Source organism: Triturus cristatus, chromosome 9 (assembly GCF_964204655.1).
Source record: "Triturus cristatus chromosome 9, aTriCri1.1, whole genome shotgun sequence".
Lineage (NCBI taxonomy): Eukaryota > Metazoa > Chordata > Amphibia > Caudata > Salamandridae > Triturus > Triturus cristatus.
In genome coordinates, this window is record NC_140592.1 from 807290311 (window position 1) to 807434489 (window position 144179).

General features: G+C 43.9%; 1 protein-coding gene across 2 annotated transcripts; it reads right to left on the reverse strand.

Moving 5' to 3' along the window:
• Nucleotides 1-24660: 24660 nt before the first annotated feature.
• On the reverse strand, nt 24661-113936 carry ZBTB25 (zinc finger and BTB domain containing 25). 2 transcript variants are annotated; one of them, XM_085626210.1, is made up of 3 exons: nt 113805-113936; nt 46504-46688; nt 24661-39206 (listed from the first exon to the last, which is right to left on the reverse strand). In XM_085626210.1, exons 2-3 carry the CDS (start codon nt 46674-46676, stop codon nt 38060-38062), a joined length of 1320 nt encoding a protein of 439 aa, XP_085482336.1. In that variant the 5' UTR covers nt 46677-46688; nt 113805-113936; the 3' UTR covers nt 24661-38059. The 2 variants fall into 2 exon arrangements, with proteins under 2 accessions (XP_085482336.1, XP_085482337.1); XM_085626211.1 differs by lacking the exon at nt 113805-113936 and adding an exon at nt 83943-84020.
• Nucleotides 113937-144179: the final 30243 nt, after the last annotated feature.

A 144179-nucleotide genomic window follows, 5' to 3' on the forward strand; every position in this document is an offset into this window, starting at 1 on the left:
GAAGACATTGAATAACAAGTTCAAGGGTCTTGAATGGACATATGTCATTCTCGAAGATTTTGAAAATCTCGACTTAAAGGAAGACAGTAACGAAGAACTGAATGTTGAACGAATTGATGAAGAAGTGAGACCGACTTGAAAGAGAGAAGACGCTTAAGGTGTTATCTCATACCAAGTTACTGAATTAAAGGAAGAGACAAATCTTCTTGTCCAAAATGTCTGACAATAAAGTTACTGAGAAATCAAAACAAAGTTGTATAAAGAAGTGCTGTAGGATCTGTATATGTAGCCTATTAGTCTTCATAATGTGGGTAATATTAGCAATATCCATACCTTATTTGATGGTTACAAACAAACATAATAGTACTAATACACATACAAAGGTAGCAAACATCAAAGGAGATAGAGTAGACTTAGAAACACCAGATGAGTTAGATTTACACTATACTGTGAATAAAAACAAAACTGATTTAAATGTATTTGCAAATCTATTAGTACATTATGTAGAAACAATGGAAAATAGTGATTGTTACGTTTGCATGAAATTACCAAATTCGGTAGCTGAAGGGGTAACTTATCATCACTTACCTTTGACATATGATATTTCATGTAGTGTATTGACTAGTTTATTTTATAGAACTGGAAAACTGCAGTATTATTATTCAAATGTAGATGTAATATTTTTAGAAGTCCATATGCGAAAGAGCATGAACCCCGTCCTTAGTACTAGAGACTCACAATTCATGGGTGAATATTTTCTAACAATGAAAGCAATAGATATAGCTGATGCACACAAACGCAACTTAAGATGTAAATTACATGAAGAAGAAAAGATATTTTTGAATTTATTAGAACAGAGGAGACAGGATTTCCAAAGAAGGGCCTCTGAACCGAAACCTCAGATACCTAAATTGGCTGAGAAGGAAGACCTTTTGGTAACTGGCAAGACTCATGCTGCTATGTCTCTGGATTTTGAAAAGAAAGGGAAAATCTGTCTCCATAGACTAAAAACAGAATATAACAATGCATTTATTGGTTCCAGTGAGTGTGAACATAACTTCTTAGTAATTGGGGGTTGGGGACTAAAAGGAGGAACTGCTCCAGTATTTCCTGGAATTTATTATATTTGAGGGAACAAAGCCTATTTTAGGCTGCCTGATCATTGGTACGGGAGTTGCTATTTTGGAATAGTAGTCCCTAAAGTCTATCATGTTAAAAGAATCACTGGAAGCAATAATGACAGTAATGGACTAACCCGATATAAAAGAGCTAGTTTTTCTGAAATAGTAGGTGATATATTTGATGCATTGATACCTTCAGTGGGTGTTCTGCTGAATTCTTGTAAAATCTGTCAATTGTCGACAGTAGTTGATCGGTTATCTACTGACACTGCGGGAGGATTTTTATTGATCAATACAGAATTAGTTGCTGTTAGATCTATGGTTTTGCAAAATTGACTTGCCCTTGATATCTTATTAGCAAAAGAGGGTGGAGTCTGTAAAATGTTGAAAGCGCAACATTGTTGCACTTATATTCCTGACAAAAGTGTAGAGATTGGAAGGTATATTAAAAATAATACACATTTGGAAGAACTGAAATCACTGGAGGTTGACAATGTATGGAAGAAAATAACAAATAGTTTTTCCACTATCAGTGGTTGGTTTCTAACACAGGTAAAAGTATCCTAGGTCAAATATTATTGCCGATCATGGCCATAACTTTGTTAGTTCTGATGATAATGTGTTGCCACAAATGCAGAGGGAAGGGATCACAATTTAAAAAAAAGGATAAAGAAAGGAATAAAAGATCTGAAGAAATCGAAATGGGTGAATGCTAAAGTTGGCATCTGATTTATTAGAAGCTAGTGATGGCATACAATGCCATCAGAGAGGGGATTGATGGAGCAAGGTTTTGTAAGAAAAGAAACTTGCTCGTATGCAATCCTCTCAAATAAACTGTAATAATATAACCAACATGTTTGTGAGTACTAACGTTGCACCACAATTTACATATTGTATCTAGGGGAAGCTTTTCTATGTATTTTACTAACCAGTAACCCGAGTGTCCTTAAAATGGCCGCCAAAAATGCGGGAACATTTCTCCGCATGCGTCAACTGCATCTACGTAGTATGACGTTTCCTGTCGCCTGGTGGGAAATCTTTGCAGCTGCGCAATAGCTTTTAACATGGCTGCTCAAAACCCTCGCATTAACTCACATGCTGTGCTGAAACTAACCCGTGCAAGTTTTACTAAGCTATTAATGCAAAAGATATATTAAGTAAATGAGGTTAGAGTAGAAATAAGTGGTATACAGTGAATTCATTTAATTTAGTATTCTAACATGTTTTTCTCTGACTTTATTAATAGCTCGTATTTGGGCCTTGGAGGGTGACCGATGTCCCTATCTCTTTGCGACAAGTACGCATGCGTGCTGCATCCTTGTCCTGAGACCAATGAGGTCATTGAATGGCTGCCAAAACATGTGCCCAGCAAGGACATGGGAAGCTCAACTCATGAACCTACGAAAGGAAGAAGATGAAACATTGTACAACAGATTCATCGATCCACATATGAAATGCTTGTGGGAATAAAGCTTGTGGGTATTAAAATTAAGGGGCGGGGAATTAGACAATAGAACTAAAGAAAGTTATTGCACTTGGTATGGTGTGATGCCCCCGCCCCACTGCTTGGCCCAATCAAATTGAGGGGTGTAGATAGAATTGAAACAAATTGGTACAATGGTAGTGGTGGTTTTGACAGTTGCACATCAAAATCTAAACATTTCTCAAGTTAAGAATTAACCTATAAATTGACGGTGCCCATCGGGGTTAAAAAGACATCCCACTACCAAAGATGTAGAATGAACAGGGCCTTCAGAGGGAGAGCCTGTTGCCAAATAAGTTTTAATTATTTAGAACTACCCCGGCACTCTAACGTTAAAGTTGCAATGTCAACCAGTGTTCTGAGACAAAGAATACACACAACCATACGTAACTTTACAAATGATTGATACTGTCCCCTCAAAGAGAGACCATATGTGTCATAAAAAGCTTCCTTGAAAGAGCCGAAAAGAACATCAATGAACAAACATGATTTGAGTAATTAGTATCCGCACAGTTTAATGTAATATAAATGAATATAAGGTACAAAAAGTGCAGACAATACAGCACACTCTATGTGGTTTCGAAGTAATGCTTCAAACACTGTTCATAATTCAGAGACACAGTTTCAATATTCAACTGTCTCATTTGTGATACACCATATACATAGTAATGACCCAATGTAAAATCTGGTCTAAGATTTTTTCTCGAGAAAGGTTTTTTTGAGAGAAGACCAGAGGACACAAAACCCCTTGGGGGAAAACAATCCAAAGTCGCCACCCCGCCGGGGAAACAATCCAGGACAGCCGACACGTGTTTCGTTACAGTGCGTAACTTTATCAAGGCTTAAGTTCTTAAAGACACGAATTGTGAAAATCGCAAAGTCCAATTTGTGGGTCCTCGTCCATTGGACGACACCATGTACTAGAGCAATCCTTAGCTATTTCACGAAAGGTGACTGGTGAGATTGTATTCCTGTTTATAAAGACTTCAGCAAAATGTATGCATTTATGTATTCCCACCGAAAATGCCCTGCAAACCTCAGAGTTAGCTGAAAAAAACACATTTTCCACATATTTTTGTGTGGAATCACTGTGCCGGCACAAATGTCCTACCCCACAGCGTTGCCCTAAGTCTCCCGAGTAAAATGATACCTCACTTGTGTGGGTGGGGCAAGGGCCTATGACTAGGAGAAGCCAAAAACATAGGGAATAAGGGTATAGCACCGAGAATTCTACAGCTAGGCACTTTGCAAAAAAAGGGTCAGTTTTCACTGTGAAAATGTGATGTGTCCACGTTGCATTTTGGGCCATTTCCTGTCGTGGGCCCTAGGCCTACCCACACAAGTGAGGTACCATTTTTCTCGGAAGACTTTGGGGAACGCCGGGTGGGTGGAATTTTGTGGATCCACGCAGATTTCAGAACTTTCCACCACAGAAATGTGAGGAAGATGTGTTTTTTTCTTAATAAAGTTTTAGGTTTGCAAGGGATTCTGGGTAACAGAACCTGGTGAGAGCCAGTCAAGTCACCCCATCCTGGATTCCCTTGGGTGTCTAGTTTTAAAAAATGTATAGGTTTGCTAGGTTTCCCTAGGTGCCATCAGAGCTAGGGTTCAAAAATTACAGCTAGGCACTTTGCAAAAAAAGGGTCATTTTTCACTGTGAAAATGTGGTGTGTCCTCCTTGGGTTTTGGGTCGTTTCCTGTCGCGGTCACTAGGCCTACGCACACAAGTGAGGTACCATTTTTCGTGGAAGACTTTGGGGAACGCAGGGTGGGTGGAATTGTGTGGATCCACGCAGATTCCGGAACTTTCCACCACAGAAATGTGAGGAAAATGTGGGTTTTTTTGACAAATGTTTAGGTTTGCAAGGGATTCTGGGTAACAGAACCTGATGAGAGCCAGTCATGTCACCCCATACTGGGTTGCCCTGGGTGTCTAGTTTTCAAAAATGTATAGGTTTGCTAGGTTTCCCTAGGTGCTGGAGGAGTTAGGGTTCAAAATCTACAGCTAGGCACTTTGCAAAAAAAAGGGCCCGTTTTCACTGTGAAAATGTAGTGTGTCCACGTTGCGTTTTGAGCCGTTTCCTGTCATGGGCACAAGGCCTACCCACACAAGTGAGGTACCATTTTTATCAGGAGACTTAGGGTAACACAGAATTGTAGAGCAACTGTTATTACCTATTGACTTTTGATGCATTTCTGCCTTCCAAATGAAAGACAATGTGTAAAAAAGAAGTCATTTCGAAAAATGACCTACAATTCTCATGCTAGTATGGGTACTCCCAATTTCTGAAATGTGCAAATATCTACTGTTTCTAAACTCTATATTTTGTTCCCATTTCAGAAATACATAGGTGTCTTTCATACCGCTTTTTCCATGTATACATTTTCCCCAAACAATTGCTACATACCCGGTACATAATAAAAAAACATTGCAAGATGCTTCTCAGTTATTGGCTCTGGGTTCGTCGAGTTCTTGGTGAACCTACAAGTCCTTAATATCCCCACAACCAGAAAGGTCCAGCGAATGTAACGGTATATTGCTTTCAAACAGCTGTCATAATTAGAAGAAGTTACAGGTGAAAACGTTGACACAAATGGCTGTTTTTTTCAACTAACTTTAAATTTTTCCTATATTTAACTGTTAGTTTCTATGAAGAAACCTTGAAGGATCTACACAAATGACCCCTTGCTGAATTCAGTATTTTGTCTACTTTTCTGAAATGTATAGCTTTCCAGGATCTATTATTGCTTTTATACCCATTTCTACCATTTACTGGAATTAGGTTGAAAGCACAAAAAGTAGCAAAAATAGGCTATGTCCCACAAAAATGGCAAAACTGTGTAAAAACTTTTGGTCTTCTGACAAAAGTCTGCTTGTCCCTGAAAGCTGGGAAGATGGTGATATCAGCACCACAACCCCTTTTTTGATACCATTTGCAGGGAATAAACAGATGCTTTCATCTGGAGCCATTTTTTCCAATTTTTCCAACAAAAACAAAATGTAGCTGTGCGTCCCCCTCCAGGGGAATCCACAAACCCTGGGTATCTTTAGAATCCCAATGATGTTGGAAAAAAGGACGCAAATTTGGCGTGGATACTTTATGTGGTCAAAAAGTTATAGGGGCCTGAGCGCGAACTACGCCAAATATCCAAAAAAAGGCTTAGCAGGGGGGTGGATGGGAGGCCTAGCAGCGAAGGGGTTAATATGCCCCCAAGTTTGGACACATGCGCTGTACCTAGGTACACTGTCTGATTTTGGTTTCCAGCTCAAACCTCGGATCTCGGCAGGGTCAAACACTTGTTTACACCATTTAAAAATGCTGAGAAGAGTGCTCCTATTTCTATTCTTCCCACAAAGGATCCTGGTGGTCAGTGCATTACTGCACAGATGGTTGGAGTTTGGAAATAATGTTTACCTACATCTTAAGAAAATGTCCAAACTTCAGCATACCAATAATGCTGCAGCCTGTTGTTGTTTGGCTCAAAAGGTGTGTGGTACTTTGAAATTTGGGACCGCGTGGGAGGCAGGGCCCTACCCCTGTCTATCCCGGTATTAGCGAACCGCGAATGGTCAATGCGGTATGTACAAGTGCTTTATATAACGTTTCATTGATAAATGCACTATGTATACGATATTATGCATTGACTTCGTGGGTTCCATCTTAGAGCGGTGGCCATCTTATGGTTGCCCTCACATAGGCTACATATTATGAAGCAAATACGGGCCTCTAGAGCACATGCGCCTTCCTTTGACTTCTCTGTGACCTGTGCAGCTTGGCTCCGCTGCCCCAGGTCAGTCCGGTCTCACGAGCTCCCCGTCCTACGGCCACCTGTGATTAACATCAGGGTTTGACACACCATAAAGCCTTTTCATCCCACACAAGCCTCCGGCTAATCTCTTTCACACCTGACTCTTCCTGCTTTATGGCTTGTTTCCCAAACAGGAGATGTTCGTGTTTATTGGGGCCTATTGATATCTGATGTGGGATCTGAGCCTTGCTGGGTAAATAATTGTGGGCTGGCTTAACTGGAATGTGGGATGGTCATCATGACTCTGCCTTTTCGTTTGTAATGGATACACGTAGATGACCATATCGTAAAACAAGGAATGTATGCCTGAAGCATGATATTTTGTATTTAAGGAGAAGCCCGTTTCTGTAACTTTAAGCAGTCTCCTGAGAACATACATGCTGTTGTACTTCTCGGATACCTGTAATTGGTCTGCAGCCAATAAACTGATCTTTGACTTCACCCAGAAGACTCTGTGTTTCTGTAGGTCTGAAACAGGAAGAACCCGAAGTCTTAGGGTGTGTTCCCCTGCACCGCTGGGCTTAAAATTCCCAGTACTTCAGTTGGCGCCCAACTCGGGACGATTTCAGCGGTACCAGTCCAAGCCAGAGGTTCGTGAGGAGCTTCGTGTGGAAATTCCGGAGGAAGGCCGCCACTTCATCGACCCCTGCATGTCAACGTGGTCCGAAAGTCTTTTCTGCGAGGTTCTCCGCGTCCCGACGGCTACGAAGGACTGCTGCCCTGATTAATCGCCCTGTTTTGGACCCTTGACGATTTTGGTAGAGCGAAACAATCGAGAGAGTCTTCTGGTGACGCCATCGATCATCGATATTCAGTTAAGTATAAGTGGAGCGTCTCCCAGTTTGTTTGGTATTCTTCGGGATTTTTGGTATCCTTCGGGATCATTTCGATTTGGAGCTTGCAAGTCCCAAAGCCAAAGGACTCGTATATTCACGAGACTATCGTAATCGATAATCCTTTGAAGTTTGGAACTAGACTAGTGAGCGAAGATGCCTGGTGCTAGTGTATTTGGAAGATTGTTTTGTTTGGGTTGTGGAAGGGATTTCCAGTTAGAGGATTCATGTCCGGTTCCTCCAATTGGAACTCCAACTTTTGAGCTTTATGTAAAACATGGCGTGGGCCCCATATAATGAAGTATGGATCCGATACACCAGAAAGGACGGTGTTTTAAAATGGCCCCAAAATGGTAGTTTCGATACAGATATCTTAGATAATTTGGAAGTTAAATTGTTTAAAAAGAAAGCCCGGCCGGCGATGTTTGATTCTTTCCGCCTATGGCGAAAGGAAGCCAAACAGAAGGAAATTAAGCAAGCGAAAAGGAATAAGAGAGAAAGAGGTATGTCAGTGATGCAAGCAGCTGTGCAATTTAAAGATAATGAGGAGGAACAAATGAATGAACAGTTGCATAGACAGCGCAAACTGGGGATTGATAAATGTTACCCTGTTTTGTCACCCCTTGTGCAAGATGAAACAAAAGAGAAAGAGAAAGATTCCCTAATGTCCCATTTGCTAAGTTCGCCACCCCCGTATGCGCAAAATGCCACAGCGCCTCCACAGCTTGTAAATGTGCAGCCTCCAGTTAATGTGCCGCAAGCTTTCCCACAGCCGCCAGCTCCTCCTCAGCTGGCTCCTATCCCTGCAGTGCAGCCCTCTCAAGGGCCGCCAGTTGTGTTACCTGTTGCCCCCGCGCTTCCTGCGACTTTGCCTAGCACATCAGCTGCCTCCCCTGGCGCTCCTTCTTACACTACCCAGGTACCTGTATCTGAATCCGCTTTTCTTCCCTCTGTCTATCCCCCCGTTTTCGCCTCAACTTCTCCTTCAGCACGACAACGACTAGCTAATGTAGTTACTAGTTTAATGTCGCCTCTCTTTGGGTCATCTAGTGCGACTCCTGGTTTAGAACGTAAGCAATTGCGTAGTCAGTTGCCTGGTCCTGACGAGAAAGAGGTGTTAGATCATCTGGCGCGGAGGTTGATTGGTTTCCCTTCACTCTATAATGTGGAATCAGTTGTTAACGTTTTCCACCAATGGGATGCCCCAACACAGAGGTATGTCTTTGACAAAATGTGTGAATTCCTCTGTGAGGAATTGGAGGATAATGGTTCAAACCCAAACCCACAGGAATTGTGTCGAGTGCGATTTGATTTTGGAACAGGTACAATTGTGGGTCCCAATGTAGATAAAGCAGTTGCGACTTTACTGTCCTTCAGAAATGGTGATTGTCAGCAATCATTGTTCGAACAGGAATTCCCTGTGGGGAAAAAGGGAAAAGTGCGACAATACCCTATGAGAGAAGTCCCTCCGGTATGGAAGGAAGCCGTTGCGGCTGATGCCGCTCGAGGTATTGTTGCTGCTCCAGCACATTTTCAGCGTGTTTGGGTACATGTCCCATGGAAGCGTTCTGAGGTGTTAGCGCTTAAGCAGACATTGCCTGACCCCCGTAAAAACCCTACAGGATATTATAAGGAGTTATCCCAAACTGCAGAATCGTGTGTAATGAATCTGGCTGACATAGATATGTTGTTTGGGAATGTGGTTCCACAGCCTTTATGGGGATCCATCCGTAATACGGATCATGCTGCAGAACTAGGGGGCACATGGGCTAATATCATTGCTGCAGACGCTGGCCAAGTTGGTGGCGCGAAGCCTGACCCTTTAGTAGCAGACCTCCCTGGTAGAATTATTACCTACATGAAAACTTTAATGCCCGCGATGCGCGTAACTTGGGATAAACTATCCGCATGCAAGCAGAAGAAAGATGAGACAGTGTCCGATTTCTTTACCAGGTTTGAAGAAACGTTTATCGACCACAGTGGTCAAGACATGAGTACTGAAGGTGGCCAACAGTTATTTGTGGATAAATTTGTGCAGAATCTACTCCCCGAGTTGTGTAAGAAATTAAAAGATTCAGAAAGTTCTTGGGCTGTTTCCTCTTCAGCGCAAATACTGGCTACTGCACAGTATTATGAAAATAGAGATAAAGACGAGAAGGATAGAACAGATAAGAAAACGAAAGAACTGAAAACAAAGGTCCTCTTGCAGCAGGCTAATCCGCCACGTGGAGGACAGAATAATTATAGGCAAACACAAGGTATTTATCAGCAACCCCAACAATTTCAGAATAATCAGCAAATGAATGGGTGTTATCAACCAAGTATCCCTGTAGGTCCCAATCAATGTTCATATTGCAGAGAGGAAGGTCATTTCAAGTATAGTTGTCCTAAATTAATGCAGCGTACTAGTAATGCGTATGGCGCAAGGGATAGAGGTGGTCAACAAGCTCCTAGAGGTAGAGGGCGTGCAAATGTTCCCCAGAACGCACGTCCTCTTCCGCCTCAAAATACCATAAATAGCTTTGATCAGCAAGCCAATGCAACTGGTAATACAGCTCAGTACTACAATAATGATTATTATGCAGAAGACGACAATGTGGAAGGTAATGATTACTAGGACAGCCGTAGACAGAGAGAGGGAGTTGTTTCAGTGCCAGTGGATCAGAGCGGACCATATGTTAAAGTGACTACAGCGGGTGTAACAGAGCCCTTTCTGCTAGACACTGGTGCTGCAAAGAGTTCAATCATGCATTCAAAACTCCCTGGCGCGCCTTTGTCTGGCGAAATGAATGTTTCAGTAGGTTTTTCTGGCGCCCCAGTTAAGAACCCGATTTCTAGTCCTATGTCACTTTCTGTTGGACCTTGTGAGCTAAAAGCACCCCTCATCCTAACGACAGGTTGTGGTGAAAATCTATTAGGATTGGATCGGTTAAAAAGATTGCATGCAACGCTATATTGTTCTCCCTCGGGAGTACAACTTACATTAGGTAAGGAAGTGATTTCCCCAATGTATTTGTCTAAGAATGCAATGCCACCTGAATTGTCATCCCTCCCGGATGTCCTTTGGGCTACTGGTCCTAATGATGTGGGTCTTTTGGAAATACCGCCATACGTGGTCACTTTAAAAGCCAATGTTAGATTGCCACGTATTCCCCAGTACAAGATCTCCAATGAAGGTCAGAAAGCGTTGTTAGCAATTGTCAGCGATTTGATTAAAAAGGGTGTAATTGAAGAGACAAGAGGCAACGTTTGCAATAGTCCTGTTTTACCTGTCTTAAAACGAACGGACCCTTCACAGCCACCTGTTTACAGATTTGTGATTGATCTTAGAGAGGTTAATAAGATTGTTGTGCCACAGTTTCCAGTTATCCCTGATATAACTGCCTTGTTAACTATGATTCCAGCCTCCGCTGCATGGTTTTCAGTGATAGATTTGAAGAATGCTTTCTTTAGCATCCCAATTGCAGAAGAGAGCAGAGACATTTTTGGCTTCAGTTTAGGAGGTTGCAGCTTCCGCTTTAAACGCGCTCCACAAGGCTACTGTGAAAGTCCATCAATATACAGTCAGGCTTTGAAAGCGCAGCTTGATGCACTTGTTTTACCTAGTGGCGCTATCCTCATTCAGTACGTTGACGATTTGCTAATCGCCGCGGATACTGAAAAGATTTGTAAAGATGCTACATTGTCATTGTTGCGTCATTTGTCTGCCTTCCATCACAAAGTGTCCCTTTCAAAAATGCAATATTGTCGACAAGAAGTGACCTACTTAGGTCATCTCTTATCGAAGGAGGGAAGGAAACTGACCCCAGAAAGAATTCAAGCCATTGCACAGTTGAGTGGGCCAAGAACACAGAGAGAAGTAGGTGCTTTCTTGGGCATCACTTCATACTGTAGGCATTGGATACCGAATTTTTCTTTGCTGGCAAAACCTTTGTTAGCACTAACATGTAAAAACACACCGAATCCTATTCCATGGTCTGAGGAGTGTCAGAAAAGTTTTTGGGAATTGCGTAATGCATTATGTTCAGCTCCTGTGTTGGGTACCCCTGACTACAGCAAGCCTTTTACATTGTATGTTCATGAAAAAGATGGTTGCGCATTATCAGTGTTAACACAGCCTTTTGGCGACAGACCGCGTCCATGCGCATATTTTTCGTCAACCTTGGACCCGGTAGCGAGGGCATTGCCAAGTTGTCTGAGAGCTACAGCTTCAGCAGCTATGTCTATTCGACAGTCTGCTGGACTAGTGATGGATAATACACTGATTGTTATGGTTCCACATGCTGTGGACACATTGTTAAACAGGACCAAGACACAGCACTTAACTAGTGCGCGATTGTCAGGATATGAATTAACACTGTTAGCAAATCATATACACATAAAGAGATGCAACACGTTGAATCCAGCTACATTATTGCCAATTCCAGCAGACCTAGATGAGATTGAGCAACACGATTGTCTGTTCAGAACAGAAGAAGAGACGAAATGGAGAATAGATCTTAAAGATACTCCCCTGACCGAGTGTGATGGTACCTTATGGGTGGATGGTTCGTGCTTCAAGCTTCCGAATGGTGATACGACTGCTGCATATGCTATCACGACTTTGCACACGATTGTGGAAACTGCACGTGTGCCACATAATTCAGCCCAAGCAGCAGAATTAATTGCCCTTACAAGAGCATGTGTGTTGTCTGAAGGAATGAAAGTGAACATATATACGGATAGCCAGTACGCCTTTGGCGTGGCTCATAGTTTTGGGCGATTGTGGAAAGAACGTGGGTTCCTGACTTTGCATGGAGCTAAGATTCAGAATGGCAAGTTGGTGAATGATCTCCTTGAGTCGCTGACCCTACCGTTACAAGTTGCGATTATGAAATGCAGTGCGCACAAGAAAATCACTGATGATGTTGGTCGTGGTAATGCGTTTGCTGATGAAATCGCGAAAGAAACAGCAAAAGATGTGAAGACTCGAATGTATGTTGCAGGCCCTGCAAGATGGGTTGGTGATGTTGGAATGTGTGAAAACACAATAGAGAGTGTGAAGTCCCTTCAAGCTGAAGCCACAGAGAAAGAGTTGAGCAAGTGGAGAGAAAGTACGGGTAAATTGGATGAGAATGGTTGTTGGGTTGATTTGTCAGAACATCGGCGATGGTTGTTACCTGATGCATATGTGCTTCCAGTGGTTACTATGGCACATGGAATGTCACATATCAGTATGAAAGGAATCTGTAAGTTGTTGGCTCCAGTATGGCAGAATGCTGGAATTCCCAAGTGTGCAGAGAATGTGGTCAAGAATTGTATGGTATGTTTGAAATACAACCCTGGTAGGGGAACCCCAACTCCAGCTGGTCATTTTGCGCCTCCATCATATCCATGTGAAGTTTTGCAGCTAGATTTTATCCACATGGAAAGGTGCAACAACCTGAAATATGTACTGGTTGTTGTTTGCGCTTTTTCAAAATGGATAGAAGCATATCCCCTAAAAGACAACACTGCTTTATCCACAGCCAAAGCCCTTGTGAAGGAATTCTTCCCTAGGTTTGGAATGCCAAGAATGGTGTGGAGTGATAATGGGAGTGAATTTGTGGGTCGAGTGATGAAGAATGTGTGTGAGGGATTAGGGATTAAGCAGAAGTTTCACGCTGCAAATCACCCCCAATCAGCTGGATTAGTAGAGTGCTACAATGGCACCCTGAAGCTAAAACTAGCCAAAATCCAGGCGAGCTCCGGTCTTAAATGGCCTGACGCTCTGCCTTTAGCACTCCTATCCACCAGAATGACCGTGCATTCACGAGTGGGACTTAGCCCATATGAAATAATTTTTGGCCGCCCAGCCAATGTATGGGGTGTGCCAAGACCGACAAAATTCAGCGAAATCGAACATCCAGTACTGCTTGATTATTTGTATGAATTGACGGCTAAATTGCGTGTTTTACACCAACAGGTGCATGATACTCTCCCCCAGGCCTCTGAAGCTCCAGGACACCCTATTGACCCTGGCACGTGGGTGCTCATCAAGAACTTCCAGCGAAAGAGCAACGATGAGCCCCGTTGGATTGGCCCTCACCTCGTACTTCTGTCTACAAGATCAGCTGTTCGAGTAAAGGGGAAGAAGAACTGGATTCACGGCGCCCACATCAAGAGGATCCCTTTGCCTCTACCATATGACCAGTGGGTCCAGGAGGGTATCGCCGATTCTGAAACAGACACTGTACCTCGTTTTGTACCATTCAGTGATGCACGCGTAAGAGGCACAACTTCAGCACAACAGAGTGACGATATTTTGCAAGAAGCTGTGCCACCGTCAATTCGATTGGACACCACAGAGCCTGAACTCTTGTTTCAAGATCAGACAGTCCCTGGCCGTTTCCACTACAACCTGAGACCAAGGCCTATGGACAAATAAAAATTCCCTTACCTTTTTGTTTTTTTAATATCATAGCTCTCCCATCTGAAGGACTTTCTTGATTTTTGTTTTTCGAACCACCATCCGGGTTCAGCCGCAGGGTCGCGGTGCCAAGACTTTGGGGTACAGGCCGAAGACGTTATGTCAACGGTTCTGGTTGGTCTAGGGCGTTCCCTGGACTGACAGGCGTACTCCTTAGCAGAAGATACTCACCCGCCGCGAGCGGCACGATTAGAGGATGGAGTTTTTCAAGATGGAGAGACTCGCTGAGGAAATGAACTTTAAAGCAAAAATATGTAAAATAATGAAGAGCAAACGTTTTGTATTATTATGTCTGTTTATACTATGTAGTATGATAGCGTTTACCGCAGGATTTGTATTCTTCTCCTCTCAAGAGCCCATTGCACCCACTGTACAGCCTATACTTCCTCCTACTGTCTCCTCACACTCTTTTCACCCCTTGCCTGAACACGAACAAGCTAGACGATCAGAGTTTGTAAACAACTCGTTTATTCAGCTCCTGCACCAGCACCAACTAGTCATGAATACAACCAATTGCTGGGTGTGTGGTTTAATGCCACATACCATTAACAAGGGTATTCCTTATCTAGTGCTGCCGTTTAGTTACAATGGATCGTCATGGGCATTCCAGACCATGTTTCTCTTTGCATTAGATGCCTACTCCCCGCGACAACCGTGTTCCATCAGACCTAGCACAAATAATAAGGCTTTAATGAAAGGAGTTGCCGATATGAGCAGAGATATCGACGCATACTCATCTATACCCAAGGATGAATTGAGAGCTTATGTAGGGTGGAACGCGACGGGGTATAGTATTAGTCTGGGTGAAAGGCAGCGAAAAATCTCATCCCCAATTTGGGTCGTACCCCACATAGGTCGGTTCTGTTTACAAGGTAATGGTCAGAATCCAAGAGCTCAACTGGGGAGAAGTGACTGTACTGAAACGTACACCTTTCCGTCACAGTTTTCCCCTGCGTTTTTGGCTGCCAAGGGTACATATTTTGTCTGCAATGACCGAGCATATACATGGTTGCCCCCTGATTTCTCGGGCACATGCTATATTGCAAATCTGCTACCGCCGACATTTACTGCTGCCTCTGACTATCACAAGACCAGAGTTGTGAGAGGCGTGATTAGTAAGGAGGATACTGCCGGTCAGGAAGCGGGAGACTTCTTTTTGGGTTTCCTGCCGTTTTGGGGACCTATGGTTAATAGTAGGAACCTGAGACAACTGACTCGTGTGGTTGAATCCACTGTTAATGTTACGGCTGGTGCCCTTGGTAATTTGACAGCTGAGCTCCAACCGGATCGCCTCGTGACTTTGCAGAACCGCATGGTTCTAGACGTTATACTTGCAGACCGCGGTGGGGTATGTAAGGTTATCCAATCTAGTTGTTGCATTTTCATACCAGATAACACTCCAACCGTTTATCAAGCCATCTCCAAACTGCATAGAATATCTGAATCCATACACGTGGATAAAGGAGATTGGTCACTGGTGGGGTGGTTCTGGGAACTGATATCTGCCTGGGGTTGGAAGATTCTGATGGTCATTGGAATGATCTTAGCCATTCTTTTCCTGTTCTGTCTGTGCATACACTGTGCTCCTGCGGTATGTGGCCTCTGTGCTACATTATGTGTAAGGAAACCTGTATCGAGGGACGAGCTAAGTAATAGGATGATGCTACAGCAACATCTCCATGACTAGGTCTGAAACAGGAAGAACTCGAAGTCTTAGGGTGTGTTCCCCTGCACCGCTGGGCTTAAAATTCCCAGTACTTCAGGTGTGACCATGCTATAGCTAATCTACAGAAGTACACTGGCTGCCTATGAGCCACAGAATACTCCTCAAAGAATTTTATAACTTTTGGAAACCTGGTTCCAAGTAAGAAGAAATTTCTAAATTGCACAGTGCAGCACAGTTATGTTCACTCTCCATATTTTTACTAATGATCTCAATGGGCAGGTACCTACATTGTGGATGCAGATCTGTTGAAGTCCAGGAACAAAACTGAATTTCACAGTCAATGACATTTAAAATCCCAGGCAGAATAGCTTAACTTCCACAACGGTATTAAAATCTGATTTTGTGAGCAAGAGACTTTTTTTAAGCAGATCAAGTCTAATCCCACTTAATTTCCCCGTTTCTATATTCTCAGGAGGTGCTTCAGGGTGAATGCTGCCCAATATAAAGTAACATCAATGGGTAACGAGACTCACTCTGTGTAAACATTATCTAAAATTAAGATTTTCATTAACTAACATACTCCAATCAATACATTCAAATGACTTGTCAAAATTAAAACATAATATACTATGTTGATTTGTATAGCGCGCTCATCACCAGAGAGGGTATCTAGGGGCTTGGTCAGGTGTGTCGTCCCCAAGGTGCTTATATGAAAAGCTAGGTCTACAGCTTCTTGCGGAAATCAAGTAGTGAGGAGGCCTTGATGTGTTCAGGGCCTCCAGTTTTGTGGATTCTGTGAGTGTGTGTGTGCGTGAGTGAGAGTGAGGCAGAGTGTAGGTGTCTGGTGGATTGGCAAAAGTGTATGCGGCTGTTCAGGTATTCTGGTTGTGTAGGGCTTTTAAGTGTGTGTGAGAAGTTTGAGTTGGCTGCGCTTGTGAATGGGAAGCCAGTGAAGCTTCATGAGGTACTGTGTGATGTGGGTGCGGCGTGGGAGATTCATTGTGAGTCTTGTGGCAGTGTTCTGAATAGTTCGGAGTCTGTGTAGGAGTTGTTTGGAGATGATTCTGGCTTAGAGAGTGTTGCTGTAGTCCAGCCTGTTGGTGATTAATGCTTGTGCGACAGTCCATCTTGATTTCTGAGGGAACTATTGAAAGATCTTTAGCAGCATGCATAGGATATGGAGGCAGGAGGTGCACATTGCGTTGACTTAAGCCATTATGAGGAGCTTGTTGTCTGGGATGATCCCTAGAGTTCTTGCGTGGTCTGTGTGAGTGGGTGTTAGCGCTAGCTCAGACGGCCATCAGGTGGAGTCCCATAGGGAGGGTCTTGTTTTTGAAGATCATTACTTCTGTCTCGTCAAAGTTGAGTTTCAGGCAGTTAGTTCAAACCCAGTCAGCTACCATGGTCATGCAGTTGGTGAAGTTGGGTCTGGTGGTGTTTGTCTTGTCCATCAGAGAGAGGATGAGTGGGCCAGTGGGAAAGGTACAGTGAGGCCAACATCCATTGGATGACAGACTTCATAAGAGGTAAGGGGACGAGAGCAGGAAGCATGTGGTGGTGGATCGCAGCAGAGGACATTCCCATCAGTATTTGTGGTGCAGCAGTTTTGAAAAGTAGATCAATTCATCTTGCTTATGTGGCTTTTTTTCCTTTTGGTGTTGGTGCACTGCGTCAATCACTGACAGCTGTCAGAGGCTTCTCAAAGTGAATGTGCAGGCGGCTTTCAATCCACATGAGTTAGTGCCTTCTTTGTTCGGTGAGATCTTAGTAATTTCAAACTTCTATGAAGGTGAGAAGGTGAAAAGTCCACAACAGGCCCTGACAGACTGAACTTTGGATGGTGCAAACTTTATCTTTCCTATTCAAGTTTGTCATTTTTATGTTCAACCCGGGGACCCTGCTACATATTTTAGAGACTGTTTGTGTCAGACTGTGCTTTAATCTATAATATTTTCCTTTGAACTGCCATAAGCTATCTGTGCTGCTACACTCGAGAAGCACTGTCTCATTCTACCGACTGCATCCCCTTGTTTTAATATCCAGTTACACTGGCTGCCATAATGGTGCTCAAGCCATCCATCTTGCACTTCCTCCTTCCTTTTTTTAGATTCCCTTCGTGCAATTTCTTTACATTCTGTAAAACCTGAGCCATAAACATCATGTCCCAGAGGACGCCCCTGAGAACCAAATATCTCAGCTTCTTCATCATGAAGTGCAGCCACATCTCAAAGGCTTCTCTGAGTTGAATTAGGAGAGGGTACGTTTCCATTAGGGAGGCTGGAAGGGTGAAATGAAGTCAGCTTAAGCTGGGCCACTACATAATCTTTTGGACAGATGTTTGGGCGGACTAGAACTCCTGGACGGTATTTATCTAGAGATTAAAGTAGATCTTCTTAGACGCTTGCTAGTGCATCACCAAACCTCTCAGGGTTCTGAAGAGTGACTGTGGGTAGTGAAGTCAATTGTTCATTTCCACATGCCCACCCAAGCTGGGAGAGCCCAAGTATCCACACGTTCCCAGCTGGTTTGTCAATGTAAGAGTTGGAGTCTCCCAGCAGGAGTACGTCCTCTGTTAATGTTTGGAGGGGTTACGGATGGTTTAGCAAGTGCACCTGGAAGGTGGAGACATACCCGACCACGCATTACAGGACTGCAGTAAGGAAAGAAGAGTTAGCCTTTGTCTGGCACAGGGCAGAAAGGGATTCGCAATGCCTGCTGGGTGGCCCTGTGATTGTGGAACCAGTTCTTATCTCATGAACATGTTGTTGGAATATCTTCACAGATGATTGGGACCTGGTATGGAAGGTTCAGTTAGCAAAGTTTGACATTATGGCATTAAATGTTCAATGAAAATTTCTTACTGTGTTTATAAGACTAATAACACTTTTATTTTCCTGGATAAAGTTATATCACATTTGTTTGTTTTACCAGCCTTCAGGAAGAAGACAGAAGGTACAAATACCCATATCAGCTTTATTGTTCTAATTCTATTGAGGAGGATTCGAGGGATAAACAAAAAACGGACTCTTGTTAAAATGAGTCTAAGCAGAAGCTTTTACATAAACTTTTGAAAAGATCTGGATTGCTTTTGAGAGCGCTCCCTCAACAGTAGTGTCTAGCAAATTTGTTTTATTCTCGGTGTTAAAATAATCTGCGATGAGTGCTTAACAGTTATTTAGTAAGTCGGTGTTATGTAGCAGGGTGCTTCGTTACAACTGTACCGAGGGAGCTGCGTGTGTAGATAAGACGCTATAAAGAGGAATTGCTCCAATTAAGGTCCACTGTCAACGACTGTTAATTTAGGCATCTGTGATAAAAACATTCAATAGCAGATCTAAGGTAATCTATGATCATCCTGTCGAATCCACTAGATGGAGCTCTTAATTCACTTTATAGAGTCTCTTCCCAAACTGCAATCTTTAGTACGTTTTACTACAAAATGCTTTTCACATACCTACCTGCCAGTGTTGTCTTAAGAATTTTTGGGGCCCCGGGCCAGAAATTGGGCCCCTGTTTGTTACAACTCTGAATTTTATTACCTGTGTTTGTGCTAATTGTAGCCTGTATGATGCCAAACAAACCTACGGAAACAGGTTTCGCTCAAAAACAATTGAAATATTTCTTTCCGAGGAGGACCCACAAAATCCTTGGGAGGACACTGGGCAAAGAGAGCCAGAGGTAGGCAGAGAGAAAAAGAGAGGTTCAGATATAGAAAAAGACAGAGGAGAGCTAGAAAGGGAGATCACATTTCCTTTCCCCTTGGGGCTCCATGGAAGGTGAGGGCCCTGGGTAATTGCCCACTTTGCGCATGCCTGAAAACGTCTCTGCTGCCTGCCGAGGCCTCCAACTCTCCGATCTTTTATGTGTGGAGATCTCTGCCTGACTACAGAGATCTCTACACACGAAAGTATATGTTTTAGTAGTAAATGTGGAAGGACAGAAGGGAGTGGCTGGAAAATGGGGAATGCTTACTACTAAAAGGAAGGGGATAAGGGAGAAGTAAGGAGTGGTAAAGGAAAGGTTAGGGAGGGGTTTAAAGGGGAAATGCACCCATTCACAAAAGAGTAAGCTCCTTCCCACTGCCAGTCCTCGTGCGGCAGCACGTGGTGCGCCTGTTCAAAGCAGGGGCTTTCAGGCCCTCTACAAAGTTCATGCCAATCTCCATGCTCAGGACACCCTGGGAAAAAAATGTTTTTCCTTTCTATGTCTTTCTTTAGACAATTTCATCTGCTGCTGTTCACACTGTCCTGGTGAATCACATGTCAGTTTGTTTTTTCAGTGAGTGTTAATGTTAGTCTATTAGCAACATATGTTTGCATTTGCGTTTGAAAGGCCATCTCACTCAATCAGGTGTTTAAGCCTTGACTGCCTACAAAACAGAGTTGGAAATCAGGAAATACATTTTATTCTGCTTTTTATGAGTCCACTGATTGTCACTATGCTTTTCAGCCAACACCAAAACCCCAGCATGCAAAGTAATGTTCGCTAAAATATAAGGATTGGAGAAACGTGTCAGACATGACATGGAGTAGTTTGTCAGCTATGTTTAAATATTTGACAAAGTTGTTTAGTCCTTTTAAAAAACTGTGCTTGTTTTATATGTGAAATCAAAAGTAAACTGTACAAATATATTATGAGCTTACTTTTTCACTTATACATCCTAGAGCAAACAATAAGTAAAGCACTGGTGGCAGTAGCAGAAGGAACAACACACAGTTCTCTCACACATACAAGACAGGTATAACTCAGGTAACTCACACGCTAATGAGGGAGTGAGGGGGGTTAAAGAATGTAGTGAGCTCTTCATAAACAGACATAAGGATACAGTGCTGGAAGAAACAGCCAGATCTCTGATGGAATTACCATAAATTCATGCACTCATATATGCCTGGTGTATTATGATTCATCAATGGATTCCACATCTAACACTGGGGGTATGAGTACTCCTGCTCACTCGTTGGACAGTCTCCGAGTTATACTTAAAGTTATGTCCTTTCCATTGACATTCATATTCCTCCTTTGTGAAACTGTCAGACTAATACTAACATTGTGTTAGGGTGTTTGGTGTCTCCCTACCACCAGATTACAAGCATTAAAAAAGCAAATAGGTCTGGCACTGTCCACCAGCCTTCTGTGAGTGAATTAACTTACTCTGTGTGAAGTGGCATACTGACATCACTCACAAAGAAGTTAGCCAGTGGCTGAAGTGGGCTGAACACTTGTTCCATGCTTTATGTTGTAGTGGGCGGAAGGAAATCTGATTTACAAAATGACAGACCAATAGATAAGGAGGGCTGGCTGAAGGTCCCTATATATGTGAGTATATTATATATAATTATAGTAATATCAAAAGGTCTTGGATATGTTTACACCTAAAAACAGGAGAGTCAAGCAAGAAACGTTGTTTCTCTTTTCTGTTAATGTTTCAGTGCTCGACTATTACCCCAATGAAGCCAGACACTTTTATCTGGACTACAGGTATCCCACATCAAACATTGTGAGACGCTCCCTCGCTCAGAGGGCATGGCGTTCCCTGCATTCAATATATCCTTTGTTTTTTCACACGATGGAGCAGCAGCAGTAGTGGAAACACCCCTTCTTCATAGAACAGGTATACCTTTGGCAGAAACAGTGTAAGCTTACCTCCATCAGAGGACAGGTACACTAGACCAGAGGTAGTGACAGATTTACTCATCACAAGAAACACACAATTAAACAGCAGCAGTGCAAGCTTTGCTTTCTCAACCAACATGTACAGCACTGCAGTAGTAAAGCAAGCTTCCCTCTATCACAAAAAGCTGAAAGTGCAATCTTCCAATCCTCACAGAACGCTTTCAGCAGGGCAGGCAAGTACAAGTTTAATTGCTCACAAAACACGTACAATGAAGTCAGGAGTGACATTTTGGTTATACACATATCTCTGGAGTGGATGTGTAACTCACTGAGAGGAACGTATAGGTGGAGTGAGTGAATATGAAAGGACTGACACGTAGGTGGTATTCCATCTCAACATCATGAAAGTCCTTCTGCTGTCACTCACAGGCCTACTGTTTGAGTTGGATTGTTGGTTTGCCATGTATTGAGAGTAGTCATTACCAAACAGGTCATTCATATTTGGGACAGCTCAGCCGCAGCCAAAGTAACTATGCTCGCTTCGGAAAGGTTTTAAATGTGCATGCACCAGGCACTGTGCAAACCCAACCTCAGTGCTGCAACAGTTCAAAATGATGAGGGCAGCCAGTGCCCCTTCCTATTCACAAACTGCCCTCCTATTGTTACCACAGCCAAAAAGGAGCCAAAACTGTTGCAAATGTACTTCAGGTCAGGGCTGGAGTACCAGCACCATCAATGGCCACTCGCAGGTACTGCAACACTCCTGTATTGAAAATAATGGAGGAATTGACTTAAAATAAAAACCAAAGGGAGTAATATTAAAATTAATTAAATTATTTAAACGTATCAATAATGTAATCTATTTTATTTAATGCTAAAACATTTGAAAATAAAAGACAATTATTAATTTAGAATAATGGAACCTTCATTTTTACTATCAATAATTAAATTAGTTAATTAGTTCTAGTCATCACTTTGATCAATTTTAAATATGTAATAACTTTTTTTTACTTGAGGTGGGAATTATTTGAATTAAACCTACCCCAAAATATTTTACATTTAATATATTCAATTAACTTAAATGGTTAATTTAAGATTGTTAATAATGCTGTAACTTTTTTTTACATCATTCTACATTTTATAATAAAAAATATAAAATAATTAACATTACTATATAACACAAAAATATTTTTTCTAATTTTTTCAAACTTTATTAAACATTTTCCTACACTTTATCCTATGGAGATCTCCGCCCTATAGTGATGTCCACCTGCATAGTAATTTAACACTTGTCAATTAGGTTTCACCCCCTGAAGTCAGGGGTTTTGGACATGTAAGTCTACACTGGGAGTATCTTTACACTCAGAAATTGTGAATAGCTCAAAGTAGTAAAGTTACTTAAAGGTGTAACAGTAGACTTCCACGTGTAGATATACCCATGTGTTACTTTACCTTTGTGAGTAGGCTCCTACTTCTCTAGTTCTGTTCCAACTGAGGTCTGCTGGGGCCTAGCGTTGAGACGTTTATAGAGGGTGGTCTCCTATTTATATGAATCTCCTCAGTATAGCATAGTTTTGAAAATAGCTGGTGTTACACTCTTGTGCAATGCAGTTCGATTTAATGGGCTCAAATCTTGTTTAAGTCATCTTAATCTCTATGCACGAGGAGTGGCTTCACACATTTAGAGAATTTGATGTGTGTACCAAGAGAGACAATACTAAGGCGCACAATCTTGAAACAAACATGCCATGTTACTTTCGGGTGTTGTAGCAGTGTATTTAGTGCTAACGTTAGAGGAGCCCAGGCGGGCAAGGTCTTCTCAAAGGACACTACGCCCCCCCACCCACCAGAAATTTCCGTTGATTGATGCAGCTGACATGATGGAGACGGAGGGGGTCAGTCAGTTAGGGCATGAATGGATTTAAGAAGAGTTGAGATGAGTACACAGGAGTTTACAGACTTTTTATCTATCTTCCAACAACCTGGGAGCGCGTACATTTACACCCTGCTAGACTTTCCCCCCCCGAAAATGTTTATTAATAAAACATTATACATCACATAACATCTACGGAGTTACCATATAAGAGAGCACATAGGGTCATTAAACAATAAATCAACAATGTGTATATCACATCCTATAATCATGCTGCTACACACAGTAGATATCAAGGGGCTTATTTACAAGCCCCTTGCACCGCCGGTGCGTCATTTTTTGAGACGCACCGGCGGTGCAACCTGCTGGCCCATATTTACAAGGACACTTCAAGCCACCCTACATGGCTTTTTGTGTCCTTGTAAATATGGCCCATTTACAGGCAACACTTTGCATGAAAGGGGCGTGCCATGGGTGTTGCTGTGGGTGTTTCCACGCAACACCCATGGCTTCTGCCGCATTACCAGATTTACGAGAAATCATAGACCTGGAAATGCGCCAGAATGCTACGCCTTCCCATGGGAGGCATAGGGAGGCGCAACAAGGAGAAATGTTTTCATTTCTCATCTTTTCTTTCCCTATTTCTATGCATGCTGCATTCTGCAGCACACATAGAATGAAGAGATCACCTCTTGTGATTGTTTATGTACAGGAAAGCACACCTTCCTGCACATAAACAATCATTCCCTTCAACTCAGGCACCCTTGCACTATGGTGCAAGAGTGCCTGCGTCGGCGCATGACAGCAAATTGTGCGCCAGCGCTAGGGAGAGCAAAGGGATCCGTCATATCATTGTAGATATGAAGCCTCCCTGTACTTCGGAATTAACGCAGCGCTGGGCAGCTTAATAGCATGCGGCACCGCACTGCGTTAATTCCTTGTAAATGAGGCCCACAGCCTTTACCAAACTTATCGATCTGTTGTCTCCACAAACTATAGCAGGCATTACAGTACATTTAGTAACATTAGTCTAATGGGATTATCAGTCAGTATTGTCCGAAGGAGACGTAGAGCAACTTATCATTCTGTGAATGCATAAGGTTTTTCCTCAATGGCATCCTTATACCTTTAGTTCTAAACTTACTGGGCTGTGTGTTTGCAAACAATTCTGATCTGGTGTTACAAATAACCCTTCTCTGGCTTTAAACATGCTTTTGGGGAGGTGGGTTATGGTTAACAGTTCATGTGGAACAGCAGGAGGGAGGAGTGTTTTGGAGACATTTTATTCCTTGGCTGGCACGCTTCTCTGACCAGCGGGTTATTTTTGTAACTGTCGCTAGTAGGGCAGATCTGCAGGACAGTGTTAGGTAAGTTATCAGAGTCTCTGGAGGGGTGCGACCAACGCGAGGGGGAGGGCTTAGCTTGTTTAGGGGAGGAGCACTAGAGCGGTGAGGTTCAGTATGGGACCAGGAAAAGGCAGGGGAAAGTGACTTTCTAACAGGAGAGGTGAGAAGTTCAGGTTGTAAAGCTTTCAGTAGTGTTGACATTTTGTTAGACTGACCTCCTATTGGACTGCCTTTTGCATTGCTAATCAGAGTCTGTCGTGCTTAGCATTGTCTTGCCCAAATAGGTTTCTCTCAAGGGATCCTGTTGCTCACAAACTTGTGCCAGCCCCAGTGCAATGCTCCTTTCATTCAGCCAGAAATTTGCGCCATTATCTATAAAAGATGTTGTGCACCGCGGTTTCGTGGAGGTTTGCGATAATATAAAAATTTAACAAGATTAGACAATCGAAAAGTAACAATCACAAACATTTACTTAGAAAATGGTGAAAAGTAGCTTTATTTCCATAAAAAGGAAAAGGATTGATATAAAAGGATATTTTAACAACATTACTATTCATCCTAAAATCAGCTTGGACATTATAAAGTAAATAACTAATTTCATTACAACATGTGATGTAAACCTTGCGAGCTATATGCAAAACTAGAATGAACATGACAAAAGCACAAACCATTTAAAAGAACATAAAGCTTTCGTTATAGCTGCGTAAATTAACTTATGTCTATTCACTTTATCCACCTTGTCATCTTACAACTATTTGTTCTTACAAATGAACTGCAACAAGAGACAGTTTAGGCACACAGCAGACAATCGTATTGCAAAAATATGTCACAATAAAAAGATTTACAGAGTAAGAGGTAAAGTAGAGATTGCATCTTTCAAATGTCTAGGATACTGTGGCTCACTGGTAGTCAAAGGTACACGTATAAAGGGTGCATCATGTTTTTCTTATTTGGTTCCTGGTGAGGTAAGGCGCTACCCCACCCGCTTTATGGGTGGAGACGTCTACAAATTTGACTTTCAGAAAAGATGATGGTTCATGCAGGTACTATAAATTTATATGCAATTTAAATATGGGATGTATATTTAGTTCATTGTCACTCTGATGCCCAATCCTTTCGCTTCAATTCAATTAAAATGAAGTCTCGCAATGGCTTTATGTACAAACACGATTATCGCTTATGAAGCCAACAAATGGTCCACAGGGTTTAACACTTTTAATTTTCAGAAAACTGCACAGCTTTGAAAACCCATACATTCAAAGGATAATGGCACATTCCAAAAATATACGCACTGTTTTATTTAAGATTTGCTTTAAGAGATTTTTTTGTCCACTGATTACTCTCAATACTACTCTCAGCGGGAACGGCTTGGCAGCTGTTTAACATTTGTAACAAATACATTAGTGGACCGCATGCATGTTCACACCACCACAGACACCTGTCCCTAAAATGTACGGTATCCGAAATTTCCAAACATTCTGTGCAGAGAAATTGTGCAACACAATCTACATCCTGGTGTGTGACAGAATAGAGCACTAATGGATGGAATGCATTGGAATGAATTGTCAGAAGTACATTAACAGGTGTTTTTCTTTACTCGTAGTTCAAGCTTTCTTCTATCACCAATCAGTGGGTACCCTGCCACCTAGGGCTTCATTCAGACTGCCCCAGTACTCCAACAAGTAACCCTGCCTCCCAGTGTTTCTAATGCCTATGGTAACTCTAGTGACAGGAGGAGGAGGGGCAGATTAATTGGAGTTTACAAATAAGACCCTTAGGGTCCCTTAGAATTGAGGTAATGCAGGGTCCGATTTCCATTCCCTTCCATTTCTCACTTGCCCCTGGATTTTCACCTGCTGTTAGCAGTCGATGTCTCAGGGTGAAACTTTCTGAATCTGCAGGTTACTACAGACCTTGCAATTCTAATGGAGATGGTAGCTGACATTACAAGCTCTAGTGGAATTAAAATGACCATGTACTTGATGAACATTATTAACTTTTAAGACTGCTCTTTAAAAATATGTATAGCTGGCACTCATTACACATCTCTATCCTCTGCCCGAGGCAAATGCTCAACCTCACCAGTTCCATTTAAAATATTGCAAAATTGTCTACTGGGGCGAATGCTGTTTGAGAGGATGATATTGGGAATAGAAGATAGCTATGGAGTAGGAGTTACAAAACCACAGTGTTTATGAATATTATTCTATTTATACTTCCTGACTCATCTATTCTGACTAATGCCACAAATGGATTCTCCTGTTGCTGAGTGTTGGGAGAGCTACAGCAAGCGCCGGGACACCCTAGGGTAGCTGCGCGCTATAGAAGTTCGACTAACATAACATAACATAACAAATGTCCCGAAAAGAGAAAGGCAGATATTCTGGCGGCTCCACCATGGGGGCGTCGCCCCACTGCTTTCTCGCAGTGCAAGAAGGCAGAAACATAAAATGGAAAAACTATCATTTTATGTTTCTGCTTCTCGCATTGCGAGAAAGTAGAAGTGCCTGGTTGTGCGAGGGCAGGTGGGCGGTCCCACTGTTGTGGGTACTGACTGTTTGGTCGGCCCCAGGGCCGAACAAAGCAATCATGCGCACTCCCCCATTTTCTCTATGTAGGCTGCTGCATGCAGCCTACATAGAGAAAATGGCCCTTCTGGGGCGCTCTCAGCTGTGCCTCACCAATTACAACGATGCCATTGCAGCGTTGTGATTGGCTTAGGGGAGCAGGAGGAGAGAGGATGCCTACAACGCGCCAGGACTCCAGAGTGGCAGGAGCTGAGGCGGCAGCGCGGTCGTGGAGAAAGGTAAGTTTTACTTTTATTTTTTATTTTTATTATATATAGATCCTCCCCTCCCTGCGCGAACCCACCCGCCCTTGACTGCTCGCCCCATGTGGTCTTCCTCATGGTCACAGTTTCTAATCCCAGGAGTTCAATCAGCCTTTCACTCCCCCCGAGGTGAATAAAATGAGTACCACTGCACTGTGTAAAGCAGCATTGGGATTAGCTGAGATGACGGCAACATGGAGATCCATCCCTCAGAGGGCTCTCAGACGTGTGACACCATGAAGGTTGGACTGCACGAACGTTGTGAGTCACACCAGGGATTCCATGTGGTAGCTAACTCTCCGGCGAAGGCGGCCCCGGCGCGGCTTGTGGTGAGCAAATACACCGCCATATACATCGTCCATACATACATAACAATACGTAGCCAGTGCTTAGCGCAGCCCGGCTGGCAGCGGTGAGGGAGGTGGGGAGCATAGTCCTTATCGCATGAGCAGACAGACCACGGAAAAGTAAAGCAAACCGCAAGGGCAGCTGGTCTCTTTCGACTAAATATAAAATGTGGAGTTTGATTTGTAGAAGTGAGCACATCTCGATGTAATTTGCTGTCATTAATGAAACGCACTAGTGTATCCTTTTATCAGACTCTGTCTTCTTGTGTGAAACTTATCTGCACCTTTTCATCTAGCTTTTCAACCTCTTTACTGTGAAGCCAAGCTCGAGAGAACCAGCAGTTTAGAATTATAATTTAGGATCACAAAAACGCAGCTCAGGCTGGCGAAGCAGGTCTCTTATAAACAGGTACCGAGAAGCTGGAAGAGTCACGACTGGAATCCATGCTGGAGCTGATTACGAGCAGCTAACTTCCTCTAAGCGAAGTACCACGTTTTTGTCGGCTAAAAAAATAGCTTGCGTCCTATTTATAAGTTCCTTTATGTGATGCTGTGGTTAAAACGTAAGCGGCTGTAAAGTACGTTTATTTGGTGAAGAAGGTATAATTATGTGTGACTCATGCTTACAGGCACGTGTAAAACCTTTAAGATTAGATCTTAACAGGTTGCACAAGGGATCTATGTACTCTTTTTCAAATTTTTATCACAGATGTTTTACCAGCTGCTGATGGGATGATTCCACCTCACCATGATGCCTGCCCTGTCCTTTGTTTTTTGCAAACCTGTTGAGAAATGAGGCGTTGGCACAATTAGCTCAAACAGAGAACCAAGACTACAACTCCCACAATGCATACGTTTAAAGGACTCTCAGTACGGTAAACATAGAGTACCTGCAACAAGTTGGACTGTGTTCTCCCAAGATGGACTGCTGCTGTTCTGCCAGCCTAGAAAAGTCCCAGCTGCAGCCAATGAATCCATAAAGAAACACCAATACCTTGAAAGGGCACTCATGCTATCACATAGTCTAGGCTGTCCCTGCTCTGACCAACTGCTCCACTCCATATTTTACCTGCAGCGCGTGGCTATGGTGCGTATGAAGCTACCTCTTTGAAAGCTCGCTATCAGAAGTGTGTGCCCATCGAGGAACAATGAATAGGCCTCACCTGGGACGAATAGAGGTTCGGTGGAACTCGTGAAGATCAGATGGGACTGGTAATTTATTTAAAAGGAGGTGGATTTGGGCATGTGAGTTCATTTGTTTGGCGAGTTCTTGTTAGGTGGTGTGAGAGGTAGTTTCATTTATGTTTCTCAGTGTTATAGGGCATTTGTGCGCAGTGCATTCTATCTGCTTGCTTCGCTTTGTGGAGTTCTTTTTCCACTGCTTTTGTGTTTAATGTTTGCTTAACCTTGTTCTCTCTTTTATGGTACATTGTTCCTGATTTTAGTCTGCTCATACCTAGCTAAATTGGTGTTTAATCTTCGAATGGCTGTTAAAGTCATGTTTACAGACGTGCCCAATTGCTCTGTGTAACTGTCATCATCATTAACGCCTTACCACTTTCAAAAGTCACCAGCCACCACTGAAAAAAGAACAAACTATAACATTCAGTGTTCCAAAATAATTTTGATCTATTATAATATATATATGTAATATATATATATGAAATATGAGGACATCAAAAAAATCTAGAAATACACAAGCAAATGAAATCCCACTAGAGGGGATGGAAACACACCTGAGCAACACAAGGCCTACCAGAGGGCCACAGAGAAATAACTTTGAGACACGCAATCGAAACACACCTGAGTAACATCCATATGAAATGGAATTTAAAAAAAGTAGGACAATCGATGTGACAAAAGCACAACACAGTAAAATGGTAACCAAAACCATAAAAACACTGACACAGGCTGATTGGAAATACCAGAACTTGCAACAAGGTGACAAATACATGGAGAAATAGTATGGCACAATTGCATCCATCCATCAGAGGATGACGCAAACTCGAATTATTAAAGATCATGATGCAAGGAGCAATAACTGATATAGTACAAGATGGATACGTGCCAATTACTAAACTCATGAGAACAGATAATGTGTCAATGTATTACGTCAGCTAGAAATACATTTTAAAACCATAAACCATGACTTCAACAACCAGCGTGCATTGGGTGTGGCACAAATGCACCTATCCACCCAGGAATGCCACAAACTTAAATTAGGTGAGATTGTAATGCAGAGAGAAACAGCGGAAAAAGTACAACATTAATGTGAACCAATAATCATAATCATGTAAACAGACAATGTATCAATAGACAATGTAAGTTATAAATCAATTTAAAAAGTACAGTTATTGGCACAACAAAATGGGAAATTCATATATGGTGTAACAGCGCTCCAAAATCGATATATCAACTACAACAACAGCATGCATTGGGTGTGCAGGCTATAGCCATATGGCTCCATAATAGAAGCACCGACTTCAATAACCAACACTTATCGGCTGTGTGCTCAATGGCCTTAACCAATAGATCTGTTAATCCTAAATTAGAGCACATATTGCTGGGCTCAGACATAATGAAAATCAAACAACTGAGACACAGAGACAACAACAACAGTACCACATTGATTGGGTCAATATTGAAACAAAACGCAATAAGAAAACGCATTGAACAAAGCACACCTCTCATGAGAACGTTTTGCACCGTCCTGCACTTTCAGTTGTAAAATATTTGCACGTTGTTTCTAGTTGAGATCTTGCAGCAGCCTTATTCAGCAACCATGTGATGAGCCCTGAATTGAAGATATTTTGCCATCTGCAGCTCCTGTAAAGAAGGACGTTCTCAGGGATGTACACAGCAGGGATAACAGCTAATATGTACTCCGATCTCCATAAAAACACAGTCTTTGAAACACGCCACTTGGCAAGAAGTCTAACGTTATCAAATAAAAGAGGCACTGAGGCAGATAGAAGAAACTATAGTATTTTGCAAATGATTTACTATGCAAGATGCTGCTTAAAAAATACACGCAATATGGGCAAAGTAGCAAGTAGACAAATATTAGACACACAAAATAGGGAGCTCGAAAAAAAAAGAAGTAACCTTACACATTTGTCTAAACATCATGTAAGACCATGAGACAGGTAAGGGAGGAAAAGGTCCAGAGTATAGACAAAAAGTGAAACATTTGAAGTGCGAGATTGCCACAAGAAATGCAACAGTGTTTCGAGGTGAAGTATTGTTTGGTGTGGTGGCAGAATAAATGTTTGCACCCATTGATTTAATCTTAATTAACACATGGAGAAAATATAACCATTCAGTGTGGTTTTTTGTATTTTGTAGGAAATTATTTTACTATAAGCCACTGCATAAAGACTATGAAATACGGAAGGCATGATTGAAATAAACACTTAAGGTGTTAGCGCTGCAATAAATATATTGTGATGTGCAATAATTATAGCACCCTCATTGTTTTCCCTGATAATGTCAACAGGTAAAGCCCAGCAAAACTTATAAGGGAAAATGATGCCCATGAAAAAGGCATAACATGCAGAATTTGGTGTGATAAATACAGCTTCTGTATGTTATGTCTAGGTAAGAACGTCAGAAAAAATTGGTATTTTCTAAACATGGTAAATTTCTGACCCTGCAGTATTGGTACTTACTGAGTGCGGCACATACATCACTCTTTACCAAAGCAGTGTCCATTTTCTCTTTTTAATCCTGACCCAGGCACACAATAAAGTTGTATGCCTGCCCTGGGGACAGTTTTAATCACTTTTTCACATATTGCAAGGTCTGCGAGCCTCACGGCCTTTTAGTTCACCATAGGGCTTCTACCAAATCGCTCAAAACAGAGCTCCCCATTCTCAGAGAGGGGGTTGTAGCTGGCATCGTGATCTGCTGTCACGGTGGGAGGAGACACCCAATGATGAAGCATGCCACCTCTGGTGGGTGAGGGAATTCGTTCTAAAAAAGGAATATTTCTGTTCAGCTAGGGTTTTCTAGCTCTTTTTAGACCCAGGTGTTTTTGTGTGTGTGAGAAAACAACAAATATTCCAGCTAATCAGAATGCCAAGATGCAGTAGGCCAGTAAAAACTGATAGAACACTGCACTAAGTTAAACATTTTGAGACGCAGATGTGCATTTGTTTTTTCAAACAATATATTTGCAAGGAATGAAGCTAAGTGACAATTACCAAAGCCATGAGCAAGAAAGATGGAAGTTTCTGTCCACACAGATCAAAATCCCGGGACTGGAGACCCTGCACACCTGTATACAAGTTGTGGCTGTGTATGGTTTTGAGCAACCACTAGATGGCAGAGACTCACTGGTTGAGGGAATGAGATATCCAGTAAGAAGGCATAAAGGTGTTCTCTTTCATAGGGTTTTCTCCATAAAGTACTACCATCCAAACAGAAAGCTAGCATGTTTTAAAAAAAAAATGAAGTTGAGAGACTCTAGGCAAGAACACAACTAAACATCGATGGGCTGTAACAACACGTTTCAATTAAACTTTGGTCGTGAAAATAATGTACTCTAGGCAGTCAATTTTAAAACATATATAAACACTATGTTGAAAAGACACAGATGTAAGAACTATGACAGACCTTCCTTGGAATTTGAGGACAGTTATCTTTAGAAACCATGCTTCTTTTCTTCCGCCAAACTTGTTTGTAATGAAAGCAAGTATAGTTCGGCATCAGAGTGCCTGAAGAGCTTCATTGGCTGCCTGGGCGCCAGAGAGCCAAGTTTAAACTCATGTGCTATGCACATAGAGCATTACACAAGCTTGGCCCTCGAATTTTGCAGGACAAAATTAAATTTTACACTTCCACAAGACAACTGAGGTCTTTCAATCTCGCTTTGGCCAAAACTAAACGTATTAAGAAAACCAGAGTAGGAGGTCGATCCTTCTCCACTTTGACGTCCATTCACTGGAACGAACTCCCCCTAGACCTTCGCCGCATGGACGATTATATGTCATTCAGAAAGAAGCTGAAAACAATACTGTTCCCTAGGTTGTAAACAATGATACCTGCAGCTTGCACATTGGTCCCTACTCTAGTCTGCAGGACCATTTGTTCACTTTTATATCAGAATAATGCTTTCCAGCGCCGTGATATCACTCGGGATGATTGATGCGCTTAATAAATACAATATAAAATGGTGACAAAGAACAGTACTCAATACCACTGTTGCTGCTTGGGCCGTACAGGACTTGATTTAAGAATACTGGTGGCCAAGAAGGCAAACTAAAAATCCAGTGATTAGTGGTAACTGCCTGATGATTTTGACCCAACTTTCTCTGACACAGACATCTTCAAGGTACGCAATTGTGGAGATAGAATGGGTAACTCTATGCACACCTTTTTTATTCTACCTTCACAACACTGTGGCAGTAGATATGTTATTTTTGTAGCATAATAGTTTTCTATAAGATAGTGTAACATACAAACATGGGCAATGACTTTTGTAAGAATCTCTAGAGGATAGTGAAGTTTGCTCGGAACCACCGCCCATGACTAGGGCACAGCCTATAAACCAGAGATACTTCTTGATTGGCGGGAAAAATTGGAAAAGCAAAGTACATATGTTTTACTTCACTACTACAACCACGTTTATTCCCACTGATGTAAAGGGCTTAGCTTAGAATACATTTCCTATCTTTTTTCTTTATTCTTTCATGGAGAAGAGCTTTCCTATTAAGTGCAAGTTTGGATACTGATCTTTGGCCATCTTGTACACTAGATGCATCTCTATAGAGACGGCCACCCCGGCTTTGGGACTAGAATTAGCAGAACAACGCTGAAGACAAATGAGCAAAAGCATTCCACCATGAGGGCAGATAGTTGGTCTGCATTTACAAATGTTATTCCAGGGGAACAAATTATTAACTTGTTCATATTTCCAGGATGAAGCAATGTACCATCATTATATTTTACTGATACAGGAACGAGCACAGGATTCTCTCTGCCAGTGAAGCATGATGTTTGACACCAGCAGGGGAACGTTCATGTCAACAGGAAGATAAAAATATGGTGTTCTGCATTATCAGTACCCAAAGCTGGTTTGAATACAAAGGGTTTGTCAATTACCATGGTTTGAAACCACACAGGCAGGTACTCCTTTGCTGTTAGCCCGAAACCGGTCCCAGGATGCTTGTTTCCGGTCCAGGGAAGACATGGCTTGGCAGTTTGGGCTGGGCTGTTCCCATGAGGCACAGGGTCAAGACTGATTTGCATATAGCTGTGTCTGAACTGGGATGGCGAAGTGAGCTAAAGAATGATGATGGATTCAACCCAGATCTGTGACTGGGGGTGAATGTCTGAAAAGTTTCAGCGCTCCATCCATCATCTCCTTGTGTTTACTCCTTTTCAGGTCTAAGATATGCAAACAGGCCTAAATCTGGAGAAAGGGTCCACATGATAAACTATTGGAAGAGATCCACTAAGTTATGGAAAGTGACTCTCTGGAGGGACGCACTTTGGACACTTTCTTGCAATCTGGGGGCCATGGACTCGCCGCCCCAGACTGCACTTGCAGAACCTTGGAGGAGGAGGTGTGGTCAGATGCCCACACACCATACGAGGTGCATTAAAGCACTGCTGCATGGGAAGCCCAGAATGCACACGGGCAAAGACCAGGCCAAGAAGGGCCCATTAGAGACTGGAAGAGGCTAGGCCGGACCATATCCCTTGGCTTTCCTCTTTTCTGATAAATAAAACTAAGCATGAGCAATCTCTGCAACAAACAGTTTTGTGACTTTTTTTTATCAAATGCCATGGAAGGGACCGACAAAGAAATAAGGAGTGTGGAAGAGAGATTAGTGACCAGACTGCGTCTTACGCCAGACACAGCCGTTTGGTGGACAAGAGTTAGGTCTACATGGAGGGATGTACCCCGTGGTACTAGAGATTTTCTCAACCCCTGTGTACTGAATGACTTAATCCACTGAGCTAACGTCTCTCAGTGACAACATCTGTCTCCCGCCTGCTAAAAATCAACCCGCCTGCTAAAAAATCAAAATCAGCTCTAAGAAATGGACGTAAAAACAAAAATATACAACTGGGTGTGCCCGCCACTAACAGGGAAAAGGAACTCTATGGCATAGTAGATGCCAATCTTTTGATCCAATAAGCTTCAAGCTGCTGTTGGAGGAGTATATGGCTAACGTATTGCAACCATTAGAACTTCCAATTAAGGACAGTCTTAATACAATACTCAGAAAACTAAATACACTTGAGTCAATGGCTATTGATCAAATAGCTACAAACAAGGAGGTATGCCCCAAGCCAGGTACTAATGACTGTCCAACTGTAACTAAGGAGAGACATAAGAGCGCCTGGTCTCCCTAACCGAGAGAATGATGTGACTTGTGCAGGGAGGAAATCACTAAAGTCATCTAAGTGCTAGAGTGGATGCCCCACACTATGCCCTGAGATTGGCCCTGGTCAGCAGTGTGCTCCATCAAATAGGTCTAGCAACTCGTGGAACTTGAATGCGACCTCTGAAAACCCTGACTGGTATACGGTACAAGGCAAACTGACTCCCGCCATCGTAATACTCACTTACAACTTCCACCACAAGCAACCACATTCGTTATTCTCCTCCAGAATGTACCCCCTTGAAGAAAGACCAGTATGAATTCGAACAGCTGATACTTTGCCATGGTATCGTATATGGCTCAAACACACGGTTAACTTACTGGGATGTTGCCCTTAGGATCTAATAGGGATCTCCAGACTTGGGGATGTCTGAGTGGGGAATCATATTCTTTCATTCCTTTCCCTAGCCGATGCATATGACCTTCACAAGACACAATTGTATTGCTATTTACAACTACGCCATGCCCTACAGGCACAAGCACCCAACTTCCAAGCTTTGCAGGAATGCAGCCCATTACTATCTAGACTCACAATCACACAAATAGAAAGCAAGGGTGTCTCCATTAAAAACATGCAGGTGAATAATACCCAAGACCCACTTCTCCAACTCAGAGACAGATGGACACAGGATGTTGGTCACTTGAATTACACTGAATGGATCGAAGCAAAGATGGCTCCCAGAACCTTTGCTGTTACTATGTGAGTGAGGCCTATTCAATTTAGATATTTCTGTTGGGTGTACTACAGCTCAACTATATTGGGCAAAATAAAACCAGACCCTGATCCTAACTGTCTACGATGTAAAGTTGCCTTAGGCACCTTCGATCACATGATTTGGACCTGCCCGGTTATACAACGATTATGGGGCCAGCTGCATAGAATGCTAACCCAGAGTGTCCACAGACCAGTCTCACCTGATCCTAAAATTGCACCCCTGGGTGTCAATGATGAGTCGGGTGGTAGTCATGCTACATAATTATTTGTTGCATTGGGTTTATTAATAGCCAAGAGGGATATCACATGTCACTGGCGACTGCATAAGGACCAACTCTCAAGAAATGGACAGTCAGCATGAATTATTGTGCACAGGCTGAGAAACAGGTGTATTACTCCAGGGGGTGCTCCCAGAAATAACACAAGGTTTGTGATCAATGGTGGAAATTCTTGCATTGAAGGGCCTTTAATTGTAATCAGTGATGATTATCATTGTTCTTGAACAGTCTCTAGAATCAATTAGTTTTGGGTCAGATTTCTATCTTGTGGTTACTGCTGTATTCGGTTTGGTATCGACAATTAATTAAAAGATTTTTTTTAAAAAGAAAAATGGGAAAAGATTACTCTTCAACAGCTTCTGGGGGAAAAACTGGTGTATGTATATGAGTTGATAGAAAAGCATAGTAACAAGAGAAAAATAAGAGACAACTTTAAAAATGCAGATTGTGTTTTTGATACCTCAGTGGATTTGGAAAACCGCTCAGCAACTTGGGAACATAATGCTCAATGAATGTGAGAAACCTTAGCTAGTGAGGGTGGTTTTCACAGCTATGCGGACAATTTGAATGGTGTTCCACTTGGGGAAAAATGTTAATTTTTGATTGCATATCTGACCAGCTGGTTGTTTAAGTAAGAAAAAAAACTGAAAAGTGAATTCAAACATATAGCAAGTAAGAGAATGTGTTCACTTTTGATACAAAAGCTTGAAATATTAATTCATCTTTTTCTTGAAGATAAATACTACTTATTGGAACTCGTGGTTGGTTGTTTCCTAAACGTCATTGATTATTAAACAGGTGCAAAGTGACACAGAATACCAGAAAAACAAACAACTTTAAGCCAGAACAAATTTGTCAAAACATATTTTTGCAATACTACAGCACAATGTTGGAAAACAATCACCACAAAAAGCACCAACATATTAAAGCGGAGGATGTCCATCTTCTGACGTGCAGTACCGAGTCCCACGAAATGAAGACTGTGATGTCAAAACTGTCCGATACCTAAGTGGACCAGTACTTCTGGATGTAAAAAAAGTACAACATCTCAGTTTCCAGCTCTTGAGTAAAACAATTTGACTTTAAATCCTTGATAAACAAATTAATCTGGCTAGTATATCTGTAAACTATAAAATGCACATTTGGTCTCAATTTGACTTATGAAAAAAGTCAACGATAAAATGCATTACAACAGACTTTTAATTTCAATGTGATGAGTGTTAAGCTTTACCAGAAAAATGTGCAAACAACTGAAAATAGCTGAATGAAACCCTGAACTCAAGGGGAAGCTAGACAGTGATATTTGACATGGGCATGGAAGTGAAAAAACAGACTTTCCTGCCTTGTCTTATAGGACTACTCCAATGTTAATTTAAAAGGTCCCTGTTTTTTGTGTGTCAATGTCATGTCATTTGTTACAACAACTTTCAAATAAGCAAAGAAAATGCTAGCTGTGATAGAAAAGCATCCCAATTTGAAAGCCTCCTAAATGACAGCCAATGTAAAAACAATATTTACCTCTTGACAAGCCTGGAGCAGAGAGTTGGGCATCACTTTTAACAACAGGATAGAAATTCTGGCTATGAGTCAGGACATCAGTTGACTGACTAAGACTTTGTGTGAGTGGTCTACACCTCCTGTGATGACACAGAAGAGGCACTACTGTTTCTACTCATCTCATTCACATTATTTCCAGATCCAAGGGCTGAAACAGAGCAGCACTGATTCTCAAAGTCCACCTTCATAAGCAGAAGACCTGACTAAATATTCAGAATGTCTCTCGCAGGAGATAGGTCTTCATTTAAACGTCAAAATCTAAAGCTAAAAAAAAAGGTACATGGTTTCAGTATTTTTTGGAAAGGTGGAGAAACTTCAAAACCCAAAACCTTTTTCAAATTACATTTTACTCTCTGCAAGTGTGCACAAAAACAAGTTTGTGTAGGAACAGGATCTATATAAGGATTAAAAAATCACTGCAGCCCTGGCAAAGGTTCTGAACTGACATTGTAAATTAAAGACTTATCTTCAACGTGCTACAACCCAAACAAAGTTGTTCTACAAGAGCTGGAATCCTAAAGAGGACAAGGGATCAGGACCATTTAGGGGAAATATTATGAAACATAAAGAAACTGCATGGTGAGAGAAAGTGGAAATTGTTCAGGAAACCCAAAGAAACTATAATGGCTGTAATACCCAGGTTATAAAAAACAGAAATGACCTGTATAGAATTAGAAATCCAAAATAATACTAGCTTTGACACCAAAATATCAAAATCTATTATTCAACCTCAGCAGCCAAGGGAAAGTTATTCTATCAAATCAGTATTAACGTGTTCCAGTTTAACAGTGGGCTCAAGTGTCCCAAATGAGTCTATAGGAACTTGAGCAATACTACCTTTTTTTTGTGCACCACCCGAAAGTAGGATATGGTGCGCCTGAAACGCCTGGCCCATTTGGTTCCCAAACCTATGGTATCTGCTAAATTTGTATGGTTTACCTTTATGTGTGTACACATGTTCCAGCAACTGACTCTTTCGGAGAAATTTGTGACCACAGACTGTGCAACTGTGTTTTCTTTTTCTTGAAAAAGAAAAGTTACAGTTCAACTCCACAGGTTCAGTCTCCTTCGACGTGAGGGACAACTGGTTGAGCTGCAGCGGCTCCAGATTGCTGCGGTTTGTCAGCTCTGAGTGCTGCTCAAGTCCCTTCACCTGGATGTTACCAGCCCTGTGCTTTTCATTGTTCTCACTGTTTTCAATTAGAGTATTCACTTGACCAATATTGTTACTCTGCAAAATGGTAGCAGGAACACCAAACGGATGTGCCCCTGAAACATGGGTGTACACGTGCTCTTGTAAACTGTCCCGGGACTCAAAGTGCTCTCCACAATAATTGCAGAGATGCATCTGGAGACTAGTTCTGGGGATGCCTTGACTTTCCATCTCTGAAGAAGCAGATGGATCATTCGGAGAGATGCATTCAGGCTCAAATTTCTCCTGCTTAATTGGCACTATAGTTTTTGGAAGATCCTCCGAAGGCTGAACCGTGGTACTTGCTTGGCTAGGAAGATGGGAGCTTTGTTGTTCGGAGTTTACACCTTCCAGACCTATGGCGAGAGAAAGCTGTAACTGGGGATGATCGCTTTGGGATGTAGATCGATTTCCACCCACAGACGGTGGCTTTTCTTTAACATCAATGTTTTCCTTTTGTGTTTTCTGAGCAGTAGAGATTTGGATTCCATATAAATTTGATGAATGTATGGCATCAGTGGACAATATAGGATTCCTTTCAGTTGCAGCGTGGTAAAGGATTTTTGCGTGCAGAAATCGAATTCCCTCTTCCAACCGGACATGGTCAACTGTTTGCTTTGGCGCTTTTCCAGTATACATGATGTGCAGTAAGTAGCTAAAGATGTCAGGCTGGATGTCAGTAGGCTGGATCTTGATGCATTCGCTGCAAAAAAAAGTAAACATTTTTTTTTAAAGATATGGGGTACTGATGGAAACCGAACACAAAGCTCTCGTTAGTGGCACCAGAAAAAACACGAGTTGAAAACTAAAACTGGAACACCGTCTTCTGCATTTTGAGCTTACTGCTTACACCACTTTTACGAAACAATGCAAACTGATAAAGTGTCATGAGTATTCACTGCTATTTATTGATGTCTTTTAAAAAGTATCCTTATGACACAAGTACCATAATATGTATGTGCAGACATAAGGGACAATTATAGTAAAATATAACAATTATTGTAATTAATGTATTTACATTTATTCTTTATTTACTTAATAGTTTTGGTTCTTTAAATTTGTCTTACTTGGTTATCCAGTTATACGAAATGCAAATATTCTAATTAGCGGCATGTGTCAAGCAACTGTGTGGGAATTTAAAACCCAAATTATGCAGCAGTATTGTTACTAATGCTTCCATATCCTGCCACCTCTTTCTTAATGTTTAGATTACCACTAAATGAGCAAAAAAGACACAGAGACACAAAACAGATATATGTCACTTGAAAATTCCGTACACCACACGATTTTACATGACCAGAGAGGTAGATGTTTCAGCAGCAGTTTGACAAGGACTTTCAATGAGGTCCGTACAAAATAATGAAATTTGATAGACATCTCGATTACTGAATCATAATTTCATTCAATACGCTTGCCACTAAATACCTATGAATTCAACCACCATACCACTAGGCAAAGACTGAGCAATATCATTGACAAATCAAAGAACGATAAATGTTTGCTCTTGCCACACTTTCAACAAAATCCTGGGAATAATCAGGTAGAGGGGTAGGCAAACAGGCAACAGCTGACCACAGTTATGTAATTCGGGTGACAACCAGGAGGAATCCCAATGGGAGCTCTTGTTTCCAAACGCCAGGATCTCAGTTTTGTCCGTGTTGAGTTTAACCCATTTCTCTTCCATCCAGATGGCCACGTTAGACATGCAGGAGGTGAAGTTGGTCCTGGTGGTGGTGGTTGTGTCGGTGAGGGTGACCTAAGTGTCATCAGAGACAATGCTGCTTCTGGGGGTCTCATATGATGTGGGCGAGGAGTGACATGTACACATTGAACAGGGTTGGGCTGAGGGTGAAAACCTGGGGGACTACGCACACAAGCATCTTGTGTTCAGAGGTTTAAGGGGAGAGTCTGACTCACTGCACTCTGTTAGAGGGGAAGGAGCGATTCAACTTAGAGCAGGCTGTTGAATTCCTGTGTCCAGGAGTCTGGCGATGAGGGTGCCATGGGAGAGCACGATGAAAACTGCGTTTTCCCCTCTGTCCTTGATGGACTGCCTGTTGCCGCCAGGAAGGCAATTTCCGTGCTGTGGGTTCTTCAGAACCCTGACTGGGTGGGATTCCAGGAGGTGGTGGAAGGTTGCTGTAGATCTCTTTCTCCAGGTCTTTAGCCGGGAAAGGAATAAGCGAGACGGGTCTGTAGTTATTGAGTTCTTTTTGGTTAGCCATGGGTTTATTCAGGAGAGCTGTGACTTCTGCATGTTTCCAGCTATCCGAGAAAGTTCCACTAAGGATCATGGTGGGGTTGGAGCTAATCAATGTTCTTCCCAGGTTGTACATATGGTGGAGGCAGGGATCTGTGGGGGACCTTGAATGGATGGTCTGTATAATTCTCACAGGGTCTTCTGTGGTGAGTGGGCTCCAGTTCATTAAAAAGGTGGTTGCTCTTGGTGGTGGTGGGAGGTTGCATGATTTCTTCTACGGTGTGTTGGAGTGCAAAGTTGGTGTAGATCTTGAGTATTTTGTTGTTTAAAAAGTCAGAAAGGTCAGAGATCTTGTGAGGGAGTGATGGTGTTGGTTTGCTGCTATGGGACTGGTGAATTCTCCGATGATGATGAAAATGTCTTTGCCGCAGTTGGAGCAGAATTCTAGCTTTAGCATGAGGGCAACTTTCCTGGCTTTTTTGATCTGGGCATGGTACCTTTGGAGTGCAGCTTAGTAGGTGTCTCCAGAGGTGTTATCTCAGCTGGTTTTCCATCTTCTTTCAAGTTACTTGCAATAGAGCTTGGAGTCTATTAGGTCTTCCAGCATGCTTGAGTGTAAGATCTTGTATGCCTGATTTTCTGTATGGCAGCCAAGGTGTTGGCTCAGTCTGAGACCCAGCTGTTGAAAGTTGGAAGGTCTTTCTCTAGGATACCTGTGAGGATAGGCTGTCTGGATCTGAAGGTTCGGTCCAGCCTCTGCTATGTTTTTCCAGTTATAACGGATGTTGATGGCTGGCTTTGGTTTGCTGGAGTGGGGTGCGTTGATGTGCTTGTGGAAGCAAAGTGATCCACAGGTTTCAACAGGAGCCATGTCAAATCTGAGTCATCAAAAACACTAAAACCTAAGAGTGATATAAAATGCAATTATTCCTTGGGATGGAAGAGTTTAAAAAAAAGAGCTCTTTTTAACTAAGGGGTTGTTCTAAAATTCTAAAATTCGTCTGGTGATATGCCATATTTAGATATATGTCTGTCTTTGTGGCAGTACAGGAATATTTGTGCCTACAGTGCTTTTACCACTGCAGCAGATACACAATAAGGAAAGATGAATGCCGAGCACATACCATGTTTTTGTGGCCTGCTCAAAATTCTTTTTTGTGTTTTTCAAATTCCAAAAGTAGAAGTTTCTTTCAGAATTAAAAATCAACAGTTCTGCGGTTCAAGAAGTGTTCTCTGGGTGCTCCAGGGCAAATACTGTCCCCTCATGGTAGATCCTAGCAAGGAAAAAAACAGTGGCAGTGGCTAAGCCTTCATAAGGGCAGTGCCACAGTGACACCACTGCCATCAGAACCTCCGACAAGAGCCAGCTGAGGCTTCGCCTCTGGAAACACAGCAGTTCCCCACCCTCTGAATGGGCTGGAGAACCGACTCTGTTGAGCCCCAAGTCATCTCTATATTCGCTGTATCTAAGAGTTCATCTCATAAAATGAGGATTATAGGGCGGAAGATAGACACATTTCAAATGTCGAAAGGGAGATGTGTATATCTCTCACCTATTTGCTCACCCCATTGTCCCTGAGGTTAGAATATTGACTGAGTGAAAGCAATCCATAAAGTGAAGTGCACATCTGGCTTAACTGTTAATTCACTATATATTCTCTTAAATTACAACCCTTTTACAAACAGGTCTAGCAATTCACAGGCATCAGAAACGCAAGAGTCTCAATATGAGATGAATGAAAGCCCAAGAGATCAATGCCAGAGTTATAAGTTCTGAAAATGCTACAGTATGAAGAAGGACTAGAGGTCAGAAAAATGTGTTACTCACAGATACAAATTTACAGTAGTTCCTGTGCGAGTAAACGTGCAAGGTTTGTGTGCTTACAATTCACAACAAGCATTAGAAATGCAATAGGTCTTGCAATTGTTTGATTTAAAGCTTTTGGTGTTGTAAATGTTAAGGTAAATGTGGTATAATAAAAAGTCAATGGAAAATGTAATTTTAATTTTTATTGGAAATATTTTAAAAACCAATCAAATATTGTACACAAAAAGAGCAAGTGATGGTTGACAAGTTACTTTGTACATTTGATTTTTTTATGGAGTTTTGTTTAAAAAGATTTGTTCTTATTAGTAGGTATGTATGTTATGCAAAAATTTGTAATTTTTATTGCACTCTTTTTTTTTGTTATCAGTGCTCGGAGCAGTATCGGTGCTTTGCATTGTGTTGTACATATTGATGGATGTTGCCTAAACTCCAGGATGTGAAGTTTGCACATGAGAGTTGAATGTACATTTGAATCTTCTATTTTGTTATTTCCTGTTGTAACAGTTGCACTTAGAATAAGTAAAAAAAAAAAGTGTAGTTGAAATGTGTCAAAACAATATAAGTATCGAAATGGTTGTGCGTTGAAGTGCCTACATTTTTTTCTTATGTATAAGTATACCACGTGTTAAGAAAGTGTATTTGTTTGTAGCAGATATAAATATAATAGAATACAAATGAATCAAGTTGCGCAATGGAAAGTCGTCCTTATAAGGACGAAAAAATACTTATTTATAGTAAGTGTTAAAGAGGCTACATTAAAAAAAAAGCAGGCCGGTAACGAATGTTGAAATGTATTTTCCTAGTTTTGTTAAGATTGTATCTCACCCAAAAGAAAACACAAATATTTTTAGGAACACAACTAGGAATAAAAGGTTAAATGCCTTTTTCAAAGTAAATGTTTTATGACAAGTAACCTAAAAGTAAACAAAAACACTTATAAGAAAAGCGATGTTGTGGCTGTAGGTGTTAGCACGAGTGTTATTCTGCTGGGTACTGTGACTTTAGAAGTGTGGGCTGGGTGTGCACTACTTTTTATTAGAAGGACTGGGTGTAAGGGCCCTTGGGCAGCTGTATTCAAGGGCTTTCGTGATGTTGTGAGTCACAGTATATAAACGTATATGCACATTGACACATTATTAATTGAATTATTATTGTACTATTAGGCATGTGAAAAGTACGTGATTGGACCCCAATTGCACCATGTATAAATCAGGCCAAAACATGTTCCTTTTTCGCCTGCTTCAAATTAAGCAGCTGTAGCAGTTATACCATTTTAATCCTATGTAGCGCGAAGACATTTTTAAAGTATTGAAGCGATTTATAGTACCATTTGTCCAGAATCACACCATATTTAAGTGACGTAAAAACTAGACCTTTATCCTATAGTTTAAAAGCTGTCAGCTGAAGCTGATACACCTTCTTTTAATAAAATTGCACAAAAACAATGTGCAGTTATTGCAGCGCTTTACATGACCACTAATTGCATTACAAACGGATATATTATTTTTTGGGGTATATATCGGAACATTTAGTGAATTGCAATGAAATAAAGGCTATGAAATGTACGCCAGGACTCGAACCTTGCTCCCCAGCACCAAATTCCATAGATGTTGGCATGACACCATATCCTCTACAGTAGTATGTAGCACAAAGACATCGTGAATGTTTTGGAGCGCTTTACAGCGGCACTAGTTACAGTACACAAGGATATATTAATGTACTTGTGCACATAGGAAAATGTAGTGCTTTGCCCAGAATTAGACGCTGATAAGTTCTCGTCAAGACTCGAACCTTGCTCTCCAGCAGCAAAGCTGATATATGTTGCCCTTATGCCACATTCTTTGGAATGTGTGCTGGTGAACATCCCTGAACATGGCATGGACAGAAACAATAGATAACAGCGAACAAAGCAAATGTAGAGCTAGTTTTGCAAGGAAACGATAAGTAATTGTAAACAGAAATGCAAATATAAAAATAAGCACTAAAGCTAACAAATAAGAAATACCGATATAAAAATGTGTTCTAACACTTGTGTTGCTGTTCTAAACCCGATAACGTCTTATTTATATAGTTTATATTTAAACAGTTGTTTTTTTTATTTTATTTTTTTATAAAGTTTTATATAGCGCTAGCTAGACCCAAAGATATCAGGTATCAGAGTGTTTTACATGAGCACCAGTTTCTTTACAGATGGACACATTCATTTTTGTTAGGCACGGGGAGATTACGTGATTTGCCTAGAATCACAGGATGTTGAGGGCCTGTACATAATTAATTTATGGAATTTTGCAATGCAGTGAAGTCGACAGTGTGTTAAATAAACGGTGTAGTGGAAAGTATTTTTGTTTATAAAAACACCTAATAGTCAAAATATAAACGTGTAGGTGATATTGGTTTCTAGGTGTAATACGAATACATTGGCCCACAGTCACTGCATGTATGTTCACAGTGTTACTTTACGCATAGTGTTGATTTTGTTTTGAAACTCAGATCGTTTTAATGGGAGATTTTGGATTACCCAGTAAAGTAAGGTTATTTCCCATAGTGAACATAGGTCCATGCCTGTGCTTGCAAGTGTTTAAATGTTAAAAAAATAAAAACCATGCCCATGGTTGTAATGTGACTGTTACTCCTGCTGTGGTGATGCAGTCCCCCTTGGTGTGATGTTACAGTGTCTTCTGATATAATGATGTGAAGTTCACATCAATACTAAAGCCTTGCTTCTCAGACTCGAACCCTTGATCCTCAGCACCAAGATACATAGATGTTGCAGTTATGCCATGTCCTCTTCACTGCGTGCTGGTTGCTGTTCCTCCACATTGTGTGCTACTGATCATCTCCTCAACTTGGCAGGAGATGGAAACAAAACATAATCGAAACAAACGAATGCTTCTCAAGGTTATTTCTTTTTTTTTGTGTTTTACGTGCCACAAAAACAAACACAAACCCTCATAACAACGCCTTTTAAATGCCCAAAAAAATAACACAAATCGTATGATACAGCCATCAGAAAGCATCGTTTGAAAGCTTTTTCAGGCAAAATAACAAAAAAAGAAGTCCCGAAAACAGATGCTATAAACATAACTCGTGGAGTAAGATTGTAATTACTGGCTGCTCTCGGGGAGGGGCAACTGTAAAAGAGGCATGACAAATACATGCCTTTAACAAATCAAAATGCAGAATGTACGAGTCAAAATGCCACCAGTCAATAGCAAGAAGATAACCTGACTGCAAAAATACTGAGTAATTACAGCAGGTCTCGGAAGAGACAGTGCATGCGCTGCCTTCCTCGACCTAAAAAAGATACCTGAGGGTGTGCACTATCAGATGAACAATCTTAGAAGTAAATGCAGGTCATTCCATTGCAAATCCCCCCTGGTGAGCATTTCAGTTTGGATTTGCACGGCTAATTGTAACAAAATCATATCAATTTCCTCGATAGGGATCAATCTTCCATTTGCACAATAAACCAAAGGATGATCCATTTAATATATTAATCTGAGAATCAGCGGTGGAAGGAACAGTTGCGTGCTAATGCCGGGAGCATATGAATATGTAAAATGCAGAAAGACACACACTCAACACTCACATATTCAAGGAATGATGGACTGAGCTGCACCTAGACTACCCATGTGGCTCACTCAGTGTCATATGTGAATAAGGCAGAAGCACAATTCTATGCAGTTTGCACTATGTAGACGTGTGCAGTGCCTCGTGTATCATGCCTGTCTAAATAAACAAAGACACAAAAAACAGGAGAGCCTCTGGAATATTTTAGAAGAAAATTTGGTAAAGTATGTCATAGGATGGCTTGCAACCCATCAATGGCAAGGGTCTTTCTTTAAATTCACAGTATTTGTGTACACCAGAAAAAACGAACAGTGGTGCTGCGATAAACAAAGAATACTTGCACAATACTGGTTAACAATTGAAAAAAAGGCATTACAAAAGATACTAACTATAAAATCTTACCTTGTCTGGTGAATAAATATCATCTTGAAGTAGTTCGAAAATGCTGCTAATACTGCCCTGTGTGCTTTAAAGTACACATCCCCAATGGCAACAGTGCAATCACAGAGAAAGCCAAACTCCCGCTGCATATTCAGTTGCTGCAGAAGAACTATACAGTGGTTTGCTGTGTCCATTATGTGTGAGACCTAAAAAAACAACCCAAACACAGGGGAATGAACTTTTTTTAACCCATTTTATTTATTTTGCAGGGTATACAAAAGGAATGACAATACACAATCAAACGACGATCAATAACATCATAAGGGAAAAGAAAGTAAAAACCTGCACGTAAACACTGCGCCCCACTGTCAGTAATGACACGCAGCAAATTCCTAATACAAACCAACTCCACACCGCTCATTTCCAGCCCACTCCTGTCCCTCAAAAGTCCGGATTTCATTCTGGATAATTTATATTTCATGTATCGGGTCTCCAACACTACATCCCTATAGTCCGCCCATCTCTGCCATATTTTGTGGTGTTTCTGAGGGCAACCCTTAGCCTTGTACACTGCTATTTACAAACTCACGCAATGATTCAGTCCTTTTTTCCAAACTGCAAGGGATGGGGAGGTCACAAACCAACACTCTTTTGCTATGTCACACTTTGCCAAAGTTAGACCCAAAAATAGTAGGGATTGTTGATGCCTATTAACCCCCCCCCCCAAGCCGTCGGTAAGACGAAGAAGCATCAATTTAGGGTCCAGCAGGATTGACCTGGAAAGACTTCTCCTAGGCAGGTCGTTACTAAATACCAGAATATCTGCAACTCGGGACAGTCCACAATGTATGAATTAAGGTGCCCTCATTCGCACCACATCGGAGACAGGATGGGGAAGCGATCAACCACATATGCCAGAGTCCCACGTCCGCTTCCCCTGCTGCCCTAAGAGCTAAGAAGGTGTCTGGCTGGTTTCAAAGAAGTGTTTGGTACATCTTGGCGACTTTATGATCTCCCACATCACCCATAAGGCGTTTGCCCTCTAAGCTAATAAACTCAGGGAATTCAGTCAATGCGGTAATGTACGGGGTCAGGGCATGGCGATGCTGAAACTATCTATGACAATGGCTGCGGTGCAGCTGATATTCCGACTGTAGGGCCTGGAATTATTTCAATACTGTACCCTGGTAGCATCTTCCAGGGTAGAGATCTGGATCAGATCCCATTTATGAAAACCCTGTAACTGTCAGATACCTCACGTGTTTCTACAGGAACGCCACGGAACTGCAGCAAAAATCCACAACTTCCCCCCAACCACCTCCTGTGCCTATATGAACACAGGCTACTACAGGTAATCAGGGGAAGAGGGGAAACAAAACAAGGGAAGGATGGGAAGACACTCCTCTGTGACACCAGGAACTGTGTAGAGACTTCAAAACCAGAAGACTTCTGAAAAATGATCCACTAGGCAAATAAAGCTGAAGACAAATGGAACATATTTAGAAAACAAAATACCACCAACTCTTGTAAATATATGACTCTCAACAGGAAGAGATAAACCTATGTCCCCTCTTTTTTGGCCAGGACTTTAGAGGAGGTGCAGGATGAGGTCAGGTTTAAACAATGCTGCAATGCAAAATACAATATTTTAGGGAATGCATATCTAAACGTTTTCCATATGTCCCTGTCTCTATGATGCCCACCTGCAATAATTCTTGCAACTTCTTGAATGTTAATAATTGAAAACAATGGAATATCAGAGCAGGCGAAGTACAGCACCAGTGGAGGAAGCTATAGGTGCTCAGCAGGGTACCAGTAACTCTGGTTAGAAATTGCCATTGTACAATTACAAGGAAATACAAACAACAAAAAGCAGCGCAGAGTGCTGAATACCGTAACCACGGATAAGTAAATTCTTGTTCTTCGCCTTCACGGGTTTCTGGGAGTGCAGGATACCGACTTCATGAAGAAAACAGAAGCTACGCCAGACGAGGAACCAGGACGTCGACGACGCGGACGTGAGGGGCCGCGACGCACCGGAAGTGACGAAACCGGGTACGAGAACACTAGAACGCGAAGCGCTCTCGCTCGGGAAAGGCAGGGTTTTGACTGTTCTGCCTATCCCTGCGCATACGCATCTGACGGGAGTCTCTCGCCGACTGTCAGGATTGCGGGGGAAGCCTCGGCAGTTTGTAGGCTTCCGACTCGACAATCATGACAGTATACCCTCCACTGCCCCTCCTACCGGCTTGGGTTTATCAGGATATTGCCTGTGAAAGGCTTTCACCAGGCGAGGGGCATGGACGTGACTTGCGGGTTCCCAGGAACGTTCTTCAACACCACACCCTTTTCAATGGATAAGATATTGGAGCCTTTTTCTCACTCTCCTTGAGTCGATGATGGCTCCTACTTCATATTCAAGGTCATTATCTAAGGCAACCGGACCAGGAATGTTAGGCAATCGAGTGCCTGGAACCACAGGCTTCAAAAGGGACACATGGAAAACTGGATGGCATTTCAAGGAGGCGGGCAACTCCAACTTCATTGCCACTGGATTGATTACCTTGCAAATCTTATAAGGACCTATATATTTGGGTTTAAACTTACATGAACCCCTCAAGGCTAGGTTCTTTGTAGATAACCATACCTCGCGATACCCGTAGGTGCAGTAGAATGGTGAGTGTGCTATGGAAGTGTGATGACTATTATTGTATGATATTTCTGCTATCCAAACCAACTCGTCCCATTCCTCCAAGGTATTCAAAACCTAGCATCTAATGTACTGTTCAAAGTATTGATTAACCCTCTCAGTCTGGCCGTCAGTCTGCGGGTGGTGGCTAGAAGACAAGCGTACATCGATGTGGAGTAAGGCACATAACCCAGTCCAGAATCTTGAAATAAATTGGGCCCCCCTATCTGAAACCAAAACCGTTGAAAGCCCATGCAAGCGCACTACCTGTTGAAGGAAAATAAAGGCTAGTGTTCTGGATGTGGGAAGACCTGACAGGGGAATGAAGTGATCCATCTTTGAAAATAGATCTACCACCACTAAGAGGGTATTGTTGCCCTTTCTTGTACGAGGTAGTTCTACTATAAAGTCAAGGGAGACAGTGTGCCAAGGACTTGGGGGTGTTGGTAAAGACTGAAGCAAACCTACGGGACTCTTAGATGGAACCTTTCCCTGGGCGCACACATGACATGTCAGTTTAGTGTCTTTTCTTTGGTTGGCCACCAAAAGTGTCTCTTTAGGGCTTCTATAGTTCTCTTATACCCTGGGCGCCCTGCAATAAGATGTGCATGACACCACTCCAACGCTTGCAGTCTTAATTCCTAAGTAGGGAGAACTAGACCATCCTGCACATAGGACAGGCCTTGTTCAATGATAACTTCTTGAGTGCCTATTACTTTCTTCATAACTGGGGTTTCTTGGGCTTCTCTGACCTGCCTTACGAAATCAACTTCAGAACTCAGGACTCCAATTATTCGTTCTCGAGGAATAATGAGAGGAGGCTCTTCTAGGACCTGTACATGTTCATAACCTAAACGGGACAGTGCATCGGCCTTGCCGTTCTTTCTCCCAGCTCGAAACCGTATAATAAAGTCATATTCACTAAAGAACTGAGTCCATCTTAATTGTCTCATGGACAAAGCTCTTGCAGACTTCAGAAACTGCAGATTGCGATGATCCATCAATACAGTTACTGTGTGATTAGCTCCTAATAAATATTGTCTCCATTCTTCAAAAATTCTCTTTGATGGCCAATAACTCCTTATCTCCTACAGGATAGTTCATCTCAGCTGGTGAGAATTTCTTAGAAAAAAATGCCACCGATGGAGTCTTCCTGTGTTGCGGTCCACTTGGGAGAGTACACCCCCGATGGCCACTTGGGAGGCATCTGCCTCAGCCACGTATGGACAAGAGGGATCGGGATGTCGAAGAATAGGGGCCTGTGTGAATACCTTCTTTAGCTCCTCAAAAGCTTCTTCTGCCTCAGGGGTCCAATGAATCTCCCTTCCCTTTCTTAGCAGGCTGGTGATAGGAGAAGCAAGGTCAGAAAAATTATCTATAAATCGCCTATAAAAATTGGCGAAGCCAAGAAAGATTTGTGTTTCTTTTACATTCTGTGGGGCAGGCCATCGATGGATAGCGTCCACCTTTTGAGGATCCATACTGAGCCCCTGGGGAGAGATAATGAATCCCAAAAAAACGACTCGTTGTGTATGGAACTGACATTTTTTTAATTTACAGTAGAGATGTTTCTCCTGTAGCCTTTCCAATATGCTCTTTATATGAGTTACATGCTCCTGCAAGGATGGAGAGAAGATCAGGAGGTCATCGATGTAAGCAATGACGTATTGATTCAGCATATCCTTTAAAACCTAGTTTATAAAAAACTGGAAGGCTGAAGGGGCATTACAAAGCCCAAAGGGCATCACTAAATACTCAAATAAACCATACTTAGTACAGAATGCTGTTTTCCATTCATCTCCCTCTTGATGCGCACCAAATGGTACGCTCCCAGTAGGTCTAATTTTGTGAATATACGGGCGTTCTTTATCTGATCAAGAAGAGAGGAGATTAATGGCAACGGGTATCTGTTCTTAATAGTGATTGAATTAAGTCCCCTGTAATTATGCAACACCTGAGACCCCCTTCCCTCTTTGGTATAAAAAAAAGACACGATGATGCAGGGGACCTGGATGGACGGATGAATCCTATTCTTAGCCTCTCATCTAGATATTCTCTCAGATAAGCATTCTCCTTTTCAGTCAAGGAATAAACCCTACTGCATGGTATGCGGGCTCCAGGCTGAAGATCAATCCTGCAGTCATATACCCTGTGTGGGGGGAGACTAGTGGCCTGTTCCTTATCAAACACCTTTATGTACTTCTGATAGACGGGGGGTAACGCTCCTTCATCAACAATAGCTAAAGTCCCTTCCTTTGGCTTAGAGACAGAAACACAAGACGTAGGGCGTTCTGCAGTTACAAAGATAGGATCTCTGCAATGTTCTGAGTTAAAGGCTACTGTCAATGTAGTCCAATCTACCAAAGGATTATGCTGACATAACCACGGGAGTCCTAAGATAACAGGGAATTGGGGGGAATGAATCAAGTCAAAGGATTTGCCTTCTCTGTGTTTCTGTTCGATAACCAAAAGTAACACACTAGTGGTATGTGTGATAGCCCTGATTTTAAAGAGCTGCCATCAATAGTTGTTACTTCTTCCCAAACTGTCTTGGATACTTGTGGGATCTTCCACTTCTGGGCCCACTGTATGTCCATGAAGTTGCCCGTTGCCCCAGAGTCTATCATCACCCTCACCTCAATAGCATTATGATCCCATTGTAAGAGGGAGGAAAAGAACAGATGGTGTGGTTGATTTAGCATGATGTCTAGAGATGAGACAATCAATCCTGAGCTACCCAACGTCCTTGACTCTGAAGACTCCAGGCTTGCTAGTTTTCTGATCGCCTCTTTGTAGGCTTAACTGGACACTCCCTTAGGAAGTGACCTTGCTTGCCACTGTACAGGCATAACTTCTTGTCACACCTTCTATGTCGTTCCTCCTCACTGAGGGGCCCTCGCAAACTCCCTATTTGCATAGGTTCTGGTTCGTCTACCGTTTTTTCAGGTTCGGGTCTCTTATCGCGAGAGGGTAGCCATCTACACTCAGCTTTGCCTTTCTCTTTCTTTCGTTCTGAGAGCCGGTGGTCTAATTTGACCACTAAATCTATAAGTGCGGATCACGATTCAGGGGGATCCACTACTTGGGCTAATGCGTCCTTTAAGTCATCTCTTAGTCCCTTATAAAATAACACACTCCGCTTTTCCTCGAGCCAACCTGCCTCTGCTATCAGCCTATGGCAGGGGTCTTCAAACTGTGGGGCGCGACCCCCAGGGGGGCCGTGGAGTGATGCAAAGGGGGTCGCGCCTTCCCAGTCACACTTCTGCCCAGGCCCAAGGGCTTCAGCCCCCCCCCCCCACACTTCCCCCGTCCTGTGTCTCAGCCCGGGCTGCTGCAGTGAAACTTGAGCTGCTGGGGGCTCAGCTGGGCAGTGTCTGGATTCCTATCTCCGGCACCCCCGTGTTTTTTCACAGGTCTTTAAAGACCATTTGCATTTTAACATGCCTTTGTAAACTGCTTACAGAGGCTTAGGTTTTTTTTGCTGGTTCCAGTACCCCCTGGGTCCCCACTGTGCCTATTCCTTACATTTGGATTTTACATTCACTGCCGTGTGAGAATGCATTTCATGGAAAGGAATACAAAGTTGGCTTCCTGGGGGCGCCGTGTGTGAAAGTTTATTGTGCTTTTGAAGCACCTGCTGCAGCGTTTCTTTCCGCCTGCAAATAACAGGCCTCACATAAATGTCAAGATAACTCGTGTGATTAATTATCTTCCTGGAGAGAGATCAGAATTTTGTATAGTTGAGGTTTTGACTTAGGTGAAGTTAGTGCAGAGGGTTAATATGCCTGCTGCAAAGAACGTGTACCAAGTAGATTACAGAGTGCGTATGATGTGAAGAGATCAGCAGGTTACTGCTTTCAAAAGAGACATCCTTTTGTTACTTGCAATTTATAACTTAAAGTACTAATATAGAATAGTGAGCTATTAACTTTCATCCTAGAACAGCATGCACACTACAAAGAATACCTTATTAGACCATTGATTAATGTTGCAAAAAGGGTTAATTTGGCTAGAAATCAATTCTTATTATTAAAGGAAACTCCCAACTATGCTGTTTCTTTTTCGACTCTGAGTTTGTGCTTCTCCACACCAAGCACTCTTGAACTATACTGCCTACCAGTATGGATGACATGTGACTCCTATACTTTTAGTCCTTTGGCTTATGTAACATTTCCTATACACTGATTTACACACTTATGATTGATTGTCTCTGTGTAATGTGTGTGTGATGCAAAGTGCTCGGACACCCTACACTGGTATGAGTGGCACTATATAACTAATTCAATGCATCTGAGAGTGTGGGGTTATGGAGACTTGGTCACTGTTAAAGGGTGCTAGTGAGAGAATCCGTGGTGGGGGTGGTCATTGGGGGGGCACCAACAAACATTGTCGCACAGGGCACCACCAGCACTAAAGCCGGCCCTGGGAAGTATGCACAGATAAGCGCTGAAAATACCGCTTTAGGTGACTGCTTTTTTTTTGTACCGACTGGGCCATCAAAATAATCTGCTGGTAACCCTAACCATAGGACTGGAAGTTTGTTGCAGGATCAGCACATTATTCATTTCCTTCACCCTCGATCCCCGATTAATGCCGCAATAGTTTAACTTAGATCTTAAAGTCTACACCCCGTCAATAACATGCTGAGTTACTTCATGGGTCTGGGAATGCACCCTGCATTCAGACAACTCATTCCTCATTCTCGCCCTTTATTGTCACGCTCACCTTGCACTCACAGTGATCACAATGCACTCACACTGATCACCATGCACTTGCACCATTCACCCGCTCACCTTGCACTCACAGTGATCACTCTGCACTCAAAATGCACTTGTCCTGCTCACACTATACCTCAACCTGCAGCCACACGAGTACACTACTCATCCTGCACTCATGTGACACTTCACTCACCTGTCCCCCTCACTACTCAATATGCAACTCACTCAAACAAGCCCATCAGTAATCATACATTCATTCATCCCATTCTGAACTTGCATCCGCACCCAAAATGAGAGAGGACAGCAAGGGAGTGAGAGAATTTGATTGAAGAGGTCAGGGATGAGGAGAAATGTGAATTGCCGAAGAGAAGTGTGGACACGCAAGAAGTGAGTGTGATCCAAAGGTGAGGGCTTCTGTTAGAACAAAGGGGAGATGTGAAAGAGGAATGGGGGGACTGGAGAGGTGTAAGATACAAATAGACAAAAATTTGAATGAAGAGACGAGGTGAATGAGAAGTGCTGAGGGGCACGGGAGGTGACAGGGCCAGAGAGGCCATGAGATAAATGTGAGAGACTGTTAGAGATGAGGGCAGTGAAAGGACAGAATGGCAAGAGGTGATTAAAGGTGAAGTGAGAGGTTGAATGGGGAGAGTTCAGAAGTTGTAAAAAGGGGTGAAAGAAAATGACCTGCAAAGTGAGAGAGGGATCCGGGGTTAGGAGAGGAGAGAGGGATGGAAGGGAGGGGGTGAGAGGAAAGCTGCATGGATAAACGGCTTAACTCTACACAAAACCGCCAGGGTTTTAAGGGACCCCTGCTTCTTCCGGTCAGGGCCAGGTGAGCTTCTAATGTGGCAGCACGTATTGCTGCAGAGTGGAAGGCCCTTCACAAAGGATGACTTGAAATCTTTCGGATGATAATTGCTGTATTTTGGTTATAAATGGGTACTGATTGGGTGAAATCTTTCCTCAGCGTTACTGTGTGTAACAAATATCAAAATAATGAAGCAATGCTATCCCAAAATACGTGGCATCACATAACCTCATTTACATTTTCATCCCACGCAATTTAGTCAACAGGTTTAGACATTTTTGTCAGGAGGGGGTCCTTACGCATCAAAATGTTGACAGGGGGGTCTCGGCATCCAAAAGTTTGAAGACCTCTGGCCTATGGTAAGTAGAGATGTACAAAGTAAGGTCCTTAGTCCCCTGTTTTAGTGTTAACAATTGTGTGTCTGCTGAGTGAGTAAAGGTGTGTTTGTCAAAAAGCTTTCTAAATTCTAGCTTAATGGCATCATAATTCTGAAGCAAAGGGTCATTTCTTTCTACTAATGGGAATGCCCAAGTTGCTGCAGAACCTCCCAGCTAAGAAATGACAAAGGCCACCTTAGCTTGATCAGTAGGGAAGCTAGATGCCTTACACATAAAATGGAGCTGGCACTGACTGAGAAAGGTGGCGAACTTGTTAGAATCCCCAAAAAAGCATTCTGGAGGAGCCAAAGGAATGGAAGGAGTAGTCACCTGTATTACAGGAACGCTAGCACTAGATGTTCCAATTCTAGCCTCCACTCTTCTTTAATGCTGCAATGCATCTACTCTGGCTGATAAGGATTTGGTTTCAGCATGTAAATCCCCCAACATGTGGGCTAAATCAGCTAGCGTCACTTGATTGAGTTCCATGACGTTCAGGTAGAAAGAAAAACTATTCTTTCGGGGCTTCGCGTTCTGTCAGATACCTCACCTGTTTCTACAGGAACGCCACGGAACTGCAGCAGAAATCCACAACTTCCCCCCAACCACCTCCTGTGCCTATATGAACACAGGCTACAACAGGTAATCAGAGGAAGAAGGGAAACAAAACAAGGGAAGGATGGGAAGACACTCCTCTGTGACACCAGGAAATGTGTAGAGACTTCAAAACCAGAAGACTTCTGAAAAACGATCCACTAGGCAAATAAAGCTGAAGACAAATGGAACATATTTAGAAAACAATATACCACCAACTCTTGTAAATATAGGACTCTCAACAGGAAGAGATATACCTATGTCCCCTCTTTTTTGGCCAGGACTGTAGAGGAGGTGCAGAATGAGGTCAAGTTTAAACAATGCTGCAATGCAAAATACAGTATTTCAGGGAATGCATATCTAAACGTTTTCGATACAGGATCCCCCCATTGATGGAGACGCAACATAGACCCTGTCGAACGCACTTGGCACACTGCAGGCTGCCTCACTGGCTACGGCCCAACTCACATGCCTCCCCTGTGCAGCCCAAGAGGTCCGGCTACCAATTCGGCAGCCCAGCTGCAATCTTCAGTGCCCAGGCTACCCAAGGCATCCACCGCCTCTCACATAGGTTGGAGGGCCCTGGTGAGCAGGATTCTTGCGCCTCCTCGACGAGATGGTGCAGGATGTTGGGAAGATAAAGTGGGACCTTGTGTAGCCATTTCAAGCCACGCCCCCGGCAATGAACTTCTTGAACACTACAGTTGTAGTGTTTCTTGGCAGGGAGCGGCCAACTAGAAATTACCTAATGAAATCTCATTAAATTAGCATTTCTTATCAGTGTAATCAAGGTCACTTAGTCACTGGTAAGGGTACCAGTAATAGGACAAACGAAAATGTCTTTAAATGGCGTGAATGCACTTTTCTGTGCAATAATTCCTGGTGAAAAATAACCTACCTGGCTACTGCTGCTAAAAATCAGTAAGATTTAAATATGTCATTATCTTATGAAAAGGTTCTGTCTACTAATCATACATTGCCATTCTCAGAAGCCATATTTACTTCAGAATCAAGCTCTAAAATGCACCAGGCGAAGTTACAAACTAATTAGGATTTTTTTTTTTTTTTTTTTTTTGAAACCGTTTATTACAATCTCAAATAGTTACAAGTATGGGCCTACAACCGTCTGGCCGGCCGCTAGAGTAGCAGTAGCATATGACATACATACAGAAAAATCTCTTGGCGGTGCGAAAAGGGTAAATCAGGAGATATCAGTAGTGCAGGCCACATAACTCCGAACCAACAATACGGTTTCCTTTTGTCAAAACACAACAACACAAAAACAACCACACCCGCAAGGCAACCCGCAATCCCAAGTGACAGCACGCGCTCCTTAAGTGGGGGACCCCAACCAATCGCCAAACTCTGAAGAGGGGAATGAGAACAGATCAGGGACTGGGGAACCACGTGCCCATGGCTGGGGGAGGGGGTCGGCTAGGGGGACGGAGCTGGTGAAGCAGCCGGCAGCAGCGGCGGCTCGCAAATACCCCCGCGATAGGCATTCCAGGGGCCCCAGATTTTCACCCACGCCCCAGGCTTACCCCTCGCAACATACACCACCTTTTCACGAAACATACACCAATCCATGTGTTCTTTCCAGGCCGACACCGCCGGGGGCCTCTGGGATGCCCACAATTGAGCAATGTCACGCTTAGCTATCATGTATCCCAGAGTCACCCACCGCGTCTGCGGAACCGAGTAGTCAGTTGGCTCCCACACATTCAGCAAGCATCTCCTCGCTTCAGGCAACAGCACGACACGCGTAACCACTCGCAGGACCTCATGCACACCACGCCAGAATCGCTCCACCTTTGGGCATTCCCACAGAATATGCAAGAAAGTTGCCAAAGCACCACAGCCACGCTTACACAGTCCATCCTCAGCTAAGCCCATACGTAGAAGCCTTGGCCCCGTCACATAGACCCGGTGGAGGATCTTAAGCTGGACGAAGCGAAGGCGAGCCGGGATGGCCACCTCCTTCGGAGAAGCCACCGCGGACATCCAGTCCTCGTCGTCCAACTCCAGCCCATCGGCAACCCAGGCCTCGCGGAGGCCAGTCAGCAGGCCCGATCGGTCGTTAATCAGTTTTTTGTATATGAGGGAGATCGTGCTGTCTGGGACATGGCCATCCAGCACTCTGTCCTCCAGGGGGGAAGACTCCGGAATGGACGCGACATCCGGGAAGACGGAGCCCAGCGCGTGGCGGACTTGTAAGTACCGGAAGTACTCACTGCCTTGCAACTGAAACTCCGTCTGCAGCATCTCGAAAGTTTTGAATCCCCCCCTCGGCCAGAGATCTCCCACTGTGCTGATGCCGATCGTGTCCCATTTCTCGAAGCCCTTCGAGGTCCACAAGGAGCCCAACCTCGCTGATGCATATAGCGGTGACGCCCGGGTCAAACGGTCCTTCCACCCCATAGCTGCGTTAGCCGCGTGCCATACACGCACCATGACATGCGTCGGTCCCGTCAGGCGAGGGTCCGGCGCGCCAGAGTAAAGCGCCCGATTGTAGTCGCCACCGGGCAGGAGCATCTTGTCCATTTCAAATGCCGGGTTCAGGGCGGGCCCGTAAAGGCCATGATTAATCGCAGCTAGCTGGGAGGCCCAGTAATACCGTTTAATATCCGGGAGGGCAACCCCCCCATCGTACCACGGGAGCGTCAATTTAGCCAAGGCGATACGTGGCCTCCCGTCCCAGAACAGGCGACGCTGCAAACTCTCCACCTCTCGGAAGTAGCGCGCCGGAACCAAATCCATAGTGTTCTAGAGAGCGTACAGAAAGCGCGGCAACAACATCATTTTAAACAAGGCCGCTCGGCCAAGCGGCGAAAGCGGCAGACGCCGCCAACGCACCACGTCCTCCTTCAAGCGCTGGAGGGGGGGCAGCAAATTCCGCTCGTAGCGGGCCTCCGGGTCCAGAGTAATATATATACCCAGGTACCGAAACCCCTGGGAGGCGATCTGGATCGGACAGTCCCGTGGTAGGACCGGAGCCTCCCCGGCAAGCACATATACACAGGATTTCGCCCAGTTGATGACGAGGCCTGAGTTGCGACCGAATGAGCGCAAAACATCAACTAGGACGATCAGTGATTTACGCGGGGAGGCAAGATATAGAAGGATATCATCAGCGTAGAGGGACACACGGTCCTCATGCTCGGGGGTCCAACGGAGACCACGGATGGAAGGGTGCCACCGCAGCCACTCCGCCAGGGGCTCCAGGGCCAGTGCAAACAGGAGAGGCGACAGGGGGCAGCCCTGTCGCGTACCCCGTCCCAGTGCGAATGGGGCCGAAACTCGTCCATTCACCACCACCTGCGCCAATGGGCCGGAATACAACAATTTGACCCAGCTGATGAAGCCCGGTCCGAAGCCAAACTTCGCCAGCATCGCCCAAATGTATGGCCACTCAAGCGTATCAAACGCCATGGTGGCATCCAAGGACGCCAAGATGGCCGGTTCCCGCACGAACGGGACACGCGCGAGCACCCCGTGCAAGCGTCGCAGATTAAGGGCCGTGTTACGATGGGGTATGAAGCCGGACTGGTCTTGGTGGACCAAGTCGCCCACCACGCCGACCAGCCGGTTGGCCAGCACCTTGGCGAGGATTTTGGGCTACGCATTCAAGAGCGAGATAGGCCTATAGGATGTGACCCGCTCACGGGGCCTCCCCTCCTTGTGGATCACCACGATCGTGGCCAGACGCTGGTCCGGCGGAAGGGAACCCCGCGAGCAGGCCGCCAGGAACATCGCGCGCAGGTGGGGCGCCAGCACATCCGGTCGCAGCTTGTACAGCTCGATAGGAATGCCATTGGGGCCCATGGCCTTGCCAGATGCGACCGAGCGGATAGCAAGGGCAATTTCGTCCGAGGTGGGAGGAGCGTCCAGCGAATCCCTGTCCTCCACCGAAAGGGAGGGCAGCGCGATGTCCCGAAGCAGGGCATGGGAATCCTCCTCCGAGCAGGGAGAAACCGGGGAATATACCTCGCGGAAATAATCCGCGAAGCAGGAGACAATGGCGTCCGGCTCGGTGACACATACACCATCCATCCTCTCGATCAACGGAACCACACGACTCGCTCTCTCCTTTTTATCCAACCACGCTATCAATTTACCAGCCTTATCACCCACATCATACAGTCGCCCCTGTTGCTCTCTACTGAGGCCCCTGGCCGCCTCCGTGACGAGGGCCCTATAGGCCGCCTGCTTGAGGTGTAGAACATGCAATGTGGCATCCGTCACCCCGCTCCCCAGGTCACCCTCTAGTTCAGTAATTTCGGCCTCCACCCGGGTTACCTCCTCCCGCTCGCGCCTCCGGGCATGGGAGATAAAGGAGAGGGCCTCCCCCCTAAGAACTACCTTAAAAGCCTCCCAAAGGGAGATGGCAGAAGGGACAGACCCCACATTCTCCTCAAAGTACCGCTGCAAGGATTTGATCAATTCGGCTCGAATAGTGGGGTCGCGCAGGTACCAGGCATTAATTGGGGCCACCCTGCCCTCCCCCCTCGGGAAGACATCCAGATGCAGCAGTAGTGGGGAGTGATCTGAAATACCCCGCGCCAAATGGCGCACCTCTCCCACCCTCCCAGCATAGGCCGCAGGAACAAGGATATAATCAAGCCGCGAGAGGCTACCATGGGCACCCGAGTGGAAGGTGTATTGCAGCTGAGCGGGATGCTTTAGTCGCCAGCAATCCACCAATCCTAGTGTATCTAAGAGGCCGGACAGCCACGCCTGTGCCCGGGGGAGGTCCCTGGGGGGATGACGATCCATAGACCCTGAAGCCACCGCATTGAAGTCCCCCCCAACTACCAGAAGCCCATCCGGGAGGTCAAGGAGGAGGCGCCCCAGGTCCGCAAACGTGGTAGATTGCAACCCCGGCGGAACGTACACTGATACAAAAACGACCACTCTGCCCTCCATTCTACCCACCAAGACAGTGTAACGTCCCCTCTCATCATGGCGCACCTCATCAATCTCCAATGGGAGCGAGTTCTTAATCATGATGCCCACCCCCCGCGAGCCCGAGGTGAAGCCCGAATGGGCCACCAAGCGATAGCCTCTCCGATTCATGGCATGAAAGGAATTACCTATAAGGTGTGTCTCCTGCAGGAAGATCACATCTGGTGAAATTCGTTTCAGATACTGCAGGACCACACCACGCTTAATCCTATCCCCCAGTCCGTTAACGTTCCATGATAACACAGTCAGGTCCCTACCCCCCATCATACATGGAAGCCATCAATCGTCCCCCAAAGAGCATCTCAAAAACAACAATACAGTAAAGGGTTCGCCTTGCGGTGCAAACAAACAACACTCCACCCCCACCCACCCATCCCAACAGAACTCCCCCCTCCCTGCACCCCTGCATGAGCCCAGACAGCCCCCCCAAAGTGCAGTGTGCCTGTCGCCCCATAGATGAAAAACTAACTAGTCCCCCAGAGGAGGAGGGAAAGCCCCCAACGGACCCCGTACGACCTCCATAGGAGGGGAACATACACGATCAGTGAATGGTAACCAAAATGTTGTCCAGAGCAAGGCCTACTATTCACCCCTCAGTTCTGATCCGGTGCGCCCTCCCCGCCAACCGCACCCCCCCCACCCCCCCGGCCCCGATCCCCAGGCAGAGTATCCAACCAGTCCCCAGCCGCCTCGGGACGGTCAAAAAAATGCGTGCGACCATCCACCTCTACCCTCAGCTTAGCTGGAAAAAGCATTGAGTACTTAAGGTTCATGTCCCATAGGCGACGTTTAACTCCGAGAAAACTCAGTCTCTGCTTTTGGACCGTCGGAGTAAAGTCAGGGTAAAAATTCACGTCCATATTATCAAGCTTGACCGGTCCCTGTAGCCTGGAAGTCTGCAAGATAGCGTCTCTGTCCCGAAAGTTAAAAATCCGGGCAATGAGAGGCCGCGGCGGAGCTCCGACCTTAGGTCTTCCTCCGGGGACCCTGTGAGCACGTTCCACCGCAAAAAGTTTACTCAGCCCCCGGGGCTGGAGATGGGCGAGGATCAGGTCTTCCACAAACAAATCTGCCGCCTCCTCCTCCCGTCCCTCCGGCACCCCGACAATACGAACGTTGTTCCTCCGGGCCCGACCCTCGGCGTCCTCCAATCGACGGTCCATCATGGCGCTCGCCTGGCCAAGCCGGTGCACCTCCTTTTGAAGGGCCGCCACGTCTGTAGTGAGACTTAAGGTGGTGTGGGCCAGGGAATCGACCCGGTCATTTGTTTTAGACAAGTCGGCTCTCACCAGGCCCACCTCCACCAGGGCCGAGTCTATCTTCTGCGCCAGAGTATCAAAGCGCTGGTCCACCGAGGCCTTCATTTCGGCAATGGCGCCCATGACGTCCCGGAGGGTCAGATCCGCGGGTTGAGCAGACGCCTCAGCCGGGCCCGCGGGGGATGTACGCTGTGCCTCTGGGGATCCCTTCTGGAGGGTGTAGCGGTCCATACTGTTTGACTGATGTGCCGGGCCGCGGCGGGTCGATTTCACCTTGGCCCGGTCGCCATCTTGCTTTGTGGACATGTCGCACTCCCAAAGTCGTGCCAATCTCCTCGAAAGGGCCGATAAACCAGTTCACAGGTTCCGGGGGGGGGTTGACCACTGCACCGCAGGACAACTCACAGCCGGCGGGTCAGCCGGGCACAGGGGCAAGGCCACACCACCGCACCCCGCTCCGCAACCCTACCTCGCTTGAGGGCAAGGAGGGCGCAAAAGCGAAAGTGAAAGCGCGGGGTACGCGAGTCGCCCAGCCCTGCCCGCCGTTGTTGTTCGCTTTGTCCCCGGATCGCCCCACAACTCCAATCCGGGGGGCCGGCGCGGAGAAGGCCGCAATCTTCGATCGGTGCTCCCACCAGTGTCCGGGGTCCGATTCGAAAACGGAAAACGGGTGCCGCCTCAGCTCGGGTACACAGACACAGTCCCCTCGTCAAAGACAGGATATAATCAGGATTAATTCAGGAGGTCGCGGAGGTCCTCGGGAGCTTCGCACCTACGCGGCCATCTTGGTTGCGCGCTAGGCTCCTCTCAATTAGGATTTTTTTAACTCTAAAAACAGCAGCCAGAAGGCACTTGTTATCAACTCTATTTAATCGTCTAATGGTCTATCTCCGGCACAAAAAATAAGCTATAAGATTGTTTTAGCAGAGCACTGAAGACACTCTACATGCATTTGAACTGTATCCCTTTATAATCTGCCACTTGGTCCAATTCTAAATTTATGCTGATGAGAAGTAAATAATAATAATAATAACACATTTAATAAAGCGTGTAGTTACCTCAATGTGCTTTCCCAGTTCTGGGTACAGGTGTCTATAAATCAAAATGTAGTAATTAAACTCCCCTAGTTCCCACCCTTAAAAAAATATGTTTTTAGTTGTTTTCTTAAAACACACTACGACTGAGTTTGACAAATCTTGAGAGCCAGAGAATTCTACAGTTTTGGATGTTTTAATGTTAGGAACAGTCATTAACCTTTTCTCAGTCGGTCTTAGGTTTCTAGCTGGTATGTAAGATCTTATCAGAGACTGAAGATACTGAGGTCCATTCTAGGTCGAGCCTACAGCACTTGCGCTGCAGGATGATCAGTTGTATGTACTTTGTGGGGTTTGACTCCTCCCATCACTGCTGACTGGCTTTTCTCAATATAAATTAAACAACAGAAGAGTGCTGCCCGACAAAAGAAGAGCCAGCAAGAGAAATCACTCTTATAATTAAAAAGAACCCTCACTCACCAACCTAGTTGGTGACATGCTTCATCATTGGGTTCCCACCAGAGGGGCCGAGTGCCTCTCTGGTGTGCTACGACGCCTGTCTACAGCGGAGCGGGTTTTTTGTGATTAATGTGAATGTGAGTGAAAAAGTGATTTTAAAAATGCCTCAGTTTCATCCCAAAAAGTTTTATTTGTTGGAAAACCTGGCACAGATAAAAGCAAGTGTAGAGGATGTTTCCAAACTGGTTAAATTTACCAGAGACATCCTAGTCAATAATAAAGAACTGTATGGTCAACATGTTTCTGCCTCCTATTGCTGTTGACGAGGCATTCTTCAGGACCAGAACACCACGGCGGTATGCGCACGCTAAGGCGCACCCTAACCAGTGGTGTGACAACACCGAATTAACTCACGGTTATGACTGTATCTTCAGAGTTTCTGAAGGACAAGTGAATCTGAAAAAGACATACAAAAAGACAACACAAGTCAACACATCCCACGAAAACGTGAATCCTTTGAGTGCCTGAATTCGTCTTAAGGTAATAGTGGTGATAAAGCTCATGCCAATGCTGAGTGCCCTTCATTATGCAGTCATAGGCTAATCGCTAGTAGACTGTGGGTAAGTGTAAGTGAATAAATAAGCACTGATATTTTTGTGCTGAACCAAAGGACCAGGTGAATTACCAGGCAGTCTTTAACATCGTAAAATTCTTACCAAAAGTATGCAATTTTACAAAAAACATGCGTTTTGCGACATACCAACTCGGAAATTGCTGGTAAATAAGTCAATTAAAATGGAGTGAACATGACTAAAAATTACGGGGGTATGAGCAGATATAAGGCTTCTAATACCCGTACAATGAAGGCAGATTTAGTATATGGAGCAAAAGAGGAGCTTACTTTGAAACAGTTGTAAATTCATAACATGGGTCCTGGTGGGGGGCGGAGACTTATAGTCACATTCTGAAATGTTAGAAATCCAATTTTAGTAACCGTTATACTGTATGCGTAATGGCTATTGTATGACCTGAAATACGCTGGAGATTAAAGGACCTCTACTTACTTTGTCAAAGCTCAGCGCCCGTATGGCACCTACATACACCCATCCCCCAAATTCACCAGCCAATCGGTGCCAGGCATCATCTACAGCAGGATAATTGTTCATAAACTGTATATGAAACGTGAATGTGGCATTTCTATACACTTTGTGTTAAGGCACAAGCATGTCTTCTGCACCAAATGCTTACACACCCTGTGGACCATACTCAAGCACTGCCACTTCCTTGTAAGCAGGTGCACCTGGATCTGCACGAGACATGCAATATGTGGGCTGTGATTCAAAAATCTGTGTACCGACCAGGAATAAACATGACAAGTTAAAACAAACATACACTGTACAACACACATGGCCTCCCTCGGGAGGCGGATCTCACGCACAGTCAAACAAACCTATCTGTAAGCAAGATCACGTGACATTCTGTCTGACCCCGTGTTACTCGCCATGCTCACCACACGTTTCAAGCCTGAATTGCAACTCGGAGTCAAGTATTAAGGCATGCCCACTGCAACAATATCATTTTTTCATATAACTTATAATATTAATAATAACAATGATAATAATAATAGTTCAAACATAGCATGCAAAATAATAGCTCTTCTGATAAAGGAACCCCGCTCTCTTTTATGTTGCTTTTAGGATGCCCCTACACCCTGACAGTATTAGAAATTTTAAGTAGAGATGCAAAAGCCATCTCAGACGGATTCATTTATGTCGCCGGAACGGCTTCAAGGCGCTATCCGTTAGAGCAAACGGTTTCGTGATGGGAGCTAACTTACCATACCAAGTACTCAGTTACTTCTAAATATTAACACTGCCTGTCCTGGAAGACACAGCCGAAAGAATTTTTATTTTTTTATTTCTTACTTTCAGAAATGTGACCATACAGCTGTGTTAAACATTTGATAGCGAGATAATTTCATTCGCGAGGTAAAAAAAAAAGTAAATGACATATTAACAGAGTGCAGTAAACACACAGTACATTGAACCTGGTTTTGTCCTTTCTTTATTTAGCTCTTAAAATAAACAGCATGACTGTTGTAAACCACATTGCCCTTCCCCACATCCTGGTGAAACTGCTCCTGGCACCCAGCTGCAGACAATATGCTGCATGGCTAAATACTTATAAGGCCCCCAGGGCGAGACCAATTGAATTGCAAATGCTTGTTTGTAAGAGTCTTGTGACAATAGGACAAGGCTTTAAAAGTGGACCTATGCCTAAACGGCAGCCAATGCCGCTTCTTGAGTGCATCCCCCATTGAAGCAAGCCTAGGAAGGGTAAACAAAAAGACGAGCAGCAGCATTCTGTACCCTTTGGAATCTCTTGATCCGACTCTGTGGAACCCCAAGGTGCAGCAAGTTTGCAGTAATCAAGGCTTGACGCAATCAGAGCCTAGACCACTATTTTTATGTCTGGCTCTAGCAGGAGACAGAGAATATTTCTTAGCATCGTAAGAATTCCAAAATATTTCCCCGCCACGGCAGTGATTTGGCTATCAAAAGGCCTGTTAATCTCCAGCCAAATTCCCAGGTTCTTAACCTTAGCTTTAGGTTCGGGTAGCCGACCCAACTCCACGGGCCACCAAGCCATAGACAAGATGTTGGTTTGCATGTATAGAGTCAGCACCTAAGTCTTTCCAGCATTGAGCTTAAGGCAGTTTCAGCCCATCCACCTTACAACTTCTTCAGGCAGAGCAATAAGGACAAAGTCATTTTGGAAGGGTTTCATGACAGTGGGATGATAAGCTGTGTGTCATCAGCATATGCGATGATGGTAAACCCATAAGGTTCTATGACCTCCGTTAGAGGATGCAGGTACAAATTAAACAATGTATGCCTCAAAGACGAGCCCTGTGGCACTCCTTGGTTTACTAGAAACACTTTTGACTGGTACAGCTTTTGTGCTCACTTAAAAGTGTGGTCCTGCAAAAAAGAGGCGACCCAGCTCAATGATTTATTGCCCACTCCACAGCTACAGAATCCTCTTCAGCCGGGTCTTATGGGACACAGACTCAGTGCAGTGTGATGGACGAAAGCTCAATTACGTCACGTGTAGCAAGTTACGACTTTCTATGTAGGCCGAGAGCTGTCTGTTAACAGACATCTCTGTGATTTTAAAGAAAAAAGGTAGTAGGGAAATTGGACGGAAATTCCCCTGCTAAGAGGGATCCAGCAGCGTTATTGTTTTAAGTAGTGGGACCACCACAACATGCCTCTATCACCCACTTAAAGAATTGGGCCAAATCATTGTACCCCTCTTCCGAGGGAGCAATTGACGCTGAAACTCGAGATATAGATGAGAGTGACTTAACTACTACAAAGATTTCAAGGGAGCCTTGGGCTGATTGAATTGCATTTTAATTAAAATCGCTGCAAGCTTTCTTGACATGACAGTAATACATATTTAGTGCAGCCATGTAGTCCCTCTTACAGACAGGATCATGCTCTCTACGCTGAAATGCACATCTCTTTAGAAAATGACAAAACCAATGGAGACCACATCATCAAATGTCTGAAGAAAATGCATACCACAATGAAGCATTCTCTCTGTCTGAGTGAAAATAAACTGGGTATGTTATATTGAAGTGACATGGCCAAGAACAAAGTCTCCAGTCCCTCTGTAGAGAGTAAAACAAAATCAAAATCAGTTCAGACCTCTTCTTTGATCTCTAAATTAGCACCATCATCACCCAGGGATTTGCCACACATGTGAACCAACAAGAAGGTTGAAATCACCATAACACTAGCAATGTCTCTGCTAAACTACTACAACAGTACCTACACATATGCCATCAATGTGGAAATATGTGATCCCCAAAATCAACCCTAAGGCGGCCTGACCACATACCAGTGCATTAAATTACTGAACAAGCTTCTATTGGAGCAGAAAACTGCATTGCAGATTCCATGCACCTTGCAATAGCATATGGGTGCATGGGTTGGCCTAAATGATGCTGACCACACATTCCTGCCCACACACATATGGCTAGCAACCCCGGATCAATCTTTAGAACTGAGTTCAGGAGGTTCATGCTATAGGGTAAGTTTATCAAGATAGCAGGCAATTATTCCGGAACACTCTGCACCACATGCTTAAAATACTACAACCCTTAATAGGCAGTAGTGTGCATTAGAAGTTGATGACTACCCAACCTGTCATCTTTCAAGAGACTCAAAAATTCTTCCTCCAGAAGATTTGGCCCATCAGATCCATCTCTTTTCTGCCACAGAGACCGGAATTGGCAATAAAGAAAACGAAGCTCAGTAACTACTGAAGGACAAAAATACAAACAATGCATGTAGTAATACGCCAGGGAAAGGATAGTTCAACAGTGAATAATTTAAAAGTCCAAACAGGCAAAAACAAAGATGTCCCTGCAACTACCAGGATCCTACCCAACTCTCATATCCTTCACTACCACCGACCCTAGCCTTTTCTCCAAAGATCAGTCAAATGAATAAAATATCAGTTATAGCCACTAAACTATCAATTCTTCCGCATAGTTCGATGCAAACTACATCAAATAATGAACAATTAAAACATTACAGAAACATCTAAAAACTGTGACAATTTAATTTAAGCTTATGGACATCAAACCTAAAATGAGACCACCAGATCAGGCCTACTACATATTCAAACAGTGTACGTGGATTTATAGAAATGAAAAAAACAGAGATGCCAACCGATCCTTGTGGATCACCCATGCTACTTATATACCTAGCTTCTGTGAAGATGAGAGGGAAAAATTTATTGATTTGCATAGTAGCAGCTCCACAAACTGACGTGGGATCTGAAGGATATTTGACCACTTAACCACTCCTCCTAGCTGAAAGGAAAAAAAGGGAGTTCATGAGGAAACAACTGCTTCTTCTTTGTAGGAGCACAGTGCAAAACAACCAAAGACAGCTCTTTGATTTCCTCAGGGTGGAGTGCACTCAGCAACTGGAAGACACTCTATTGTACATGATATATAGCAGTGCTTCAAGGAAGGAGTTTCTACAATATGCAAATAATACTCTTTGGCAATCAGGTAGGTCCTAAGTCTGGAGAAAATGTCAAAACCACTGGGGTGGCCAGGTCATGAGCCTGGGGAGGCAGCAGAAGCTGTTTTTAGGCATCGATGGAGAATTTCAATGAGGATGTGCTAGTGTGAAAAACACAACCAATTAATTTGCTGCTAAAATTAATTGAACTTAGTGGAAGAGTGCAATTTCTCCAGGGTCAAGCCATCCATACATTTTCCCTATCAAGTTTGCCTACTGCTTGCAAAAAAACTATGGTGAAGACTTGAGGAAGACAGGAGGAGAGGACAAAGGAATCTGTGATCCCACTAGTTAGCCTGGGCGACAAAAGAGTGGCTGATCCCAGAGAGCTGCAAATAACCAATATATTTACTCTTACAATTCATTGATCTTACTACATAAGTGAATTGTCTCTAGCACCATGCCCTCCATGATTCCATTCTATCATGCCCACCTCCCAATACGCAGTGGTGAAAATATGAGGAACTGGCAAGGAACTTTGCAGTACTATTGGTCATCTGGGGCATCCAAAAAGTGGTGGACTGTGTAGTGGTGCAATAGCGATGCTGCACTGTGTGCAAAGTGCATCAACATTGAGCGTCTGGCAAGGAGGCTGGGGGCCAGTCCTGCTGTCTGATTAAAGCTAGCTGGGTCTTAGTGCGGCGTGGGGCTATTTGATATTTGGTAGTAGGAGGAACCTCGTCCATCAACCCCTGTATATGGGGATGTAATCTTGTGCAGCAGACTAATTTGTATGCACACAAATGGCACTAGTTCGACTGTGGGAAAGCAGTCTAAAATGTCTGACCCAAATTTCAATCCTTTTCTAATGCAGTAACTGTTTCACAAAACAAGAACCTCATAACAGGTGCACCAACTTCTATTGAGAGGGCAATGTTACAAGCACAGTCTAAGCAGATGATCCGCTAATCCGGGAGACTATACTTCTGTTATTGCAGGCTCAAAGAAATTTCTGACATATTGGATCTTTTGATATTTCATTTATTGAATTTAAAGGATTTAAAGAATCTGGCGAGCCAGTAAGGACCCTCAAAATAGACTACTCTACAGACAGTCTTTGTCCAGATACCACTTGAATATAAAAGCAGCCAGACGTCTGTTTATTATTAATCAAATAGAACACGCCAGCAATTTCCCAAAAACCCTTTTTGGTATAGTAAGGGACTTTGTATCTCCACAAGAATGTAGACAGTCACTAATAGATTCTCAGGAGTTTTGCAACTCCCTCGCAATTTACTTCCAAGAAAAAATATCTAAAATCTATGAGAATTTCTCTCTGACAGTCCCTTTTACTTTCGAACCTCCTACCAAATTGGAGGTGTTAGGAAAGATAGCAAGTAGCACACTAGATAGTTTCAAACTGACCTCGATTGAGGAGGTCTTTAAAGGCCTTGCTACTGCCAAATCTGGTTCGCCGTTAGATCCATGTCCTCCAAAGACTATGGCTCTCCTAGCCACGAGTTGTGCCCCTGCAATTTCGAGAGATTTTTTACCATTCAATACTAACTGGCACCATCCCTAGCATATGGAAGGAGGCGTTTGTCCGTCCAATACTGAAAAAAACAACAGCGGACCCTTTAATCCTCAATAACTATCGTCCCATCTCTTTACTACCGCTTTTGGGCAAACAGCTGGAAAGCATTATCAATAGACAATTAAGTTCATATTTGGAACTCAATCAAACCCTGGATCCATCACAGTCGGGCTTCCGGCCAGGTTTCAGCACTGAGACTGCCATTTTGGCAGTGACTGACTCCCTCGGGCAGACAATAGACGCAGGAGGATCAGTGATACTGATTCTCCTAGATCTCTCCGCAGCATTTGATACCATCTCGCATTCAAAGCTGGTGGAGAGACTACTCTCCTGTGGTATCCAGGGGACCGCCTTGAAATGGCTGCAACATTTCTTGTATGAAAGAACTCAAACCATCATGTTAGGACCCTACACTTCAGCCAAAATGCATCTTGATAAGGGCGTCCCTCAGGGCTCCTGCCTGAGCCCGACTCTTTTTAATATATACATGGCCCCCCTGGCAAGGATAGTCGAGCAGCTGGGATTTGAGATCATCTCATATGCTGATGATACGCAGCTTATGATTACCATCGGTCCAAATCCAGAGACAGAGAAAATCCGCTTCGCCATCGACATGCTCGCTTTCTCCAATTGGATGACAGAAAACTGTCTTCAATTGAACCCAGAAAAAACGGAGGTCATGCTAATGGGAAAAGCCTCGGACATCTGGTCGGACGACTGGTGCCCCTCTCGATTGGGCACAGCTCCTGTGCCCAAACAATCTGTTAAAAATCTAGGTTTAAAGTTGGACCAGGCTCTGACCATGAAGGACCACATTGCTGCCACCACCAGCTCTTGTTACTACAGTCTTCGTCTGCTTCGAAGAATTCTCCCCTATATGCCTACCTCCCACCGCAGGACCTTAGTTCAGGCAATGGTACAGAGTCACCTGGACTATGGAAATGCTTTGCTGGCCGAAGTGGGAGAGACCCTTCTGGCTAAATTGCAAGTAGTACAGAATACCACAGCTAGAATGATCCTCAATTGCCCTGCAGGCTCCCCCTCGACTCCGTTGCTTAGGGAACTGCACTGGTTATCAGAAAAAAAAGATCCTTTTTTAAAATTTGTTGTCTAACTTATAATGTTATGAAAGATAGAGGGCCTCTCTACTTGCAAAAAAACAAAAAGTAAAATATTCTCCCTGCAGGAAACTTAGATCCAGCACACTAGGCTTCCTTCAAGTCCCCGGAATTCGCCTGACTCGCACAGGGGGCCGAGCCTTTTCATATCTTGCGCCAAGATATTGGAATGAGCTCCCTCTGGCCCTGCGTAAAATCTCCAGCTATTGTATTTTTAGGAAACAGTTGAATGCCTTTTTGTTCTTATTGCTTCCTCTGATTCGCTCTGGTTTTTCCAAATCCTCAGGTTACTACTTTCTAGGCAGCGCCTTGATGCCCCAGGGTGAGTTGTGCGCTTTAGAAAATAAATTAACATAACAATTAACATAACAAAGGGACTGGGAATCCAGCTGAAAGGGAACCAACAACAGTGCCACAGATCAGTGAGAGAGTGATAAGGAAGGTCTTTAGCAAAATGGAGACACTTTAAAATCGAGGAAGTATTATTAAAGAATACAAATTAGACAGATAACCTAAGGTTTTTTAGTCATCCCTAAGTACAGATTCCCCTGGACTATATTATTAAAAATTGTATATCTGTTCTTAGAGGTGCCAGGAGCAGAGGGAACTTGCGCATTTGAAACATGAACTCGCACAACCTGTAGTAACAAATTCCACATGGTCAGAGAAGGAAAAGATCTAGGATTACAGCTGGATGTCCAATGTCTGCCCTAACACAATCTCTATAGCAAGGCTGAAACCCCGATCCATAAAGCTAAAGATGGAGCTGACACTAGTACTAGCTAAATTTTTTTATTTATATATTGGAATGTCGCTGGCTTAATCCAAGTACTGAATTTTCTGGATTTTACAACAAAGTGGAGCATCTTTTGTTTTCAGGAAATGTGGTCATGTAATCAACGAGATATTGCTGGGTATCAAAGTTTTTTGTTTCTAGCAAAACAATTTATGGAAAATGGATGTGCTGTTGGAGGACTTGTAGTCAAAATAACAGTGCTAAGATTATGAAGATACTTTAAAGGTCTGGTTGGTTTTAGGCTGTCCATGGTTCTTAAATGAATGCGAGTTCTCCACTTACTTCCGTCATAGCAACCAGTGTTTCTATGAATTTTAAAAGCATAGGTAGAAAGAAACTTGTTGCAAATTTCTTTTCTACAGTGGAATCTTTGCTTCAGTTCCACAATAAATCTGAGTTCATTAATACAGGTGACTTTATTCTTAAATTCATCTGTGGGAGATGGAACTTCTGCATGGATCAACTGGGATAGGCAAATACACCTGTGTGTCACCACAAAGGATAGACAAGGAGGGAAAGGCCTTATGTGCCTTCATGCATGATCATAAGTTGATCATCTCCTGATACTCCATGTAAATAAACACATGCATCATACCATAACCTTGCAGTACTATATTATATTCAACGGGGAGATTTATTCACATATACTAGGGTGGAGAGCAACCATCTTCCAAGAACTGCCATTTTTTAAGTCTTCTCGGGACACAACTGGACATGTATTGGGTAAATGGTGAACTTGATGGCTTATCGCAACTGAAAAGAATATAATGGAACTTGAATGCCTCCAAAGGTGTTGTTAATAAAAGGTGATGTCGTGTAGTTCCTATTAACTTATATAGGATCTGCGCGTTTAGACAACAGACTGTCGGATTGGTGTCCAGACTGATTCCGGACCCCCCACCGGGTATGTTTGCCTGTATACCAAGCTAGCTCACAGTGCCACTGTATACTCCTCTTACCAAGGAGAGAATAGTTCCTGCCAACTATCAAACATGACAACTCTGTCCCAACAGGGATCATGGAAACAGTACAGTACTTTTTGCCTAGTCACTCAAGCTCTCTTTGTCTCAGAGATACACAGAATAAACGGTGGGGATGTTTTCAATAAGTATTTATTGAACCAGTGTCATTCTAGTGTAATATAGGTGTGCTGAAACAACCATAAGACAGAAACAGATATAAACGATATTAAGCACCAGCAGAGCAAATGGACGGTAGATTTATACCACAGTGCTAAAACAATGAACATATGCAAGCATATAAATACATGACAATAACAAGCATTGAAAATGCAATAGGTCTCGCCTTTGATTAAGTTAAAGCCATGTGCTTTGCTGATGGTATTGTATAGCAAAGGAAATGGCTTTAACTTAATGAAAGGCGAGACCTATTGCATTTTTATGCTTGTTGTAGAAGTCGAACAACTTTTGTCTGCCTCCTTGAAAGGATGGCTGCCGCGGCCGCTCATATATCTCAATTAGTGAAAGAGACAAAACCCCTCACAGTGTTCACAGCATATAAAACAGAGTGAAATAAAGATGTTAGCTGAATATATGAAAAGTGGCTGTTGTGGTTTTGATTAATGCCTTTTTTGTGGACGTTTAAAACTTCTAGCCAGGCTCGTTCACTGCACTGGTGACATAATCACATGGCATCACACACATCCCTCATTGTACACAGTACAGGCAGCAAAAAAGCAGCAACTCGAATGCCAGCACATTCTGCCTTAGCAGCAGGCACCTTTACAAAGTACCTCTATTCTTAAAGATCATATCACAGGTGAGATCACAAAATACATAATCACATGGCATCACACATGCACTGAAGTGGACAGAGGAGATAGGATAGCAATATGGACCCCTGTGTCACCACCACATTCTGAAACAGCAGCACTACACATTTTTTAAATAATCGTTCATACTCATGGCATCACACACACATTACATAACTGCAGTAACAGGAGAGTTTAAGATTTTACCTTCAATCGTACTTATTACATCACCAGTGACATCACCACCTATCCTCACGTGCGGTCTGAAAGGGGACAACATATGTGGCAACTCATGTGGCAATAGAATAGAATCAGCCTGGGCAGGAGCGTGAGACTTTTAGACATTTGGCTTATTCACGCTGTTAATGCCACAGATGACAGTCACATGACGTCACACGCACACTCCACGTTCGTGCCTTCTGATGGCATCACAACTGACACCGCACACGAGGTTACTCACGATCCAGAACAGAGGCCATCGCGCAGTGGGGAGCAGGGAGTGATATCACACATAGCAAAGGTGGTATGTCTTACCTTATTAGCATGTTTAATACAACACCTACATCTCGGTCACTACTAATGCGGGGTCCGCTATTCGCCGCTGCCCAGTGGAGCAGTATGCGGATAGCACATAACTGGGCACCAGGCTCCTTTCAAGAGTCTCCTTTGTCTCTACTAATGACGTCACTACGGATACTAGAGAATAGGCAGTGCAATGCACGGGGGGCAAATGGTTATTTTATAATATAGAATCTCTTCTTCATACCAGCATCTCTCCTTACTGAGGTGTGCTGCTAACATCCACAGCTGTACGTCGTCTTAACAACCCTCCTGTCGCCCCAAACGATCTGAGAAAATGGTACCTAAACAACGAGTAAAGTCACCAAAAAACAAATGAAATTGGTTCAACTTGGATATTTGTGCTGATGACATCATTAATGACATCACGCACGACTCCACGCAGACACTGCGTAACCTTTGTCTTATCTTTCTGTTGCAATAAGTCGTCGACCCACAGCACTGGAAATGATGAACACATCGTGGGACCACCAGGGGTTTGAACCTGTGACTCTACAGACTCAGAGCGTCTTCTGATTGGTTGTGTTTTTTCCTTCACTTAAGTATGTGGCAGCTGCCTCCCTACCACCATGTGTTGTCCATAAGATTATCATTCCGTGACTCATAAATTGCATGACGTGTCGGTGGTGGCGAGGCAGCTTTCTGGTGTTACACATTCCATTTGGATTAAACCCCTGCACGCTGAGGGAGGTGTCGACTTTGCCAAGATCACACTCATTGTCAGTGTGACAATAGGAGGGCACCATAATGCGACCGTTGCCTGCCACCCAAGTTATGAGCTTTCCACATCTGCATCATTCCTGTCTGGCAGTTCTAATGCACATTACAGCTGAGCGATCGGCGCAGGGGCCTCGAGGGCTGCGGCACTGCCTGCTTCTCACTTCCAGAAGCCCCTCCCCCCAAACCCTTCTTTGGCATGGAGAGTTTCATGTGACTTTGTTATTGTAATTCCTAGTGACGGCATGCGCTGGAAACAATTAAGAGTGTCGTAACTGCTGGAAGCAAGAGCCAGCAAAAGTGGAGGAGCGAAAGCTTCAGAGACCCGAGTAAACAAGTAGCACAAAAAATACCGTACGTCTGGGCAAGCTGCATACCACGTGTGTCAACAAATAATAGCACAGCTTGGTTGCCATGACAATACAAAGCTATTGGCACAAGCAAAACAAGATGGCGTCTGACTGTCCACTGTCCGTACGTACGCGTGCATGTTTAGCTTTGGCTGAATGGTGAGAGCAGCCATCTTTGTCCATCCGTACGCGTGCATGTTTAGCTTTGGCTTAATCGATTGTAAAAGGCCCTGGTATGGCGAGAGCAGAGCATGCGCGCTGCTAACGGCAGGCGAGACCTAAAAATGCGTACTCCTATGATGCAACCCTAACTAGATATACCTAAGTGTGCCTAGCAAGTATGTAGGTGTAGAGTCAAGTATCCCCCTAGGCTGAAGCCAACCCCATTACCTGAAGTGAGAGACTGTGGGGCCCGTCTTGGTCTCGAGATGGACACCCCACGAGGGATGTCAGACCACTGCGAGCTGGAGTGTCTGTGAGCAGGAGCCTCAGTGTCTTGCGTCAGTGTGTCAGCATGGAAGTCTTTCTCCTCTGCCTGCCTGGCAAAGATTTATTTATTTATTTATTTATTTATTTGAATTTATAACGCGCAACAGCTACCCACAGTGGGTTTCCCGGCGCAGAGGGATAGACTAAAAAAGAAAACGGACCATTGTTAGCAGCTCCCTGAGACAATTAAATACCCAAGCAAGTCAACAGAATAAGAGCGTTTTTAGACGTTTCCTGAATGCAAGGAAATTAGTCTCATTTTTCAAGGAGGAAGGTAACGTATTCCAATATTTGGGGGCGCGATGGGCGAAAGCCCGCCCTCCCATTTTAACAAGTTTGAAACGAGGAATGACAAAATCACAATTAGCAGACGATCTTAGTGTTCGAATAGGTGTGTAAGGTTGAACGAGGTTGCGCAGATACCTTGGAGCCGAGCCTTGCTTGATTTTAAAAAGATAGCATAAGGCTTTAAAGTTAATGCGGCTGGGGATCCTAAGCCAATATAATTCGCGAAGAGCCTGCCTAGCTGATTGTCTTCTCGGGATGTTACAGAGAAGACGGGCAGCAGAGTTCTGGACAACCTGAAGTTTGTTAACAGTGGCCGCATCGGCACCAAGGTAGAGGACATTTCCGTAGTCCAGGCGGGAAGTTACCAACGCCTGTACGACGGTTCTCCTAGTAGAAGGAGGCAGCATCCATAGAATTTTCTGGAGCCATCGTAGAGTAGTAAAACAGATGGCGGCCACCTGGGTGGCCTGCTGTCGCATAGAGAGCTTGTCGTCTACGAGGAAGCCAAGATTGCGGGCCACTGAAGAAGGCTGTGGGGGAGGTCCCATCTCAGTAGGCCAATGTTGGGGGCCCCATAGATCTTTCTTTTTCCCGAAAATGAGAATTTCGGTTTTGTCACCGTTTAGCTTAAGGAGATGCCTTTGCATCCACCCGGCTATACGGGACAATCCTAATTTCAAAACCGATATATCGTTGCTTTCACAGCTGGAGAGGGAAAAGACAATCTGGGTATCATCAGCATATGAAAAGATAGTCAGCCCAGCGTCTTCTGCTATGGAGGCAAGGGGTCTTATATAGATATTAAACAGCAGAGGGCTGAGTATAGACCCCTGAGGAACGCCATATGCTGATGTATAAGTGGAAGAGGAGGCTTTCGTAGAAAAGACCTGGAAGGTGCGCTCACTTAGAAAGGAGGCAATCCATGCTAAAGCTGGACCGTCGAGTCCCAGGGAACGGAGAGAACTAAGAAGAATGGAATGAGACACAGTGTCGAACGCCGCACTTAAATCCAAAAGGATAAGCGCCGATGTTTCACCGCGGTCGACACTGTGTCTTAAACTCTCCGTTACTCCAAGGAGGGCGGTCTCCGTGGAATAATTAGCACGAAAACCAGACTGAGATGGATGCAGAAAGTCTGACGATTCCACTAGACTGTATAGTTGGGTGTTAACATGCCTCTCCAGCACTTTAGAAAGTACAGGTAGCAACGATATCGGCCTGAAATTGGCGAGATTAGACGCATCTGCTCCAGCCTTTTTCAGAAGTGGGACAACCATAGCGTGTTTCCAGTCCTGCAATACCTGGGATTCACATAGTGAGGCATTTAGAAGTCTCATAAGAACCCTACGAGGTGTGAGATCTAATGATTTCAAGATTTTTGCAGGAACAGGATCACGAGGTGAGCCCGAGCGTATACTATTTAAACAGATGGAGAATGAAGTGTCGTCAAACAATTCCCAGTGTATCAGCTTTACCCTGGGAGAGGACAAATCAATATCTCCAGTCAGATCAGGACGCAATTCTTCTGAGTTCGAAGGGGGGCTCATAGAGTCGTAAATCTGTTCAACTTTGGCTATAAAGAATTGAGCAATAGAGTTACACTGAGCCTCGTCTAGTGCTGGAGGAGTTGGAATAGTATCAGCTCCTGTCAGTTTTTTAACGACGGTAAAAAGAGTGCGAGGACAATTCTGGGCTTGAGTAACAGTGTCCGCAACGTAAACCGCTTTGGCGGTTTTACATTTACGATGGTAATCTCTTAAAGCTTCTTTATAGACAAACTTCGAAGAAACTGAGTAAGATAGTCGCCATTTCCGCTCCAGGGCCTTACATTTAGTGCGCAGGGCTTTCAAATCAATAGAAAACCATGGCGCCGGAGGGCGGTGTGATCTGACATGAATAGCAGAAGGCGGAAGAAGAGTGGTCACAGCGTTTGTAAGCCAGTTAGAGACGGCTGTATTCATCTCACCAACTGAAACCATGCATTCATTGGGGCAAGTATTGGAAAGAAAATGGTTAAATCCGTTAATGTCAAGTTTCCCCCAACGATAAACAGGAACATCCTTGTCAGTGATTCTATTTATCTGGTGTTTAGGGTACACTAACGAAAAATGAACCGCAAAATGATCTGACCACTCCAAGGGGCGAGCGTTCAGAGAACAGTTAAAAGAGACATTTGAAAAAACAGGATCCAATAAATGTCCAGCAGAATGGGTTGGACCAGTATTCAACAGAGGCAAGTTGAGGGCCACCAGGTCAGACAGAAAACATTTACTATTTGCACACTGAGGGTCCTCCAGGTGTAAATTTAGATCACCAAGAATGGTGAAATTAGCTGCCCTGAGAAGCAGAGGCGTTATGGTGTCAGTGAAAGAGGAAATCCAAGAGGAGACATTCCCTGGAGGGCGATAAATCAGCAGGCCCGACAAGGTAAATTGCGGGTTAATCACTAATTTAAAGAATGCAGTTTCGCTTCCAGACATAGGAAAGGCTTCAAACTTGCATGAGTAGATTGCCTTGAAGATGATAGCAATTCCTCCCCCCTGTCCGGACTTCCTATCGAGCCTTACCATAGCATAGTTGTTAGGGACAGCTACGGCGACATCAGGACCGGAACAATCATGAAGCCATGTTTCGGTAAGGAACAGGGCGTCAGGCTGCTCTTCAATAATAAAGTCATATATGTGCTGACTATGTTTCGGAAGGGATCGGCAATTCATACTCCAGAACTGGAGAGGGGGATTAGAGGGATGTTGGGATCCTCTACGCCTTCTCCTACCCCGAGAATATGACTGATGTAAACCTTTGACTCGGGACCCCTTGCCAAGAGAATAGCCGCAGCTAGCACACATGAACCGAGTGGCCGGAGAGCAACAAACAGTGCATTGTGAGAGCTGAGTAGGGCGACAAGATATAAGATCCTCACCTGAGTAAGTAATACGGCCGTTCGCAGATGGAGTCATGGCCCCAAGCCCCGGTCTGGCCCGGACGGGCACAGACGGGCTGAACTCAGGCGTAACTCCGGCGGAAGTCCGGCGGTCCGCTGCACGCGTCCGCTGCGCGGAGGGAGGGCCACCTTAAGTAGAGGTCTAGCGTCCTTATGACGTCTAGACCATCATACCCCGATGGCGCCGTCCGGCGTCCGCCCAACCCAAGATGGCCGCCACCAAACTAGATGACACAGCAGGGACCCGCCAAATGCGGTGGAATTAACTATTATGGTGCAGGTAAGGGAGAGTCCTAAAAACCAGGGCGAAAAACACAAAAAGAAATGTAAATCAGCCGGGTAACATTAAAAGAACACGCGCGAGCAGCGCTTAGCGCGAGAAGCGTTTTAAAAACAGAGGTACTCCGCAATGCACACAAGCAACCTAACGGTCGTCAGGAGCAAATAATAAGGTCCATAGGTAGGAAGCCACCTGATTTGTCCACCTTAAGTAGAGGTCTAGCGTCCTTATGACGTCTAGACCATCATACCCCGATGGCGCCGTCCGGCGTCCGCCCAACCCAAGATGGCCGCCACCAAACTAGATGACACAGCAGGGACCCGCCAAATGCGGTGGAATTAACTATTATGGTGCAGGTAAGGGAGAGTCCTAAAAACCAGGGCGAAAAACACAAAAAGAAATGTAAATCAGCCGGGTAACATTAAAAGAACACGCGCGAGCAGCGCTTAGCGCGAGAAGCGTTTTAAAAACAGAGGTACTCCGCAATGCACACAAGCAACCTAACGGTCGTCAGGAGCAAATAATAAGGTCCATAGGTAGGAAGCCACCTGATTTGTCCACCTTAAGTAGAGGTCTAGCGTCCTTATGACGTCTAGACCATCATACCCCGATGGCGCCGTCCGGCGTCCGCCCAACCCAAGATGGCCGCCACCAAACTAGATGACACAGCAGGGACCCGCCAAATGCGGTGGAATTAACTATTATGGTGCAGGTAAGGGAGAGTCCTAAAAACCAGGGCGAAAAACACAAAAAGAAATGTAAATCAGCCGGGTAACATTAAAAGAACACGCGCGAGCAGCGCTTAGCGCGAGAAGCGTTTTAAAAACAGAGGTACTCCGCAATGCACACAAGCAACCTAACGGTCGTCAGGAGCAAATAATAAGGTCCATAGGTAGGAAGCCACCTGATTTGTCCACCTTAAGTAGAGGTCTAGCGTCCTTATGACGTCTAGACCATCATACCCCGATGGCGCCGTCCGGCGTCCGCCCAACCCAAGATGGCCGCCACCAAACTAGATGACACAGCAGGGACCCGCCAAATGCGGTGGAATTAACTATTATGGTGCAGGTAAGGGAGAGTCCTAAAAACCAGGGCGAAAAACACAAAAAGAAATGTAAATCAGCCGGGTAACATTAAAAGAACACGCGCGAGCAGCGCTTAGCGCGAGAAGCGTTTTAAAAACAGAGGTACTCCGCAATGCACACAAGCAACCTAACGGTCGTCAGGAGCAAATAATAAGGTCCAAAGATATGGTGTATATATACCAAAAAAGGTACCCTCAGGGGATTATACCTTGCTGTGTCATGTCGGCCAAGGATGACGAAAGGATGACCCTTATACATAGCTAATATACAGAAAATGGTAATTCTGCTGTGATTTTGAGAATTCTTATGCATAAGTAATGAGGCAGTTTTGGGGGGAAACCACACGACATTTATGCAGCGCTTAACTAGGTAAAAGGTCAATACCAAAACCCGTTATGTAGTGTAATGGTACGGTAAATGTAGGTGAAGAGTTAGGGGACTACTCAAGCCTATATTGGGGTAGCCTATGAAACATAACTGTGTCGATCGACAACTAGCACAGTGCTATGTACACTACAGTTTGAGTGATAATATTATCACCTGCTGACTGAAAACGATTGAAAGAGGACACGTTTAGAATCAACTGTTGGGGGTAGGCGATTAAAACAGTACAGCGTAGAATCATCCGTGAAACAACATTGTGCGATTATGATCATGATGGCTGAAGGTAAATGGAAATGGTAAGTAATGATAAGTAAATGGTTTGGAAAAGAGCTCCGGAAAGAGTAATGACAGATCTGGACACAGATTTGTAGCTTACCATATGAGCCCAGTGTTAAACTTGGCCCTCTCTGCAGGCTCAACGCCAAACCTTTTGCCTATACCCCTCCTGTTTTCCGAAACTGGTTTTTGTCGGCATTAGGGCTCTGTGTGCTTTACCACTGCTATCCAGTGCTAAAGTGCCTGTGATCTGTCCCTAAAACATGGTTAAATTTGCTTACACCTGATTGGTACATTTAATTTACTTATAAGTTCTTAGTATATGGTAATATATGTACCAGGGCCTGTATATTATAGTCTACTAGTGGGCCTGCAGCCCTTATTATACAATCCACTAAAGTAGCCCTTTAAAACATGTCTCTTTTTGCCATTGCAGCCTGTAGTGCAGTTTCAAACTGCCATTTTAGTGTGGCAAAAATCAACCTTTTGCCAGGCCTAAACCTTCCATTTTAATATATTTAAATTACCCTTGAAGACCTGTAGGGCCGGGTGCATTGTATATAAAAAAACAGTGCACACTGGGTTACGTTTTACATATCCTGGTAGCAAAAATGTCCTAAATTTGTTTTTCACTACCGGAGGTCTATCTCTCCCATTGGATAACATTAGCTTACCTTATTACATTTAGTAAGTGCTAGCATTAGATTGGGAGCAGGTAGAATGGATTATTGTTTGGACTTAAGTGGATTTTAATTTCAAATTCTCTTAAATGGTAAAGTCAAATTTAGATCACAATTTTGAAAATTCTACTTTTAGAAAGTTGCCATTTTTCTGCCCAAAAGCTTCTGCTGCCTTATAGGACTTTCCAGCTGGCTGAGCCTGTTAATGTCTCCCTCATTAAGAATGTGTATTCGGCCCAGACAGTGTACAGTAGAAGACTAGGTGTTGTCTGTATGGGCCATCCTGCCAGGATGGTTGGGGGAGGAACTGTCCCTGCTACACTTACATTTCAAAGGCCTTGCCTCCAACACACACAAAGGAGCCTAGCACTAGTCTTTTGTGTCCCTAGACTTGGTTCACACTTACATCTGAATAGGTTGTGTTCACCCCTCACACAAAGGGCTGATTTATCCCCTACTGATCGTCTGGAGCCAGGGCTGGGCAGAAAGGGATAGTTGCACACTTCTAAGGGTTCCTTTGAAGTCACCCCTTCATCAACGAGCTTTTGGAGTATAAGTACTAGGGCTCTGACCCCAAGTGTTAAGACACTGCATGGAACTTGTAACTAGACGTGGATCTACATCTGCAAATTACCAGGAGGAAAGCTGTGCTGCCATTCCACTTTACTGCTTTGCTGTGCTGGGCTGAAGGAGGAATTGCCACGTTGCAACTATTTTGAAAAAGCTGGCCTGCTGCCTACTTCCTGTTTTGTTGCCCTACCAGTGCTTTCCAAGGGCTTGTTGGCTTGCCACCCCTCCGCCCCCCGTTTTGCAAAATCAGGGCCACCAAAGATTGCCACTAAGCACCTCTGCTGTGGGACTCTATTACCTGTGAGTCCAGTTGCAGCATGCTCTGAAAAGGTCCTGTGATTGATTGCTCCTTGTTTTTTATGACCAGCGAGTGGTGAGCGATTCAGCCCCCAAGGATCGGCTTGTCCCTCCTAAACTTGCATCCCTGGACACACGCCTCAATTTTGGGCTTTCACCGCCTGTATGCCCAGACTCTCAGTACACCGCTGGTTCCTGCTAAAGAGGCGTGCGGCCTCAGAAAGAATCTTCCATTCATTGCAGCTTCCCCGCTCCGCCCTTGTGTTGACGGATCAACCAGGGGGCCACCGGAGGCCGCGCATCAGCTGAGGGAACACTGCACGTCGGCTTGGATTACCCCATGAGTCCAGCGATGCAGCTCCAGTGGGAGGAAGCCACTAAGAACAGACCCGAGCTCCAAGTTCATAATTCCCGCTGTGCCTAAACCCCCACAAGGTACTGTGACCCTGTGGCTGCACTGTGCTCTCGTGGCAGCTGGATTTATGGACGTAGTAGCGAGGGACCGAGGAGATCTTCCTTATTAGGAAATAGTGCCCTCACACATCTTTGAAGGTGTCATGCTTCATCATTGGGCAATTGCTCCTCGGGGGGTCAGCGCTGCAATACCCCATGGGCCCCATGAGAGGGCTCTTTGGCAGAGATCTTTTTGTAGAACGCCGTGATGGTGAGTGCAGGTGTTTGGACAAGAGAAAATGTACCTGCGCTTAACATTAAATTGTGTCTCCTCATTACTGGGATTTTACAATTTAGATACTGTTTTTTACCTTACCAGTGGGACCTTGGAATAAATTGATCCTTGGGGTACCTCCGTGGTATGCTTAAATCCACATTTTCACTTGTTCCACACACCTGCACTCACAATCACAGTGTTCTACAAAAAGATCACTGCCAAAGAACACTCTCACGGGGCCCGTGGGATATTGCAGCGATGACCCTACAAGGAGCAAATGCCAGATGATGAAGCATGACACCTTCACAGGTGTGCGAGGGCACTATTTCCTAAGGAAGATCCTCTCCCTAGTACTGACTACCCATATCTATAACAACTCTCTTTTAGGAACAGCTACCCCTCTGTGTTCTACATATCTGGTCTTGGGAGCAAGAGTACTGGACCTTCTATCGGCTCCCTGTCCCTCTCTATCGAGGATTTTGTGCATATTTTGACTGCACAAGTTTAAAATGTAAACATAGGCATGACCCATGGAAAAATACCTTGTACGAGTACATTATCATTGCTGAAGTCCAGACCATATGTGCCCAGTCCAGTCAATGGATGAAAAGTGCGAAATGGACTTACCTGGATTTCGGCGCCGACAGAATCATTTTCCTCAGGGTCAAGTTACTGCTGTGAATGGGGCCCTGGAGGAAGGGATCCACGTGGGAGGCTCAAGGGAAAAAAAAGAAATGGGTGAGTATGCACCCCAATTCCATCGATTCCGCCGACTCAAAGAAGGCGTTCATTCCGCCACAGTCGGCTCAACAAAAGGCAACTCGTAATCCGAACAGCAGTAACCTTGTCTGTACCGCCCTCTGACAGCTGCTTTCCCCCTACCGCTGTCATGGCAGTCAGCAAATAGCTGGCGGCATCAGGAGACTCTGGCAATCTTTCCTTAAGCAACCCGCCAACATCTTAATTCAGCTAGTGGATGCCAGCTACGTGGGCTGGGAATCTGATGCAGCCACGACGTCGGGACCATCGCCGCCAAGATTGTAATCAGGCCCTTAATGGGAAAATCAAAAAGTGATGGATAGAATGCTTAAATTAATCTCAGCCAATTGTAATTACTCTGGGTTGCAATGCAGACAACAATTACCTGTGAATGAGATGAATTCAAGCATTCTATCAATAAAGTTTTTATTTTTTAAGTCAGACATTCTAAGTGTAGTGGTATGCCAGCTCATGAGTTCCAACCTCAATGAGCCACTGGACTCAAGATACACCACCCTGATGACGTCCAACAAGGCTCTTACTGATGAGGTCCAACAATGCTGTTACTGATAAGGTTCAACAAGGCCAAAACACATGTCCCTTTATCAGGTTATCTCAGTGTTTGTGCTGTACTGTTTCTACTGAAGAAGGTCCACTCCTGATGTGTACATGGCTGTCCGGTATGGTATACTAGGCAAAAAAAGATGGTTTAGAACGTAGCTCCAAATGATTACTTCTGGCTGAGATTACTTCACGCATTCCTTCGATCACAGTTTTGTTTTTCCAACTAAAGACTTAATTAAACCATATTTTTAAGCAGACACAATATAATAAACTGGTAGTGTGATGCCTTTTACTTGGAAATGTTTCTTCTAAAATTGGATCTATAAATTATTTTTCCTTTTTTGAAAACAGAAACAACATTTCACACAGTTGTTCAAAGTTATGATGAGTTAAGGGGCGATTCTAAATGTCACCAAGTAATTTAGCTTATTTATGAAACAAGATCAAACAGGTGAATGAAAGTAAACTATGTCAAGAACTTAATTAGGTTCTGGATGAGATTACATTCAATACGCTTTCCATAAAAAACAAACTTGAGAGCATAGTCTGTTGCCTGATTGTAGCTTTGACTACTATGCATTCAAATCACACAAGCAGGCAATGATATATTTAGGCATTTGCAGCCAGTCACATTTACTACAATCACAGGAAATCAGGAATTTACGTTCAAAGTAGCACTGCTTTTTGAACCTCTTATATTACACTATTTAGGTAAGCCTAAAACAGTATTGGTCAGTTAAGGCTAAAACCGAAGTAGCCTTATTTAGTAAATAACAAAGAAATCAAACTTTTAAACCCCAGAGCAGCATGCTTAAGCTGAGCAAATCATACAGTATATAGTTAAGCGTAAAGCTGTACTTTTAAGTCAAGTCCTAAGTCAAAAATATCAACATCATACGAGCAGACAGAAAGAAGAACTAGCGAATGAAGTGAAAAGTACAATTGGTCGAGACTAATTATGCAGGCTGAAAGCTGCAGTTATCAATCAATCCCAAAGTTGCAAAATTCCTTTAACAGAGAGAAGCACTATACGGTCAGACCTCAAGTAGAATACTTTTTGACACATACCCAGGGTAGGATTACTAAATTTAAGCTGCATGTTATATCGCATGACAATATCACATCCACTGCATCGCATGGTAAGTGTAGGTAAATAGGTGTGCGGTTAACTACAGTAAATACATACTTACCTTAATGATGAACAGGTTGACAATGTAGGGTTAGTGATGCATTGGTGGGCAACGTAGCAGTAGTGATATTAACGTAAGGCAATATTATGGAGCTTGATATAGTGTCATAAACCCAAATGTAACATTATTCAGAAAATTACAACCTAGCATTCTTTAATGTATTCTATTGCAGTGTTATTCACTTAAGTATAAAGCAGTCTGTTTAGTCTAACTAGCATAATACACATACACTCAAAGTAGTATTACACATTCAACGTATTCGTATCTAAATTCACTGAAAAAAACATAGGTTTCAGGAACGTTATAGCTAGTTGGACATTTGACTCATATAAAACCAGAGAAATCTGCCTGTTATAGTTAGTTGAGCTAACTATAACTCGTGCGCCCGCAATACACTGGTGATGACATCACATATTACATCACTCATGACATGGTCAGTGACATCAAATATTTTTCATATATATCTATGCCAAGGTGTATTGAAGAGTGAATTTTCAAGTCCCTGAATGGATTATTTAGTAGGTGCGTGACTGACTGTATAAGTGAGTAATTGAACATGTGTTACTGAATGTATGTGTTAGTGACTAAACTGTGTGAAAGTCTGTATTAGTGTCTCAGTTGGTGTATAAGCAGCTCCATGGGTTGGTGAGTAGCTACATGAGTGTCTATATGGGTTATTGATTTGTTGTCTGAGTATCTGTATGGGTGCCTGAGTATCTGTATGGGTGGGTGCGGGGGGGTGTGTCTCTGTGCATACATGTCTGAGTGGGTGATTCACTGGTTGTATGGATTAAAAAGTGCATCTGGGAAGGGCTGTATGGGTGAGTTAGTGTGTATGGGTGAGTTGGTGAGAGAATGAATGTCTCACTGGTATATGTGTGAGTAACTACATATGTTTTAAGGCAATATATGTGAGTGTTGGAGTATATAAATGACTATACGTGAGAGTAAGTTATTTGAAGAGTGGGTGTATAAAAGAGTGTCTACTTGTATCAGTGATTGTATAAGACAGTAAGTATGTGTTAGTATCTGCATAAATAAGTGATGTGGTTTGTGTATAAATAACACAGTTGGTGTGTATAACTGTATACATGAGTAAATGCCTATGTGATTGATTCTTTGCATGACTGACTAGGTGTGTGAGTAACTCTATGGATGAGTGGCGGACTGTGACTGTATGTATAGGTGTATGAGTGCATATTATAGTACTGTATTGATGAGTAACTGCATGTATAAGTGAGTGGATGTGAGGGTAGACCTAGGAAATAGTGGGTGGTATGTAGTATCTGGCATTGTTGTGTGTATTGTTTCAAAAATAGTAGTCTGTTAGTTTATATTAGGCCATCAGTATGTGCATCAGATTATCACATGGATGATGTCATCAGTGATGTCATCACTGATGTCATTTGAGATGTCATCAGTGATGTCACTGACCATGTCATGAGTGATGTAATATGTGACGTCATCACCAGTGCATTGCGGGCGTGCGAGTGTCCAACTAACTATAACGTCCCTGAAACCTATGGTTTTTTCAGTGAATTTCTAAGGTTTTTTAAATGCTAATTCCCAACTATAACGTCTGTAAAACCTATGATTTTTTCAGTGAATTTCAAAGGTTTTTTAAATGTTAATTTTATATTTTAATATTATGAAACCTATATTTTTCTAAAAAATATTTTGCAACTCTATTATCCTTTTTTTTTTTTATTTGAAAAATTAAGTAATTTTTTATATCTTTCCAAAAAAGTATGTATATATATATTTTTTTTTTTAGAAGACTAGACTCCCGTACCGGTAGTGTACGAAGCTCCATCACCACGCGAATCCTATCCGCGATATTGCGAAACTCGTTAAGGGTGCGCATTTCGTATCCGACGGCTTCGTAACACCGTGTCCCGCCTAACATCATATACGTGTAAGGTCGCGCCAGCTCCTGGTTTGGTATGCGACAGCTGCGCGGTACCAATAGGCGCGTTACGTCTACGTACGCGACGAGTGCACACTGCCAGGCCCTGTGTTACGTCATAGACGTATGTTATTGCGCCGGGTACGCCATTCACTCATTTATTTTTTTATGTCTCAAAACTATAACTAAATAAGTTTAAAGTGTATATGAGAGCAAGCGATAATCTAAAATATTTTTCACATTTATATATTTCTAACTGTAATAAACATATTATGGTAAATATATTTTCTCAAAATCGCTTCGGGTGCGGCCTCCTTGCACGCTCGGTGCGCGCTTGCCTTGTGACCTTAAAAAAAAGCTTTCGATTGGTTCATAACATTTCCCATTGTAACAGTTGGAGGACCCCACCCATTTTAGTCATTCTCTCTACACTGTTTGATGAGAGACACCTCTTCTGCTTACAGAGCTTTTTTGAAAAGTTTTTTGCTGTGTACACATATCTTATAGTACACACAACATGCAATGATCATCTTGATCAATAATCATGCTCTGTACAGTAGCCTTCCACGTGTGATAGCCATGCATCTGAAACGTTACACCAAAAAACAAATGTGTGTTACACGATGCCCCTGGTGTGTGTGGGTGCACATTATTGTGCTGCCTTTTGGCCTGGGTATTGGTGGCTCGAAGTGGTATCATCAGCCACGGGCAGAGTGCACATCCTAGATCACATGTGACAGACAGTAAAAAGTAATGTGTAGATTTGTGTTGCAGTATGCTCTGTTATCAGGCTTTACCAGTATAGTAGTGTGTCATATGTGAGACTTTCAGATTCACGTTTCCCATGCATTGCTTGACTGTAATGAGCGTTATCACTGTGTATGATGTAGCCTCACTGCTGATCCTCCCTCCATCAGAGCACATTCACATGTGTGCGCTTCGCGATAGCAACACTTTCAATAATACCTCACACCATTGACATGCGTGTCTGCGCATAGCCACAAGCTTGACAATGACATGTGATGTTGTCCATTCAATGTTTTCGGGCAGCATCTCATTAGCAATAGTTGCCGCCCTCCCGGTACATACTACATTAATGTAAATTGCGGATTGTGCGACGTCAAAACTGCAACAGGGACACACACATAAGTACACTTCCTGCCCAGGCAGGAACTGAACAACGCCCAGGTCCCCGGAATAATTATTCACACCCCTATGCTGGCCTGGCGTACGCAAGCCCAGCCCACTTTGCGTACGTATAAATAGGTTAACGACGACGCCACAGGTCCCAGTTCTTCCACACTGCTTCAGATGATATGGCCGCATCCACCTCGCATATCACAATGTGCAATAAAAAAAAGGGATCTATAAGGTGTAAATCATCCCGGCAATCAAAACTACATCTGAATTGTGAACCCTGCTGGCCGTCGTGTTTGGACACAAACCAATGACAGCAGGTGAGCAGTGGGGCCTGCGTGCACAGGGGCTGCAATTGAGCACGGTGCGGCGGAAGGGATGTGGTGCATCAACCTGGGTGCACAGGTGCAAACAAGCGATATTGCCGTGCATAATGATGTGATCTCTGACCTCATTCAGTCACATCTCTCTCTCATTTTAAGGACCTGCTGGACCGTACTGTAGGCCTGAGCCAGCGGGCAGCGCTGCCCTACAGACACGTGGCGTTGGCTTTTGGGGCACTGTAGTGAGCTGATTACTAAGTGTACATGCACATAGGCTTGCCCAAGTGCATTGCACGTGCACATTATCCTTCTAGCATGTGCTCTGTTCCTTTGTATGTGAACGTTGGCATAATATATTATTATTTACCCTTGTGTATTCTCGTGCACTCCAACTCCTCTTTGAACCATGATTACCACTAACAGTTGATAGATCGTACTTCAAGAAGGAAGGATGCACTCAACTGGTGTTCTCTGTTAAGCTTGAAATAAACCTTCATTTACCTTAAGATGTTTCCACCATTATATTATTTCTCCCTTTTCAGACACTGACTTAGTTGCACGAAAAAGCACGCAGCAGGTGCTCAATTGGTGCTGATGCTCTGGCCTTTCTGACGCCTTCCATCGTGGTATCAAGACACCGTCCCCGACCGGAGACCTGCTGTGCCACCCTGAGCGGCACCCAGGAGTTGGAGCTCGCACCAGCACGTCGTTGGACACACCGGTTGTGGCAGTTGAGCAGTGAAGCCTCGGTGCGCAGGAGCTGCAATTGAGCACAGTGCGGGGGAAGGGGCTGGGGTGCAGCAGCCTGGGTGCACAGGTGCAGACAAGCGATGTTGCAGTAGATAATAATATAATCTCTGGCCTCATTCATATCTCTGTTTCATTTGAAAGACTTGCTGGACCGCACTCTTTCTCGCTGACCCCAGCGTCCCAGACACACGGGTGACGGGAGGTGAACAATGAGGGCTGGGTACAGTAGGCCGACGCTCTGTCTCCTCCTCCCTCTGTTCTTTTGACTCTCCCTCCCCTTCTCCCTTCCACCCACTCGCTCTCTGTACCATTCTCACTTTCTTCCTTTCATTCTGACTATCTTTCTTTTTAGGTCTCGCCTACGCAGTGCACATGAACTGCATAGGAGACCTTTAGTTGTCGCGCAGCTCTTTTTAGAAAGCACATACTCGTGCTTGTGGCGGCATACGGCTTGCGGGAGTGCGCAGCCATGCACCACAAGCACGAGTATGTGCTTTGAAAAAGAGCAGGATGCACGATCACGCACCTGCTCATCGCCAGCGCTCACTCAAGCGCCTCTGAGCCCCACTCGCGAGCTTTTTAGGTCTCGCGACCTGCGTTGCACTGCGCAGCAGTGCTCGCACAGGTCGCGAGACCTTTAGTAGGTGAAAAATGGGGAAATCAAGCTGACCTAGGAATCGCACACGCTCGTGCATGTGCATTTCCTTTTCAGCTCCCCCATTGGCCTTTGCGTGCGTCTTATTCTAAAAGACTGCACGCAATTGGCCCGAGGCGCTCGCATAGTTCATCCCATGGCCTATTATGTCTATTACGCGCCAAGCGCGTAATAGACACCAAAAAGCCGTGGGAGGAGCTATGATCGTGCCAAGACACAGGTGTGACGCGCGCGTCACTTGTTTTTCTTTACTTTTGGTATAAGCGCGGCACCCGCGCTTTACTTTTGATGTTATAAGTAAAGCGCGGGTGCCACGATTATACCAAAGGTAAAGAAATAGATTTTTTTTCTATTTCTTTACTTTTGGTATAATCGTGGCACCCGCGCTTTATTTTTAATGTTTATAAGTAAAGCGCGGGTGCCGCGATTATACCAAAAGTAAAGGAATAGAAAAAAATATCTGTTTCTTTACTTTTGGTATAATCGCGGCACCCGCGCTATACTTATAACATTAAAAGTAAAGCACGGGTGCCGCGATTATACCAAAGGTAAAGAAATAGATTTTTTTTCTATTTCTTTACTTTTGGTATAAACGCGGCACCCGCGCTTTACTTTTAATGTTATAAGTAAAGTACGGGTGCCGCGATTATACCAAAAGTAAAGGAATAGAAAAACGTTACAACAAACAAATGATGGACGGAATGCTGACAATGCAGACATTCTCCCCCAGTCAAGAGATCTGGGTTAAATCCATCGTTCTTTTGCCCACTACGCCACCCCAGTTCAGACATGGCCATATGCAAATCAGTCTTGACCCTGTGCCTCATGGGAACAGTCCAGCCCGAACTGCCAAGCCATGTCTTCCCTGGACCGGAATCAAGCATCCTAGGACCGGTTTCTGGCTATCAGCCGTCATCAGCCAGGATAGCTTGACTCTAGTGGCGTAGTGAGCACGGGTCCCACGTCTGGGAATACCCATCCCACTTAGGGCGAAAAGCGTTACAACAAACAAATGATGGATGGAATGCTGACCATGCAGACATTCTCCCCCAGTCAAGAGATCTGGAAGGAATAGAAAAAAACATCTATTTCTTTACTTTTGGTATAATCGCGGCACCCGCGCTTTACTTATAACATTAAAAGTAAAGCGCGGGTGCCGCGATTATACCAAAGGTAAAGCATTTGCAATGCAATAAGTCTCGCATTACTGAAAGTTTGAGGTATTGACTTTGCAAATAATTATGCAACACCAATAACTCAAACTTTTAGTAATGCGAGACCTATTGCATTGCAAATGCTTGTTTTTATTTTCTTTTAGAGCGTGCACACAACTCCCGGGCTTGTTATTTCATTGTATTTATTTTGACGTTTTTAGAGCGCCTAAGTGGCACCTTACGAGAACTTCAGGGCGCATGCTGGTATTGCCTCTTTTCTGATACCAGCTCATGAGCGCGGCTTAATGCTGCCTCTGGTCTCATGTGGTGAGCCAATGGTGGTGAGTTTTAGGGATAGGAACCTCATACTGTGAGCAGGAGCCAGTGTCACAGAGCAGGGTGCCTTGGGTCAAAGGGCAAGGAGCATTTAGACTCGTTCAGAGGGCGCTTGCTTGAAACGTACAGTGTGCAGGGCTTTAAGTGGGCCGGGTCCCTCCTGGTCGTAGACTTGCCAGCAATTAACAAGCATCTGCAATGCAATAGGTCTCGCATTTATGCAAGTTTGAACTATTAACAATGCAAATAACAATTCCTTTTATTTTTGTTGTTAAAACATCAATAAAAGGCATTGTCATTTACAATGCCAATAGCTGAAACTCGCGTTAATGCGAGACCTAATGCATTGCAAATGCTTGTTCTCTTGGACATGGCACACATACTTATGTTTCTTTTTTCTCTTGCAGGTTTTGTACGCTGCTTCCGGAGGAGTTCCACCCACTTCTTTCATATTTTACTGTTCAAATAAAGTTACGTTTCCATTTATTTGTGTTGTTTTAATAAAAGTAATTTTTTTTACCAATAAATAAGTGAGTGTATGGGTCTTCTTTTTCTGACAATACTTGTCTGTAGTTTATTATGAAAATCGGCGGTTGATAGTAGGTTATGAGGGAAAACATTTTTAATTTTGCGGTGAACCTACCAAATATAAACCAACAGACTATTACATAAATGAAGCCTGGGTAATTCTACAACGGCAAGGGTTCTATGAGTGTATCACTTTATAACACCATGAGTACTGCCCGTGTGATTTCAGAACCAATAAGGCACTGCCTAGGGCCACCGAGGCTTCAAGAACTGGCGAGGTCCACCCTGCATATTTAAGTAAAGCTCCGGAGGATGCCGATCCCCGGTCTTGAGTTGGCCTCAAAGCCCCCCGAACAATTCGTAAACAATACCCGGGGAGGTGTCGATCCCCTAGTGTGCGAAACGTCTCTGTGCTCTCCCGCGCCTAATTTACATGTGAGATTAAGGTCCCCAGTGCTGCAGAGACCCCGCAATATAATAATAGGATTGGCCCCAGAACATTACCCACCAGTGAGCTCATTTAAATGAACGGGTGAGACCCCGCTTAATTTTTTTTCTCCATTTTTACCATCCGGATCCACTTTATTGAAGCGATACAAGGTTTTCCTCCTCTCGCTTCAACGAGGCAAACAAGAATTTACTATCACAGGGTGGAAGCAATGCTCCCGCTCTGTAATAGCGTACATAATTGTTCTGCGGATGCACACCCCGGGACATTGTATGACCTGCGCCTGGGAGGTGGCACTCCATAGGGCCATGATGCATTGGTTAATGCATAACTACAGAATTAGTATAAATGCATACTAACACTACTTGCACACTTGTAGTACAGCAACCAGAGTGTAGTGAAGAGGCAGAGGAAGCCCAAAATCAAAAAATATAAATCCTACCAGAGGTAGGATCACATAGTTCGATCAGCCGACGACCCTGGGATGAGTAGAAACAGCTTCACCAAGAAAACGGGTCTTTAGCAGGACGCAAGCAAGCTCAAAGTCTTTGTGAGGGCTGCCTTCTTTTTACCTTCTCCCACTGGTCGCCAAATTTATGTAGTGAAGAGGAAGACAGCAGTGGATCTGATAAATAGATTTATTGCAGGAAAAGAAGACAGCTTAAACAGCCACCAACAGGACCAAACAGCAAGGCAACCGTCTTCTCCAGCACCATGTACAAACTCCCCAAGATTCCCCTCATGACAGCCCTACATTCTAACATTACATACTTACATTATAGTAGCATTACATACTAACATTCTACTATGACTTACACTGGAATACCACACAGAGAACATGACTTTACAGCAATGAGCTCATGGTTTCATCCATGAGTCTTGAGACCGGCAGGGGTGAGTAGTTCGCTTCCCACTCCCTGTATTGTATAAACGCAAACTAACACTACTTCCACAGGTATGCTACAGCACCCATAGCACATCACTTTACAGCAATGAGCTCACGGTTTAATCCCGAGTCTTCAGACCAGTAGGGGTGAGTAGTTTGCTTCCCACTCCCTGTATAGTATAAACGCACACTAACAATACTTACACAGTTATAATACAGCGGCCAGTATGCTACAGCGCCCACAGCCTATCACTTTACAACAATCAGCTCGGTTTGATCCCCGAGTCTTTACACCGGTAGGCGCGAGTACTTCGCTTCCCACTTCCGGTATAGTATAAACACACGGTAGAGGTCAGTAGTTCGCTTCCCACTCCCTGTATGGTATAAACTCCTACTAACACTACTTCCACAGGTATGCTACAAACACCAGAGCACATCACTTTACAGCAATGACCTCATGGTTTAGGCTCTCGATTTTATACTCGAGTGTAGCAGCAACTCACCTCAGCACCATGTCACTCTGAGCAACACCGCACTTTCAGTCCAGTAGGAGTGACTACTTCGCTTCGCACTCCTCCACAGAGGTTACAGTGCTCCTATCCTCCTGTTTCCTACTCTTTTTGCCCTTTTTCCCCCTTACTCGTTTCAACGGGATCACAAAATGGCTGCCAACACTTCCTAGTTGCAACCGCTCGCACCACTCGCAGCCAATAAGCAGCAAGCTTGTGCTCGTAACGCCTCAGCCAATCAGGTGGCAGAATTCCCAAATATTGATATCTGTAATTTTCGATATTTCTCCAAAACTACTGAACGGATTTACACCAAATAAACAAAAGCGTGCTTTCTAGACAAAGACCCTTCTCCCTGCTAAATTTGGGGTAATTCCGTTCACCCGTTCGACCTGTAGCCTTGTCTAAAGTTTCCTATGGAAATTAACATTGAGAAAACATGTTTTGGGACCCCCTTTTTTCTTGGCCCCCCCCTTGACGAATCACCCCCAAACTTCCAAAATAGGACCTGATATGAACAAAGAATTTGTTTGGAAACTTTCATGAAGATTCATCAAACGACGCCAAAGTTATAAGCAAAACAAAAAATGCTCTTCCTATGGAAACTTGGTCCTAACTATACTACCTACTGGCGACTGCCAGTAGGTAATAAACTGATGAGTTAAAAGTAAGTCATTTTTCAAACATGAATTCAGTGCTAAGATCAGAACCTGATTCCCACCTAAATGTATTATTTTATATCAGCAAATCTAGAAGCAGCGAGGAAACCTTTGCAGATGTCCCAGCAGAACATAGTCTTAGGCCCTGGTTATGAGATTGATGGCTAATACCACCAAACATGCACATAGGGTAAATACCTATACCAAGGAGTTTGGTAAATAACATGTTAAATAAACCTGATTATGAGTTTTAACAGCGCACAGCGGAATGATTTTTTTAATGCATGTATTAAATAGCACATGTGTTAAATAGCACATGTGAACTACAGACGTGCCACAGAATGTATTTTTTTACCTTGTAATCATACCACTTGTAAAAGTCAAGCGCTATTTGCCGCTCCTTGCGGTAATTACTACCATGACTAGCTCATAAACAGGGTCTGATTACAAGTATAGGTGCTATTTACTGCACCTGGTTAATAACGAAACCACTGGGCTCGTTATTTATCAAGTGTGATATATATCACGTATTATGAGTTTCTGGGGAATAACATGCGGATTTTTGTGTTTAACACAATGTAATCTGCATGATACAGTAATTATCATATGTTTTTCCCTGTTACATTTCGGCAGGTGCCGAAACTTAACGAAGGGTGAAGTATTTAATGGATCTCATAATTATCGGATGAGTTAAATAACACTCAATTCGTAATTCTCAACTGGGCGTAAAAAGGGGTTTACACAGAGGTCAGAAAAAAAAGAAATACTCGTAATTAGGCCCTTGGTGTTTATCTTGGCACAAAGCCTTGCTGTTAGACCTGGCATCTTTTGGCATGTTTGCTTTGTCTTTTGCTTTCTGACCTCCTGGTTTTGACTCTGTTTTTGCTGGTTTAGTGTTCTCACAGCTGTTCAGTGTTAAAGTGCAAGTGCTCCTATTGTAAATTGTATTATGGATTAGCGTTTTCATGATTGGCCTATCTGATTTAATGGTAAGCCCCTAGTAAAGTGCACTGAGAGTGCCAGGGCCTGTAAATCTAATGCTGCTAGTGGGCCTGCAGCACTGATTGTGGCACCCACATGAGCAGCTTTTCAAAGGGTCCTCAGACCTACCACAGCACTGTATGTGCGCAGTTTTTACTGTCATGCCAACTTGGCAGGTGCATTCACTTGCCAAGCCCTAACCTTCCCTTTTATTTCATGTAAGTCACCCCTAAAGGAGGCCTAAGGTACCCCTATGGGCAGGGTGCAGTGTATGTGAAAGGTAGGACATGTACTGGTATGGGTGACATGTCCTTATAGTGAAATACACTGTATTTCAGTTTTCACTATTGGAAGGCTATCTGTCCTATAGGATAGAATGGGAGTTTACTTATAACATCTTATGAATATATTGTCCCATTGGGACCAGATAGAGGAATTGAGTTTATTATGCCTGAACTCAGAATGTAGAAATGGCTCTTTTAGTGAAGATGATTTTTATGTTCTGTGTTGGATACCCGTAGGGTCGCAGTTTCGCGCTTTATAAATGTTAACACAATACAATACAATACAAAATACCACCTTTAGAAAGTAGGGATATTCTTGCTTAGCCATCCTGTGTGCCTCTGCTGGGTTGTGGATTGAATTGTCCGGCTTTGGAGGGACAGGGGCTGGGGATGTGCATTCACTGTAGACAGCCACTGGGAGTGGGGGTCAAGGTGTGTCCTGCGTTTCCTGGATGAGTCAGGGCTGGGCTGAATAGACTTGGGCTGCATTTAGAGTAGTGGGAGGAAATTTCCTTGCACCTGGTCTGCCATGGACAATGCTGTCTCCACCTCCTGGCAGGACGCTGGACCAGAGAGGACAGAACTGGTTTGGGCTGAACACAGACATTCTCTGCCCAAGGGAACAAAGAGAAACCGAGTAAAAATATTGGGGCCCAGACTCCAGAACTTTAGAACTTGCTGGGATCACGGAACTTGCCAAGGAGAAGAGCTGGAAGACCTGCCACGAGGAGTACTGCCCCTTTGCTGTTTGTTGTTTTGCTAGGTTGGCCTGCAGTTGCTGCTTCTGCCTTGGGCGTTGAAAGGACTGAACTGAACTTTTCTTCACTTGTTCCTGAGTATCTCCAAGGATATGAGCTAGAGCTTGCTGCCTGTTCACGAAGTCTCAGGGACTGCCAGGGCTCGAAAAATCCACTCGACCGCTTGCATATGCGAGGTAAATTTAATAAGGGCAAGCTATTTTTAGATCCTACTCGCCCTTTCTGGCGAGTGGGAAGACAAACTAACTTTTGTCCTCTGTCTGAAAAAGGAGCAAATGTGACAAAATAACAAGATTTAAAGGCATTTTTATTGCTCACAAAGTGATTGATCAATAAAGATGCCTTTAAATCTTGTTATCTTGTCGCATTTGCTCCACTTTCAGAGACGGAGGTCAAGTAGGTTGCAGTTAGGTCGAGGAGATTTTTAAAGGTACTAGACCTGCAGGACTAGTACCATTTTAAGGATTTTTCGAGCCCTAACAGCAAAGACTTCACTTACCTCTGGGTACTGCCTCTGGGACCGCGTGTCTCAGTTGCCACAGGGGGAAACCGCAACCTGAAGTCATCACCAAGACCGCTGGCGGTTCCGTGATCTGAAGACACTGCAGAGGTCACCGCTGCACTTCGCACCGCAACCCTGGTCTCACCGACGATGACGACCGCAGCCGCTAGCAAGCCGCTACTTGCACAGTAACCTGTAGGCCATGCATTCCGTACCTCCTCGCCTCACTCCACTGCCCTGGTCTCACTGATGACGCCGTTGCCTGCTGTACTGCAAGAAATGAGTACGAAGTTCCTCAGTGGGTCACAGAACACAGTAAGAGAGTTTATGTGATATCACGTTGGTAGGTTGTCCTCCAAGGAGGACGTAATTCCTCCTTTCTGAACTAGGGCCATCACACACCCAGCAAGCTAGGTGTCATGCTTCATCATATGGGCCTGCTCCTCGTCGGGTCGGCACTACAATACCCAAAGGGCACCCATAAAAGGGCTCTTTACCAGAGATCTTTTGTTCCTTGCCGTTTAGGTGCCGTGGGTGTGAGGGGCCAAGTACGTGCCTGCTGACAACACCGCCGTGGTCTGCACTGTGGTCTTGGGGCAACGCTCGTAAGCTACACACACCAACACCAGCCCCATTGAGTGCCAATCCATGAAGGCCGCCATAGCTTGCACCGCGACCGTCCGCATTGCAACGAGAACCGTCACGCAACCCTGGTCTCACCAATGTCGCTGGATGACCACCACCGAGCTGCTGCGTTCTCCACGACCTGAACACAATGCACCGCCTCACTCAAAACTGCAGCCTCGACGACCGCCACCACAACACACCGATGCAGTCAATCGGAACAACAACAAGGTACTGTTTATAAGTCTTCTGACACCGATGCTGGTCCACACCAACATGGTCGACCAACCCGGTTGGATTTGGTTGTTTTCAGCACCGCTGTAGCACTGGACAGAGCTACCGACTTCAAGGAACTACATTTTAAAGGTTATTCTTGCAGAATACAGATTTTGATTATTGTATGTTGGACTTTTATCGTTTTGGTCTTGTTTGCACAGATAAATATTGGTTATTTTTCTAAAACTGGTGTGGTGTCCTTTTGTAGTGTTTTCATTGGATTACTGTATGCTATGTGCAAATGCTTCACACACTGCCACTGAGCTAAGACTGACTGGTCATGCCAAGCTACTAAGAGGGTGAGCAGGGATTATTTCGGTAGTGTATCCCCCTTATCCTGACCAGAAGGAAGGGTCCCTATTTGGACAAAGGTGCAAACCATTGCCAACTAGAGAGCCCCCATTTCGAACACTTGGTCTTTTGCAACGGCAGCGAAGCATTGCATGAGTGCTGGAACACAGGGCTGCACTGTTTAAACCTGTACGGAGTTGCGTTTTTTGCACCAGCCGTTCTGCAATATTTGCAGATGTACCGTACACATATCCCATTGAAACACAGTTGTGCCACATCTTGCATCAACATGGAGGTCTCCATTCCTAGGGTACAATACCATTGTATTTTTAAATATTGTGATTTGTAAAGGGCATTGTTCCCTTAAAGGGTTTCCCAGTGCTAACATAACAGATTGAGGCACACTGCCAGAATTAGAATAGCCAGGTCTTCAACTGCTTATGGAACCTCATGAAGGAGGTACAGAGTCTTGGAGGGGGAGAAAGAGAGTTCCAAAGTTTAGGGCCAAGATATGTGAATGACCGCTCTCCTTGTCTAGCCAAATTGATTTGTGGTATCACAGCTAAGTTTTGGTTATCCAAACGTAGGGAGCGATTAGGAAAGCAAGGTTGAACTAATGCACTTGAAACTGAGATCCTGCCTGAGTCATGGCTTTATGCATATAGCACAGCGCTTTGAACTTAATCTGCTTATCTATAGTAAGCCAATGAGGGTTGAGGAGCTGAGTGGAGACAGAAAAAAAGCTAAGGTATGTGGCACAAGAAGTGCGCGGCAGCATTCTGAATAATCTGAAGCCTCTCCACAGATGTCTTAGTGGCCCCCAGATAGAGAATATTGCCATAATGAAGATGGAGATGATCAGTGCCAAAACAATCATCTCTTGGGAAAGAAAAGGAAGGAGCCACAGGATGTTTCTCAGGCATCTAAGAAGGCCAAAACAGTTAGCAGACACCTTAATTATTTGATAGCACATTGAAAGCTTTCTGTCCAGACATTTTCCAAGGTCTTTACAAACCTGTTTTGAAACAGGGAGTGGCCCTAAATCTTCCGGCCCACAATGGAGGCCCCAAAAATTTGGATGATTTCCAGCCACAAGAACCTCTGTCTTTTTGTCATTATGTTTTAAACAATTTTTCCCCATCCACTGTGCCGCAGCAGCAAGGCATGGTCTAAGATCAGATGATCTTTTATCAACAACTGCAACCAAGATAGGACAATCTGCATATCGTCAGCATAAAAGAATAAGGTAAAACCATAAGCCTGTACTATATTCTCTAAAGGGCGGACATTTATATTAAAAAACGCAGAGCTTAAAGAGGATCCCTGCAGGCAGACAAGTTTAAGCAATTAGCCTTTCTCAATGCCGGTTCCTTAACAAGGTATTTAATGTTTAATAACAACGTTGAGACCTAAAAGAGTTTAATTTCACTCAACTTTGGTAAAGATGAGCAGTCTGTTTTTACTTGCCATGTTTTCATTATCCAATGGGAATGTGGCAGGTAATATTTAAAGATGTGTCAACTGGCACTTAGTTAAGGAACCGGCTTTGAGAAAAGCTAATTGCTGAAACGCGTCTGCCTGGTCAAAATAAATTATAGCTTTGTGCCCCAAAGAGTGCTCCGAATTTTGGTTTAAAATTTTTCATGGTAGGGTAACATTCACTACGGGGGCACCCGCCCAAAAGTTGTTCAGCAGTATTAGTGGCATTTGGATGTATTAATTTTACTGCCAGAACCATCACCACTGAAGACATGCCTGCTGACAAAAGGTCAGACATTACTATATTGTTGGACGATGTTTACTTGATCAGCGCCTGCAGGTAGGAGTCAGCGTAATCTGCGGCTGGACAAAGGGCACAGACCTTTTAATTTAAGCCTGCATGTTCAATGGACAAGACAGACTGCAACTACCTAAGTCAAACAAGGTTTTAACAATGTATGTGTGGGCAGTGTAACCTGTTTCTACAAAGAGACATAAAATTACTAAAAAGTTACATGAGCTGGACATGCACAAATCGCCTGCATGTGGCTCTCCCGAATTGGCAGACTTTGTTTTTTGATATATATATATATATATATGTCTTTGTAAGGATGGAATCTGAGAGTTCCCAGAAAATAATCCAGCGGCACACCCAGGACAAAACAATAAATTTGTTTATTGCTTTAAACGAACAGAACTACGCGTTTCGGCGAAGCCTTTGTCAAGTTAGTGACCTGTGCCCCAATTCCCTTAGAAATACAGGTCATGGTTGATAAACAGTGAAGAAATACTGTCGCCGTCAAACATTTCATTTGTTTAGATTTTCGTAACATCAATAATAATATTGCTTATAGACCAGTCAATTATATTAATGATCAAAAGATATAAATAATAATAATAATAATACGATTATTTACACGGCCCGATGAAAATCCAAGGAAAAGAAATAACAATCACATTTCTGCCTATGAATGCCACAGTGCAATATCTCATGAATAATAAGACAAATTCATGTTAAATATCAGAAAAGGTACCCAGAGTGCAGAGGGCAATGTACTCACATTTCAACACGTAAATGCACCCCTCCATTGACATTCCCATTATACAAGTGCCAATTATTCGAATTCGGTCACATCGTAAATATAGCTTGTGGTCAACAAATAATATTAATGATCACCAGAATATGCACTTATTAACATACCCCAATGGAAAAGGAAAAGAAAAGCAATACGAGTCACAATTCCACTTATCGATACCAAAGTGCAATATCTCCCGGATACAACATCCATTCCTTATTTATATCCTTATGGAATGACAGAAAGGGGGAGTCCTAAAAGTGCTTGGGTAATGTACCCACATTGCAACATGTTTTCACTCTATTAATAGTACCATTATACTAATTCAAATCGTCACCGGGTAATGTACCCGAACTCTATTCATGTGGCAGCACAGAGCATTCGTTTCATACATCTCATAACCGGCCATTGCCTAAACATCATCTGGTCATTATTTCATAATAAAATATATTATAGTTGCAATTTAGATAAACAGTTCAACAATTTATATCAGCGATAAATTTCTCCTACTACTGTATTATATGTATCATTTTCAAGAAGAGAGGGATATTTAGGGGCGGGGGTCATCAGCTGTTCGTGGTGAAAACCGTGAAAAATGTATCTATACTAATGAATACACCCAGTGAGAAGTAAAAATGAAGAAGATGAATCTCACCGAAGGGTTAGGGCAGGATATCACTCTGCTAAGCCTAGCTAGTGATAAACAGTAGATCTATGCAATTATATTGACATAATCCCATCGAAGGTCATTATTATAATTTTGCCCTTGACTCCGGTATTTAAAAAAAGAAAAGAAAAAAGGTGTTAAAATGTAATATGCACATAAGGAGAACATGTCGGAGGAAGAGGGAAAAATCTAAACCCCTATATGGGTGGCCAGTTCTTTACCATAGTTCATCCCTTTAGGGATTTTGGTGTTGAGTTCGATAATGTACTTGGACTCAGTAATTCTTAGAAGTTTCTCACGATCTCCCCCTCTAGGGAGAGGTAAGATCCTATCAATGCCATAAAACTTAATCAATTTGGCATTGCTCTGATGTTTATCTTGGTAATGCCTCGCTACAGGATAGTTGAGGTCGATATTTGTCACGGCTCTCATGTGTTGTAAGATGCGGGTCTTAAGCTGTAATTTCGTGCTGCCCACATAGTTCATACCGCAGGGGCATTCCAGGACATAGATGGTATAGTCACTGGTGCAAGTTATGAATTTATTAATCATTTTTCTGTTTTTTCCTACGATATAGCTGTCACAATTTTTGCTGTGCTCGCATGCCTTGCAAGAGCCGCATTTTTTGAAACCCTTAGCAGTTCCCAGCCATGTGATGTTATCCGGAATGTTCTGATAGCTATGCACAAGTTGATCTTTAAGGGACTTGGATTTTTTGTATGTTATTAGTGGAGTGGGACCTATTTCAGTACCAATAACGGGGTCAGATTCAAGTAATCCCCAGTGTTTCTTCATAAGGTACCTAAGAGTGTTGGATCTGCTGTTATAGGTGGTAATCAGCCTGGGTATTACTGTCCCTTTCTCTTTCTCCCTTTTCTTTTGCGAAGAAAACAATGCCTCATTGCGTGAGATATTCTCAACTTTTTTGATTGCTGTTGAGATCACTTTAGGCAGATAGCCTCTTTGTTCGAATCTCATTTCCATGGTACGTTTTTCTTTGGAGAAACCACTTTCGGTGTTGCAGTTCCTTCGAGCCCGAAGGAACTCTCCAAAGGGAATGCTGTTTTGGAGTGGTGTAGGGTGGTTACTATTCGCATGAAGTAGGGTGTTCCCTGAGGTTTTTTTACGGAAAAGGGTGGTTACTATCCGATTGTTTTCTATGTTGATGGCTACATCCAGAAATTCACAATGTGAGGTACTGATGGAGTGAGTAAATGACAAATTAAGGTCATTGTCCCCCAATTTGTTTATGAATTCCTTTGCCAGATCTAGGGGTCCATCCCAAATCAGGAACAGGTCATCAATATACCTGATCCAGATTGGGATGTGTTGTACATACTGCTCATTCTCGTCTACCCATACAATACATTCCTCCCACCACCCTAGGAAGAGATTCGCTAGGCTGGGTGCGAAAGATGTTCCCATCGCTGTACCTGACTTTTGGCGATACAGTGTTTTACCAAAAATGAACATATTCTTCTCCAAACAGAAGAGCATCATCTTTTTCAACATTTGGGTGTGTTCCCATAGTGATATATGTCTTTGTTTTAGAAAGTACATGCAGGCCTCCACACCCTTCTGTTGGTCTATACATGTATAGAGGGAACATACATCTAATGCTATCATATGATAGTTACTTTCCCATGTAATGTCATGTATTCTGCGTAGAAAATCGGTACTATCCCTGCAGTATGATCGTAATTTAATGACATGAGGTGCAAGGAAGAGATCTAGGAAGATTGCGGTATTTTCCAATAATCCTCCATTAGATGATACGATTGGTCTTCCCGGTGGTCTGGTGGGGTGCTTATGGACCTTGGGTAATAGGTAAAAGCATGGAATACGTGGGTTTTCAGTTTTCAAAAAAGCAAATTCATCTGTAGACAATAGCCCACCCCTCCACCAACCCTCTAGCAATACGTGATAATCAATAATTGAAGCTTTGTAGGTCCCCCAGTTTATCTCCTCATAACATGAGGTATCGTTTAATTGTCTGAACGCTTCTTGATTGTACTGGGCGATGTCCATTACGACCACGTTTCCCCCCTTATCTGAGGGTTTAATTATTATGCTGGTGTCATTTGAGAGAGCTTTTAAGGCCTTCCTTTGAGTTATTGTTAGATTATCTTCTTTTCTTTTAATCCTCTGTTCCTTAAGTTTGTTAATTTCCCAAATCATAGTTTGGTTAAAAGTTTCGATGTTGTCGTGTGGGACATTAGGATTAAATTTAGACTTTGGTCTTAGGCCTGTACAGTATGTGGCATCTGGTCTACACCCAGCATTGATAAGTATCTTGCTTTTTTCTTTGACTGATAAGTCCGTTACATCTTCCTCCATTTGGTGTAGATTCAAAATGAGATTAGCATCTTCAATATTAAGGTTGAAATCCTCTTCATCTAGAGTACAACCCATTCTCAGTATTTTAGATTTGGTGTTTGTTTTATAGATCTTCATGAGCTTTAACTTGCGGATATACAGGAACAGATCAATTCGTGTGTTTACAAAATTTATGTCCGTTGTAGGGCAGAAAGAAAGCCCTAATTGTAATAGTGCTACTTCTTCCGCTGTGATATCTCTCGAGGACAGATTAATTACTGATTTGTTAGTCTGTTCATCTACAATGGATGGTAGTGATATTGATTTGTTCCTGCCTCCACGTCTGTTCTTTACTCAGAGTCTTTTCTTGTTCCTGCTCTTCTCCCTCTTTTGGCGCCTCTTCCTTTTCCCCTTCCTCTCTTGGTTTGTGGTCTTTCCTCCTGATCCTTCCTCTGTTTCAGAATTTGAAACTCGTGCAAGAAGGTTAGGGAACGTGCTCCTAAAGGGATGCTTTGAGCCTCTGTATCCGAACTTAATTCTGAGCTGGAACCAGTCGATACCAGTTCTTGTTGCCTTTGCCGTTGAATAGTATGTAGATTCCTTTGTGCCCAGTCAAAACGTTTCGCATATGTTAGGATACGACCTTCGGCATAATCTTTTTTGTCTCGCAGGAATTTTCTCTGTTTCTTAGCTTTTATGGTGTCTTCATAGGTCTTTAATTTGTCAACCAAATGTTTCTGAAAATCAATAACGGCTTTATCGGTGTTCGACTTTTCAAGATCTTTTCTGAGTTCTAATAGTTCTTTTCTTGTAGTCTCCAAATCAATTTTGGCGTACTTGACCAGCATCTCCAACATGCCTTTACAAGTTTTTGCCATAAATGACGACCATTCCTTCAATAATTCCGGATTCGGGTTCTCATAAGTTGGGATTATGGCGATTCGGAGTCCTCTAGGTACTCTATTGACTTCTATATAGTTGGTTAATGAAGTAATTTCCCACCATTTGTTTATTTCTCTTTTGGATAATTTTTCAAGTTGGAACAATTTCTGCTTTAAAGAGAATTACGCTGTGTTGCCACCAATGCTTATAGCGGATGGGACAATGATGTTATCTAAACCTTCATCAAATAGGGATAGCGCCTCGTTCCTTCTTTGTGTCTCCCATTCGTTCATATTCAGATAGATAGAAAGTCAATGCACAACGTGTCCCACGGCACCCAACGCGACTATTCCACGCGGGTGCTGCGTCTGCTTCAAAGTTGTTACTATTCCGGTGCTGCGTCTGCTTCAAAGTTGTTACTATTCCGGTAGCGTCAGCAAACTCGGGGAAACAGACAGGGATACTATCACAAGACCCACCCTCCGGTGCGAATTCACGATGCCTCCCCGCCTGTTCCCACAGATGCTCGCTTACCCTTAGTAACGTGATAATCGTTCTCGAAGCGGCGGGAGCAGGTCGAATTTTGTCGTTTCCAAAAAGTCGTGGCGATATTCCCGCTTGAGCGGGGATATCGCAACGACTTTTTGGAAACGATATATATATATATATATATCCTCCCAGGTGGTTCCGTTTTACTTTGCTTCGGGCGCTGCTCGGCGGGTGCGTTGCCTCGCGGTTGAACCAAACCGCCAATATTGAAACAAATTCTCCTTGCGGAAGAAGTAGGTCGCACTCCAACAGCTTTCCAATTACTTGTCTTTATTTTCAAAATTCCATAGTTTTAGCAAAACCAATAGATTGACCAACGCGTTTCGGTAAACTCCGCTACCTTGCTCACGGTCGTCGTTTTAACTAATGTTACACAAACTATTTTAAATAAAGATATTTGAAGGAAGTCCTTTGACACCAATTTCCTGTTCCCACCCTAATGATGCCCCACAGGTTTATGGGTCTTGTAGTTAGCATTAGAACATTCAATGAAGGTACATTTTTACATTTAATTATTGTCCATCTATTTCTTTTGCCAGTTGAAAGATGTTACTCGTTGTTTACAACGGATTTTCTCTAGCCCAATGGTGGGCATTGCAACAATTCTTTTTCGTATTTTCAGTGCTTAATTCACTTGATTAACGAGCCCTCCAGTGGGCTTGCCAGTTCACCGTGTTTTCGGTGCTCAATTAACTTTATTGACAAGCCCTCCAGTGGGCCATCCTGTACAAACATATTCCGTTGTTGCAACCGTGTTTAACATGCTCCATTTGCTTTATTCTGTCCCAATAATCAATGGTTCTCATTAAATCTTTAAGTTGTTGCCCTCCATTGGGCAGTTGTCAAATGATTGTTTTCCTCTTTCTGTGGGAAAGTGCCTTTCATAAATGAATGTAAAGTTCTTCTGATTGGTTTAATCCATATGGGGTCATGGACCGCAAGTTTAAAATATGACACGATTCTTTTTGGCGTAATATTTTTTCCCTGTTTCCACTACGAGAGCTCATCGGTACTGCTTCAATGCCATAAAATTTTAATAGTTTCCAATTGGCATTATGATGTGTTTCCATATGTTTGGCTATGGCATTGTTCCTGTCTTTATTTTTGGTCGCTCGTACATGTTCCAATATACGTTTTTTTAATTCACAGATGGTGGATCCAACATATCTTAAAGGGCAAGGACATTCTACCACATAAACTATGTATTAGCTCTTGCAAGTTATCAAAGTTGTGATTTGCCAATTTTTGTTATTCGCCATCTTCACATCCTTTGTCGGCTTTGCAATTTCGCAGACTTTGCAGTTGTAACACTTTGTGAAGCCCGTTGTTTGTAACCAGGATTCTTTTGAATGTTTAGCGATAAAGTGGCTGTGTGTTAAACGGTCCTTCAGACTTCTTGCCCTTCTAAATGTTATCACTGGGTGGCCACCCATTTTTTCACCCATCATGCTGTCCATTGTTAGAATCTTCCAATTCTTCTTCAGGATGTAAGTGATGTCTTTTGCTTCTTGGCTGTAATCTGTGATCAGTCTTATGGGCTCTTCAATGGGCTCTTCAATGTTATCTGATTCTTGCTGTTTTGGGATTAAGCATAGATAGATAGTTATAGTTAGGACCGTGTTTCCATAAGAAATCTGAAAATTCTATTCTGAATAACTTTGGCGCCGGTTGACGAATCCTTGCGAAATTTTCAAAACTAATGGGGCGCTCCGCTCAGCTCCTACCCTGAAAGTCTCTGGGCGATTCGTCAAGTGGGGGCCGAGAAAAAAGGGGGGTCCCAAAACGCGTTTTCCCCATGCATTTTCCCATAGGACCTTTAGTCGAAGGTACAGCCCGAACGGCTGAACAGAGTTACTTGAAATTTGACAGAGAGGTAGCCCTCAGGTCAGGGAAGTGCCTTTTGCAGGTCTGGTGTCAATCTGTTCAGTAGTTCCTGAGAAAATAGCATTTAAAAGCATATAAATATCTAAAAGCGCGTACCGTGCGCGCACCGTGAGCGCACCGTGCGAGCACCGTGCGCGCACCGTGCGAGCACCCTAACGTGCGCAATTCTGATTGGTGGTTACATGTTAGTCAACGTTCGAATCGGTCGAAATCAGGAAGTGTCGGCGCCATTTTGTTTGTTTTCAGTGCGAGAGTGAAAAAGGAAGGTGGCGAACGTGAAAAGGGGGCAGGGTAGAGAGTTCCTGACCCCCTAGCCTTTGTCAGGGGGTCCCTGAAGGACCCCGAAGGCAGAATTTTTTTTAAAAAATATTTTTGAACAAAATCGCAGGGGTGCGCGCACCGTGCGCGCACGGTGTAAAACTAAAAAAAAAAAAAATAATTATACATAGTTTATTGTAAAATAAATATATAAAAAAAATAATAATACATACATAACTTAGCATTTAAAAAACCGTACAAATTCACTGAAAAAACCATAGGTTTCATACACGTTATAGTTAGGAATTAGCATTTAAAAAACCTTACAAATTCACTTAAAAAACCATAGGTTTCACACTTGTTATAGTTAGGTGGATATTTCACTCGTAAAAAACCAATGAAATTCCCCCGTTATAGTTAGTTCAGATAACTATAACCCGCGCGACCGCCACTCTATCACAAGGATGATGTCATCAGTGATGTCACTGACCATGTCATGAGTGATGTAATATGTGACGTCATCAGCAGTGCATTGCGGGCGCGCGAGTTATAGTTATCTGAACTAACTATAATGGGGGAATTTCATTGGTTTTTTACGAGTGAAATATCCACCTAACTATAACATGTGTGAAAGCTCTGTTCTGCCACTGGGGTGTCTGAGTGTAATTTACACTCTGCTCTAATCATTCATACTGCATGAGTATACTGCATGAGGTTATGGTTCTGTACACATCAGTTCTTGGCTCTCTTATCTGTACATCTACCTGAAAATGAGTGTGCTTCAGTTTCAGGGTTGGCCAGTCCTGTAGTCTTCAATTTTCTGCTTTGATAGTCCCCCCTTCTTTTCTTTATTTCTCTCTATTTATTTTATTGCTTTTTAAGAGGATACCTCTGCTCTTCCGATGGGAGTGCTAACAGGTCACTGCTTGTCGCTAATTTCCCACGAGCCCACTTCAACTAAATCAGAAGTCCATCATGGAATACTGTTGCCTCAGTGTATCATTGTTTTACCATTCCAAGATGGCCAACACGTTTGGTCTAAATGTGGCGGCCATGATGGAACTTTAAAATGATGACAGCCTATCTACAATGCCTCCTCGAGACAGACACCCACTGCTATATTTAGTTTTGTTATTGCAAGCATATGCCTGCTGTGTTTAGACAGCAGCGCGTTTTCTTTTTTCCACTTGGATTCTTTTAATTTAGCTTGCATTCGTTGTTGAGTTTGTCTGTCATTTATTGTGGTTGATTCAGAGGGTGAATGCAAGAATGAGTCAGTGGATGGATGAATGAATAGATGCATGAGTGGAAAGATGAGTGCATACTGCATGTAAAATGACTCACTGAATGCCCAAACCAATTAGTGACAATAAAGTGACTATCATTCATAAGGCACATTTATTAGAATAGCCAATGCTTGTTAGTATATTTTGTAACAAGTTAATATAGAGTTTTATTTGTTACAAATTGTTGTATATCTACAGTAGACAAAATGGATGCAGTGAATAAGGGTGCTTAATTACAGCATTGCTCTACTTCTGCGCAATGGTGTTTTATGTAATACAATTGTGCACAAATTGCAGCATCCGTCATGATTTGCAATGCTTGGTGTTGTGCAGCATTTCATATTTCGTAAATGAAGAGTGTTATAACTACTTCCGGTAGACGGTGCTTCAGCACTCATCGAGTATTGGAGGCGAAGTGTTTATTTTTCAACCTGAAGTGTTGGTAGGTTTAAAAAGTACAAAATGTTGTCTTCTTTTGCCACAACATGTATGGTTTCTCAGTCAACATTAGGAAGGGTGGCAATGTTCAGCAGAAGATAAAAGTTGCATGTTTTGCGCAGACGTATACACAGTTTTTAGTTAGGGCAGTTCTGTAGGTTTAGAAGGAAGCCAGCGTCCCCAGTTTATCGGCACTAGAAAGCTCGATGTTTGCATTTTTATAGCACTTAGTTATGCCATTTCTAACAGTACCATAAGGTTTACCCGTTTGGAGCACTGTGCAATTGTTTGCACTGTGTTGCTTTTTTGCATCCGTATATATTGCAACATATTTCGCACCGTTGGGGCTTTAAAAGTGTGGCGTTTTGCAGCAGAGCACAAATGCATACTGTACTGCCGCACAGGGTTTTGCATTTCAACTGCGTTTCTTGCAGCAAGGTACAGTGTTGCATTCATGTTAAAACTGTATATGATGTGGCTGGAACAGGGAAGGTCAGTACAGCGTGTGTTTAGAACTAACAGGCGCATGCACTGTACTGAGTTGTTGATTCTGAAAGCATAAACAGATCCTCGTTTTACAACAATATGCAATCCTGCAAGATTTTGAGGCACATATAATACTTTGATGATATACAAGCTTTTGCTCAAATAACCAATCTGGTGGATGGATTATTGCAGGAGTAAGGCCCCAATAAAGACCAACTCAAATTCCCCAAGATGGTTTGATGGGGACTGTTCACGAGCCCTGAGAAAGTTGAAAAAAGCCCTCAGCAGTACCCCTAGGGACCCATCAAAAGTCCACAAATGTAGATTAAACTATAGGAAGGAACTTAAAAGAAGGAAAACAGCACTGCAGGGGGAAGCGTGGGCGGCTTTGAGGGAGGCCTCTGAAAAAAGGGACATAACGGAATTTTGGAAAATAATAAACACCCCTTGCTTCCAAGACAAAAACTCTCCCTCGGCCGCCACAAATATTCTACCGGAGCAGTGGACAGCGCATTTTGAGGGCTTGTATAACCATGGGGAGGCGGATAATACAGAAGAGAGGAGGGGGGTTACGCAGGGACAGACCCTGGAGTTTACACTGGAAGAAATAGCCCTGGGCATAGAGGGATTAACCAAAAATAAAGCCCCGGGACCGGATGGGACCCCCCCGGATCTGTTTTTAAGTAACGTAGAATTATGGGCCCCCATTTTAACCAGAGAGATAAATGCAGCCATTGTGGTAGGTTTGCCTAGGTCCTGGTCGACGGCCATTATAGTGCCCATTTTTAAAAAGGGTGACAGAGATAACCCCCAATGTTATCGCCCCATCTCCTTGATAGATGTATCAGCTAAAATCCTAGGAAGAGCTATTCTGAATCGACTGACTGACTGGGCCGAGGATGATAATATCATTTCGGACATTCAGTATGGCTTTCGGTCCGGCAGGTCCACTAGTGACCAATGCCTGAACCGCTATATGTTGGTCGCCAAATACACGAAAACCAGTAAAGAAGCTATATACTTGGGATTCATGGACTTGGCTGCGGCATTTGACCACGTAAACAGGAACAAGCTATGGGCAATGCTGAGTCACCTAGGAATTGACCCAGGTATAATTTGCATTCTGAGGGAATTGCATAGAGAGACTTCCACCAGAGTGCGTTATAACATCGAAGGGGGGCTGACTGATTATTTGAAATGCACTAGTGGTGTCAGGCAGGGATGTATACTGGCCCCTTTTTTATTTTCGCTATATATCAATAGCTTAGAACAGTCTCTAATTAATTTAAAAGCAGATTGCCCGAGGGTAGGAACACGCAATATCCCTGTTCTGCTGTACGCCGATGACGCGGTTCTTCTGGCGCACACCCCAAAAAGCCTGCAGATTTTAATTAACGGATTTGTCGAATTTATGGGTGCACTGGACCTGTCTGTTAATTTAAAAAAATCCTATGTGATGACAGTAGGTCACAAACCATGGACCAGCTTTGCTTACAGAATTGGGAATCACACGCTAGACAGGGTGCAATCCTTTTCATATTTAGGTGTGTTGTTTGGTGAGTCCTTGAATTTTGCCCCATTGGTACAGGAAAGGTGTGGCAAACTGGTGTCATCAACTGGGGCAATAGCAGGCTACGGGAGGAGAGTTGGGCGTTGGTCCCCGGAACAATCAATGAACCTTTATGGCTCCATGTGCTGCCCTAAAGCCATGTATGGTTCAGAAGTATGGGGTTTCATAAACCTTGACCCACTGCAAAGGGAAGAGAATAAAATTCTTCGCTCAATCCTGAAAGTTCCCAACTGCATACCTGCACTCATAGCCCATAGAGAACTAGGACGACCCTACATAGAGGATTTAATCAAATTTAGACCAATCCTGGCGTGGCTGAAAATCTGGCTTAATCCGCAAGCCGCATTAAGTAGGCAGATTCTAATAGATTGCCTAGGGAGGGATAAAAGCTTGAATATACCATGGTTGAACTACGTGAAATCCAGTTTGGATAGTATGGGTCGCAAGGATCTGTATTTAAACCCTTCAGGGATTACTCTACAGGACAAGCAGACCCTCAAGAGGAATTTTTGGGACCAAAGATCTCTTGTCAGATCCACAGTGGAAGGGGCCAAATCGTCAGTATGCACCCACAGCAGACTTGAAACTAATGATGGGGTTGAACCTTACCTTTGTGTTTTGTATAACGCCCAAGAAAGGTTTTTAATGTCACGTTTTAGGCTCAATTTTTTACCATTTTTGTTAGCTGAACCAGCGGGTTTTAGTCATTCAATTGAGCAGAAGGGTGCCTGCGGCTGCGACAATATGTCTCCGCAGGACACCCTTCATTTTGTACTCCTATGTCCTCTGTACGCAACTCCAAGACGTAGATTTTTAAAGGAAATTTTAAAAAAGGCCAGGTTCACTCGTGCCAAAGATGCATTGATCTTTTTACAGAGGGCCAGCGACCCGTTAACTTTGTGCTCCGTTATTAGTTTCCTGAAATTTGCACTAAGACTTAGGGTAACCAGAGGTTAGTTGCATTTATGAATTTTACAGGATCCCCTAACTGTTATTGTGATTATGTTTTTATGTTCGCATTGCGAATAAGGAATTACTCTATGTATATAGTCAAAGTCATTGTTCTTGTAAATGATTTAATATTTTTCTTAATTTGTATATATATGTACTCTTTTATGATGGTTTTTAACCACCGAATAAAGAACTATTGATTGATTGATAATACTTTGATGAAAAGTACAAAGTAGCATTGTGCACTAATATAGAAACTGCATGTAGAAATGTATTTGCTTCGCAGGATTGTACACGTTTGCACGGTGTGAAGCAATACAATGTTGTGTGGTTTTCTGCACAGTATACATTGTTACTCTGTGCCAGTAGTGTTCATGTATTTACAGCAGCGGATCTTTGTAGGCGTTGTATCGTGGCACACATTTCTTGCTTTGCACGAATCTTTTGTTGTCATTTTGGAACAGACAAAAATGTTGCATTGCGGTGCAGTTGTATATATTTTTATAACAGCGCCTAGTTACACTGTACTTCGCGTTATTACACTTTATAAAGGTGCGTGTTTTACAGCACAATTCGCTTGAATGTATGTTGTGCTGTGAAGTAAACAACTGTGCATATTTCTAGGGGTAAACCCCGCTACAAGCGATAAGCGGGATCGGAGAGTTCCGAACTCGCAACAGCATATTTTAGCAGCGTTACACAGGGTCGCATTTTTGCAGCAGAACGTTTTGCACGTTTTAAAGCCGCAAGGTAAATATAACAATAAGACTATTGCAGCAGTCCAGTGACGTATAGTTTGCAACAGAATACAACGTACATGTTTTGTAGGACTGTACATTGGAGAAGACGTTTTTGCAGCGGTGGGCGTGATCTGCAGCAGTGCACAATGGGTGCTGTTGGCAGCAGTGTCAGCGAGCAGCGGGCGCTTCTGGTTATAGTAATTTGTTTCCCTTTCATGCAGCAGTGCTTGTTCCCTCCACTGCCAGGGTTTGCCTATGCTGTGTGCACCCACTGCCATTCAAGAGCAATGTGCGTTAGATGTCCATAAAGGCGCGAGAGCACGGAAGCGCCGTACCGTGGCCGGTTGGTGAGGACAGGGGCGCGCGCGAGACACGGCTGCTGCTTACCCGAGGCTGGGCGCGGCCCTGTTGCTCTCCAGCGGCGGCGCCAGGTCCAGCTCCCACAGGCTCTCTCTACCCACAACGACTCGCGCTGCTTGCTTTCAGCCCTGGTAACAAGCTCACGTGACCCAACTCAATTTAGCATCTGCGGCTAGGAGCTGGCACTGGCAGCGGCTTCCTGACCCGAGGGTCTCACTGCAGATGCAGACCACCAGAGGAAGACAGCGAGTGGCGGTGCACTCCATCAACCTTTAAGCAGCACATCTAGAGGTGCAGGCGATTGGCTTAGTTCAGGCTCGGCTCCCCCTGTTAATTTGTTGGCCTGCCCACCTCTGATATCACCGTAGCATCCCCCCTAATCCCTGTCATTTCTCGCCGGCAGCGGTGGAGAGCATCTCACTTCGACCTGCGTTAGTGACGCTCATTTGAAATGTACGACCAGAAAAACTGTACACCGACTTTCTTATAAAGTTTTTAAAAATGTACAGTTCCTTCTAATTATTTCTTCGGTCAAAAAGATTTCCTTGGGCATATTACGTTCAACACATATTTTAACGTCACGTGGCTTAACGCACTTACCCATGTGCAAGTCACTTCCTCTCTATATGCATAGAACGTCACCTCGTCGACTTGCATAATGTACAACCTCACCCTTCTATGTAGGCTACAAGACGCCTCACCTGTGTGCACGGCAATATATTTCTCTGTTGTGTACAGAATGGTACCATAGCCACGCAATGTCACTTCATCCTCAAGCAAATGACGTTCCCAAATAAGTGCACGTCACCTAAATCCTCGTGCACAGCAAGTCATCTTGACTCGATGTTTCAGAACAGTTACCAGGCGGAGGCTTCCTCAGGAGGACTCTGCCACCGACCTGTCCAGTTGTATTCATTCTCCAACCACTAGACTACCTCGCCACGTTTGCTATAGGATGTATTTCATATGGCCACGCCTGTTCTAGGGCGTGCCTTACTGCAGGGTCATAGACTTATAGCCAAGAATATACTTTTTAGTGGTCTCCGCCCCCCAGCCAGTAACAACACGTGATGGCACTGGTCAGGGATATATTGCGTCTCAGAAACATTTTGAAGAAATGCTGCCCATTTGATTAGACTTAAAAGTACGCACTGTATTTTTTGTATTGTTGTCTGTGATATTAAATCCCATTGAGGATTTTGAAGGAAAATCTGTAACAAATAGTGCACACAAGTCGAAAATTAATATAATTTTAAAACAAGTATATGGGGTCTCCATATGGAAGAGACATAGGAATTGGTGAGTTCATAGCCATGGGGTTTTGTGAAAGGCTTTGGAAAATGGTGCATCTCAAGTTACTCTGGACCAGTAACAGTCAACAAGAGAATTAAATACATCATCTTTTCCTTTACCTTACCATTCTTACAACATCGTGTGAGGGTGACTCCTTGACACGTTACATCTGCAATTTTTTTTTTTGGGACTAGATCACTCGTTTTCTGATTTTAGTCCAACTATACATCATGTAAGCAAAGCAATAAAATACATCATCACAGGTGTATGAGTGAGACTACGTGTCCAACTTAGACTCAGAAGCAAGGTTGCTGAGAAAAATAGAGAAACTGGATTATGCCAAGTCATACCTCTTCCTTCAGAGCCGTATTCTGTCATGATTTGACAAAAAGATTAGGCAAACATTCTTAATACTGCGTTTTGAGTTCCTGGATTTTTAACTTGGTGAAGAGCAGGGAAAGAACTCACACAAAAGTATTAAACCAGTGCTTGTTATGTGAATACAGCTTCAGCGAGGAAAAAAAACTGGCTTACCCATGGTGGGTATGGCATCAAGCAGCAGGTTTTACTCCGAGAAATCCTTGTAAACGTATCAAGCAGCACCAAAACAAGATTAAATTCAAGAAACCAATTGGAAAATGTCCAAAACAGTTTACTACAGTTTAGTACAAAGAAGACCAATTTAATGATTAAAACAAAAATGAAACATCAAATATTGGATGAGAAGGCCCAGAGACATGATTTATTCAGTGAAATTTGAGGAAAATTTCAAAAAATGCCAATCGGAACAATCAACATAGGTTCAGCCCCACTGAGGCCGGGGCAAAGTCATTTTCTTTTCAGGTAGGTACACTCAAAATCTTCCGGTCTTTCGTGCATTGTCCTGTGAGGACTTCAGCTGCAGAGTTCTGAATCCCTGGCGAAGGGTTGTCCTATACAAATTAAGAACTCACTCAAATCTTCTATAAAACCAATCTTGGCTGGTTTTGAGCGCAGGCCCTGTTTTGAGGTGAGTGGAGTCAGTTTGACTTGGAACAAGCCACCACCCAAGGCCTTCCTCGCCACAAAGTACTATCAAGTGTTCCACGCTGTTCTTTGAAGTGTGCATCTGCTGCTCAAGTCTACTCCTCTCTCCCACATTCCAAAATCAGTATGGGTGATTGCATCTAATTTCACCTGTGCCTTCCTGCTAGTAGGCTAAGTCTACTCCTCCCAGGAATGTATTGCAAACCTTTTCGTTGAGTTAATTACTGTCACTGGAAGTAGGAGAGCTTGGCAGAAATAAATTACTTCTCAGCCTTTCAATAAAGTATACAAAACAGTGATGGATGGAATGCTTGAATTAATCTCAGCCACTGGTAATTACTTGTTGCACATCCCAATCTATTGTTACTTAGCACACAATGCCATCTCAGTTTGGACCCAGCCATATGCAAATCAGTCTCGACCATGTTCCAGTAGGAACTGACCAGCCCTAAATGCCAGGACAGCTCCTTCCTGAACCAGAACACAAACTCATCAGTCGGGTATTGCTTCGTTCCAGTGGCACTGTGTGCACGGGACCCACGTCTGGGCATACCCATCCCACTTAAGGTGTTGCACTAAAGTATACAAAATAGTGATGGATGGAATAAAGGAATTCATCTCAGGGACTGGTAGTTACTCTGGCCCCATCCCAGTCCATCATTATTTTGCACACCATACCACCTCAGTTCGGACCCAGGCATTTACAAATTAGTCTCAAACCTGCTCCAAGAAGAGCAATCAACCCCAAACTGCCAGGTCAGGTCTGCAATACAAGCAATCCAAGACCCGTTTCACCCTTAATCATTTGAGTATAACTTGGTTCCAGTAGCACAGCTTGCACAGGACCCATGTCTGGGCATACTCTTCCCACTTATGGTGACATACTATTGTATACAAAAAAGTGATTGATGGAATGCATGAATTTATCTCCTGCCACTGGTAATTACTCAGGCCCCATCCCAGTCCACCATTTTTTTGCACACCATGCCACTTCAGTTTGTACCCATCCTTATGTAAATCAGTCTTGACCCTGATCTAATAGGAACAGTTCAGCCCAAACTGCCAGGCTAGGTCCTGCTTGAGTCCAGTTCGGAGTTTGAGCGGAGAGACGCTCCCACTGAGTATCCTTATGGCACCCCTTGGTCTCGTTTGTGGGCCCTTAAGCTCATGCAAGACCTTTTTATGTTATTGGCAGAGTTACATATTAACTGGTGAGTGTCAAGAGGTGTACTGATAAGAGTGAGAAGGTACACGCGCACAGAGACTCCCAGCAGCTGTGCTTGATGGTCACGGAGTGTTTCCACGGAGCCTAGATCCCGTCCAGAGATTCACCGCAAAAAGTGGGACTTCAGCTCCATGCTACTGCTCCACCATGAAGATTCCTCAGAGATGCAGTGAGTAGGCTGGGGAGATGTTAGAAATAGGGGGCTCTAGTTGGCAGGTTATTACCCTATCCAAGAAGAGACCCTTCTTCCTAGTTAGGATAAGGGGGATACACTACTGAAATAACCCCTGCTCACCCCTTGGTAGCTTGGCACAAGCAGTCAGGCTTATCTCAGAGGCAGTGTGTGAAGCATGTGCACAAAATCAACAGTAATACAGTGAAAACAATGCAAAAGGACACCACACCAGCTTTGGAAAAATAATAAATATTTATCTGTGTAAAGCAAGACCAAAATGATAAAAAACCAAAGTATAATAATCAGAATATGCACTTTGCCAGAGTAACCTTAGAAATGCAGTTCCTTGAAGTTGGTAGCTCCGTCCGGTGCTGAAAACAACCAAATCCAAATATTTTGGTTGACAGCGTCTGTATAGACCAGCGTTGGTGTCAGAAGACTTGTAAACGTACCTTTTGTTCTGGCCGACCATGGCGCGTGGGGTCGGTGGCGGCGGTCGTCGAGGCTGCGGTGTGAAGCTGAGCGGTGCAACATGTGTTGCTCTCGGGTCGCAGTGCAGGCAGTGGCTTGGTGACGGTCATCCAGCAGCGTAGCTGAGACCAGGGCTGCAGTGCGATGCTCGTTGCTGTGCTGATGGTCACTGTACAAGTGGCGGCGTTTATCGAAGATCGTGGTAGATGGGGCTGGCGTCGATGGGCCGCGGCAGTAGTGTGTGATGGGGCGGTGCTTTGTGTAGCTTATGAGCGGTGCCCACAGACCACGGTGCAGACCACAGCAGCGATGTCAGCTGTCAATGGCGTAGTCGGTGAGACCATGCGGCGAGTGAAACGAGGCGGTGCGGTGCCCACAGGTCGCGGTGCAACAGCAGCTCGGTGGTGGTAGCGGTCGTCGTAGTCAGTGAGACCAGGGTTGCGGTGCGAAGTGTGGCCGTGCCCTCTGCAGTGCCGTCAGGTCACCGAACTGCCGGCGGTCTTGATGACAGCGTCAGGTTGAGGTTTGCCTCTGTGGCAACTGAGACACGTGGTCTCAGAGGCAGTGCTCAGAGGACGGTGAGGTCTTTGCTATTACTGAGACTTCTTGAGCAGGGGGCGTGCTCTAACTGAAGCCCTTGGGGAAACTCAAACAAAGAAGTTGCAGAAAGTTCAGTCTAGTCCTTTCTCTGCCCAAGACAGAAGCAGCTACTGCAGCCAACATAGCAAAGCACACAGCAAAGCGGTAGATCCTCCTCACAGCTTCTCCAGCTCTTCTTTTTGGCAGTCCACAAGAGTTCTGGGGTCTGGGACCCAATATTTATACCACATTCGCCTTTGTTCTTTTGTGGCAAAGAGTCTCTGTGCTTAGTCCAATCCAGTTCTGTCCTCTCTGGCCCAGCTTCCTGGCAGGAAGTGGAGACGGCATTGTGTAAGGCAGACCAGGCCTCTTCATGTGCAAGAAAATCTCCTCCTACTACTCTAAATGCAGCCCAGGTCTATTCAGCCCAGCCCTGACTCATCCAGGAAAGGCAGGACACGCCTCACCCCCCCCCCCCCCCAGTGTCTGTCTACAGTGAATGCACATCCCCAGCCCCTGTCACTCCAAAGCCAGACAGCCAATCCACAGCCCAGCAGAGGCACATAGGATGGCTAAGCAAGAAAATACTCACTTTCTAAAAGTGGTATTTTCAAACACACAACATAAAAATCATTTTTACTAAAAGATGCATTTTTACTTTCTGAGTTCAGGCATACTAAACTCCATTTCTCTATCTTGTCCTAATGGGAAGTTATACTTGTAAAATGCTATAAAGTATCTCACATTCTAGCCTATGGGACATATGGCCTTTCAATAGTGAAAAACGAAATACACTGTATTTCACTATCAGAACATGTCCCATACACCAGTACATGTCCTACCTTTCACATACTGTGCACCCTGCCCAGAGGGGTACATTGGGCCTACCTTATGGTTGACTTACATGTCATAAAAGGGAAGCTTAGGGCTTGGCAAGTGGATACACTTGCCAAGTCGACATGGCAGTAAAAACTGCGTGCAGACACTGCAGTGGCAGGTCTGAGATACCTTTACAGGGCTACGTCCGTGGGTGGCACAATCAGTGCTGCAGGCCCACTAGTAGCATTTGATTCACAGGCCCTGGCACTCTCAGTGCACCTTACTAAGGACTTACCAGTAAATCAAACATGCCATTCATGGAAACACCAATCCATAACATAATTTACAGTAGGAGCACTTGCACTTTAACACTGAACAGCAGTGAGAAAGTGCGCAGAGACACAAAACCAGAAAAAAACAACATATAGGTTTGTTAATAATAATTTTATGTTACTATTAATATTTTACATTAAATATATTTACACATTGTTTAATAATGTTACTGTAGCCTATTAAAACTATTTACATTGTAAGTATATAAACATGATATTTTTGTAAGCAATATTTTTGTAAGCAATATTCTGTCATATTAGTCGGTAACAAAAATGAAATGTTATTGATTAAATAATATGCATTTCTAAAAACATGAGCTAATCCTAAAATCAGGCAACTGATGACAGATTTCCCATTGTTTTTATTCAGAGGGGTCATAACAAAAAAGGTCTTATAGTTTGTGTACGTGACTAAAAATCCGTAATCCATCCCTCACTAGCTGTTGGAGATTATTACACAGATAGTAGGGCACTGTAACTGTTCCAACAATTCAATCAGCCAATTTAATACAATACAAAGTAATTCTAGCAAGAAAAAATAAATACATGTTGCAGCATCTTTCAATATAGAAAACAATTGGTTCTGTTGGGTGATACAATTGCTGTGATCAATGTATTCAATACAAGAGAAAAGGTTGTTTTACACTTCCTTTTTCAAATGAAACAACAATTTCAGCTAAGAACACACCAGGAAAACACAGGTAGAGTTGATTTAGCTCTATAATTTTCAAGAAATATTGAATTTTAAATGGCTGTCACAAATACAAATAAATTGCAGAAAAACAAAAGTGACTATTGTGAGAGGGTGTCATCTGGTGACTGGTCAAGTGAACACTATATACAAAACAGACATATGTGACATAAATTAAAAGAATTGTTGAATTTTTGTCCTGTCTCATTATTTAACTCATGTAATGCAAGACCCAATACTGATTAACTATTGGTCAAGAGAACTGTGTAGACATGTGTGATGGAAAAGTGTCGACGTTTCGACCTTGTACACGGCGCGGAATAGTAAGCGTCACTGCGGGTCTTCCTCCGGGCTATGAAAGGAGGGGTGGACAGCCAAAAGGTCAAGCCGTAGTGGGGATCCAATATTGGTCTCCAAAATGCGAATTCAATTGTTCAGTCGCAGTGCATCAAATGTGCGAATTTCTTCCTAATTGGAAAAGCTGAATTTCTTCACCATCAGGTTGGAGTCTTAATCGTGGGCGATGCCACCGCAACACACGACATCCACCAGCCAGTTGGAGTCCTGTGCTACAGCCTTCACTTTGTAAATGCAGCCAAGAATCAAAGTCGAGTGCTTCAGAACAACGGGCGTCTGTTCTTCCTCCAAGGATTTATTCGTGCTCACACGCCGTGTCCAGGGTTGAAACGTCGACACTTTTCCATCACACATGTCTACACAGTTCTCTTGACCAATAGTCAATCAATATTGGGTCTTGCATTACATGTGTTAAATAATGAGACAGGACAAAAATTCAACAATTCTTTTAATTTATGTCACATATGTATGTTTTGTATATAGTGTACTGTTCACTTCACCAGTCACCATATGTCACCCTCTCACAATAGTCACTTTCGTTTATTCGCAATTTACTTGTATTTGTGACAGCCATGCAAAATTCAATATTTCTTGAAAAATATAAGAGTAAATCAACTCTACCTGTGTTTTCCTGGTTTGCTCATAACTGAAATCGTTGTTTAATTTTGAAAAAGGAAGTGTAAAACACATTTCCTCTTGTATTGAATACATTGATCACAGCAATGGTATCGCCCAACAGAACCAATTGTTTTCTATATTGTCAATACCCAGGTTCTGAGGGACACCGGGTCACCCCATTATCCTTAATGCAGCATCTTTCAAGCTATAATTCAACTAAGGTTATGCATGCCATCTGGTGCCCCTCTATCTTAAATTATAATGGACAGATTATCCAGAAGATCAAATTCCTAATAATGCAGCATAGGAGCCACATCAGCAATATTGTGAATAGACCCAAAGTCTCACACACTCATTCTTTGGCCACAAGAAGTCAAGCATAAAAGGCAAGTGATTGAGGTAATAAGTGAACACCTCGTGGGGTGACATTGCACAAATACTAAATAGATATGAATATAATTGGATTCTGTGATGTGACTCAATTACTGAGGGACTGAATTCAATGGACGAAAGGAGTAACGTAACCATTATGTGGTTATTTTAATTGTTCAGCACCTCAAGATTGTGAGCTTCCTGTTAAACAGATATTTGTAACTTCTATTAGTTCACTGTGCAAATGCAATATGTGATTGTCCTCATGTTCTTCCATATGTACTTTTGCTTCCACATATTCCCTCTGTAGTACTACTTCAGTGTTTACACTTTCAGTGTTTCTTCCACCCCAAAACTACAGCCTAATTCAGCGTTTATTAATTTCCTTTTTTACTGAATTCAGCGTTCCTCTTACCAAAAGAAAGCCTTGCCCTATGTAATGATTATTTTTTGTATCTTTGGTGTATTGTTCATCTAATGCCAGGAAAAGTACCGCATCCACTTCCTGATTTGCTCACTTTTTCAGATGCCTCTCCACAGGGCCTACACTTTTGGTACTTTGCATTGTAGACACAGCAGCCAACTGCAGCATGCACCAGCTGCATAGTATTTTTTCTGTCCTTTAAATTAAATGGCAGGTGAAACATTTTCAGCTGAATTGGGGACCCATAGTCTTCTTAATTAATTATCAACTATTAGTCTTCCGTCCTCTCTTGGACTTACCAACTGCACGGCTGGAAAGGACAGGCAATGGCTCCTTCAGTAAGTAATTACATACACAATTTACTTACCTTACTCATTTTTATAGGAATGTCATGACTATTTTCTAAAGTTACAGCTTAGAATCTCCTTAAATTCCATCTGCTGCAAATACCCATTTCCAAAAGCGCAGCACATTTTTTCACCGTTTGTTGCACAGGTCACCTCCTGTAATCCTAACATATTGCTTCCAGATACTGGGATGCATTTATTCACTAACGTATCCATAGAAGAGACAATTCTACTCTGCTGTTAGCAATTCCACCTTGCTATGCAATTTCCCTTATTAAATTAAATTAGTCTAGAAACATATCTATTCATATTTGTTTTATATAATTTTAGAAACTGGTGCTCAGATAATCCTTTCCCAGTCGTAATGATAAGAATATTTGCCTTAGGGTAAAATCATTCTGAATGGCACAAATGACCAGTAGCAGCCGCTACATACAAAAAGTGATGGGTGGGGCGGAGTTGTGGGGGGCGGGAGGGGTTGCGGGTAAGGGGGGACTATAATAATAAAAACATTTTTTACTTAAAAGTTCAATTTACCTGCTGCCGGCCGCCTCCCGTGTTTACTTACCTTACTCATTTTTATAGGAATGTGATTACTATTTTCTAACCTTACAGCTTAGAATCTCCTTAAATTCCATCTGCTGCAAATACCCATTTCCACAAGCACAGCACATTTATCCACCGTTTTTTGCACAGGTCACCTCCTGTAATCTTTATATATGCTTCCAGAACTGGGATCCATTTATTCACTAACATATCCATAGAAGAAACAATTCTACTCTGCTGTTAGCAATTCAACCATGCTATGCAATTTTCCTTATTAAATTAAATTAGTCTAGAAACAGATTAATTCATATTTGTTTTATATAATTTTAGAAACCGGTGCTCAGATAATCCTTTCCCAGTCGTGATTATAAGCCTATTTGCCTAAGGGTAAAACATTCTGAATGGCACAAGTGACCAGTAGCGGCCGTCACATACAAAAAGTGGTGAGTGGAGCATGGGGGGGGCGGGAGGGGTTGCGGGGAAGTGGGGACTATAATAATAATTTTTTTGTTAACTTCAAAGTTCAACTTACCTGCTGCCAGCCTCATCCCGTGTGGGGCCTCGGTGCTGGAGCTTCCTTGTCCCAGCAGACACTGTGACTACGTCACAGACTCCCTGTCCAATCTCCAGGCTATTGGCCTGTGCGGCCTGGAAAGACGCTGCGCTCAGGTCAGGGAGTCTGTGGGGTTTCTCTAACCTGGCTGTTCAATACAGCCGGGTTACAGAAACCTAAGTGCAGCATGTGTGTTTTGGTCAGCCTGAGACAGCCGGCCAAACACATATGCGCACTTAGGAAGTGCACAAATCAGTCCTCCTCCCCCCTCCCATGCCCCCACCCCTCCCTGCACATGCTGGCTGAGCCAGCGGCTTAAAAATAAAACGATAATGAAATATTTCATTTTTTTGCTGCTGGCTCTGAGCCAGTGGGGCGACGCTCCTCCGCCATTGCGAGGAGCCACCCCAGCTAGTGTCCTAACATAGAAAATTAATTGTTTAGTGCAATTGCTATAGAGTATTGTTGTCCTCTACAAACTGTTCCTTGACTTGTACATACTGGCACTAGTTTTTTGTTCTGCTATACAAATATTACTATTCAAAAATTCTTTATTTTGCATCTGTGTGACCACCAAATAAATTCAGTGCTGTGTATTAGTGACTTTTTTCATTCCTTTTTTTCCTGTGATTGCACACTTCAAAAGCATCCTACATGGTTCTATTGCATGTCGCGTATTTATTACTTAATGTTTTTATCTCATATAACTAATCTATTGGTTGACTCAATTTACAACAACTGATTTTTCCGAACAAAAAATCTTTTGTCCAAAATTAATCCTTCTCGCAAAAGTGTTTTGTTTACACAACTGCAGTTATCATATGCACCCATGACATCATACCGGTAGGGTATTCTGATTTTCAGGATTTCTATGTGGAACAGTACTCCTTAAGTAACAATAAAATGTAAAACAGGTAAAAGGGGAAGTTGTTGAAGTTGCCTGAATTGTGTCATGCAGCATCCTAGCTTGAGTTTTCACGGACACTCATGTGGACTCTGCTCCGCTCCGTTTGTAAGTTTAAGAAATCCTCCACACCTAGTGGATTACTGGCACCGGGCTTCAAGGAGAGAGGCATGACTTATGAACGTTTGAGGATCATTACATTTTCCTGTATGCTTTACAACAAAAAAGGTCTCAGACAAGGTTTTTACCCTGTAAGTATTGTTCCTGTTCTCAGACAGTTCAGGCATTTATTAATGTACAGCTACCAAAAGAATAGACTTAATTTTTGAAGAGCCTGGGACACTTAGAACCAAGCAACACATTTCAATTCAAACTAGGGAGGCAGCGCTATAATGATGCCAATTAAGGCACAGTCACATGATGCATTAGCTCTCCAACTTTGCAGCTTACATGTCCTTATTCTGCTTGTTCCTAAAAAATGGTCTAACGTACTATTGGGCGGTGGCAAGAGGGGTGTACTATTGCTTTCCTAGAATGCCAGGTAGTGAATGAAATCCTTGCATTGAAAGTACGCCCCAGGTCATACGTGATGGCATAAGGTATTTTGTAGGTCAAGAAGATGCTGTTGAGGACAAAAGCAATCACTATGACAACTGAACTTGGTACTGACAATCTCAGTAAATCTTGAGTATTCATTCGTCATCAGCAACACATAAAACCCAGACACAATGAGGTCATAGAAGTCAATGGGCACTAGGAGCCCAGCAAAGGTTTGCAGGCTCCCACAGTGGGATGAGAACAGCCCAGGTCTGTTTGCTGCCCGAGTAATGTTAATTTTAGAAGAAATTGACTCAGAAGCGTTGTTCTACATTGATGACATTTACCTCACAGATGATTTAAACACAAATTTGGTCTGAGTGGGTTGTATTATTTTGGGATTCACTGACCATGGCTATAAATTCAGCTTTCCAAAATCTAAAGTTGCATTTCTCAGTGTCCTGTTTTTAGGATATGAGCTATCATATGAAGGCAAAAGCCTAGCACCACATTTCTTAAAGAAACGTGCTCTCTTGCAAACACCAAATACACTGAAAAAGCCGCAATCGCTTTGGTAGTACATACATACCAGACTATGCACAATGGGTTAAACTGTTGTACGACTCAATCAATTTCTAATCAACATTGGACTACTGAACACACCACTATTCTCAGAAACTTACAAACACACATACTTTAGTCTAAACACTTCCATACTGGTGTTAACAATACCAACTTAGTGATATGCATAATTGAGGGTCACAGTGGTTACACATGTTTTATTCAATGAAGGAGAAATAGTGGCAATTGCTTATAAATCACATATATATTCTAATGCGGAAATGCGTTTTGCGTCGCCAGAAAAAAATGTGACTGCAGTTCAAACGGTTGTCCTGAAGGAACGTCCATTGGCCAAAGGGAAATGCATAATTTTGGTGTCTCATGTTCCGGCCTTAGAGGCTGTCACTAAGACCAGCGTTCCTAATGTGAAAGATGGATCCATTTGGCTAATTCCTTGACAGCTACTGATGTAGATTATCATTTTGATCCTACTTTACAAACACAGGAATACCTCCAGTATAGATAGGAATACCCTGTGACTAGTGAAATTTTACCTCTAGATGAATATTCTTTCATTATATATACTGATGGTTTAGCCCAGCTTGTGGTTGGTACTAAGTACCAGTACTCGGCTGCATGTGCTGCAGTGAAAGGTGTCATGAAAGAAAGTGTATTTTGGGTACATAAAACATATACATAAACTTTGGGTGACTGTACCGCTCAGCTGGCTGAACTGAAAGCTTTGGTTCTGGCTTTTCAGAATATGAATTCAGAATTCCCCACACTTTTAGTGTGTGATTCCTATTGCTGCCTCCAGACCTTTAATGATAATTTACCTCATTGGTGCTTGAATGGATTCCAAAAGAAAGGCTATAAAGCATATGTTTTTATGGGTAAATGTGGCAGCACTAAAGGATGGTTTGCCACTGGGTTCATGCAAATCATACATTGAGTCATCAACGTGTTGGTGTACATGTTGCAGGGAATTCATTGGCTAATGAAGCTGCCAAGGTGGCTGTCCAGACTGTTTTAGTAGCTGCGATTACTCATTCACATATGAGGATAGATGATGACATAATGGCTGCAGTCACTGCTTTGGCTAGTGGAGAGCCCTTAGCGAAAGGCTATTCAGTGCAATACTCCTACCTATTGAGACCTCAAAATATCCCCTTTGCCCACATTCCCTGGGTGGGTGATCAAGTGTTATCCAACCGGGACCGCAGGTTAGAGTTAATAGCAGCTAATGAGGGATTCGCGTCTGCCCATGCTAGTGTGGCGACTACGGTTTCTTTATTACAGAAACGTTACTTAGGGCAGGGTCTTGATGAACAGAGTAAAAATAGTTAGATATTTGGACATGGCCTACAGCCAAATTAAACAAGGAACTTTCAAAAGACTGTAGTCCCTGCAGATTCACTGGCCCAAGTATATTAAGGATCTTTCTCAGAGTCTAGGTAGGAGTGAGCTGTAAAGCTCACCGGAGGGAATTGCGAAGTCTGACCGCAAATGATCTAAAGAAAATGTTTGTTGGCTCAGGTCTGCCTATAGAGAACAGGGTGGGTGCTCTTTCAGAACCCCGAGTGTATGCCCACCTCTGTTGAACGCCACTCCTTTTATCAAGCTGTATCTTTTAATTGTAAAAAGCATGTATAAGTGATTCCTGCTGACTAGATTTAGGCTTGGTGTTATTCATTTTTTGGAGGCATACTTCCGGCATAGGATTTGGGGTCACCAATTGAAATTGTGCAGTTGTCACAATCTGTCTTCGCAGGCCACCCTGCATTTCATAATGTTTTGTAAATTTTACGAGGTTCCAAGGAAGGGGTACATTATACCATTGCTAAAAAGAAGGAATTGTCTTCAAGTGTGTCCTGCCTTTTTGTATTTACAAATGTTACCTGAAGAAGGTATTTTTGAGATTGATAAAAACATGTGACTGATTTATAACCCGTCTGATAATGTTTTTTTTATGTGCTGTGTAGGTTTTTAGGTATATTTCTTTTTATCTAATTGTATTTAAATCTATGTATTTTATACCTAAAGTTTTATTGTTTATGCTGGAATATTTTAACTACGGTCTTTGTTGCTGTATTTTGATTTTATTGTTTTTATACAAAGAGACGAATGAAGCTTCCTGTGATTGATTGATTGATTAATTGCCTAACAGTGTTGTCCTTAGTTGCGACATTTGTCAATAGATTAAAAGTTCCACTGTTGCACCCCACCACAGACACCTCCTTTAGTTTCAAATAAGCCATTACGATGTGTCTATTTAGATCATTTTGGACTACTCCATTCGGATGGTGCCTTTAAAATTTTCTTGGTGGCTCTTGATTCTTGCTCTTGATTTCCATGGATGTGACCACCGTGATCAGTTGACGCTCGAACTATTACTAAAGGCTTGCAGGTCTATATCAGTGCAAATGCAGTAGCAGCATTCCACACGGAACGGCTTTTGCCTCTAAGGCTTACAGGTATCCTATGGGCACCCTGGGTGTTGCTGTGCATTATTCCACCCCCTATTATCCTGAGGGGAATTCAATAGTGGAAAAGAAGTTCCGTGACTTGAAGCAGTGCTTAACAGCTAGAGTATTAGGTTTAGGTCATAGTTGAATCCATCACCTGTATTGAGTCCAGACAGCATTAAATAATCTGCCTAGAAGGTTGTTGGGTGATTGGACTCCCGATAAGGCACTCTTCGGAGTCCAAATGTTTGTCCTAGATCTTGATAACTCTGGTACAGTGGCTATAGACTTTGACATCAATGAACGTTTAGATGTCTTACAGGAATTTCAATACTTCCGAGATGAGCACTCCAATTTTAATTCTAAACCTTTTGCCACTGACAAAGAGAAAGAGCAACCAGAGGTTTCTGGCTGGATTCCTAAAGTTGGGGATCTAGCCCGAGAGAAGATTGCAGATAGAAATGGTTTGGCCCGTTCTATTGTGCACTGGTGCCTATCCTTGCTGTTTAAGGTACTTGAACTGTGATTTTGTCACCGTTTTTCTGGTTGTAAATAGAAACAGGTTTCCATTGCCTTGATCAAGTTTCACCATGTGGCCAGTTCTTCATAGTAGTTCATAGGGGTTTCTGGGTAGTTCCTCGTCGCCTCTTCCTACCCTGTATGAACTCCCTCCATGTGCACAAAGCAGTCCTAATCATTCTACTGGGTCTTCAGATGCTGAACTTCCATGCTTACCAGTTAATGATGGGAATACAGGATGTGTTTCTGACATGAGTTTGGTGTTTTCCACAGCTGCACCTTGCAATAAAACTATATACTATCAACCAGTTTTGGAGGAGCTTACCTGCTCTCCTTTGCCCAACGAGGTCTGTGCTTTTATTCAGATTGCCACTGGTTATTTTGTCAACATTGATGATTTTTCTTCTGACTCTTCACATTCCTCCTTGTGTAGTGCTCGTGCATTTTTCCTTTGGCTGAAACAGACTCATCTTATACCTTAATGGTCCTACTCCTGGATTTTTCTTTCATTATTTTTTCTCTTCCTATGAATTGGATTTATTATATTTTTCTTTCTGCTATTGAATGGACACTATCTCCCAGATCATATTTCGCCAGAACTAGTAGCTGAGGTGCTTATGCCCTATTCTTTATCACTTATGGTCCGAAGAGACTTGTTCTTGGTGAACATTACTGCATTTGCTGTCCATAATGGTATTGTTTAAGATAACGTTCCCTATGACATATTTCCTCCAACAGAAACATTGCAAATTCCATATCTTTTTAAAGTTACTATAGATGATGTTATTATCACAGGTTCTAATACAGGTGAATGGGATGTTATGATTGCTGTCTGACTTAGAATCGTCTGAATTAGAATAGTACACTGTATTTGAGAATGAGGATTTGTATTTAATTCCACAAAACATGGTGAAACGCTTTGTTACCATCATTATGCACATCACTATTTACACAGAGCTAGTACTCTACTTGCTGTTTTTAATTATGTACAGTGGGAACACTGCCTGACACCACCTATGGGTAGTTCTAAAACATATTTAAGAAGTTCCTTTATTTTTCTGGTTATGTCCCTACAGAGTCCAAAGAAAGATTCCCCTTTTTGGCACATGTAAGAAACCTCACAAACTCATACAAGTATCAAAATCAATCAATCACCAGAACAAGACACCCGAATCAGTCAGAAAAGGCAGACTATAGACTGGAGTGACATCTGTTCTCTGAAAAATCAAATATCAGTATCTCCACTGAGGAGAATAGTTGATTTTGGTCTTTTGTCTTCCTTTCTATTTTGGATAAGAAAACATCTTTCTTACCTGTGTTCTCCCTAAGTTTTTTTTTTTTGTAAAGTTTTTATTGTGCAGAGAAAAAGGGTACAAGCACGGGCCTACAACCTCCTGGGCCGGCCGCTAGTATTCAAAAATGATCGAGCAGGTCAAAAAACATTGACTGGCCCACAGGGGCTCCGCTAAATTACAGAAGATCAGACTGCACAAAAGGGACTTCAGGATATACCCTTTTTACATAAATATCAACAAAAGTAAAGAAAAACAAAAAGCAAGGCGAAAAACATTGAAAGGGCGTCTAACCACAGTAGAGGAACTCCACACCCGACCACCCTAGGGTGGTCAATAAAAAGGAGGGGAATCTGAGAGGGAGGGGGGGGCCACGGGAAAACCAAATCTATACACAGATGAACAAATTAAGCAAGGAACCCTCAAGGATCAGGGGGACAAGGCAACCTCAGACGTATCCACCAGGGGGGGAGAACAGATAGTCCCTCGATACACATTCCACTGACCCCAGATTCTACCCCACGCCCCCGGTTTACCACGAGCCACATACACCGTCTTCTCCCTGAACATGCACCAGTCCATGTTCTCCTTCCATACGGACACGGTGGGAGGCCGTTGGGAACCCCAAAGCTGCGCAATATCTCTCTTCGCGATCATGTTCCCAAGGGCCACCCACCGAGCCTGGGCCGCATTATAGTCATTGGGCTCCCACACATTCAGAACACATCGGCGCACCTCCGGCAACAGAGCGACCCCAGTGACTCGTTTCATAACATCATGCACCTGGCGCCAATATTCCGCCACCTCGCGGCACTCCCAGAGGATGTGGAGAAAGGTGGCACTGAGCCCGCAGCCACGCTTACAGAGCCCGTCGTCAGAAAACCCCATCGAGACCAAACGGGGACCCGTCACATAGACACGATGGAGAATCTTAAGCTGGACCAGACGGAGACGGGCCGGGATGGCAACCTCCTTAGGGTATGACAGCGCAGACTGCCAGTCCTCGTCGTCCAACTCAACCCCATCACCCGTCCACGCCTCCCGAAGTCGCACCAAGAGATCAGCCCGATTATTTATTAATTTTTTATAAATCAGGGAGATAGTACTGTCGGGGACGTGTCCGTCGAGCATACGGTCCTCGAGAGGCGAAGAAACAGGGACCGTGGTCCCCTCCCCAAAGACCGAGAGCAGGGCGTGCCGAACCTGGGCATAGCGGAAGAACTCCCTTTCACTAAGCTCGTACTCGCTCTGAAGCGCCGCGAAGGATTTAACCGCGCCTTTAACCCATAGGTCCCCCACTCTGCTAATGCCGATCGTATCCCAGTGCTCAAAGCCTTTCGTTGTCCAGAGGCTTCCCAAGCGCTCTGAGGCGAATAAAGGAGTAGCACACGTTAAACGCTCACTCCAGCCCACAGCTACATTCGCCGCCTTCCACACCCGTACCGCAATCCTAGTAGGGCCCGTGAGGGTCCTTCCGACAGATCGAGAGTAAAGCACTCTGTTATAGTTACCGCCGGGAAGCAGGAATTTATCCATCTCATATGCCGGGTTCGAACCAGGAGCGTACGTAGCATGGTTAATGGCAGCCAGCTGGGAGGCCCAATAGTACCTTCTAATGTCAGGAAGCGCGATGCCCCCGTCATACCAGGGAAGAGTCAGCTTTGCCAAAGCGATGCGCGCACGACCGTCCCAAACCAGTCTCCTCTGCAAACTCTCCACTTCCCTAAAGTAGGCCGCCGGAATGATATCGAAGGAGTTCTGGAGTGCGTAAAGAAATCTGGGAAGGGACATCATTTTAAACAGTGCTGCGCGACCAAGTGGAGACAAGGACAACTTACACCACCGAGCCGTATCCACCCTCAAACGCCGGAGGGGAGACAGGAGATTCTGCTCGTAGCGGGCCGCCGGGTCCAACGAAACATACACCCCCAAGTATTTAAAGCCGGATTGAGATGTTTGGATCGGAAGCCGAGGCGGCAAGAGAGGAAGGCCACCGGAGATAGGATACACGTAAGATTTGGACCAGTTAATTATCAAACCCGAATTTCTCCCGAAGGAAGTAAGAACATCAAAAAGCACATTGAGCGACTTCCGCGGCGAGGTGAGGTACAAAAGAATGTCATCCGCGTACAACGAGACCCGATCCTCGAAGCCCGGGGCCCACCGGATCCCTCTGATCGAGGGCTCCCAGCGGAGCCAGGCAGCGAGCGGCTCCAAGGCGAGAACAAAGAGCAGAGGGGACAACGGGCACCCCTGCCTAGTACCCCTCCCGAGAGCGAAGGGCCGAGAAACCCGCCCATTGACAACTACCTGAGCCATTGGTCCGGCATAGAGGAGCTTAACCCAACTAATAAATCCCTCCCCAAAGCCAAACTTCGCCAATACGGCCCAAAGGAATGGCCACTCGATGGTATCAAAGGCCATCGTGGCGTCTAAGGAAACCAATATGGCCGGTTCAGAGAAGGACTCCGCCCTAGCGAGGACGCCATGGAGACGCCGCAAGTTGAGAGCGGTATTACGATGCGGGATAAAGCCGCATTGGTCCGGATGTATCAGATCACATATAACTCTCAGCAAGCGATTAGCGAGGACCTTGGCAAGGATTTTCGGTTCGGCATTTAGTAGGGAAATAGGCCTATATGAGGCACAGCGGTCTCGTGGCTTACCGTCCTTGGGAATCACAACTATGGTAGCCAGACGCTGGTCGTCGGGAAGGGAACCCCGCTCGAGCGACTCCAGAAACATACGACGGAGGAAGGGCGCGATTTTATCCGGGCGTAGTTTATACAGTTCAATCGGCAATCCGTTGGGGCCCATAGCCTTGCCCGAGCGAAGGGAACGAATCGCGGTAGCGATCTCGTCGACAGACAGGGAGGCCTTCATCTGCTCACGATCCTCGACGGATAAGCCGGGCAAGGCAATATCCCGCAGCAAGAGACGGGAGTCATCCTCATCTCTATCAGATCCCGGGGAGTACACCGCCCGGAGGTGGTCAGCAAAACACTCCACAATCTCACCCGGGTCAGTCACACACACTCCATCCGAAACCCGAAGCTCCGGGACCACACGATTCACTCTCTCCTTCTTGTCCAACCAAGCAATCAGTTTACCCGCCTTGTCCCCGGCATCATACAACCTACCCTGCTGCTCCCTATACATGGTCTTGGCAGCGTCAGTAACAAGAGACTTATATTCAAACTGCTTCAAGCTGAGGGCGTGAAGCCCGTCCTGAGTGACACCCGTCTCCAAAGCTGCCTCCAGCCCCGATACTTCAGTCTCCAGCTTCACCACCGCCTCATTCTTAACCCTCTTAGCCTCCACTATCTGGGATAGGGCATGCCCGCGGAGCACTGCTTTGAAGGCTTCCCACAGGGACACTGAGGACAACACCGACCCCTCATTCTCGAGAAAATACAGATCAATCGACTTAACGAGGCTATCACGAATTTTGGGGTCTCGCAAGTACCAAGGGTTAATAGGGGCGATCCGCCCAGCGGACCGCGTCCCGGTGTCAAAAAGCAACCACAGCGGGGAATGATCAGAGATACCCCGGGCCAGGTGCTTAACCTCTCGAATCCGGGCAGTCTGGGCCGCGGGCATAAGAAAATAATCCAATCTGGAAAGACTCCCATGGGCCCCAGAGTGAAATGAGTACTGACACTGTGTCGGATGCATTAACCTCCAACAATCCACCAGACCGAGGGTATCCAAGAGCCCGCCGAGCCACGCCTGGGCAGCAGGGAGGGCCCTGGGCGGGTGGCGATCCAAATCTCCCGAAACGACCGAATTAAAATCCCCACCCAAAAGCAAAAGACTCTCAGGAAGCTCAAGCAGCATACGACCCAAGTCTGAGAAAGTGGAGTTCTGGAGGCCCGGGGGAACATAAACCGAAACCAAGGAAAGAGACTGTCCCTCCCACCTCCCAGTCAGGGCCGCATAGCGCCCTCTATCGTCTAGGACAACCCTGGTGATCTCTAGCGGAAGTGAAGATCGTAGGAGAATGCCCACCCCTCTAGAGCCGGTGGTGAAACCGGAATGGGCCACGAGTCGGTAGCCCCCCCTGTTCATGGCATGACAAACATTACCAACCAAATGCGTCTCCTGTAAGAATACCACATCAGGAGTCAAACGACGCAAATATTGCAGCACAACACCCCGTTTGATACGATCCCCCAATCCATTGACGTTCCAAGACATCAATCTCAACCCGTCCCCCCCCATCCCCTCCAGTAGATCAAGGGTCCCCCAACAAATAGCGCGACACCTGAGACTGAAACAGAGCCAATACCTCGCCTTGAAAACAAAAAACACAAATCCAAACAACCCCTCCCGCCCACCAACCCCCCCCCCGAATTCAACTCCCCCCACCCTGCACCCCTGCGGTTCATAAAACCACCCCAACTTGCAGTGTGCCTGTCACCCTAACAACCCCATTCTACGAAAAGACCCCGGAGGAGGAAAGGGACCCGTCCCTGCCCGCCCCCAACACAGATCATAATTAAACAAAATGTACAAAAGAAGTAGAACCCAGCTGAACCAAACAAAATGTCAAAGTCAAGGACCAAAAGTCACTCCAAAAGAGGCCCGCCACCCTCGGCACCACCAGAAGGCCCAGGCCGGTCACCCCGGTCCGGTAGAGAATCCAGCCAGTCACTCACAGTCGCAGGACAGTCAAAAAAGGTAGTCCGGTCTTCGTATTCCACTCGGAGCCTAGCAGGAAAAAGCATAGAGTACTTAAGACCCAGGTCCCGGAGACGGCGCTTCACCCCCTGGAAGCCCATCCGCTGCTTCTGGACAAGTTGGGTGAAGTCCGGGAAAAAGTTAACGGATGAGTTCTCATATCGGACCGGGCCATGTACCCGTGAGGCCTGCAGGATTGCATCTCGGTCTCTGTAGTGAAAAAGTTTTGCAACAATAGGCCTCGGGGGAGCCCCCGGCCGCGGCCGACCGCCCGGGACTCGATGGGCCCGCTCCACGGCAAAGAACTTACTCAGGCCAGTGGTGGAAAGCTGGTTGAGGATGAGATCCTCAACCATAAGATCAACCGGGCGATTGTCGGAGGTCTCTGGAACACCTATGACGCGGATGTTATTGCGTCGAGCCCGTCCCTCGAAGTCCTCCAGCCGCCGGACCATCAGGTCGTTGGCCGACTTGAGGTCGCCAAGAGCAGTCTGCAGGTCCGACACATCCGTACCAAGGGTGGACGTCCGCAAATCCAGCGATTGAACCCTCTCATTGGTCTTAGAGAGATCCGCCCGGATTAGCGTAACATCAATGGCCACCGTGTCGATTTTACGGGCCAAGGCCTCGTACTGCTTAGCGATGGTCTCCTTGATGCCATTAATGGCGCCCATGATGTCCTGCAATGACAAATCCGGAGGGACGGACGGAACACCACCAGCGTCATCCGGGAGAACACTGGCCGTCCCAGGGGACCCTTTACCTTGAGTGTAGCGGTCCATGTTGTTAGTCTGGACTGGTCCCCCACGTAGGGATGTCTTGGTCTTACGCCTCTCGGGATCCCCCTTGCCACCCATGTTGAACCACGCTCGCCGAAGGGGACCACCGAGCAAGCGGCGAGGGGGCACAGGCGAAGCAGTCAAGAGCCGTACCAGAGACCGCAATGTGGCGGTACGAGAGGATCAAAGTCAATGGGCACACTGGTATCAGGCGGAGGCAAAGGCACCAAGCGAAGGCCGAGTGAAAACCCCCGCCGCACAAAGCAACTCTACAGTCCAGCCACTCAGAGATCCAATAGTGAAACCGAAAGTGATGGGGCGGCCGCTGGCACAGCCCCGATGCCGTTGTTGTTCAACTATGCCCCGGCTCCACAGTTCACCTTCGCACCGGGCACAGCCATCAGTTGGGCCTCAAAAGTTCAAACCACCGTAGATCAGGTCTCCCAGGTCCGATTCGGTTTCTGAAAAGAGTTTAGGGTTCAGCCAACGTTCATCTTCCAGAATCCGTCAACCAAGTCAGGATAAAGTCAGGATAAATTCCGAGGAGCAGCGAGGGTCCGGGGAGCCCTGTGCTCACGCGACCATCTTGGATGCGTGCTAGGCTCCTCCCCCCTGTTCTCCCTATGTTTTGAATTGTTTTTTATTGTATTTTTTTATTGCTTGTTCACTCTACAACAAATATAACGTCAAGTTGTGTTTTTAACGTTTTGTAATTGTCACACATTTCTGCTATTGTGTCATTGTTTTTAATAAAATACAGGAATTCTACTCACAACAATTTTGGACTGGGTTCAGATTCGGGTGTCTTGTTCTGGTGATTGATTGATTTTGATACTTGTATGAGTTTGTGAGGTTTCTTACATGTGCCAAAAAGGGGAATCTTTCTTTGGACTATTGTCTTTTGGTGCTCTACCCCTTTTTGTGGTATAGGGCCCCTCTCTTTAACTTTGTATTATGTCCCTACAGATCCGGTACCATATTTCTATAAGCGTACACCTTCCCCAGCAAAGAAAACTATGCTCACACAAACAAAATTGATTTATTCCAAATGATTTATTTCCTGGCTAGCCCTACATGCCTATGGATATTGGAAAGAAAATATTGAGCCTAATTCAGTTTCAGACATCCCTGGCAGGTCCAGGGCACTGATGCTTTATTTAGGGTTTTTCTGATCTCCGACAAATTATATTTTTTATAAAAAATGTTTATTAATTTTGTTTAAAGACCTTACAAGGGAGAGAATGTGGCCTAACGGCTAGGGCGGTCGACCTCAGAGCTGGGGACCAAGGTTCAAGTCTGGGCATGGACGCTCAACATTCTTTGATTCTGGCCAAATCACTTAATCTCCATGTGCCTAACAAAAAAAATTAATGTGTCTGTCTGTAAAGTAACTGGTGCTCTTGTAAAGTGGTCTGATACCTTTGGGTCATGTTTGCGCTATATGAAACTAAAAAAAATGGATGTGACAAGAAGCAATATATCATAACAAAGGAATTGTCAGGGTGCATAAATTAGACAAATGATATTTTTAAACAAAAAAAAACAACAGACTACATTTATCAGCTTGGTTAATATTAAAAATTGAGGGGATGTGGCCTAACAGCTAAAGTGGCTGACTTTGAAGCTGGGGAACCTGGTTTGAGTCTGGCAGGAAGCTCAAACACCCTGTGATTCTGGGCAAATCACTTAATCTCCCTGTGCCTAAAAAATGAATGTGTCCGTCTGTAATGCAAATGGTGCTCATGTAAAGTGCTCTGATATCTTCGGGTCGAGTTTGCTCAATATAAAAATGCAAAAAAATAACACCAAGCGTTCCAACTGTTGCAAAATTTGATAACTGACATAAGTTTAATAATTTCGCAGCTCAATGAGATGGAGCACAATGGTACTTAGAATTCATCATTTTCTAGTTCAGGTGGATGGTTATTATGGTCCGTTGATACCAATGGCAGCAATGGCTGTTTCTTAAACTCTTCCAAGGGGTTTACATCAAGCAGGCCAGACCTGTGGCAAATTCAGTCACAATACTGGGGAGTAGTTACTCCTTACAGCATAGGAAAGTTATGCCAGCAATGTTAGCACATTCCATCGTGTCCGCTGTTAAAGACCACTTATCACTCCTTTCTGATAATATGGATTTGCAGGATTTCTTGTTGGGTCCCAGAGCTCCTTGTTCTAAACATTTTATATATGCCACTTATAATGAAATTTGGAAAATTTCCCAACAGGAAGCTGCCGAAGAACTATTAAGACAAATTGATAAGGTAATTTATAAAAAGCTTTGGCAGTTGTCAATAATGGGATGTCCACATTGTCCACTTGTATTTATTTTTTGAATAATATTGTTTCATCTACATTTGATATCATACAGAATGACATCTCTATGCTTCAAAATGGCCAAAGTCAGTTGAGATCGATTATACAGTTAAGTTGGACTTTGCAGGTTTTGAAATCAAATTGAGTGCCATAGAAATATATGAATGCAGCTGAATTGTTTTTGCTTTATAATTTGACATGCATGCAGAAAGTTATGGCTTGTAAATGTAAATGTGTTGTACTTGTATAGCGCACTGTTACCCTAGGGTGTCCTGGCACTGTACTCATACCGCTGTGGAACCCTTCCTGGCTTTTCCCTGTGAAATGTCCACTCCTGGGCACCCCCAAGGTGAAGCCAGTCATCCCAGCGCTGTTGGAGCCGTTGTGGAGATTAAGCATGCTATTGCCCAGAGTTGCAGAGTGGGACCCATGATTAGAATAGGCACCGAGGCGAGAATTAACAGGTCCGAGGAAATTGAGCCCAAGACCCGCTGAGGCGGGAATTGAACCCTGGTCCCGGGCCAGACCTCTGCATCAGGGTCTGCCGCTCTAACCATTGTAAAGAAGCAACCTACACTAAGATGAATAAAGAACATTTGGAAATGTTGCCTTTTACTGTAGCTGAAACCCCATCTGTCATCTGGCTCATCCATGGGTTCATCTCACTTCCTATCCCCACGGTTCATTTCACGTCATGTCTTAGACATTTTTCAGTGGGCAGATATGAGGATATAAGTGCACATTTTTCAGATCAAGCTTGGTTTCTCCCTTTTGACTACAGATCGATGCATGAGAACAAAGAGGTTTTTGTTAGTCTACAGGAGGGTGGAACTTCTTTGGGTCACTCCTTCATTTGTAAAGAGATAACACTCCATGGCATTTGTAATGCATCCATGGCTAACCTTGTGTGTTATTTGAAGGGTGGTCCCGTACCATACCACAAATCCAGTAATTGAATCTGGATTTCTTTCTACATTTCAAACTGTCCTAGGAGTTATTCTGTTTTTTGTACACTCGTTGTTTTCAATCGTTTTTGGAGGTTTTCCGAATGTGCTATTTCTTCAGGTTACTATTTTGGTTCCATCTTTGTTGCTCAATAATGGATGTCCCACAACAAGTTCTGATGAGTGTGCTCTCGACTTGTCCCGTGAAATCTAATTGTCCCAGTCTCCGGACATATATCAGCTTGTGCTTCCTTTGCAGCTGCATCAGTTGTGTTGTACTGTGATTCTGCTCCCTTTGCTGCAAGATGCCTACTATGAGCTGCCTTTCGAAATACTGTATGCTCCCTTGACTTTTGGTTCCTCTTCGGAGGCTTCACTCCTGCCACTGTTGCCTTTGAATTCTGTTGAAAGGGCTGCAGATGACTCTCTTTGTCCCTTGGATCTCATTCTTCCAGCCTCTGAAGATGTGTTGTTTGCGGCTGAGGGTTCAATCCTGGGCCCCAACAACATTCTGGATATGGATGCCTTGAACATGTTGGAGATGCTGCATTTCAATTCGGATGCCTCCTAGACTCTTTAATCAGCTTTTTTGGTTTTATGAAATGCTTTTTCTTCATTTTTCTTATCTTGCGTGCTTTTTCTAATTTGGCACTTTTTTGTATAGCTTTTACAATCTAGTTATGCTGTTAGAGTGTTGATGTAAACTCAAGGCTTTTTTACATATATTAATTGCTATTGGTTATTTTTCTATAATTTTTCTCTGTTGCTTACATTTAGTCTGTCTTCATTCTAGCTTTTCATTTTAACTTAGTGTCTTTTTCTAATGCTGGTTGGCACATGTTTTCCTTAATGTGAGAATGTGCCATGCATGCATTTATTTCTGATAGACATTGTCCCCCTGGAGTCTGCACATTTAGTTCCCGGGTCACACAACTTAGAACACAACGCCTTGTTTTATTTAATGTTTGCTTGTAAGAAACAACTATTTCTCCCAAGACCAATAAACAATATTGTTCTGCACCTCTGGCACAGTGTGATAAGCTTCCAGTTGTATTATTTAAACAGTGTCCATGCTGAAGTTGGTAAGAGGTTCACTTCCGGACATCAGCATGGAAATCAGTTGGGACTGAGATGCAGTTCAGCTATCCCTGACCTTCATGCTTAAAAGGAAGATAGCTGTGCAAAAGAGGTGTGCAGGCCTGCAACACTCTGACGGGTGCATTTGTTAATGAACAGAGACTGGCTTCCTGACATACAGTAGCAAGGTAAGGGGTTAAGTCACTCTAACAGACCTGGCAGATGGGTACTCCTAACATTCTCTCTTTAGCATAGGGAAATTAGTAATAGATAGGAATAATCTTAGTAACATTATGAACAATTAACATGGTTGAAATGTTTGTGTTTTTCACAATTCTAATAAAGCTTATAACATTGATGTGTTTCACCTTTCTGATAACCACAGTTCATGTTTTATTTACAAAGATTAGAGTATTTTAATAAACATTTGAAAATGCATTATCGTATTTTTTCTGTGTGACATCTTGGGCATGCAAAAGTGACAAATGAAAGGAATAGATCTGTTTCCACAAATTCCTTGGGCTTTTAGAGTCTTGTTCGAGGTTACCAACAACATCTATAACTGTAAGATTAGGAGTTTAAATCTGGTAAAGCTCATAGCCTAACAAACCAACATTGCTGATTATATAAGAAGACTCAGTCTCTGTAAATTCATAGGAACCGTACTAGGAAGGGAGAAACTGGTCCAGGGTTGCTTGTGTTCTGGTTCAGGGAAGTACTGGCTTGGCAGTTCAGAATGGACTGTTCCCATTGGAGCAGGGTCAAGACTGACTTGCATATAGCTGGGTCCAATTTGAGATGGCATGGTGCGCAAAATAACGATGGCTGGAATGCATCCCAAGTAATTACCAATGAATGGGATTATGTCAAGAATTCCATCTATCACCTTTTTTTGTATACTAAAATGCAATATGGGCAGGCTGAATTTTTCCACTCTAAAACCGACATTGTTTTTTGCAATTAGAATAACTGATTTTGGGCCTGGGCTCGGCCGCTACCCAGTGAAACCTACCAAATCCTGAATCTTTTTTAAACTAGGAACCCGGGGATGTCCAAGGTGGTGTACCTTGTGTGGATTCCCTGATGCTGTTTTACCCAAAATGCCCTGCACACAGCAAAATCTGCCTAAAATTATGTATTTTTCCTATATTTCTGTGACAAAAAGTTCTGGAACATGCACAAATCCATAAACTTCCTACTAACTAATGTTTTCGCATTTGTCCAGATAAAAACCCTACTTCACATGTGCGGCTGGGCCTAGTGCCCGCTACAGGAAAGGTTCAATCCTGAGACAATGTGAGTCAGACACTGAGTCCTTGGTGTCTAGTGGACTATATGCCCCTGGGGCAGAAAGACTGTACTGCCTCTTCTGGAGTTGGGGCCTGGCCCAATATCAGCGCCTCCCCCTTACGTCCTCTTGTTTTGGTGCCAAATGTAAAATCCTGGTACCTAGTGGGCTTTCTGCGTCTGGGAAGGTCAAACCCCATTCTGTCCACTGGGTGGGCTGGGGGGGCAAGGGGCAGAAATTGGAAGTACCACACCCTTTGTTTTGCCCTAATGTAAAATCTTTAGTGTCTACGTGGCATTTTACACCTCCTACACAGGGCAGATTAGGGGCAAACCACTTAATCGGGACAAACCTATCTACCCAAGGAGGACAGAAAGACTCTATTGCCTATTCTGGCATGGGGGTATTACCTGCTGCCACACTGGGCCGTCCCTATAATTTTGTTTGTTTTGGCTCCAATTTTCAAATACCTAGTGTCTACTGTCCTGTCTGCCGCACCACAGAGGGCAAATTGGTGCAGCTCCCATCTATCCCCTGTTAGGGGACAGAAAAACTGTTTTATTCTTCTGGGGTAGGGCTATGGCCAAATGCCATGGTAGGATGCCCCACCCCTTTTTTGCTTCAGTGTAAAAACTCTGGCATCTTGTGGGTTTTCTACCTCCTCAATGGCAGATATAGACAAACACCCAATCCGGGACAACTTATCTGCCACACAGGGGGACAAAATGGCTGTTATTGCCTTTTTGAGGTGGGGGCATGACCCTATATCAGGGTGGCCCACTTTCACCCTATAGCCCCTTTTTTAATAAAAAAAAATGTCTGGTGTCTAGTGGGCTTCCAGAAGGGGCAGAAAGACTGTCTTTTCAACTTTAGGGGTGAGGATGTGACCCTATGTAAAGGTGGACCACCCTACCCTCTTTTTTAGGTCTTACCTGTGACTGTGCAGGCATTGTCGCTTGTAAGTCATTTTGTTAGCTTATAGTGGATTTAGAGCCCGCCACGGGTTGGTTTCACGTCACTAATTTTCTTGTTCAGCGCTTGCTAACTTCACTTCCTCTTCTTGTGTTTATCCCTCCCCTGAAGCATGGCCAAAGTACTTCTATTCCTCCACTGTTCACACTTTCAGAGCTACTTTTTTCTTTTAGTGTAAACACTCCATAGCAGGCATGTGTTTGCAGGTTGTCTCCCTCACATGCTTCTACACCTATTCTGCTCTGTGTTGTTGCTTTCCCCTCATAACAATTCTCTATGTGATTGTTTTCCCCTTTCCACACTCCTGTCCCTCTCTGTGTTGTTGCTTGCCCCTCCTACTCCCCTGTCCCTCTCTGAGTTACTTGCCCCCTCCCATCCCTCTCCTTGTTGTTGCATGCCCTCTTTGTCCTGCTCTGTTGTTGCTTGCCTCCTCAAATCCTCTTTGTTGCCTGCCCCCTCCATCCCTACCATCCCTCTGTGTTGTTGCTTGATGCTCCCCTCCTGCTCCATCCCGTTGCTTGTACCTTTTCGTACTGTTGCTTGCCCATTGCAACCCATCCCATGTTGCTGCTTGAACCCTCCATCCTCATTCTGCATTGTTACTTACACCCTACCACCTTGTTCCTCTTTGTTGTTTGTCCCCCACCCTGCTCCATCCAGTTGCTTCCTTAATCCACCTCCATTGCCAGCCGTGACCCGTGCAGGTAAGAGTGGTGAGGTGGTGGGGCAGGGAGGAGTGGGATTTTGATGGACAATGACGATGGGAAATTAATTATTTTTTTAATTTTGCCTCATCGTCGTCCGTCGAAATCACCCCCACCACCCTTACCTGCACGGGCTGCAGCTGCCCATTGCTCGACCATCCAGTCACGTCCCACATTGTTGTTTGCCGGCACACACACTCTCACCTCATTCTGCTTCGTTGCTTGCCCCCGCATTGTTTGCCACCTCCTACCCTATCCTACATTGCCTCTTGCCACCTTTCGCATTGTTGCTTACCCAATCTGCATTATTGCTTGCCCCCTTCCGCCCCATCACACATTCTTGCTTGCCCCATCCCACCCCATCCTGCATTGCTACTTGCCTCCTTCCACCCCATCCCATAACTTTGTTTGACCCCTCTCAGCCTACTGTTCCACCAGCAAAAAAAGCATTGGCAAGGCCAATAGTTATCACCCACACAACCTATTGGCTTTGTCAATGGTGTAGCCATGTTACACAGTAGCACTGCCCACATCATGTTTTTTTTAATTTTTATTGCTAGCAGGTGGGTGAGCCGGGAGGCATATACATCCTCCATGCTGCACAACCTCCTTCCCTCTGAAATGTGCTCTGCCCTCCGGCCGGCAATTAAATTTGTTTTTAAAGTGCTGCAACGCAGCCAATGCTGGCAATGTCTTATATCTTTAAAAAAAAAATTCAGCCGTGCTGCAGAGCAGTTGGCTAAGAACATTGACTAAACAATAGCTCACATAGGAGAGACCTATTGGCTTTGCCAATTCTATTTTTTTATCTATTTATTTTACATCCCTGGAGGATAGTGCCATTCTTCCCCCAAAACTCCCCCAGATCCCTCTCTCCACCCCAGGAGGAGAGGGCAGATTGGTGGCAAATACCTCTATTCACACCCATTAGGAGCAGCAGAAACACAGATCATGCCTATGGAGGAGCAAAGGCCCATGACGCTGGGGGATGCTTCCCACCCAAAACAATAATCCCTGGTGTTTAGTGTAATCACACAACAGCTGTTTCGCTGCTGCTCAGCACTTTTTCGTGACCATTATTTCCACAGAACCCTGCTGCGTCAGTTGTGAGTGCTATGGACGTGGAGGTCTCATTTATTGCATCCAAGTGGTTAAAGTGCTGCCCTGAAGGCTGAAATCGGCATGGAGACACCCATGGTAGCCCTGCTAAGCTACATCATAGATATCCCAGCTGGAGTGCGTAAACTCTCTGCCATCCTGCTGACCAAGCACAGAGTGGCAACGCAATGGGGCCACTCCATGCCTGTCTTGTTAAAGATTGGCTGCAGGATGCTGCATACTGTCAGGAACAATTAGATCCCTTCTGGATGTTTCCTCCACCATAACTGCATTCCAAAGACCTAAGAGGGTCATTTGGGATGTACTTGGCTCTTCGGAATGAGAGTGAGGGGTGGGGATCAGCGACCCAGCCAGACTTTGGACTGCGTTGTTCCGATGTCCAAGATTTGTGGGGATGTTGATGGTTCTTTTTGACTG

Bases quoted from the DNA above. Each gene is read 5' to 3' on its own strand.
- ZBTB25 (XM_085626210.1), bottom strand. From the start codon at position 46,676: ATGGACACAGCAAACCACTGTATAGTTCTTCTGCAGCAACTGAATATG. The intron at 39,207-46,503 runs GTAAGATTTTAT...TTTTTTTTGCAG, and splicing joins ATATTTATTCACCAGACAAG to CGAATGCATCAAGATCCAGC.